This window comes from Eretmochelys imbricata, chromosome 1 (assembly GCF_965152235.1).
Source record: "Eretmochelys imbricata isolate rEreImb1 chromosome 1, rEreImb1.hap1, whole genome shotgun sequence".
Taxonomy (NCBI): domain Eukaryota; kingdom Metazoa; phylum Chordata; order Testudines; family Cheloniidae; genus Eretmochelys; species Eretmochelys imbricata.
Genome location: NC_135572.1, coordinates 321,596,274 through 321,740,452, shown reverse-complemented (window position 1 = coordinate 321,740,452; position 144,179 = coordinate 321,596,274). Strand labels below are relative to the sequence as shown.

The window sequence follows — 144,179 nt, the reverse complement described above, 5'->3', positions numbered from 1 at the left end:
CTTACAAACAGGAAGAATTGGTAGGGAAGTAGAAGTGGGTGGCAACCCAGGCAGCAGTGACCCTGAGATGGTGGAGTTCGGGATCCTCACAAAAGGAAGAAAGGAGAGTAGCAAAAATACGGACCCTGGACTTCAGAAAAGCAGACTTTAGACTCCCTTAGGGAACTGATGGGCAGGATCCCCTGGGCAGCTAATATGAGGGGGCAAGGAGTCCAGGAGAGCTGGCTGTATTTTAAAGAAGCCTTACTTAGGGCACAGGAACAAACTATCCCGAAGTGCAGAAAGAAAAGCAAATATGGCAGGCGACCAGCTTGGCTTAACAGTCAAATCTTCGGTGAGCTTAAACTCAAAAAGGAAGCTTGCAAGAAGTGGAAATTTGGACAGGTCAGTAGGGAGGAGTATAAAAATGTCGCTTGAGCATATAGGGGTGTAATCCGGAAGGCCAAGGCACAATTGGAGTTGCAGCTAGCAAGGGGTGTGAAGGGTAACTAGAAGCGTTTCTACAGGTATATTAGCAACAAGAAGAAGATCAGGGAGAGCGTGGGATGGGGGAGACAACATAGTGACAGATGATGTGAAAAAAGCTGAAGTACTCAATGCTTTTTTTGCCTCGGTCTTCACAGACAAGGTCAGCTCCCAGACTGCTGCACTGGGCAACACAGTATGGGGAGGAGGTGAGCAGCCCTCAGTGGTGAAAGAACAGGTTAAGGACTATTTAGAAAAGCTGGGCGTGCATAAGTCCAGGGGCCCAGATCTAATGCATCCAAGAGTGCTGAGGGAGTTGGCTGATGTGAGTCCATTGTCTCTGAAAATTCGTGGTGATCGGGGGAAGTCCCAGATGATTGGAAAAATCAAATATAGTGCCCATATTTTAAAAAGGGAAGAAAGAGAACCTGGGGAACTACAGACCGGTCAGCCTCACTTCAGTCCCTGGCGAAATCATGGAGCAGGTCCTCAAGGAATCCATTTTGAAGCACTTGGAGGAGAGGAAGGTGATCAGGAACAGTCAACATGGATTCACCAAGGGCAAGTCATGCCTGATCGACCTGATTGCCTTCTGTGGTGAGATAACTGGCTCTGTGGCTATGTGGAAAGTGGTGGATGTGATCTATCTTGACTTTAGCAAAGTTTTTGATACGGTCTTCCACAGTATTCTTGCCAGCAAGTTAAAAAATTATGGATTGGATGAATGGACTATAAGGTGGATGGAAAGCTGGCTAGATTGTCGGGTAGTGATCATTGGCTCGATGTCTAGGTGGCAGCCGGTATGAAGCGGAGTGCCTCAGGGGTTGGTCCTGGGGCCAGTTTTGTTCGACATCTTTATCAATGATCTGAATGATGGGATTAATTGCACCCTCAGCAAGTTTGCAGATGACACTAAGCTCGGTGGGGAGGTAGATATGCTGGAGGGTAGGGATAGGGTCCAGAGTGACCTAGACAGATTGGAGGATTGGACCAAAAGAAATCTGATGAGGTTCAACAAGGACAAGTGCAGAGTCCTGCACTTGGAAGGAAGAATCCCATGCACCGCTACAGGCTGGGGACTGACTGGCTAAGCAGCAGTTCTGCAGAAAAGGACCTGGGGTTACACTGGACGAGAAGCTGGGTATGAGTCAGCAGTGTGCCCTTGTTGCCAAGAAGGCCACTGGCATATTGAGCTGTAGTAGTAGGAGCATTGCCAGTAGATCAAGGGAAGTGATTATTCCCCTCTATTCGGCACTGGTGAGGCCACACCTGGAGGAACGGGGGATGGAGTGAGTGGGAGTTCAGCCTTGGGGAAGGAGTGGGGCAGGGTGGGGCACGGGTGTTCAGTTTTCTGCAATCAGAAAGTTGGCAACCCTATCCTCAAGAGGGAGCTAGGGAAGGAGTCTGGGCGGGGCTCAGTGAAGGACTGCTGAGATGGCCTAAACAGAGGCAAACATCATAGAATGTGGTGCAGGGAGGCAGAGCAGTTCTGGAATTAAGGCAGATGTTTTCTCTGTTGTTAAGAGGCCAAGCGCTTGCCACAGAGGGACAGTATGCCCCCTAGTGAAGTGGTGAACAAACCTCTGTTGAGGAATTCTGTGATCCCTGTACTGAGGGGCAAAAGACTGTATTGCTACTCCTAAGGAGAAGGGAGGGTTACACAGACAGGGAGAAGAAGGCTATGTCTCAACAAAGGGCAGGTCATATATTACAGAAAAGGCAAAGGTCTCTTGGTGGAGCCATGCCCAGAGGGGTGAAGATTGCATTTTGTTATTAGTTGGGATTCTTGTTAATTCTGGAAGGGAAGGAATTTTTGATTTGACCAGAAGGGCAAATCACCAACTTCAGCACCCAACTACTCAAGAGTAAGGGAAACTGAGGTGAGGAGAAATGAAGGCCTGGCTGCACCTGGTGCCAGATGAGGTAAGTGATGCTGTGACCAAGATGAAGAGTATTTATGACCACAGTAAGGAAATGCAGCACCACACTAGGGCTCACAGAGAAACCGCTACTCTGTCAATGAGGTTAAGTGAAATATGAAACCAAACAAGTCAGACTTTGAATTAAATGGTTCTAAAGCCAGTTTGAAGAGCACTGGGCTTGTCCCAATTGGCTATTTACACTTCACAAGTAACAAACGCAAAGAATAGCAATTTGAACTAAAGCAGCACTGTACTGTACCCAGAGAAGTGTCACACTCATTTATAGACTGAACAACTACTTAATGCATACTTACCTGACTATTGCAATTTGCCACTACAGACCCCTGGTTCTACATGAATAGAATAGAATAGAACATGAATCCATGTTCCATCTGCTTGAGAAACTAGCAGTATGTAACAATACTGCACCTAATATCTATGTAGATATTTACGTATAATAATGATATAGCAACTACTTCTCTACCTGTGATAATACCTGTATGTAATTCACTTACCAAAAAAATTAAGGTTGCTGCCACTCAGCTGGCTTTTCTGCTCCCCAGATGCTTCCAAAAACCTCTAAGCCAGGAAATGCTCAGTTAAGGTCTCCGCACAGACCCCCAAAAGAATATTAGGGTTACCAGAAAAACACCACAAACTTACAGAAATGCACAGCTAAGGTGCTGCATACAATATAGCTGTATAAGCTGACCGGCTGGGACTTCTTTGCTTTGTCACTATAAAAGGATGGAACCAGGCCCAGATCCACAAAGGTACTTAAGTGCCTAAGCCCAAGAATTAGATGCCCAAGTCCCAGTTTTAGGCACCACCGAACTCCACAAAACCTCCAGTTGGCTGCTGCCTAACCCCTATAGGCACCTACGCTCACTTGGCACCTAAGCCTACATCCCTGCAGGGATCTGGGGCCCAGTCTCAAATGCATACTGCCAGTGCCAGGGTGACAGCCTTGCAGCGATGGCTCTGCTACGCTACTAGCTCCATAGCTCCATAGGCATAGGCTGAGGGCATATTGTGGGAAGGGAAAGACTGTTGCCATGATACGCTGTGCTCCAGCTGTTCAAAGGTAAGCAGAGTCCAGATTCCAGAACAAGTGGTATGAAGGTGGCTTGAAGCCATTGTTTTATCCGTTCCCTATTCCTGTGCCACACACAAGAGCAAAGGATCTGGCCCTACATGCCTATCTGTGTATAGTACTCTCCGATAAATATTGCTGTAAAACACAAATATACAGTAAAATATACAGTAAAAATATACAGTAAAAAATACACTACTTCCTGAAGACATGTAAATGTCAGAAACAAATAATCAAAAGATAATGGCTGGGTTGAGGAACAAGAGATATGCACTTGCTAAGTGTGTAACAAGCAAGAAGTTGATCAGCCACATTTTGATTGCTCTACAATCTGAGAATGAAAAGTTGGCAAGAAAACAGTGTCGGGAAACTACTATGATAATGTTTAGAAAATACCAGTGAGCAAAACTCAGAAATACAAATGGCCTAGAGGTTTGCAACATTATTTAAATGATTAATCTTGTTGTCACAACAGTATTTTATCTGCATTTTGTATTATAAATTGGAATCTACGATTTTGTGCAGTGTACGCTTGAGAAATGTCACAACCTTTTTTTTTTTTTTTAAATAAAAGGTGAAATCTCTAGGGTGCTTTGGAGAAAACTTAAAGGATCATAGAATCATAGAATATCAGGCTTGGAAGGGACCTCAGGAAGTCATCTAGTCCAACCCCCTGCTCAAAGCAGGACCAATCCCCAACTAAATCATCTCAGCCAGAGCTTTGTCAAGCCTGACCTTAAAAACTTCTCAGGAAGGAGATTCCACCACTTCCCTAGGTAACGCATTCCAGTGTTTCACCACCCTCCTAGTGAAAAAGTTTTTCCTAATATCCAACCTAAACCTTCCCCACTGCAACTTGAGACCATTACTCCTTGTTTTGTCATCAGCTACCACTGAGAACAGTCTAGATCCATCCTCTTTGGAACCCCCTTTCAGGTAGTTGAAAGCAGCTATCAAATCCCCCCTCATTCTTCTCTTCCGCAGACTAAACAATCCCAGTTCCCTCAACCTCTCCTCATAAGTCATGTGTTCCAGTCCTTAATCATTTTTGTTGCCCTCCGCTGGATGTTTTTCAATTTTTCCACATCTTTCTTGTAGTGTGGGGCCCAAAACTGGACACAGTACTCCAGATGAAATATACAATATACAAGGGCTGAAAGGACAGTTCAACACCAGCGGTAAGCTTCCTCCAAACAGAAAAAAAGCCTGATGGAAGGTTGTTTTGAATCCAGAACTGAACAATGACTAAACCTGAATGTCATAAGCACACAAAGAGCGTCAGCTCATGGCAATGGAGTATGGTACCCAGGATACATCATGGACATGAAATATATGAGGCATGCAAGAAAACTGGCTCTGAAAGAACACTAACATTTCCATTTCCATTCCTTTTGAAGATTCATGCTAGCCAGTTCACTGAATATTACGTAGGTGTCCTACTGTCCTCTGTTACGTGGCATCATAACTGCTCTACTATATGTCATAGGCTCTACACTATTGAAGCTAATGGAGGTTTTCCTTTAGCGCAATTTCTAGGGGCCTATGCATTTGAAGAAGGGGAGCTCTTCCATCTCTGCTGTTGCTGTGAAATGCCAAGTGGCCACGGCACGCGACGTAATGATGAAAGCAGGTTCATAAGTACCAAATATCGTTCATGAGAATTCTTGAAAAAAAAAAATCTATAATTTTTAGTTTTTGTCTAAACTTCCTGCAAAAAATGTTTGTTTGCTTTTTTTACTGAAACACATTTGGTTTCTTGGTAAGAAACGTTTTTGGTTTTCAAATAACAAAAACAAAAAAACCCTCCCAAAATATTTTACCAAAAATCTTTTGGCTTCACTAAAAAACATTACACACACCCCCACCCAGCCCCAACACTCCTCTCCTTTAACAAAAAAAGCATCAACCAGCTCTAATAGTGTCAACTGCAAAATTCTTGGTAGCTGTCAGTTTGTAACAAATGTTCAACTGTAGTTTTGTATATAATTAACTATATTGAAATCTAAACTGAATGCACATATTTAAAGACAGGTTTCAGAGTAACAGCCGTGTTAGTCTGTATTCGCAAAAAGAAGAGGAGTACTTGTGGCACCTTAGAGACTAACCAATTTATTTGAGCATAAGCTTTTGTGAGCTACAGCTCACTTCATCAGATGCATACTGTGGAAACTGCAGAAGACATTATATACACAGAGACCATGAAACAATACCTCCTCCCACCCCACTCTCCTGCTGGTAATAGCTTATCTAAAGTGATCACTCTCCTTACAATATTTAAAGAATTACTCAGTATGTGCTCCTCATCCTAAATCGAATCAGTAGCTGAAACACTCATAGAATATCAGGGTTGGAAGGGACCCCTAAAGGTCATCTAGTCCAACCCCCTGCTCGAAGCAGGACCAATTCCCAGTTAAATCATCCCAGCCAGGGCTTTGTCAAGCCTGACCTTAAAAACTTCCAAGGAAGGAGATTCCACCACCTCCCTAGGCAACGCATTCCAGTGTTTCACCACCCTCTTAGTGAAAAAGTTTTTCCTAATATCCAATCTAAACCTCCCCCACTGCAACTTGAGACCATTACTCCTCGTTCTGTCATCTGCTACCATTGAGAACAGTCTAGAGCCATCCTCTTTGGAACCCCCTTTCAGGTAGTTGAAAGCAGCTATCAAATCCCCCCTCATTCTTCTCTTCTGCAGGCTAAACAATCCCAGCTCCCTCAGCCTCTCCTCATAAGTCATGTGTTCTAGACCCCTAATCATTTTTGTTGCCCTTCGCTGGACTCTCTCCAATTTATCCACATCCTTCTTGTAGTGTGGGGCCCAAAACTGGACACAGTACTCCAGATGAGGCCTCACCAATGTCGAATAGAGGGGGACGATCACGTCCCTCGATCTGCTCGCTATGCCCCTACTTATACATCCCAAAATGCCATTGGCTTTCTTGGCAACAAGGGCACACTGCTGACTCATATCCAGCTTCTCGTCCACTGTCACCCCTAGGTCCTTTTCCGCAGAACTGCTGCCTAGCCATTCGGTCCCTAGTCTGTAGCGGTGCATTGGATTCTTCCTTCCTAAGTGCAGGACCCTGCACTTATCCTTATTGAACCTCATCAGATTTCTTTTGGCCCAATCCTCCAATTTGTCTAGGTCCTTCTGTATCCTATCCCTCCCCTCCAGCGTATCTACCACTCCTCCCAGTTTAGTATCGTCCGCAAATTTGCTGAGAGTGCAATCCACACCATCCTCCAGATCATTTATGAAGATATTGAACAAAACCGGCCCCAGGACCGACCCCTGGGGCACTCCACTTGACACCGGCTGCCAACTAGACATGGAGCCATTGATCACTACCCGTTGAGCCCGACAATCTAGCCAGCTTTCTACCCACCCTATAGTGCATTCATCCAGCCCATACTTCCTTAACTTGCTGACAAGAATACTGTGGGAGACCGTGTCAAAAGCTTTGCTAAAGTCAAGAAACAATACATCCACTGCTTTCCCTTCATCCACAGAACCAGTAATCTCATGATAAAAGGCGATTAGATTAGTCAGGCATGACCTTCCCTTGGTGAATCCATGCTGGCTGTTCCTGATCACTTTCCTCTCATGCTCTATTTAGGTAAGTAATATCATCCAGTAGTAAGAAATTTCGATTAAAAAGAAAACGATTATGCTCAAAACTGCCAAAGCACACATTCTGAAAAGTCAGTGTTGGGCAACACCATGCTTAACTGAGAAGGTGTTTAAGCTGGCAGAGAAGTGACAGAGAATGAAAGAATGGCTTGGAGACAGACGAATGTAAAAGAGAACTTTTAGTCTAAGCAAGAATTGAATCATGTAATATCTCACCCTGACAGATTGTACAAGCAGGTTACAGTTCCTCCATACACAGACTGGGACTATCTTTCAGCCTGGGACCACTCTTCCACAGTTCAAAGTCTTTGTCCTCCAGAAGTTCCTCCAGGTGTTGAAATGTGGGGAGGGGAGGGGAAACAGAGGTCCAGTGATGATGTCACTGTCCCTCTTTATACTTTCTTACAGCTTGCTGGAAAGATCTTTCCTGTGATGTGGAGATCAGGCAGTCTCAATTGCCTACATGTTCTCTCTGAAGTCTCTGGGATGGCAGTTGGGCGAGTGGATTCCCTTTACTGGGAATCCCATCAGCACATAACTGGCTGGTCCTTTGTTGCCACTGAAAGCTTGGCTATGGTCGTCTCCCAACCTCACAACGTATTCAAGTAACATATCTTGCAATACTTCATAACTTCACATACAATGATAATATGTATAATCCAACAGGATATTAATGTTCAAAAGGTCAAATTTTTCAAATTATACCTCACAAGGCATACTTTGTACAAAACATATCATAATCATTTCACAGTAGTGAATATGGGGGTTCCCAGCTGCTACTTTGAGGTACAGAGTGCCATAGTGGGATAAATGAATGATAAAAAGCACTAAGAATTACTTCCAAATAAGACTTTATTGCCTATGTACTGTTGTGGAAAGCATGAAGTAGCTTTAAGATCCTAGTACTCAGAGTTACTACAAAGTTACTTGCATGGTATGAGACTGAAAGGCTGAGTAATCTAGTTAATAATGTGAGTCACTGTGAGTATTGGACAAATTTTATTATAATGTCAGCATATTATACAACTATTCTCCAAGAATCTCCAATTCCAGAGAATTGACAGTCCTGGTCAGATCAGGTGTTAGGGTTTCCTTTCTTTTTGTTGTAACCTCCTCATGGCCAGTACCATGTCTTCCTTTGTGCCTTGTACTGTGTGAGGCATATTATCAGCCCTTTACAAAAACCAAGATGATAATCTTTGGAAATGACTATTTTTAGCACTTTGAGAGGCGATAACAGGGATAATAGAACAAGAGTGAGAGTCAGATGTTCACACTTCCAGCAGGACTTTACCTCAAAGCTTTGCCAATGCACATCCATTCCAGGAATGGTATTGTGGAAAATTTCTATAGACTTTAATAGGGTTCTGTAGTGTCAAAGTCAGATTCAGGACTCACATAATTTGTCAGACCACTCTGTTTATTAGCAAAGCGCTTTGCCAATGCACCCAGATATGTGAGCCCGTCTCTGAGGCTCAAGATAACTTATTTATACAGCTAAGCCAAAGCCAATTTAACATAAGAGACAAAAGGAAGCAGAAACTGACAAATATACATACATATCTTATTTGCATACTAACGTTTACCAATCTCCTAGCTCAGTAGGAGCTCTAAGTTAATTAGTTTGAGGACCCATTGTCTCACACTCCTTAATGTTTCTCTTCCTGACAACTATATTTCAACAAACCCTTCAAGTAGCATTTCTTTAATGAATTATAATTTCAATATAATTCATTCTACTTTCACAGTAGAAATTGCTGTAAAGTATATACTTAAATAACTACAGAATTATATCTTTTCTATAGATTTTTTAAATCCAAATTATGAAATCCTGTACCTGAGACATAATTCTCTACTAAGTCCTATTGAATGGTTTAAAAACTTTACAGAAAGGTATCCTTTCTGTATGTGATGATGAGTCATCCCTAAGACTGAGTGTTCTGAGCTTAATGAGTCATCTGAGGTAATTACCTGCAAGTTCTAAGGGACCAGCCAATTCACAAACAAGTGTCCAACCAGGTGACCTCAAGGCAGGTATATTGGACTCTAATGAAAGCAGCCACTCCAGTCTGCTCAACGTCGTTACCTTTTCAGGGATAATCCCAGAGGCCTGGTAATCCTGACAGACTTTTCCTACTCCAGCCTCTGCCTGTTCCTGCTTCAGCCACAGCCAGTCTACCAGCTGTCCTGAGAGTTTGAGTAGACTACTCCCTATGTGCTTGGCTCTGGCATGTCCATCACTGAGATGACAGAGTTGGTTGAGAACTTTCAGGTCAACTTGTCCAGTTGCAACTGGAGAATGCCTCTCTCCACACACAAATCCCGGCAGCTCTGGTACCTCTGGTACTGCTGACTATGGTCTCTCTGGAACGTGGCCTGAAGGTTCTACTGCCCAAAAGATTTAATGGGAACTGCCAGAAGTTCTGTGGTTTTCTTAACCAGTGCTGCCTGTTGTTCTTCATGCATCCTGTGATGTATCCTGATGAACAGACCAAGGTGGGGCTTATCAGTTTATTGACTAGTGGAGCCCTAGATGGTCTTTGCTGCTTCTGGAATGGGTGAGCCCAGTCCTTACTCATTCTGATGAGTTCATCAATGCCTTTTTGGTAATATTCAATTATCCAAATCACACTCATACTGCTGAAGCCCGTCTCGACGTATGCTGCCCACTTTTGGCATCTGGTTGTCAATGCGAAGTAGAATAAAGTAGCCCAGATCTCCTATTTCTACCAGGGTCTGAATGACAACATAAAAGGTGAAATGGCCTGGGTCAACCCCCCCCCAGTTCTGAACTCATATACCAAATTGTGCATCTGGATTGACAGTTGTTTTTCTGAGAGATGCCAAGCAAACAAGAGGATGTGTCCACAACCCCAGCCTAGCCCTGCTCCATTCTGGCTGTCCCTACCAGCTCATCCAGGGCTGGAGCCTATGCAGGTTGGTGCAACATGAAGGCACCTCACAGATCAGGAACAGGATTGTTGACGGCAGAATGGCTTTTGCCTATATTGTGATACACTTCTGAGTCCCACCTTAAATCAAAACCTTCAGGAAATCCAGGAAACAACTGGGTCCAGCATCGTTAGAGGGGTTGCTGCTGGACATAGCCATGGAGTTGAATCCTCCACTCAAGCCCCCTCTTCTGCCATTGTGTATCTTGGCAGCCATGAACAGTCACCCTCCACATCTGCAGATATTGCTCCACCTCTGCATCCCAACTATACCTGAGGTGAGCTGCACCCTGCTTGTGTTTGTGGATTCTGGTGCTTCTAGTAATTTTGTGGATACAGGCTTTGCCAAAGCTAACCAACTGCCAGTGTGGAAGAAGCTCACACCAGACTTAGTAGAATCGATTGCTGTCTTCAGGTCCAGTCACCCATGAAACCACTCCCCTCCAGCTCAAAATCTGAGACCATCAAGAAATTCTGCAGTTTAATTTAATAAACTTGCCATACTTCCCAATCACACTTGGTATTCCCTGGCTCTCAGTGAATGATCCAAACATCTCTTGGAAGATGCAAGAGATACAATTCAAATTGAGCTGATGCTGTTGACAACTGTGTCTTGCTGAGGCAGGTGCCCAGAAAATGAGGAGAGGGCTGGAAAAGGCCCCTGCCTCTGTGTCCAGCAGACTCGAGGAGGCAACGGCTTATTAATCCCTGCAAAATGCCAAGATTTTGCTGATGTATTTGACAAAGGAAATGCTGATATCTTATCCCCAGCAAAGACCCTATGACTGTCCTATCGATCCTGGGATACTCCCAGGATCCTGGTAGTTCTGACAGACTACTCCTTCTCCAGCATGTGCCTATTCTTGCCCCGCTCCAGACTAATTGCCCAGCTGTCCTGACACTATATTAGGTGCTATAGGATTTTTCAGAAAGAATGAAGAATGAAGCCAAGGAATTAGGTATATTAACTAGGGCTGTCAAGAGATTAAAAAAATTAATCGCGATTAATCAGGCAATTAATCGCACTGTTAAACAATAATAGAATACAATTTATTTAAATATTTTTTGGTGTTTTCTACATTTTCAAATATATTGATTTCAATTAGAACACAGAATACAAAATGTACACCGCTCATTTTGTATTTATTTTTTATTACAACCTAATACAAGTATTGTAGTGCAATCTCTTTATAATGACAGTTGAACTTACAAATGTAAAATTATGTACAAAAGATAACTGCATTCAAAAATAAAACAATGTAAAATTTTAGAACCTACAAGTCCACTCAGTCCTACTTCAGCCAATTTCTCAGACAAACAAGTTTGGTTACAATTTGCAGGAGATAATGCTGCCCACGTCTTGTTGACAATGTCACCTGAAAGTGAGAACAGGCTTCCACATGGCACTGTTGTAGCTGGCATCGCAAGATATTTATGTGCCAGATGCGCTAAAGATTTATATGTCCCTTCATGCTTCAGCCACCATTCCTGAAGTCATGTGTCCATGATGATAACAGGTTCTGCTCGACAATGATCCAAAGCAGAGCACACAAATGCTTCTTCATTTTCATCATCTGAGACAGATGCCACCAGCAGAAGGTTGATTTTCTTTTTTGGTGGTTTGAGTTCTGTAGTTTCTGCATTGGAGTGTTGCTCTTTTAAGACATCTAAAAGCATGTGCCATGCCTCGTCCCGCTCAGATTTTGTAAGGCACTTCAAATTCTTAAACCTTGGGTCGAGTGGTGTATCTATCCTTAGAAATCTCACATTGGTACCTTCTTTGCGTTTTGTCACATCTGCTGTGAAAGTGTTCTTAAAATGAACATGTGCTGGGTCATCATCCGAGACTGATATGACATGAACTATATGCAGAATGCGGGTAAAACAGAGCAGGAGACATACAATTCTCCCGCAAGGAGTTCAGTCACAAATTTAATTAATGCATTTTCTTTTAACGAGTAGCATCAGCATGGAAGCATGTCCTCAGGAATGGTGGCCGAAGCATGAAGGGGCATATAAATGTTTAGCATATCTGGCACGTAAATACCTTGCAATGCCAGCTACAAAAGTGCCACATGAACGCCTGTTCTCACTTTCAGGTGAAATTGTAAATAAAAAGCAATCAGCAATATCTTCTGTAAATATAAACAAACTTATTTGTCTTAGCAATTGGCTGAACAAGAAGTAGGTCTGAGTGGACTTGTAGGCTCTAAAGTTTTACATTGTTTTGTTTTTGAGTGCAGTTATGTAACAAAAAAATCTACATTTGTAAGTTACACTTTCACGATAAAGAGATTGCACTACAGTACTTGTATGAGGTGAATTAAAAATAGTATTTATTTTATCATTTTTACAGTGCAAATATTTGTAAGAAAAATAACAATATAAATTGAGCACTGTATACTTTGTATTGTGTGCTGTAATAGAAATCAATATATTTGAAAATGTAGAAAAACATCCAAAATATTTAATAAATTTCAATTGGTATTCTATTATTTAACAGTGCGATTCATTGTTTTAGTCACAGTTAATTTTTTTGAGTTAATCGCATGAGTTAACTGCGATTAATCGTCAGCCCTAGTATTAACGAGACGGGGTGGGGCACGTTGCTTAAACAGTTCTTGCTTTCTTTCTTTTTAGCTCTAGTCACAGCAATCTCTTGTATCTTCCACAAGCAATAACTTTCACTGTATTTAGTTAATAACTTAAAATGGATTCAGATACACATCCCTGTTTCCTCTTTGTTAGTGTAAAACCATGGTACCACCTAAAGCTTAAATATTATTGCCTCGGGAAGTAAAAGTCCAGGATTGAGGAGGGAAAAAAGAAATTGAGCTTTAAAATGTGATATTGTTCATCACTGTCTCAGTAAACTATGGAGGCATCTGGAGCAAATTTAAATTTATGGTTTTCAGTCAAGTTAGTTTGTGCAGCAGCGTATACTTTCTCTCTCTAGTATGCAGGGTGCCTGGTACAGATGAAGTCTGAGTTCAGACAAAATTACACATGACACTAGGGTGGATATGTTAACTCCATGAATTTACTGCTGCCAAAATACAAATTATCTTAAAAGGCCCAGAAAACCAACTTCTGAAGTGTGAGGGAAGGAGAGACAAGCTCAAGGTGGTTCCTTCAAGTGAAGGGATTAGTTTGCTCTCTGGTGCATTTTTATATGCCATTGTACTGACAAGAAAGATTCAAGGGATGTATATAATGTTCACATAATGACTACCATTAACATTATATTATGCACAGAGGACCCTCATGTTATTAAAAGTCAGTGAAACATTGTGAGTAACAAAATCCTTTCCTTGTAATAGAATCAATCTCAGTGTATAATTAGAATCTTTTTTAGAAAACTGTCACTTTATCATAGCCAGAAGCCTAAATTTTCTCACAGTAGCTGAAGTAAGCCTTGGTTAGAGTAGATTGAAAACCTGTCAATATCAGGACATATGATTATGTCCTCATGGCAATGGGAAAGGGGTCAGTGGCACTTTGTACCTCAAAGCAGCACCCTGGAACCCCCATATTCACCTTTGTCTAGAATTATGATATATTTCATACAAAGAATGCCATGTAGGATATCATATGAAAGGTCATGATCTGCTGAAACCTATTGTTCTGTCAAAATATGTATATCATTAGTGTCTATGAATTAACGGGATTTTGGTGTACGGTTGTTAGTGAAATACATTGTGAGTTTGGAAGTCACCCAATACTAGTTCTCCAGTGACCACAATAAAGGAGGTGACCAACACCCAGACAGGCATTGAATGATTATCACTAGCCACTGACCAGCGGGTAATAGTAAACAAGGGATTTACAAATCAATGACAGTTGTGCAAGCACCACACAATGGGGACTGCTCAACTCTACAACTCAGTTGCACAAGACCACACCAGAGGGATTGCTCAACCCTCTGACTCAGCAAGGCTCACCAAGCATGCCTGGGGAGTATCTTCCAGGTACATGGACTGAGGATATAAAATAGGGGACCCTGACATAATGCTTTATCCTTTCCGCCTCCCCCCACCATGCTGGAAGCAACAAGAACATTGGGAAGACAAAGACTTGAACTGAGGAGAGTGGTCCCAGGCTTACAGGGGAAGCTGGTGTACTAAGAACTATAACCTACCTGCAACATCCAGGGGGATGAGAAAACTGTTTGATCCAAATACTTCCTAGTGGGAATAAAAAGCAGATGTCAACCCTACCTCTGTTTGTTGTACCTCAACCTCTTCTGATATGAGTAAAACAACAAAAAGTGAATACCTATGTCTTATTAGCTTTGGGATGGACCAGGTGACATCTTTAAATTTAAGCTCTGTAAGGTAAAATGCATGCACACACTTAACTGAGTTCCTTTCCCCTTCATTGGACTAATCCATGCTCGCGTGGCTGGAGTCCCCCACCAGTCTTCTCCCTACTCCTGCCTACTCCTGCTGTTCATGGCAGGGGTCTCTGTCTTGGGCTCCTTCAAGATATCCATGGTGGCCTGCAAGGTGCAGGTGGGGTCTCTGCCAACCACATCATGCACTTCCTTGTAGACGTGTCAACACCACATCGTTGTGGTATCCCATATCTATTAGCTCTATGCATAGGTGCTGGCTTCCTCCTTTCCCTGGGGGTACTCAATCCCTGCTCCGCCCCATGCCCCGCCTCACTCCACCCCTTCCCCCAAGATCCCACCCCATCCCACCTCTTTCTGCCCTCACCCCACCTCTTCCTGCCCCCATTCCGCCCCACCCCACCTCTTACCACCCCCGAGCATGCCCCACTCTTGCTCTGCCCCCTCACCCTCAGCACCTCCTGCATGCTGCTAAAATGCTGATCTGCGACGGGTGGGAGGTGCTGGGGGGAGAGGAGGAGAAGCTGATCCACAGGGCTGCAGGTGGGTGCTGAGCACTCACTATTTTTTATCCAGGGATGCTCCAGTCCCGGAGCACCCACGGAGTCAGCGCCTATGGCTATATGCCATTTGGGGACGTAGTTTTACTGAATCACTGTAAAGGAGAGCTTACATTGCTGGAGACAAATTTGTGTGGAGACACATACACACATAGCTTGATGCAAGGCAACTTACGGTGACCTAAATTTGTAGTGTAGTCCCAGCCTTACTTTAGTGAAGTAGACCTACTGAAATCAATGGGACTATCTGTACAGCATGGACCTCAGCAAGAGCTACTGGTACTCAGCACCTCTCAGGATCAGATCCTGATAAGTGTTGCCAAAATTGTAACAGAAAAGGATGGTATCATTGAAATTGAAACAATTTTCCACCGTTAGTTTCATAACAACGTTTTGTGAAAGTTCACGAAATTGGCGGAAGGGCTGCTACATCCAGACTTAGAAGGATCAATTAGTGAGATGGATGGTTGATTGTTCTGCATTACATTCCACTGGATAGGTACAGGACTCAGGCCTTGAATAAATGTTGTGACATGATAGTACTACAGGAAATGCAGTTAAAACAAGAGAGCTTTTTAGTGCCACTACACCTTCTAAAATATAGCAAGGAGGGCAGGAGTTTGGAGCTGCAACTGCCAGAAGTGCAGCCTGCAACAGAGCTAGTTATTGAGCAACCTAATGAACACAGCTGGCCTGTAGTAGGTTGCCTGACTGGCTCTAATATCTGGGGAAATTGACAATCAAGATAAAGCAGCAATTAACTTTTTGTCAATTGTTTTTGTATGTATCTCAAAACTACCCTTCAGCTCATGAAAAAAAATATCCACTCAGATCAGAATAATTCTCTGAGTAAGTGAACTGATGTCCTTTATTTTCCAAACAAGAGCTCAGTCTTGCAAATATTACTTGTGTGAGTAAGGATTTGCAGAATCAGTTTATATGCCTGAATTGCACTGTATTCTTTTGTCCTACCTGTGAGTTGTATTACACTTCTTACACTGTAAACACTGATATTGGTTTAAACACTCCAGCTGACTGTGAAAAATGACTTTTAATCATTAGCATTCTTTGGAGTATCTGTTCAGCAGACTCAATTAAATATCAATGCATATACATCTTCCTCTTGGAAATAGCTATTTACTTCATGTTATAAGTTGTCAACAACATCAAGGCATTATAAAATAATAAGCCCATGGTAATTTTGTTAATATTTCTTAAACAAATAGCAAAATACTAAGCTTGGTTAATCACATCCTTGATATTGTACCTTTCTGAGTAGTATAGACAAACCAGGCACAGTGATTAACATTCAAATTGTAACTGATTCCTTGAAGAAAACATTTTTGCATTTTCAATAAACCTGGACTTGCAGTCGGGACAAATTCTCACTGAAATCAGGCAGACTTTCTCGTAAGTAAGGACATGGCTGAGTAACAGAACAGGAGATGTGGTGTTAAACTTTAAACAATGGAAAAGACTGAGATTTCCAAGTATTTTTAAAGAACAAAGACTCAGTCATCTTTCAAAATAAGAACCAGACCCTCTTCCCTTTGAAGTTAATAGGAGTTTTGCCACTGATTTCACTCGGAGAAATATGGCACTATAGTTAATACATTAACACACAACACCTAGTGACTAGACTCTAGAATGAAAAAGGATCATTTGAATCAGGGTCCCAGAAATGAAATTATTGGAGCAGGATTTTTAAATATAGTAATAGTTAAACTTTAAAAAAAAGAACGAATAACTGTGTCCCTTTCTGCTAAGGGGAGGAGGTTGGAATGATAGTCTGCAATCTGATTGAAGAGGAAGAGAATCCCCCTGAAAATTAACTGGTGCAAGTAATGTCTTAAATAAGAGCATGCAAAAAGTTGCTCCTGGTGGTTGTTTGTGTTGTGGTAGTGCCTAAATGCCCCAGTCAGGACCAGGCCCCTTGTGAAAGGTATTATGTAGACAGGCAAGAAGAGGAGAGCTACTGCCCAAAGATTTTTCTCCTGGGGGAAACCTCTTCCCAGCCTCCACCCCATAATGGTTTCTTACGCCAAAGAATCAATGCAGGGCTACATTCTGGGGGAAAATTCAAAGGGTAAAAATTATTCCATGTGAACCAAACCATAGGTAGTATATGGCCTAGGCCAGGGACCCACATGATGTAGCTATGAAAATAATGTGAAATATAATAAAGCAGTATTTGATCCCAAAGGTAAGAATTTTTGGTGAGATTCTTCTCCCTCAAGAAGACTTGAAAACACTGCTCTAGGGCATCTTTTTTGCATGTATGGACCCCTAATGTTGAATGGAGGTGGACCCCTTTGGAAATCTTAAACATAGAGTGCAGCCCCCCAGGGGTCCGGCCCACAGACTGAAAACTACTGCCCTAAAGCTGCCCACTTGGAATCCTGTCGAGCAAGCCCCTTTCCGGCTAATTGTAAGCGGACTCTGGGCTTAACTATAGAGCTTGTCCAGTGCAATTGCAAAGGTCTGGGATTGAAATTCCCGGGACTGTGGACAGCGCTCCTTTCAGGCTGAGTAACAGAAGAGGACCTTTTCTTCCTGCAAAGGCAGGGATCGGAAAGATCGCTTTCCTCCTTTGCACAGGTACACCCAGCTTGGAGTGGGCACAGCTGAAAACTGCAGTCACCCAGCTCTCCTTGAGGCTGCAGCGTGGGGACAATCACATTCAAATAGCTTATTGGCTAAGCGGGTTCCCCGGCTCTGTCCTTCCCTCCTTCCTTACTGAGAGGGAAGAGTCTCTGACATGCAGAAATATTAGTAACTGACCACTTCCCCGCTCCGCCTCCATCAATCCCATTCCTACGGAACAAGCAAAAGAGAGCGAGTTAAAAAGCCAGAGGTGGGTTTAGGAGAAGACGGGGTGGTTAGGCTTCCCTGGGAGGAAGCCCTACAATGCTAACAAGCAACTGCCCCTTCTATTTATTTCATGCACTTTGGGCTAGATCTTGCAACCCCTACTAATCCTTTAGGTGGCTATTCCAATGACTAAGGAGGGCGATTGTACGTTTTGACGGGAGCGCTGTCAGTCAGAAGCTCCCGGCCTCCTAGCTTGGCTCGCTCAATTCAAATGTAGCTTGTGATCGCTGCTGTTAAAAAAATTCCCTGCCGTTCGGACAGCCCATGGCGAATAGCCTTTTGCAGCCAATTTCACTGAAGGTAGCAAGTTCCTCTTGCAAAAATTCCAGCCTGAAACTGCCTTCCGCCTGCAGAAACCATCCTCTTTCTGCCGTCCCCAAAGCCTTCTGCTTACCCCCTTACCACTCCTCTAGCGGGCAGGATAAAAAGGACATCGCTCTGCCTATGGAGGGCTCGAGTCCGAAGGGAGACAAAGGTTAAGACGGCAGGGTAAATGCCCATTTTAGGGGAAACTAAAGCGGGGACGTGGGGAAGCAAAACCGAGCTCTTAAAGGTGACCTTTTCCTTTGGCTAGGGCGGCTACGGCGCGGCCTTTCGCCGTCCGGCAGCGGATCGGCGGGGAACGCAAGGCGGTCGCATTTCGCACCCGCACCCGCTGCGGCGGTAGTGACAGCGGGTTTCCTCCGGGCAGCAGCTTTTTCAGGGGGTGGGGCGGGAGGGAAGAGAGCTGTGGCTGAAGCTGGATCCTTCGACAAAGGGAGAATTGCAAGACTGAAAATCGCTCTGTAAACCAGCAAGAGACTCTGGGGCCTCCCTCGCGGAAAGCGGCGGGGCGGGGGCAGAGATTCAAGGGACGCCCGCCAGTGTCCGAAGCGAATGGGGCGGGGGGGGTGACTCCACTTCCCCCAGGGGATGCGTGAGGAGCCGTGCAGACCTTCCTCTTCTTCCTACTGAGGTCCATGGGGGGAGGGGGGGGCTCTGCAGCCTCTTCAAGGAGCCCCGGATCCGAGCGCTGTTGCTGGCCCAGCCCCTCGGGGTGGCTTACAACTCGCGGCGAGAGGAGCGGGGGGCGCAGGCTGCAGCAGGAGAAGGGGTGTGGGGAAAGCTGCAACTTACGTTCAAGAAGCACAACCTCCCTCAGCAGCGAGGACCCCCTAGGCGGCACCTGGACTGCAGGTGAAGAGCAAAAGGCAGGGGTGGGCCGGTGTCACTGGGGGACTGGCACTTTCAAGGACTGTCCCCGGAACTAGCCGCCCGCCAGAGGCCTCTATTGAAAGCCCCTGCCACCGGCTGAAACCTACAGCCGCCCGTTGTCTGCCGCGATAACAACAGCTCCCGTTGGAGAATCAAACCCCGCTCTCCCCCAAGGAAACTCCGCTAACTTCGCTGTCGGGTCAAACCCCTCTCGCGCCCAGACCCCGCAGCCCCTGTCCCCTTGCAGGGATGCCAGGCGTGTATGTGACGGGAAAGTCTCGCCTGCCGGCCGGGGAGACAGCGATACCCGTTCTTCCTCCCACCGCTGTTCACACGGGAAAGTCTCTCGCCCAGTCTCTCTCCGCGGGCGCCTACAAGCTGATGCGCTGCCCGGGGAGGGCTGAGGCCGGGGGGAAGCAAGGGGACAGGAGGGGAGAGCTGGTGCTGCCGATCTAGTTCTCCAAGCAGATGGTGGAGAAGCGGGGAAGGGCGTGGGGGGAGCAGATAAGACGCGTGGGGGGGCGGGGAGGGGGTTGCTGCTGCTCCAGTCCCCGGAGGAGGAGGCGGGATGGGGGACAGGAGTCAGAGGCTGGTGGGGTGTCGCTGGTCCAGCCCCGGAGAAGCGCGGCAGGCGGCTCTGCAGGCAGCTGGGGGAGGGAGAGGATAGCGCCCCCAGCAGTGAGGCCAGTCAGTTTTCAGAGACGTGCTGGAGGGGTGCCCGGGATAGGCTTAGCGTAGGGGGGCTGCGGGGGCTGGCAGCCGCAGCGCTGGGAGGAGGACGGGCTCCGGGGAGGGAAGCCAGGGGCAGAAGCTGCGGGCGGGGCGATGGGGGCAGCCCGGGCCTTGCTGCCCGCGGAGGAGGCGGGCGGGGCCGGGCGCTGGGAACACCCCGGGCCGGGCGCTGCGGGGGCAGCGCTCAGCGCGGCGCGGCGCGGAGGCGGGCGGCCAGCAGGCAGGCCAGCGCGATGCCCACGCCCTGCAGCAGCGCCAGCCCCAGCGCGGCCGTGGCGATGTAGAACAGGTTGTCGCTGACGAAGCCGGAGACCTTGGCGAAGCAGCCGTCGCGGTGGATGCCGCGGGCGTCGGGCGGCAGCGGGCTGTGCTGGCAGCCCCGGCGCGCCCGGCAGCAGCTGCCCGGCACCGAGCCGTTGCGCCCGGGCTGCGCCAGGGACCAGGGCGAGGCGAGCCAGTCGCGGTAGCTCTCGGCCCCGCAGCAGTCCAGGGCGCGCTGCAGGGAGTCCAGGGCGTCCGCCTTCTGCTCGTCCTCGCCGTAGGCGCGCACCGCCTCCCGCAGCCCGGCCCGGAAGCCCTCGGCCAGGTCCCTGCGGTAGAACAAGGCGGAGAGCCCCGCCGCCAGCCCGGCCGCCAGCACCGCCAGCTGGAAGGCCGCGTAGGTGCGCAGCAGGCAGCGATGCTCGGCGGCGGCGCTGAAGCAGCCCAGGAAGCCCCAGACCAGGACGGCGGCGCCCGTGGCCAGCAGGATGAAGGGGGTGTTGGGGTAGTGGTTGGCAGACAGCACCAGGTAGCTGCCCAGCGAGATCTTGGCCCAGATGCCCAGGGTGAGCATGGTCAGCCCCGCCGCCCAGAAGACGAAGCTGAAGGCCATGAGGGAGAGCTTGAGCAGTGCCATGGTGGCCCCCTCGGCGCTGCGGGTGGCCCCCTTGGGTGCTGTTACCAGGTGCTGCGGCTGGTGAGGAAGGGCACCCTGGAGAGCTGGTGCTGTGGGCGGCTGGATGCCACCCTTAGCTAATGCCCCTGCAGGGCGCTGCTGGGTGTCCAGCTGGGAAGCTGCCCCTGCAGGGTGCTGAGCCGGGTGTCCAGCTGGGAAGCTGCCGCTGCTGGCCGTCCAGGTTGGGTGCTGCTGGGTATCCAGCTTGAAAGCTGCCCCGGGTGGTGACGAGATTGGGGGTGCCCTTGGGTTCTGCAGCTGCTGGGTGCTTCTGCCCCCACTGGGTTTCCAGGCCAGTCGTTGGAGAAGGGACGTTTTGCGACTCTCTCCCGGCTGCAGCGGATCAGAGTCTTCTTCCTCCTCTTCACTGCGGGATGGGTGGCCACAGACGCCTCCTGCTGCTGCTGGCACTGCCAGCGGCTGATCCCCGTGGACAGAGAGTCTCCGTGGGCAAACTGCTGCCCTGGGTAACGAGCGGCTGGGTTTGTAGTAAAAGCTGCGCCCGTCACACTGGAGGATCCCCCGCTGGGAGGAGAGGACCACCTCCTCCCCCAGCTGTCACTCAGCCCTCCAGAGGCTGCTGCTGCTGCTCCAGCCGCGCGTCCTCCCGCCTTGGCATCAGGGCACCAGCTGCTAAGTCGCTGGTCATGGTCGCCGCCTTCCCGTTTAGAGCAGGTGTGTATAGTTCTGAGACCGCTTTTCAGTTAAGTCCTACACGGCAAAACCAGTGGGCACAGCACAGATGATTTCCAGGGAGGGCTGGCCGGGAGTCCTCACCTGGAGAGCCAAGCAACCCTGCTCACCTGCGTATTTAAAAAGCTGGTGACAGGGTTGTCTTTCGTTCCCTTTCTCTCAGTCACTGGTAAAATTCCACAATGGAAACTACTCCCATCCCTTGTGTCTCCCACATCAAAGCCCAGCAGATGATTTCTGGTCCTTCTTGGGAGCTAGAGAAGTATCTGGTGTATAGGGGAGCCTGCAATACTGTGTTATGAAGAGGAATAAGAGCCTCGTAATCAATCCCTCCCAGCCAGTTTTGCTTTCCAGCCTACACATCAATCCGAGAAAAATGCTGTAGAAAACCAGGCTACAGCTTTGAAATGATAGGGCATACCTGTTCTAAGCAACTACCTCTTCCCTTTGGTACCGCTAGTGCATAGCAAGCAATATGGGATTTTGGAAGGGACAAATAAACGAATTCTTCAGATCTCCCTCCATAGATTTATGGTGCAATAAATGGAGGAGTATATGTCAGATCGATTGTTTCCTCTCTTGCCTTTGAACTGCACTGTCAAATGAAAAGGTTCTGCTGCTGGAACCACAAGATTAATTTTTTTCAGAATCTACAGTGGTATGGGATTACATTCAGCAAAGGAACTATCCCTTTGTAGTTACTGGTTCTGATTTTAATTCTAAGCACTAAAAACAGAGGCCTAATCCAAATATTTTTAAAGAAAACATACAAATAATGCATTATAGTGGGTTTTTTTCATTTTATTTCCCATATTTGATCAAACATAGGACACTTCCTAGAAACAAATCCTAAAGCCATACAGTCAAGGAGAACATGATTTATTTACCATAGAGTAATTATTAGGTGTACAGGAAATCTTTCTTCCTGTTTTCGCTTTGCTAAGCATTAACTTTATTTACCTGGAGATAAGCATGAGCAATAAGAGAAAAAAATAGTTATACACGAATGTTCATTAATGGACATTATTTGTACTATAGTAGCACCTAGAGGCCCAAGTCAGATGGGATGCCATGATGCACTTTACAAACATAGCAAAAAAACCACTCTCTGCCCCAAGAGTTTACAATTTAAATAGGTAATGCAGACAAAAGGTGAAGCAAGATCACAGACAGCTGGGAATAAAGCCCAGTTCTGCTGAGTCCTAGTCCAGTGCCCTGTCCGTAGGCCCCATTGCTTCTTAGAAATTAGTGATTCATGGAACTTGAGCCTGAATCCGTTTCTTCTTAATGTGGTCTGGCAAAAACATACAAAGTATGTGACAATCTGTTACTTGCTCTTTTATTTAGGTTCATCACAGTGATATCAGTGCATTGGATACAGATATTCCTCAGGTGAATTGCGAGACATAAAACTGAATGCCAAGTGCCTTCAGGCAGAGAAGTGTCTTCTATCTTTATCTTGAATAATTTCTTATATTACGCTATTACTTTTACAAAATGTTTATTACCTTTTTAATAACAGTTGGCAAAAGAATCCTGAAGTGTACAATTTTATTGAGAGTCTGCACAGTTACAACTTTTGTTAACCTGATTCCTTCTTCCATAATGTAAATTCTGGTCCTGATTTGTCCTCATTTGCACCCTAGGTAAATCAGGAATAGTTCCACTGAAATCAGTAAAAATAGTGTTTGTCAGTTCTTAGATAACATCAACAGCCTTGGCCAGAGCTGGCACTTGGTTTATCAGTGTCACACCCCTAATCTCTAACATTGACACAGACATGAATCTCAGAGGAATATAGAGGATTTTCAGCCTCTAAAGTAGAGATTACTCCTATTCCCCTCCTGTCTGCCTGGTTACACCACAATAGATTACACTATATAATGTCTAAACTTCTCCTCATGTGTCAATGCCAGTATCCACAATTAACTGTAGGAGGTCATATGCCTGACAGAAGCTACATGGATATAGGCTAAGTATGTCTGAAATCTCAAAACTGGAGGCTAAAAAGAGCAGGTCCTCATTGACATAACTGGAAAAAATACAGTTTAACCTCTCAATAAATACATAAATCAACCCTACCACAGTTGGTAGGTGCTTAAAGGCACCATCACAAGGATCAGCATCAGCTATGCTTTCTGGACCAAAAAAAAGCATGGTTCCCCCCCTTCCAGCCAGCTGTACTGGAAGAAAAAATCTCATCCTTGGGGCAGGGAGTAGCAAAAATTGAGCCCTATTGGCCAGAGCCTGGGTGTAAATTGGTGTATTTCCATTGACAATGGTATTCAGCAGTAGAGGAGCAATGGAATTACACCCATTTACACCAACTGAGAATCTAGTCCTTCAAAGTGAAATAATAAAACCATTTATGATCAGAATATCCTCTTGTCCTCCAGGCTTTTATACGGTCAGAACCAAAGAGGTATATTTTAAATGGAAAGGAGAAAAGGCAGGTAACATTCAAGCTGACGGGAGAAATAAAGCAATAAGAGACACTGCTACTATTAGAGCCATCACATTTCAGTTCTCTTCTGATGAAACCAGAAGATACCTGCAAAGAATGGAAAGAAAAGGACCTGGGGATTACAGTGGATGAGAAGATGGATATGAGTCAACAGTGTGCCCTTGTTGCCAAGAAGGCTAACGGCATTTTGGGCTGTATAAGTAGGAGCATTTCCAGACGATGGAGGTATGTGATCTTTCTTCTCTGTTTGGCACTGGTCAAGCCACATCTGGAGTATTGCATCCAGTTTTGGGCTCCCCAATACAGAAAGGACGTGGACAAATTGGAGAGAGTCCAATGGAGGGCAACAAAAATGATTGGGGGTTGGGGCACATGATTTACAAGGAGAGGCTGAGGGAACTGGGCTTATTTAATCTGCAGAAGAGAAGAGTGAGGAGGAATTTGATAGCAGCTTTCAACTACATGGCGGGGGGGAGGGGTTCCAAAGAGGATGGAGCTAGGCTGTTCTCAGTGGTGGCAGATGACAGAACAAGGAGCAATGGTCTTAAGTTGCAGTGTGGGAGGTCTAGGTTGGATATTAGGAAAAACCATTTCACTAGGAAGGTGGTGGAATTTCCATCCATAAAGTTTTTTAAGGCCCAGCTTGACAAAGTCCTGGCTGGGATGATTTAGTTGGGGTACGTCCTGCTTTAGAGTAGGCAGTTGGACTAGATGACCTCCTGAGGTCTCTTCCAACCCTAATCTTCTATGATTCTATGAATGTGAAACTTTCTACATGATACCTCCATAGGCATTGATTCCATGGGTGCTCCAGGACTGGAGCACCCATGGGGAAAAATTAGTGGGTGCTCTGCACCCACCAACAGCCAAACTCCCTTCTCCCCCGGCTCCACCTCCTCCTGCCCCTCTGAGTGCACTGCATCCCCGCTCCTCTGCCTACCTCCCAGCGCTTCCCCCCTGGCACCCACCAAACAGCTGTTTGGTGGCGTAAGCATGCTCAGGAGGGGAAGGGGAGGAGCAGAAACATGGCATGCTCATGGGAGGAGGCAGGGCCAGGGCGGGGATTTGGGGAAGCGGTTGGAATAGGGGCAGAGAGGGGGCGGAGTGGGGCAGGGACTTTAGGGAAGGGGTTGGAATGGGGCTGGGGAAGGGAAGGGGTGGGGCAGGGGCAGGGCCTCAAGTATGGGCGGAGCAGGGGCAGAGTGGGGTCAAGCACCCAGGAGAAAGAGGGGAAGTTGGTGCCTATGGATGCCTCTGTCTATCATGTTTAGAGGTTATAAACCACTCTCATGTTTCCTTGCTGTGATGAGAACTTTCTAGTGGAGACAATGATTATAGCTACAATAATAAATGTAATGAAAGATTAAATGGAAATCCAAACAAATGGTAACAAGAGCCCCCATCTCAGTTTTGAAATAATTTTATTTCTAGACTGTAAATGTACGTATTTTTCACACAGGGTTATTTGTTTTGCAGCTTTCTCTGTCAAGAGCTGCACAGTGCTAAGAAGAGCAAAGGAGAATGGGGGAAAATATGGGTCTGTGCTGGTATCATTGGCAAGCATGACTACCATGGGTCAGTGGCTGAGAGGAATGCTCAGCGGGTGCCATAGGTAGAAGCAATATTGGATTTAGGTCCCTAAGGCTAGATTGTTCCTGTCTCTTGTGTAAGTGCAAAGGGAGGAAGGAAACAAGGAGCCTTCCCCTGCGTTGGGCCATCTGTGCAAATCAGAGATTATGACAATCCCTGCACTCTCTGGACTGTTATGGCTTCATTCTACCCTGTCCTACTACAGCAAAGACTGCAAGGGTGGCCACGTGAAGATGTGAGCATCATGCTGCATCATCCTAATGAATGGTGCATTGTGCACATATGCTTTGTGAATCAGCAGACTCTCGAATGACTCAAGCATTCAGGGCCATATACAATTGACATAATCTAGCCCTGACCCTCTAGGAAATCAGATACTATGATACCCAAATCCCAGAGCTCCACTTTACATAGGTAAAGTGGGCAAAGGTGGCTTTAGGTTACCATTGCATTCCCCTGCTTCCCAAGGCATCTGGAGATGAAGCAGCCACAGAAATGCTCTAAAATACTCTGGATTGTAATGGTGCCACTAGAAGCTCTTATGCCAACTATAGAGCACTCTGGCCACACCTCTCCCCCACCGTGGCAACTTCTGGCTCAGCCCCTATGCTGGAAGGTGATTTATAAATCTGTAGATTATAAATCTGGGAGAATTCTCACCTGCCAGTGTAGGGGAGTTTTCTGGCCCCTTTGCACTGCTAAGAGGCACAAATGGACCATGAGACTCACGGTATTTAACCATAGATAGAGAGTGTCAAATCCTCATTGGCAGTGGGTATAAGAGGCCAGGGGAGGCTAAGCTTCCCCAAACAGGATGTGGTGCACCTCCCTCTGGAGGTGCGCTGGCCCACCGCCTTTGGAGCACTGCCTCCAAAAGGGCACCTGGGCCGGACCCCCGCCTGTGCTCCACCCCAAGGCCCCCCTCCTGCTCATCCTTTTTCTCCATTGCCCTGTTCACACTACTCCTCATTCCCCACCCCCCGCTGCTTGTGCCTGTCCTCCGAAGAGTGGCAGGATGGGGGGTCCTCTGGGAAGGGGATGGAGAGGCGTGAGCGGTGGGTGGGGGACTCCTCAGAGGAGCAGGCCAAGAGGCGTGAGCGATGGGCAGGGGGTCCTCAGGGCAAAGAGGGGTGGAATAGGGTGGAGCATGTGCGGGGCCTTGGGAGAAGGAAGCTGAGTGGGGGTGGGCCTTGGGGCAAAGTAGGGGGCAGGGCCACGGTCTGGGTGCCCCCCCACACTTCTAGAGAGCTTCCGACACTCACTCCCACCTCCCCAGATGCCGGAGTCACACGCTGCCCATGCAAATCCTGATCTTTTTACTCTTGTGTGTGGCCCCATTGAGATTACTTTGTGGGTGTAAGGAAAGCAGGTTTTGGTTCTGAGAGTATAAGTGAGCCATAAGCAATAAAACAGCATTGGGCTTACAAAGAACAAATCTTATCAGAGGAGTTTGATTTTTTTTGTTGTTAACATAATTACAAAATTAGTGGATGAAGGGAATTCAGTGCTTTCAATATATTTGGATCTAAGTAAAGAAACCATTACAATGTCTCATGAAATATTACTTGCAAAACTAATTTAAATTCTTGCATATGAACATGGGAATTGAAAACTGACTGAAAGGCCAAAGAAAGGGTAATGATCAACATCAGTGTACTAAGTTGAAGGAGAAAGTGTCTTGTGGCATGCCATATTATTATTTATTTATTTATTGTATTACCATAGAACATTAGAGTCCCAGTCCTGAATCAGGACCTCCATTGCGCAAGGCACTGTACAAACACCAAACAAAAATATGGGCCCTGTCCCAAAAGGCTTACATTTTAGAGGATAAGACAAGAGATACAGATGGTAACAGACAGAGGAGTTAGAACAAGGAAACAGTTGAGGATTCAGAAATGTTCAGTCTACCAGAGAAGTAACTATGTATCAAAGAGAAGTTAAAAATAAGATTAACCATGGAAAATGCCAACTAACACATCTTGGGGAAAAGAATCAAAACACAGATATGTAAAACTGAGGTTGAAGGAGGCCTGAGCTGATAGAGGGGAGCAAATTAGACATAAGTTTGCAATATGATATTGTTACCCGAAATTGGGCCAGCTAGTAAGCTTAGGGAGGACTCATGACCCACCAGAGTTTGGCAGAAAGCAGAACATTTATTATACTGATAGCTAAGCTCAAAAGAAGGGGGGTGTAGGTCACACTTACACTCGCATACTCACACTCCCAGGACAGGCATGGCACAAGTGTCCCACAGCGCAGCGATGGATGGTGCGATGAAGGTCAGTCTTCCCGAGGCACGATGGAATGCAACGCAGCAAACCACTGGCCAGGCGGTGCAGGCGAAGGGCCTTCACAGGAGGTACAAGCTTGTGAGTGCACTCCTGAGCACATGGCCCCTTCCCCTTTTAAGGACCTGCTCCTCATGGCCTGCGACTAGAGATGACTTGGCCGCATCTGGTTGGTCACACTCCACCTCAGGCAGCGTCCATGCATTGGGTGTGTGAGTGTTGCCTAATTAGAGTCCCAGACATCTTGTCTACCTGGGAGCTCTTCTGATCTTCCAGCTGTTCAACCAGCCCATTTATCCCACAAGCAGTCCAGGAGGAAGGGGGAGGGGGAAAGCCACTTCAGAAGTATTCAAAGAGGGAGAGGAGACACACTTCTCTCCCCCCCCGCCCCCCCTCCCTTGTAACAGACCTTTTGAGCATACAGGTTATACATAGCATAGTTATACAGAGCATACAGATCACTGCTGCTCCTACAACAGATGTGGCAGTAAAAAGGCCAATGCAATTTTCATAGACCAGCATAGTGTTCATCTTTCTTTACTGCTCTGATGACCACATCTGGAATTCTTCAATCCTTCACTAGCAGAGCGATTGACATGATGACCTAATATGTCTTTTCTACCCCCAGTTTCTATGATTCTGTGCTTGTGTTTGCTGTTGTCATGCTGAAGTGAAACTACTCAATATGCCTGTGACCCTGTGAGACCATCAATGCCACCTGGCAGAGGCCCCACCTCCACATTGTCACTCACATCCGTCCTCACTCATTGCCCCAACACCCTGTCATAATATATAATGCAAAGGTGTCATGCAAGGTATCTTATGTAAACTGGTGGCACACTAGTCATGAATATCATTATGTGATCTATGTACATATGGCGTGAAAAGAATTATGTATGCATGCTGGAAATACGTTCCTAATATATGTTTTGGGGGCAGCCTTGATGAACATGTTTGGCTTAGACAAAGAACTATGGAGTGACCTGTTTGGGTCAAGCTTTGTAAGCCAAAGGACATTGAAAGTACATTTACATATAAGGTAAACAAAGCCATTAAGCTAAATCAGCTGGTGAGAAGACCATTTAACGATCAAACCAGGGGACAAAATCTACACCACAGGAAACCTTTCTGGCTCATGAAACAGAGACAATAGACTTTGGGAAATATAAAGGGGGGGGCACAGAAGCATTTTTGTTATCCTTTATTTAAAGGATGATAGGCTCAATGGCTACTGCATCCTATGAAACCTGGATCCTCTTTGCCTGGAAGGCAGGAGTTGCTGGAGACTTAATTTAAGTGAGATACCTGCTTAGACAAAGATTGTAACTTGCTGAAGTTTTAGTCACTAGAAAGTGTATTTTGTTTGTAACCAGATCTATGTCTTTTATTCTTGCTTAGTATCACTTAAATCTTTGTTCTTTGTTAACAAACTTATTCTTGGCATCCAATGAAATGAGCTGTAGCTCATGAAAGCTTAAGCTCAAATAAATTGGTTAGTGCTACAAGTACTCCTAAACTTATTCTTGTTTATTACAAAATCATCTCAATGCTGTGTATTAAACTGTAGGGCAGTGGTTCTCAAACTTTTGTATTGGTGACCCCTTTCACATAGCAAGCCTCTGAGTGCAACACCACCCCCCCCCTTATAAATTAAAACCACACCTCCCCCCCTCCGCATGTAATAACCTTGTGACCCCCTGAGGGGTCCCAACTCCCAGTTTGAGAACCCCTGCTGTAGGGTGAGTCCTCAGCTAGACAAACAGACTGGTGTGTACTCTGCCTCTTTGGAGGCAGTGAACTTAACTTCTGCGAGTGTCCAATGAGAGGGACTGGACACTGAGAAGAGACATCTCTGGGGACCTGCAGATTGGGGTTCACTGATCGTTACCAACAAGGCAAGGTCAGGACTGACAGAGTCCTGAAGAGTTTGCTGGCAAGGCAGACAAGCTGGTGTGTTTTAGCAGCAGCAAAACTCTTGCTGAGGCTGAGAGAAGTACACAGGGGTTCATAGTTCTGGGTACCCTGAGTCAGATGTCGCAATACCCATTCCACCCATCACAATGGGAAGGGTTATGCCCTAGTTCTACATGGCTTCTTTGGGGAGTCATGGGGTGTAAGGCCCCATCCCTGCCCTTTTTGAATGGCTACTTAAAATATACGTGGACTGTGGGTCAAAGCACAAGGGTGGGTGGGATGAAGAACAGGGCGGTGCGGCTTGATACTTTCCCCGTAAGTAAGTATGCGGAGAGGAAACGGGAATGGGGGAAACTTGAGTTTTTCAACATTTAAAACCACATTATTTATGTAAAGTATTGGTTGAGGGTGAGGGGGGAATATATTGCCTTATTCTAGGCCTGTCTCCAGTTTGTGTGTTGCTTATGAATAACCACAGAAGTCTGCAGATATCCCACTTGAACTGAACTGTGAATTTACAGATGTCAGAACTGTTTTTTTTTCTTCACAAATAACAATTAGCTCTTTTATGACTCATTTCTCTCTCTCAGACGTCTATAGCATTCTTCAGAGCAGTTTTTTCAAAAGTTTTGTCATTTCTTTCTCCCCAAAACCTCTTGGCCTGAGTTTTGGTCTGAGGGTCAGTCTACACAGTGTCTACATGTTTACATTTCCTTGAATGTTGACCATATCTGGTGGATAAATGAGATTTGAAGCTACATGGGGGGCTGACTGTAACTAAGATATTGTGGCAGTTTCTAAAGTTTTGGTTTACTAAATGCAGTTTTTTTTTTAATTTCAATAATTTGGGGGAAAGCCCACTTTTTTTTTTGACCATTTTAGGAAATTGCTGTAAGATTAAATGCTGTAAAATGACTAGTTTTACAGAGTGATTTAAACCAAAGCATGTGTGAGAAACAGTTGTAAAATATAGCTCAAATCACTTACCAAATTACTGATATAATCAAGAAGTGAATAGTGCTTTTCTTTACTCTGAGTCTATTTATTTATCTGAAATGTGACCTCTAACTGCTATGACAGGCAAATATCTAGTGGTTAGAATATAAGACTGGAAGTCAGGAGATCTGCATTCTTTTCTTTCCTCTCCCACTGATTTGCTGTCTGACCTTTGGGAGCCACTTAACCACTCTGTGCCTCATTTAATCTATCTGTAAAATATGGATAATAATACTTCCTTGCATGATAGGGATTCTGTGAGGCTTAATTAAATTAGTAAAGCACTTCCACATCCTCAAACTAGGTTCACTTAAGTCACAAAACAAGATTTTCATGAAACTACTTACAAAGGAATGCTGTAAATGCTGAGGTATTGGCAAGTTTTTTCTATGCCATCACTGTATATTGCTGATATTGTTTGTTTGTACAATGGAAGCACCTACGAGCAACAGTCACAGATCAGGACCCCATTGTGGTTCATGCTGGACAAACAGAACAAAAGGATGGTCCTGTGACGTTGCACTCCATAATGTTTTATGGAACTATGCTTATGACTGTGAATATAATGTAACTGGAATATGCTTTATGCAAAAGGTCTCTCATACGATATCATTACAAAGCTTATAATCTATCGAGTGTGTTCATCCAATTTGTATGAATGTATCATTCTTGTATCTGAAACTAGGAATATGAAGTATAACTCTTGAGGTCCCATTGTAATTATGCAAGTGTGGGCCATTAATGGTGGTTTGGAAGCTTGATGACTCCCGTTGACTAGCACAATTAGTTGTAAATGGTCTGTTTACTTGCAAACCTTCCTGGGTGCTTGCTAGTCAGCCCTGGAATAATGGAGGCTGGGGTCTCACAGGACATGTGACCATGTCACCTGATACTGGAATCCATCTTAAACCTGGTGCTTTTCCATTTAGAAGGAGGGGCAGGGACCCAAAGAGACAAAAAATTCCTGCCTTGTGCCAAAGCTATAAAAGGGGGTGGAACAGAACAAAGGGGGCTGCCAGTCATGAGAAGACCCCTCTTTTCCACCTAAGCTGTCTGCTGGGACTAACAAGGACTGTACAAGGGGAAAGGATTGGGCCCAGACCAGGAAGGAGTCTAGTCTATGAAAGAAGCTTATTGGAACATCTCTGAGGGTGAGATTTTACCTGTAATCAGTTTCTTAATGTATTAGGCTTAGACTTATGTGTTTTTGCTTTATTTTGCTTGGAGACTTACTTTGTTCTGTCTGTTGTTATTGAAACCACTTAAATCCTACTTTTTATACTTAATAAAATCACTTTTGTTTATTTAAAAAAAGAACAGGAGTACTTGTGGCACCTTAGAGACTAGCAAATTTATTAGAGCATAAGCTTTCATGGGCTACAGCCCACTTCATCAGATGCATAGAATGTAACACATAGTAAGAAGATAAGTTGGAAGTTGCCATACAAACTGTGAGAGGCTAATTTAGTTAAGATGAGCTCTTATCAGCAGGAGAAAAAAACTTCTGGAGTGATAATCAAGATGGCCCATGTAGACAGTAGACAAGAAAGTGTGAGGATACTTTACTTAGGGAAATAGATTCAATATGTGTAATGACGCAGCCACTCCCAGTCTCTATTCAAACCCAAGTTAATGGTATCTAGTTTGCATATTAATTCAAGCCCAGCAGTTTCTCATTGGAGTCTGTTTTTGAAGCTTTTCTGTTGCAAAATTGCCACCCTTAAATCTTTTACTGAGTGGCCACAGAGGTTGAAGTGTTCTCCTACCGGTTTTTGAATGTTATGATTCCTGATGTCAGATTTGTGTCCATTTATTCTTTTGCATAGAGACTGTCCGTTTTGGCCAATGTACATAGCAGAGGGGCATTGCTGGCACATGATGGCATATATCACATTGGTAGATGTGCACGTGAACGAGCCCCTGATGGTGTGGCTAATGTGATTAGGTCCTATGACGGTATCACTTGAATAAATATATGGACAGTTGGTCTTGGGCTTTGTTGCAAGGATAGGTTCCTGGGTTAGTGTTTTTGTATTGTGGTTGCTGGAGAGTATTTGCTTCAGGTTGGGGGGCTGTCTGTAAGTGGGGACTGGTCTGCCTCCCAAGATCTGTGAGAGTGAGGGATCATTTTTCAGGATAGGTTGTAAATCTTTGATGATGAACTGGAGAGGTTTTAGTTGGGGGCTGAAGGTGACAGCTAGTGGCGTTCTGTTTATTTTCTTTGTTGGGCCTGTCCTGTAGTAGGTGACTTCTGGGTACTCTTCTGGCTCTGTCAATCGGTTTTCTCACTTCAGTAGGTGGGTATTGTAGTTTTAAGAATGCTTGAGAGAGATCTTGTAGGTGCTTGTCTCTGTCTGAGTGATTGGAGCAAATGCAGTTGTATCTTAAAGCCTGGCTGTAGACAATGGATAGTGTGATGTGTCCTGGATGGAAGCTGGAGGCATGTAGGTAAGTATAGCGGTCAGTAGGTTTCCGGTATAGGGTGGTGGTTATGTGACTATCCCTTATTAGCACTGTAATGTCCAGGAAATGGACCGCTTGTGTGAATTGGTCCAGGAAACCTTTTGTTTATTAGTAAACCCAGAGTAAGTGATTAATACCTGGGGGAGCAAACAGCTGTGCATATCTTTCTATCAGTGTTATACAGGGCAGACAATCTGAGTTTACACTGCATAAGCTTTGTGTAGAGTAAAATGGATGTATTTGAAGTTTGGATTCCATTGGGAACTGGGTGTCTGGGTGCTGAAGGTTGGTGACCTGCTGAGCAGTTTTTAGTTAAAATCTGCAGCTTTGGGGATGTGGACCAGATCTGGGTCTATGTTGTAGCAGGCTAGTGTGTCTGGCTCAGCAAGGCAGGATTCTGGAGTCCCAAGCTGGAAGGGAAAACGGGTTCAGAGGTAATCTCAGCACATCAGGGACAGTCCCAAGGGGGTCTCTGTGACCGAACCTGTCACAGCTCCACATTTTGAGAATGAGTGATACCCTTACTCATGTTGGGTAGCATCTCACTCCACAAGTCCCACTGACTTCAATGGAACTATTACTGAAGCAAGATGCTATGCAGTCTGAGTAAAGTAGGCCCATAGGAAGGTACTACTTCATTTGAGTTGAGCCTTTTGATTGCTTTAAGCATCATATTCTGCTCCCCTTAGATTTGATGAGTGATACTTTGTATAAAATTGAACAAAACAGGACTATTTATCAAGGGCTGTTTTATAACTTTGCAATCTCCCAATGAGTAAGAGGTAGCCCGTAGCTGCACCATACCCAGAACACACCAGAGAACAAAGTGTGATTCAGAGACTGCATGCAATTGCTCCCCTACTCTCCCTTTGCTCTGGCATTGAGAGTAAAGCCCCCTTCCTACACTCAAAAGCTAGGTCAACCAAGATATGCCATTCAGGGGTATGTAAAATCCACACTCCTGAGCAACATAGTTAAGCCGATCTAACCCCTGGTGTAGACAGCGGTAGGTTGCTGGAAGATTTATTCCATCGACCTACATACTGCCTCTCAGGGAGGTAGGTTAACTGTGCTGACAGGAGAACACCTCCTGTCACTATAGCAGTGGTTTTCAACCACTTGCGGCCCATTCAGCACCCAGCTGTGGCCCATGTGACATCCTCAGGGCCATATAGGGAGAATATATGTTGTGTGGATGCGGCCCACATAACACATAGAGAACTGCATGTGTGGCCCACAGTGGTAAAGAGGTTGAGAACTACTACGCTATAGTGAGTGTTTCAAGTACAGAAAAGTTTTAAGTTACTTCAATTGTTTTCATGGAGCAGCTTTTACACTGTGTGCCCTGCCAGCTACTCGGGCCTGGCTGGAGGCTGGGTTCCACTCACGCTCCATTCCCTCTGCTATCTCCCTGCCCACTTGTTTGCACAGGAGAGTATTGGGTGAATAGCCCCTGATCTGGCTATGAAGCTAGATTGACAATCTGTGCAGGAGGGTGAGGGAGACCCTGCTACCCTGCACAGCTGAGCAAGGGGTTTGACAACCTGGCCTAGAGCAAGTGTGATCTTGGGGCAGAACCTGGCCTTAAGTTTCTTAGTAATGTGCCTCAAGTAGCAGCAATAAAAAGAGTGGGTATCTCAGTTTCTCATATAGTTAAATGAAATGACCTGACAAAAATAGCAATCTACCTTGTAGATCAGCTGCTTGTACTATTAACAGCAAAGACAAGAAACTCTGTGGATTAATGATTTACATGTAATGTTTTATTTAACCTTAAAATATAATACAACATTAAATCCTGGATGTACAGTATAAGCCTTACGACAGCTCCAAAGAATATCCATGATCAATGCCTTGCTCAAGTCTAACAATCAAAACAAACTCAATGCTCTTTCCAATTACATCACAGAAAATTATTTAAACACTGTGTAACAATGCTGGTTCTGGCGGGACCCAACTGAGAGTGCCAATTCAGGACAAATTGCTTAAAGCAGGGCAGTTACAGCTGAAAGCTGGGGTTTCTGTGTACACCAAGGCAAACCAAACCAGGCAAACAGAGAAGACTTTGGTTTTACCCCACTGGCTAACCACAAGTCACACAAGCATTCCCTTAGACACTCCAGTTTTCCAGTATCACCACCAGTGCCACTTGTTATGGGGACAAATGGTTATGAAAACCAATAACCCAGTAAAAGAAAAAAGGTTCTCTCGATCCCAAAGGACCAAGCCCCAGACCCAGGTCAATATACAAATCAGATCTTATCCACAAATCACGTTGTTGCCCATCCTTTAGAATCTAAAATCTAAAGGTTTATTCATAAAAGGAAAAAGATATAGATGAGAGCTAGAATTGGTTAAATGGAATCAATTACACACAGTGATGGCAAAGTTCTTGGTTCAGGCTTGTAGCAGTGATGGAATAAACTGCAAGTTCAAATCAAGTCTCTGGAGTACATCCATAGCTGGGATGGGTCTTTCAGTCCTTTGTTCAAAGCTTCAATGTAGCAAAGTTCCTCCAGAGGTATGAAGCAGGATTGAAGGAGGAAGAGAAGGAGGATGGAGGAGCTGCAGCAGCTTTTTATATTCTCTTGCCATATAGTCTTTCTTTCTTTGTTCCAAAGACAAGCTGTCCATCACATGGCATGGAAAAACCTCAAGAGTTCTGTCCATAGGCATGTTCCTGCATACCTTGATGAGTCCCAAGGCGTGTCTGCCTTCTCTCAGTGGGTCAGTTGTGTAGCTGATGGTCCTTAATGGGCCTTCAAGCAGGCTAGGCAGAGCTGACACCAACTTGTCTGGGGTGTCACCCAGAAGCATAGCACAAGTTTGAAATACAGACAGCATAGAGCCAATACTTAACTTTAAATACAAAAATGATACATGCATACAGATCGCATGATCATAACCAGCAAACCATAACCTTGTCTTAGACACCTCATTATACAAGATTTGGTGCCACTACAGGACCTTGGTTGCAACAATGATCTATATGGTCCCAGTTTATGTCAATAATGTCACACACTGGACGTTTTAAAATAGGTCTCGATGCTAGCCCATCCAACCACATATGGGATAGTTAAATGGCTGGCGAGTGCTGGTAATATAAATCCCAGAGGTAAAAAAAGAATAAAACACTTAGGCTTCTTTTTTCCTGGCCAGGAAACAGCTTATGGAAGACCAGTGCATGTTAAACATTTACCAGACTCTTGGCCTGAGCGTGGGAAGGGTTGATTACAAATTACTGGTCCCTCTCAATTCCACTGACTTTATTGGAAGTTGAGGGCATTCAGTGTTTCACAGAATTGGGTCCAATGTGATAATGAGTGTTGTCAGCAGCCAGGCATACTGACAGTCCATAAGTCACATGACACTAATCTATACTCACCTATATACACATATGCATAAGTGGGACTTTCATGTTCCGTTGCATTTAGAAAGGTCACCCAGCAAGGATCTATTCTCTCTTCTACTTGCTTGTCATAATTTTTTGCTACCTTTAACCTTTGTTGGTTTTGAAACTATTTGAATTTAAAGGACTTGCTTCTTTCAAATCCATTGTCTTTTCTCACTTGATCCTGAGCAGATGTCATAATGATAACTATGGGCTAGATTATGGCTTTCCCACAAGCCCTGAGCAAGGGCAGCCCATAGTTGTGCTACCTCAGGAGCCATCTGAGAAGCAACATAAGTTAGCATCAGCCAAGGCTCCACCCTCTCCCCATCCCCACTTGCCTGCTCCCAATCCATCTGTGTGGGAGGGTGAGTAACACATCTGTGAAGACGACTTCCCCATGTGTGCAGCTCTCTGGTAAGTGAGAAGCCAGGGCAGTGGTATAAGGGGATTGGGGGAAAGGTGGAGTTCTCTGCTACAGAAGCACAGAATGGGCCACAAGAAAATAATATTATCAGTTAATGAATGAACTGATAGACAGGATATTTTTATAAAAAAAAAACTACTTTTTTGTTAGTAAAAGCATGTTAAACCAAGGTGGTCTCTTGCCCTACTTCCTATGTTTCCTACGCAGTGGGATACTTTGCTCTTGTGTCCTTAATAATGTCTTTGAAAAACTGCCAACTGTCTTCAATTGTTTTTCCCCTTAGACTTGCTTCCCATGGGATCTTACTGACCAACTCCCTGAGATTGCTAAAGTCTGCCTTCTTGAAATCCCTTGTCTTTATTTTGCTGTTCTCCCTCTTACCTGATCACTTTCACCCAAGCTGCCTTCCACTTTCAAATTCTCAACCAGTTCCTCCCTATTAGTCAAAATCAAATCTAGAACAGCCTCTCCCCTAGTAGCTGTCTCCACCTTCTGAAATAAAAAATTGTCTCCAATACATTCCAAGAACTTGTTGGATAATCTGTGCCTCGCTGTGTTATTTTCCCAGCAGATGTCTGGGTAATTGAAGTCCCCCATCACCACCAAGTCCTGTGCTTTGGATGATTTTGTTAGCTGTTTAAAAAAGCCCCATCCATTCCTTCATAATTATATATATGAACTTATATTTGATGCTGGTCAATGAGTGTATCATAAATATGTATACATGTAGGCCTACACTCCTCCCCTCCTCTCACCAGTGCAGTTGAGCTGTGCTTGGGATGAGACTGGATGTGGGGGAAAGGAAAAGTTGGTTTTAAGCCACCTTCCTGTTTTCTCAATCCTGGAGCTGGCCAGGGATTGGTATAAGATCCCTGGTGGATCCCTGTGTAAGTTATAACAGCCTTAGGATCGTAAGGGGCTACTCCAGCAGTTTGAGGACACCACAGCATGGGGATTTCCTATATATGCCTCCCTCTAATTCAGCCACGTTTCCTGCACCACAGGAATCTTTACTCAGTGTAGGAATCATTATCATGACATTCATTACATTACCAGAGGATATCCCGATCTATCAGACTTTGTAGCGGCTTTGCATTACTGGAGCAAAAATGCACTGTCCTCAAGCAAAACATCACTTTAATATGTCAAGTACCAGTCAAAGACAGCACACGGTGCACTGGCAGCCCATCACATTGGTATCTTTCCTTCAGCCATTGCAATAATCTGCCAACAATATTCTGTGCCCAGTTCAGTGCTGGGGAATCTTGCTTAGTTGCCCAGTAAGGGCATTTTGTCAGGAGCACAGCCCAGGGAACCTTCTTCAAATGGTCGTGCTTCCTGAGTGGGCAGGGGAGCCAGCAGCCTGCTCCCTGAGCTTTGCAGTGCCAGGAGCACAGTGGCTGCTCAGTGTGTACCACACCTGCAGCTGAACTTGCCCCGCTTTCGCTCCTTGCTCCAGCCTTGATTCCTCTCTGCTTCAGTCTAATCCTGGCCTCCTTGCCCTGATTCAGGCTCCAGCCTTTGGCTTGACTTCTTGACACTAACTTCGGCTTACCTTTCAGGTTGGTGTTCCCAGTCCTGGCTCCGGTTTGGACTTTTGGCTGGTTTCTTTGCCCTGACTCTGGGCTTGCCATTACTCCAAACTGGCAAGGTCCTGTTCCACCCACTAGGTATGCTCCCCATGCCTGGCAGCCTTCATCATTTTCTTAAACATGTTGTTATTCCTGTCCTTGGAAACTGTCTATTGTACCATTCACTCAGGATCACATTCTATCATCGTTAATCAAGTGCTTATCATCATGATTTTGTACCACAGCATTGTACAAGAATTAGAGGTGGCTGGTAGCACCACCTGTAGTTAAGATTGGCCAATACTTCCCTTTATAAGACACTTTTCAGTTGCTTGTGTCTTTGCCAAGCTTTAACTGTTTGGGCTGAAAGTTTCCATACTAGGTGTCTGCCTCATCTCTGGCATGCCCAATGAATTCGATGGTCCAGTCTCCCCAAGTTGGTCGAGATCAGGTTTGAGTATTGAGTAGCTAAGCTATATTGCCAAAGCTGAGCTGATAGCTTGATAGAAAAGAGTGACCCCCTCTGCATGGTTGTTTGCCCTTTTATAAGGTCCTGGCAATGCCCTGAATATTCATATCAGTGCCCAATCTACCATGCCCAAATCTTATTTCCTCACCCAGATAAATCTTCGGGTACATTTATTCTATAGGCTTACATTTTAACATATATTCATACATATTAATATCAATTATCTCATCCCCGAAACCTTTACCTTTGGACTAAATCATGCCTTCCATGTTCTGCAGTGTACCCTGTAGTTACCGGTCTGTTCCAGACTCATGGTAAACCCATTCAGTTCTCCGTTCGGTTCTCCATTCAGTTCCCCAAAGACAAATAGGGGTAATTGGTAGGTAACCTATGCCAAAGGTTACAAACACTTATGCCAACTTACTCTAGCTTAATCATACAGGATGTAGGCCTGTTGGTTCCTTGCACTATAGCCAAATATTAAGAGTAATATATACTGGAATTTGGTATAAACAAAATCCCAAACAGTATAATCAATCAAACCAATGAAGAAAATTCATTATGCAAGATAGCTAGCTAGCAAACTAGCCTCATAGGCTGTAACACATAGTGCCTGATTCTCCACTATTTTGCACCTTGTATAGTCATTTACAGCTGTGCAAAATGGATATAAAATGCTACCATGCTGGTACAAAGCAGCAAGAGTGGACTCAACAATCAAGCCCTGAGAGAGGGCTTCTCATTCTGCATCCTCTCAGCCCACTTTTCTGCATACTCTATCATAATATCACGTGTGTTATCGTAGACCTTGCAGATCTCCATGTTTCTGTCATGCATCTGGTATATTCAGTAAGCTAGAGTCTAAGTTCCTTGATGACATCTCTGATGGCTGATGGAAAACCATCTAGTAAAAAGAGATGATTTGGCACAAAAATGCCTCATCTCACTGCTCAGTTCAAAGCATGCTGGAATGATTCCAGGAACAGCTAGCAGAGCAGCACAGGAACCATCTGTAATACAGTTCCAAGCATTATGGCCACTTCTAGGAGAGGGTCATCTTGTACAGAACTTGATTTTAGTTTATCCTCATGATAGGGACCCAGAGTGTGTGTACTCTATGAGCACAAGTTCCCGATTTAAACTAGATTTGGTCAAATTTACAAGCACTCTCAAATAGTCCATTGCCAATTATTCCACTTCATAATTCGTGAGCTATTAGGTGAACAACAGAATCCATATACAGAGGTTTTTGGTTGACTTATGCTGAGAAATGCTATTGGTCGTCATCATCATCAATGGATGATGTCTGCAGAGTCTTCTTTATTAACATCTTCAATATGTTTCCTTAAGTAGGTAAGTGCCACATTTTTCTTGTTAGCAGCCAGGTCAATATGTTGAGCAAAGCACTTACAGGGCATCTTCATTAATTGTGGCACGCAGTCTGTGAACGTGGATTTAAACCAATCATTCACGTTTGTGTAACAGACATCATGCATTGCTGTCCTTTTGTAGCCTTCATTTCCTAAAAAGTGCAGCAAGTTTGGAAGGTAACCTAACTTGTCTTACCTTATTTTTTAAGCCTTCATTGGAAGAAAGGTTCTGTCACAGTTAGAAGGCACCTGTTCTTTGTGTTCACATGGTAGTTTTTCACCACTTTCCATAGTATGATTCCTTTCCAACAGGTTTTTTTTTTTTTTTTCCTCTTCCCCTTATAAATCCTGACCTTTGTCAGGAAATACACCACCAAAACAAGCAACTCAAAGTTTTCTTGGTCCAGTGGTTTCAGATGGAAAATGTTTTTGTTCCACATCTTCATCTTACACGTGATTGCCTTTAGCAAAGCTTAGCTGCAAATAAGGAGAAATTGATAGCAGCTTCACATTGTTATTATTATTTGTATGACCTTCTTGACAATTAGTCCTTAGTAGTTTTTATGGGTTTTCTTATAGTTCTTTTCCAAGGTTTAGTTCTTAGGATTTTCAGAAGCAGTTTTTGTCCATGGAGTAAGTACCTCCTGCAGGAGCTAATCTCGCTTTATCTCAGGATCTATCATGGGAACATAGGAATTAACATTCTGGCTCAGACACCTTGTCCAACTAATCAAGTATCCTGACATTCATACCCAGAGTTCCAATTCTGGTGTGTGTGATTTATCTCATGAAATTGAGACAAAAATATAAAAGGGTAACATATAAATTATATCAGCAGTAAATTCAATCTTTCTTCCAGTTGTCTTTCAAAGCTCTGGCTAAGGCACCTAGATACAATAAAACATCTGTTCCATACATTCCTGGTTTACATGATCCTATCACCAAGTATCAAGTGACCCTTTAAAATAGAACAGGGAAAAAGTTGGGATTTATGGATCAGAATACTCCTGGTTAATAACAGGGAGCTCTTCACCAATCATTCTTAAAGTGAAAATAAATATTTAGAAAAGGTGCTATTCTAACAGTATTGGCTCTCCCCAGTCTTCTTTTATTTATTGTACAAAAAGCCCAATGACTAAATTATTGCTAGCTGAAAACAATTAAACCTTCAAGTATCCCTGTTTATATTTACTAACCAATGGAATTCATGAGTCAAAGAGACTCTTCACCCACAGAAAGTTATTCTTGTGTGTAAATGTTTGCATAATTGTGGCCCATACTGTCAAATCAATAAAGAGCTTCATTTAATATTGCTGCATGTAAGTAAAAGATTACTTAGGGATTGATCCAATGCTTATGAATATGTTTGAAGGATTAGATTTTTAGCTGCAAACATCTATTTCACTGTACACACATAAACCGATGAAAAAATATTTCTATTGATAATCAAAAGTCGCAGACAGTCAAAGTAAGAAAAGCTGCTTGAGAACTTAGAGTATGATTTAAGAATATTTACTTTGTAGATTCTGCATGTGATGCTGACAATTTGTGTTTTAACAATTTATAAAGCATTAACTTTTTGTTTCTCAACATTTATTGTCGTTAAATTATTGTTTTACTCTCACTGTTGTCTGACACCCTTCCTAATTTCCTGCAACTGTGAAATTTTAAATGGATAAAAATAGGGAAATAAAATCTTAAATAAACATTAATATCTGTCAAAATTATTAAAAAAAATAAAATCCTATGCTGCCAAGCCTACTCATGAAGTTAATGGAAGTCTTTCCATTGACTTCAGTGGGCTTTGGATCGAGCCCTAAGGCCCTGATCCCGGAAGACACTTAAACACATTGGCCAAACCGGACAGTCTCTACATAAAAGAATTAATGGACACAAATCAGACGTCAAGAATTATAACATTCAAAAACCAGTCGGAGAACACTTCAGTCTCCCTGGTCACTCGATTACAGACCTAAAAATCACAATATTACAACAAAAAAACTTCAAAAACAGACTCCAATGAGAGACTGCTGAATTGGAATTAATTTGCAAACTGGACACCATTAACTTAGGCTTGAATAGAGACTGGGAGTGGATGGGTCATTACACAAAGTAAAACTATTTCCCCATGTTTATTTTTCCCCCATACTGTTCCTCTCACCTTCTTGTCAACTGTTGGAAATGGGCCATCCTGATTATCACTACAAAAGGTTTTTTTTTCTCCTGCTGATAATAGCTCACCTTAATTGATCACTCTCCTTATAGTGTGTATGGCAACACCCATTTTTTCATGTTCTCTGTGTGTGTGTGTGTGTGTATGTATATACAATCTTCCTACTGTATTTTCCACTGCATGCATCGGATGAAGTGAGCTGTAGCGCACGAAAGCTTATGCTCAAATAAATTTGTTAGTCTCTAAGGTGCCACAAGTACTCCTCATTCTTTAAAAAAAAAAAAATAAAAAAGGATTTTAGGCACCCCTCCCCAAACATCCCCCTTTTGTGATCTGCGCAACTGGGATTTTTCTTTTAAAGTTAAAATACATTTTTCTGTTTCAATGAAAACTGTAGGGCCTTCTTACAGTACTAAACAGTAAATCACCACACACAACAATCCTTAATGTTACTGTACCCGCTCCTGATTGGGGGGACCTTGCAGATATCAATGTATGTCTTAGGGTTGTTGTTTTTTTAAACGTTTCTTTCATGCTTAAAGTTTTGATTTGTTTTTAAATAAAATTGATGTAGCACAGTCATAGTAAACACTCTACAAATACCCATAGCTTTAAATGTTTGATTCTTAGGGATTTTTTTCATAGTTTTTTAAATGTTTGATTGTTCTTACAGCAAATGCTTATTTTATACAGTATGGTGTATTTTCTTTAAAACACTGTCAGGGTCTCGACCAAATTGCATAGCATTTACAAGGTGTCACCTTGTGCTACATGTTCTTGAGTTAATGACTTTGACTATTGCATAGCATAACCTATGGCAATAACAGCGTTTAATAAGCTTTCCGAACACAGTTCAGCACACAGGTCCCGGAGCTTGCAGTTTATATCCTCTGAAGTTCAGGTCACACAGTCATGGTGCTGTTGGCCTGGCACATCTATGACACAGCCCTCACAATCTTCTACAAGCTTTTCCCTAAGACAGTGATTAAGGCCAGGATAAACAGCAACACGTACAATAGACCGCATGACTTTTTACACTCCTGACGTGGCACTGGCTCAGTTAGTTCTATGCCAACCCTCCTCATAAACTCCACATAGCTGTAATCCTTGGCATCCTCATCAATGATTTGTACTGGCGTTGAGCAAAAACAAGGCAGGCCCTGTTTATCTTCGCTGTCTGATACAACACTGTCCGGGGATTCCAGGGCCTCTAGAAAGGCATCGTTGAACTGTCGAGAGATTTTCAGAAAAGAAACAGCTGTAAGCCCCCACCGCTTGTTTTTTAGATTAATGCAACCCCCAGTTCGGTTCCTACCCCATTACATCCCATCCTCAACCGTCACTTCTTAATCATTCATTTACCTGAGCGACGTCTTTTCTGTTCACCTTGTCCACCAGTGATTCCAATGAGCCACGGTGGCCTTCCTCCTCTATTGGGGTGGATGATGGGATGCTGTCACGCTCGTTGCTCTTCCTCGCGAGCACTTGGGTTTTGGGTTTGGGTTCCAGCGTATCCATCAAGGTCTGGGCCAAAGGGCTCCCCATGACCACTCCCTCCTCCTCCTTGGAACTGTCGCTGATGTAGCGCTTCCTCCGTGGGCAGTCGAAGGCCCTCGGCACTAAAACAAAGTCTGAAGTTCTCATGGGGGTGGTAAAGGAGTCCATGTTTTCTCTCAGACTTTCCATGAGTTCTAAAACACACGTTCTTGGAGTGAAATTGTTTCTTCTGTGCAGCACTGGGGCTTCCCAGTGCAGCGCTGTGCTCTGATTGCTAGAGGGAAGTAGGGGGAGAGCTTAGAGGGGTCACATGACCCTCTTCTGGGCAGGTCGACCCCGCCCCCGAACTCTCCCCGAATTGGTCAAATCCACTCTTGGGGAGGTCCTCTGTGGCAGAAACCCATCCTGATTGGTAGAGAGTGATGGGAGGAGTTCTTAAAGGGGTCACACGACCCACTTCCGGATGGATCATCCCGCTCTGGAACTCCCCCTGATTGGTCAAATCTGCTCTTGGGGAGGTCCTCTTCTGCCTGAACCCATCTTGATTGGTAGTGGGCGGTGGGAGGAGTTCTTTGAGGGGGTCAGATGACATCTTTTGCTTCCAGTCATGTGTCCGCCTTGACCCCGGAAGTAATACCGCCAGGGGCGGGGCTTGAGGGGTCAGGTGGGGCCTGAGGGGGCAGGGCTTACGTTTGATTGATTGTAGGTCTCTTATACTAAAAATGCCGAGTCTTGTGGGAAGATTGCCTTCTCTCCAGCCTTTGGGTTATAGCAGTTTTGAACCATGCCCTTTGGCATCCATGGAGCTCCTGCCACCTTCCAGTGGCTCCATCTTCACGGTTTGTATGACAACGCCTCTTTGGATGATGTGGTTATCTGTAGACAGGACTGGGAAACCTATCTAAACCAAGAAGTTACAGTCCTCCAGTCTCTAAAGGAAGCTGGGTTGATAGCAAACACAGCAAAATGTAAAATTGGAAAGTAGGAGATGGCTTACTTGGATATACACTGCGGAAAAGCCAAGTCCGCCCCTTGACGGACAAAGTCCAAGCCTTAAAACCTACTCTGGTCCAACAATGAAGAGACAGGTTCTGAGATTTCTCAGGGTCATGGGGTATTACTGCAGATTTGTACATAGATTCTCCACGATAGCGGCCCCTCTCACGGACCTAATTAAAGGTAGTGATCCTAGAAAAGGCCACTGATCTGAAGGAATGTGAGAAGGCCTTCCAGCCACTGAAGGATTGCCTAAGTAGGGCATCAGACACTTCAGAAGTAGGATTGGGAGCCATATTGTCCCAAGAAATAGATGGAGAGGAGCATCAGTGCTGTATAAGACTGGAAACATATTTTCCTGGGAAAAGGCTTACTCCGTCATTGAGAAAGATAGATTGATTGGTGGTGAAATGGCCATCATAGGCTCTGACTCCGGGGGTGCTCCAGCCCTGGAGCATCCATAGGGGAAAAAAAAAAAAAGTGAGTGCTGAGCACCCATGGGCAGCCCTCCCATTAGTGCCTCCCCCTCTCCCCCCCCCCCAGCACTTTCTGCCCGCTGCGGATCAGCTGTTCCATGGTGTGCAGGAGGCGCTGGGCGGGGAGGGGCAGAGGAGTGAGGGCAGGACACGCTCGAGGGAGGGGAAGGAACCGGGCAGGAAGAAGTGGGGTGGGGGTAGGAAGAGGTGGGGCAGGAGTGGGAAGAGGCAGGATGGAGGTGGGCTTGGGAGAAGGGATGGAGTGGGGACACGGCCTGGGGCGGAGGCAGGGGTGAAAGTGAGCCGGTACGGCATACCGGTGAGAACCCGCGCCGGCCTGTACGCAGCCCACATTAAAGCGCTGCCGGGGCAGCACTTTAATGTCCCTGCCCCTTTGGCCTCCCCCCGACAGTGGCCCTGCTGGTAGGGTCCGTACCAGCAGGGCCGCCCACAGGGGAGGCAAAAGGGGCAGGGACGTTAAAGCGCTGCCGTAGAAAGGACCCTGCAGTGCTGTAACATCCCTGCCCCTTTCCCCCCACCTCGGCCACCGAGGGGCGATGGAGGGGCAAAGGGAGCAGCAGCCCCGGGGCTGGCGATTTAAAAGGGAGCGGTAGCGGCAGCGGCATCCGGAGCCCCGGGCCCTTTAAATCGCCACTGGAGCCCCGGGTGGCGCAGGCCAAGCGGCCTGGAAGGGCTGGCTGAGGGATGCTGCCCCCCACGGCCCTGCCCCTTCCGCCTGAGGTCCTGCCCCTTCCAGGGGCCGGAGCCAGCCTGGCCCAGTACCGGTCACTTTCATCCCTGGCTAGAGGCTGTCCTTGAAGCTGCCTGGAAGGAAGAACCAGCTGGGGATAGAGCTTACATAGATACATTTAAGGATCAGAGCCACGTTGGGACAGGTAGGCCTGTTTCATTTGTTTTTATAGCTAGTTTGACTACCCTATTGTTTTGGGACCTGCAGAAGAGTCAGTGGGGGAAAAGACTGTGAGAAAGGTCTAACTAGTCATGGTAGGAAGTAGTTCAGGGATGTAGCAGAGGGTCTGAACAAACAGACTTCCTAGGCTTCATACAGGGTCCTTGGTCTGAAACCCAGAGTAAAGGGTGGGCCTGGGTTCCCCTCCCAGCCCGCAAAGGGTGGGGTGTGAAGATCCTGGAGCCAAGAGCTGGCTGGCAGGCCCTAAAAGCCTGACATTGGGGCAAACCTCCAGTGTGATGGTGCCAAACCACTGACTTGCCTGGCTTGTTTTTTCCAGAGGAGGCATGACTAAAAGTGAGCTGCCTGGATGGCCAAGTCACAGAAAGAGGCAGACCACTACAGGGCCAAGGCAGCTGTTGGCAGGGGCCACCAAAGGAGAAGAGCTTCTACCCCATGCTGAATCCAGGGAGGCACGCCTGCCGTGAGTAGACTCCGCTACAGTTTTGTAGGTTAGAAATTAAAGAATGCCAGTGTGACATGCAAAATTTAATCTTTCTGTTCACCAGAGACACAAAGAAGTTCCATGATGGAACATGTCAAAGCTGAGGAAGATAAGATGAAAAAGTTGCTTTTATTTAGAGTCCTGTTGCTGCATAGAAACAATTAAATCACAGGGTGCTCTCTTCAAATAATGAGTCTGAATTAAACCAGAAGAAAAGGAGAACCTGAGCTAATGCCAAAATGCCATTTGTAGCCCATGTTTTTCTGACACATGGCAAGAAAACAGTGGGAGGTTTTGGTGTAATTCTTGAAAAAAAAAATAGCTGAGTTAAGGATAAATGCCTTTGAGCGCATAAAACTCCTATTGAAGTCAATGGAACATTTGGATGGACTGCACAAGAAATGCAGGGGGAGAGGGGAGCTCAAAGTCTTAGATTTATTGGTGCATTAAAAGCATTACTTTACTTTTCTATTAAAACCTCTCCTCTTCCTAAGTGCACCAGTAACCACTGGCAGGCCAGTATTTAAGGCTATGTTCTGTGTGTGTGCTCATTTAAGGTCTGTGCTTGCACTCAATGAAGTCAGTGACAAAACTCTGACTGACCTCAGAAGCTACAGAGGTAAGATTTTAGAGGTGAAATGCCTAGGATGTTTTAAAAATTAAAACTTCTTTTTGATAAATAAGGCATAAAAGGCTTTTAAGGGGGTTTCCTGCTTGATTTTTAACCTTTTAATTATCAGATGTATTGGGAACTCTTACATCTTAACTGAAGGACAAAGGTATGCTGAATCTCTACTCACAATCTTGTTTAATTATTGAAATTTAAAAGGTGTTAACAAGAACAAACAGAACAACAGTAGGTGGCATCCTGGCTCACTCAGGTCAATGGGAGTTTTGCCATTAATTTGAAAAGAGCCAGGATTTCCCCCAATGAGTTTTAAACTGCCATTAAAACTGGACAAGGTGGGCGGATGCTCTGAGGTGGCACTGAGTATTCTCTCTTGTGGGTGCTTGCCTGGCTTATAGGCGCCAACTTTGTGGGTGTTCCGGGGCTGGAGCATCCACAGGAAAAAAATGGTGGGTGCTCAGCACCCACTGGGAGCCCCCCATCAATGCCTCTCTCTCCCCCCAGCGCCTCTTGCCCACCATCAGGTCCCGCTGATCAGTGCCTCCTGTCTGCTGTGGATCAGCTGTTTCGTGGTGTCAGGAGGCGCCGGGGGGGGGAAGAGTGAGGGTGCAGAACTGGGCGGGGAAGAGGCGGGGTGGGAAGAGGAGGGGCGGGGGCAGAGCAGGGGTGGGAAGAAGCAGGGCAGGGATGGGGCATTGGGGGAAGGGGTGGAATGGGGGTGGGGCATGGGCAGAGCTGGTGGGAGCACCCCTCGGCAGATTAGAAGACTCGACGCCTATAGCCTGCCTGGTACTTGTTCACATGCTCAGGGTCATATGTAGGGTCAGGAAGGGATTTTTCCCCAGGTCAGATTACTAGTGTCCTTGGGGAGTTTTTGTCTTCCTCTGCATCTGCAGTGTGGAGCATTGGTTGTTTGTCAGGATTATGTGGGTATATCTCACTTACTCAATTTCCTGCCACTGCAGGGGCCACTGGCACTGGTACACTTTGGTCCCTTCTGTTCTCTGCCTGTTGTACATAATAGTTTGGTCTCCTGAGAGCTGTAATACCCTGTTCTAATTTCAGTTGTTGGGTGTAGTATGCAGGTGTTGGGTGGGGTTGGTGCCCTGTGGTATACAGGAGGTCAGATTGGATGATCTGATGGTCCCTTCTGGCTTTACATTCTATGACTCTATGAAAACCACATCCCCTCTCTATTTTCAGTTGCTTGACTTTGTGATGCCATCACTTCACTAGTTCTCCAGTCTCCATGAAGTCTTTCAGGGCAGGCAAGACCTGAATTACTAATGTAAAACATGGGTAACCCCCTCCTTCCTGCAGTTGTTTTTTAAAAGACCACACACACATACACATAAGCCACCAACACTACTCGGATTTTCTGGATACATCATCAAGAAACATAAAAGGGCGCAGGCTCCATTTGTGTGTGTGTGTGTGTGTGGTCCTTTTAATGTCTCCTCAGTGCCCTGCAGTGCTGACACAGCAGCTGATCAGTGAGGTCCTGCTTTGGAGCCCCCTAGAGGAATGTGTACATTTTACTAAAGACACTTCAGAAATGTTCTTCAGTGCTCTATGGTGGATGATGGCTAGCCACTGAAGTTCTTGTGCTCTATGGGAGTTGATGGCTAGTCACTTATGCTCTTCTGCTGGTGCTATGTTGGAGCCCTGTACTGAAATACTCTATACAGTCTAGGCACTGGAGCATCTGACCTGCATGGATCCTGTATCTGGAAAAGCTCTTCCAAATAATCAACAGCTGTGAGTGGCCTATAGAGTTGGGAAGAAAGTAACATTCGTTTACTCTGATTTTATTTTCTCATTTTGCTGACAGTCCCCAGTGTTTCACCTAAACATGTTAAGGAGTTTTAAAATAATCTGAAATGTGACATCCTGAGAGAAAGCATATATCAGCCCCCCTATAGCTGCCTCCCTGTTTCCCACTGGCTCTTGTCACTGGCACCAAAATTGTTCCAGGTCAGCAATGAAGTTCTCAAAAAGAGACACATGGTATTAAGGCCAACTCAAAAAGCCAGATAGATCTGTTATGCTAAGCTACTTAGCAGACAGCAATAACCTACCTAGTAACTGCTAATTAATTCAATACAATTAATTCAGCATTCAGTTTACAACAATCCTCTCTTCCCCAAAACTACCACAAAAAAAAAAAATAGAAAAAAGCACAGCTGTCAGCACTGTCAACTATGTCACTTGAAAAGTTCCTGCGGAGGGCATCTCTAATGATACAAGCAAGCCTGTTTTTGTCAGCAGCTGCTGAGTCCTGCAACCCTTGGGACCCTGACTGTAGCCATGCTGCGGCTTCCTCTGCCTGATCAGTCCCCACCCTTTGGAGCACTTCCTCTTTGCTTTCAGAAAATGTTGTGCAACATAGAGCAGGCTGAAACAATACAGAGGGTACAGTCAAGAACATTGTTTCTCTGCAGAAGGCCCCTCCATCTTACCTTTGTCCTTGCAAAGGCACATTCAACCACCATTCTGCTCTTGCTGAAGCAGGAGAGAAAACAATAATCAAAAGTGGAAGCATATGCCCCTGTTGACATAACCAGGGGACAGTGTCATAAAACAGGGGAACAATAGGTAAGTAGGGTCTCGCACTATCTCAAATGAACGTAGGAATTGCCAGACCAGAATAGATCGGTACGTCCCATCTAGCCTGTCTTGGATGGTGATCTGTACCAGATGGTTTCTGAAGAAGGTGTAAGAAAACCTTTAGTGGACATCTGTGGAATAAGCCGCTCATTGGGGAAGTTTCTTCCTAACCCATCGGTCAGTGGTTGGCTTATGTCCAGAAGCAAGAAGAGTTATACCCCTTATACATTGAATTGATCATATCTAATATAACTGTTCATGTTCTCTTCCATGTCCGTGTCTAATCCTTGGTTGCGTGGTAAGTACAAACTATTATTACTCTTAATGGAAAGTGTAGTTCCTTGCCATATCAAGAAACATTAACATGTTTGTACCTGATTTCCACATACTACATATTTCCGAACCAATTCAGCCCAACTCTGAGCTATAATTTGTTAATCAAGTAAAATATCTGAGTGGAAGAAAACCAGATGAGGAAAACTATAAAGTTTGTGTTAAACCCTTGTGTTCTAGTGAAAACTCTATATAAAGAAGAAATATTGTCTATTCTGAATATATAAATGCCAATGACAGGGAGGAGGCGCAGTAAAAAGGGACTGGACAAGGTATTAGTAAACAATCGGTTCCTATAATGAGCTCTCACACACCTGGCCCCACAGGAAGAGGTTTTTCAGACCCAGAACGTATACTATCTGAGACATTTTTACATGTTTAGTCCCATTTTTTGTTTCTGAAATATTGCATTATACAGCCTGTGATTAAACAAGTGTTGATTTTTCCAGGTTTTACAAGTAAAACATTAACTATGCAACAACAGAGGCCAGGACGGACCACGGGGAAAGAGAGGAAATGGAATGAAGGAGACCAACAAAGTCAGGAAGGGGGACGGAGACAAAAGAAACAAATAGCAGGCGTATTCACAATGGTCATAGCTCTGAACTGGACATGTCATAATAATGATACCTTACATTTACAGTGTGCCTTTTATTCCTATATATTTTTATACATACAGCATCACTGAAATACAGTCAGCTCTTCATAGAATCATAGAACTGGAAGGGACCTCAAGAGGTCATCTAGTCCAGTCCCCTGCACTCAGTGCAGGACTAAGTATTATCTAGACCATCCCTGACAGGTGTTTGTCCAACCTGCTCTTAAAAATCACCAATGATGGAGATTCCACCACCTCCCTAGGCATGTTATTCCAGTGCTTAACCACTCTGACAGTTAGGAAGTTTTTCGTAATGTCCAACCTAAACCACCATTGCTGCAATTTAAGCCCATTGCTTCTTGTCCTATCCTCAGAGGTTAAGAAGAACAATTTTTCTCCCTCCTCCTTGTAACAACTTTTTATGTACTTGAAAATTGCTATCATGTCCTCTCTCAGTCTTCTCTTCTCCAGACTAAACAAACTCAATATTTCAATCTTCCCTCATAAGTCATGTTTTCTAGATCTTTAATAATTTTTGTTGCTCTTCTCTGGACTTTCTCCAATTTGTCCACGTCTTTCCTGAAATGTGGCACCCAGAACTGGACATAATTCTCCAGTTGAGGCCTAATCAGCGCAGAGTAGAGCGGAAGAATTTCTTCTCGTGTCTTGCTTCTAATACATCACAGAATGATGTTTGCTTTTTGTGCAACAGTGTTACACTGTTGACTCATATTTAACTTGTGGTCCACTATGACAGCCAGATCCCTTTCCGCAGTACTCCTTCCTAGACAGTCATTTCCCATTTTGTATGTGTGCAACTGATTGTTCCTTCCTCAGTGGAGTACTTTGTATTTGTGCTTATTGAATTTCATTCTATTTAATTCAGACCATTTCTCCAGTTTGTCCAGATCATTTTGAGTTTTAATCCTATCCTCCAAAGGACTTTCAACCCCTCCCAGCTTGGTATCGTCCACAAACTTTATAAGTGTACTCTCTATGCCATTATCTAAATCATTGATGAAGATATTGAACAGAACCAGACCTAGAACCGATCCCTGCAGGACCCCACTCGTTATGCCATTCCAGCGTGACTATGAACCACTGGTAACTACTCTCTAGGAACGATTTTGCAACCAGTTATGCAGCCACCTTATAGTAGCTCCATCTAGGTTGCATTTCCCTGGTTTGGTTATGAGAAGATCTTGTGACACAGTATCAAAAGCTTTACTGAAGTCAAGATACACCCTGTCTACCGCTTCCCCCCTATCCACAAGGCTTGTTACTCAGTCAAAGAAAGCTATCAGGTTGTTTTGACATGATTTGTTTTTGACAAATCCATGCTGACTGTTACTTATCACCTTACTATTTTCTAGATGTTTGCAAATTGATTGCTTAATTATTTGCTCCATTATCTTTCCGGGTACAGAACTTAAGCTGACTGGTCTGTAATTCTCCGGGTTGTCCTTATTTCCTTTTTTATAGATATATTATAGATATATATTTATTACAGATATACTATATTTGCCCTTTTCCAGTCTTCTGGAATGCCTCCCGTCTTCCATGACTTTTCAAAGATAATTGCTAATGGCTCAGATATCTCTTCAGTCAGCTCCTTGAGTATTCTAGGATACATTTCATCAGGCCATAGTGATTTGAAGACATCTAACTTGTCTAAGTAATTTTTGACTTGTTCTTTCCCTATTTAGACTCCCACAGTATTCTTGTCAGCAAGTTAAAGAAGTATGGGCTGGATGAATGCACTATAAGGTGGGTAGAAAGTTGGCTAGATTGTCGAGCTCAACGGGTAGTGATCAATGGCTCCATGTCTAGTTGGCAGCCGGTGTCAAGTGGAGTGCCCCAGGGGTCGGTCCTGGGGCCGGTTTTGTTCAATATCTTCATAAACGATCTGGAGGATGGTGTGGATTGCACTCTCAGCAAATTTGCGGATGATACTAAACTGGGAGGAGTGGTAGATACGCTGGAGGGCAGGGATAGGATACAGAGGGACCTAGACAAATTGGAGGATTGGGCCAAAACAAATCTGATGAGGTTCAATAAGGATAAGTGCAGGGTCCTGCACTTAGGACGGAAAAACCCAATGCACAGCTACAGACTAGGGACCGAATGGCTAGGCAGCAGTTCTGCGGAAAAGGACCTAGGGGTGACAGTGGACGAGAAGCTGGATATGAGCCAGCAGTGGGTCCTTGTTGCCAAGAAGGCCAATGGCATTTTGGGATGTATAAGTAGGGGCATAGCGAGCAGATCGAGGGACGTGATCGTCCCCCTCTATTCGACATTGGTGAGGCCTCATCTGGAGTACTGTGTCCAGTTTTGGGCCCCACACTACAAGAAGGATGTGGATAAATTGGAGAGAGTCCAGTGAAGGGCAACAAAAATGATTAGGGGTCTGGAACACATGAGTTATGAGGAGAGGCTGAGGGAACTGGGATTGTTTAGTCTGCAGAAGAGAAGAATGAGGGGGGATTTGATAGCTGCTTTCAACTACCTGAGAAGTAGTTCCAGAGAGGATGGTTCTAGACTATTCTCAGTGGTGGAAGAGGACAGAACAAGGAGTAATGGTCTCAAGTTGCAGTGGGGGAGGTTTAGGTTGGATATTAGGAAAAACTTTTTTACTAGGAGGGTGGTGAAACACTGGAGTGCGTTGCCTAGGGAGGTGGTGGAATCTCCTTTCTTAGAAGTTTTTAAGGTCAGGCTTGACAAAGCCCCGGCTGGGATGATTTAACTGGGTATGGGTCCTGCTTTTGAGCAGGGGGTTGGACTAGATGACCTCCTGAGGTCCCTTCCAACCCTGATATTCTATGGTTCTATGGTTCCTACCTCATTTTCACTGGTATTCGCTATTTTAGATGTGCAATCGCCACTAACCTTCTTGGTGAAAACCGAAACAAACAAGTCATTTAAGCACCTCTGGGTGAAGAATGATAGCCCTGTGGCCAGCCAGAGACCAACACTAATGTGAAAGAACATTTTGGTTAAGGATACCAGAGTAAAATGCTGCTCATATAGAAAGTGCCATGTGATTAAAGTCTGTGGAGAGCAGATAGACCTTGGGTTTTAAGATCTTGACCAAAATACACCCTTCACCCCATTACATGTAGACAGTAAACTGGAAAGAACTGATTAGTCTGACTTAGATGGAAGAAAGGCTGAGATGACTGGATTTGGATATGTGGGTCTAGCACAGGGGTGGGCAAACTTTTTGGCCTGAGGGCCACATTGGGTTTATGAAATTGTATGGAGGGCTGCTTAGGGGAAGCTGTGCCTCCCCAAACAGCCAGGCATGGCCCGGCCCGCACTCTCTATCCGACCCCCCGCCCCCGCTTCTCGCCCCCTATATCCGCCCCTGGGACTCCTGCCCCATCCAACCCCCACTGTTCCCTGTCCCCTGACTGCCCCCCGCTGCCCCATTCAACCCCTCCTCCCATTCCTGACGGCCCCCCCAGGACCCTTGCCTCATCCAACCACCCCTTCTCCCTGTCCCCTGACCGCCCCCGGAACCCCTGCCCCTATTCAAATCTCCTGTTCCCCATGCTCTGACAGCCCTGACCCCACTCTGAACTCCCCTGCTCTCTATCCAACCCCCACTCCCTGCCCCCTTACCGCGCTGCCTGGAGCACTGGTGGCTGACGGCGCTACTGCTGTGCCACCCAGAGCACCAGGACAGGCAGCCGCGCTGCCCGGCTGGAGCCAGCCACGCCACCGCGCAGCACAGAGCACCGGGTCAGGCCGCGGCTCTGCAGCTGTGCTGCCGCCCACAGCATTGCGCCAGTGGCACAGTGAGCTGAGGCTGCGGGGGAGGGGGAACAGCAGGGGAGGGGCTGGGGGCTAGCCTCCCCAGCCAGGAGCTCAGGGGCTGGGTAGGACGGTCACGCGGGCAAGAGTTTGCCCACCTCTGGTCTAGCAAGACTAGGGGTAAAATTTTCAAAAAGTATTGAAATGACTCAGGGGCCCTAAGTGACTTAGGCCCTTAGGAATCTAAATCCCATTGCCTTTGTGATATGTAGGCTCCTAAGTGCCCGAGTCACCTAGACAGGTTTCAGAGTAACAGCCGTGTTAGTCTGTATTCGCAAAAAGAAAAGGCGTACTTGTGGCACCTTAGAGACTAACCAATTTATTTGAGCATAAGCTTTCGTGAGCTTATGCTCAAATAAATTAGTCTCTAAGGTGCCACAAGTACGCCTTTTCTTTTTGCAAGTCACCTAGGTACTTTTGAAAATTTTATTCTAACTCTTTGCTACAGGCTTATCTCTAAACATCCCCTACTTATGTCTGAAGAAATACAGTAGGCTGCACAGGGCTTCAGTCTAAGTGGGTGATTTAATGATACCAACAACAAGAGTTTAAATGTCAGAAAACTATACACTGAGACCTCCGTAGATTTGTTTTATGAGGAGACAGGAGGTGGCCCCTGAGTAGGAGCTATAACCTTTAAACACACACTTTAAACTCTGCCTCCTGCCCCGACGCTGCTCCAGGGGAAGTAGGAGCAGGGGCAGGACTGGATGACTGCATCTGCGGTATCGAGTGGGTCGGTTTGGTGGGTGTGTTGGTTCTGCTTTGAGCACGGGGGTGGACTCACTAGAGGACCTCCTGAGGTCTCTTCCCACCCTAATCTTCTAGGGTTCTGCGATCTGCCACAACAGGCTAAGGAGAGAGGCACGCTCTGCCGCGCCCCAGCCTCCCAGCGGCTTCGCTCTGGGCAGGGGAGCCAGCCACATCCCACGACAAGCCCCCTCTCTGGCAGCAGCAGGCGGCCGCACTGGGCAGACGGGATCGGGCAGCACCAGCCACGCGCCCCCAGCTCCCAGCCGGGGCAGAGGGGAAACTACTCGCAGCAGCCTGGCACGTGCGCGGGCGGTGCACCCTGGGAGCTGCAGTTTATCATCCCCCGCTTCCCGGTGCGGCGCCGCCCGGGGGGAACTACAGCTCCCAGGGTGCAGAGCGACCCGCTTTTCTCCTCCCCCTCCCCCTCCCCGCCCCGTATGAATGACTAATACAACATGTTGTCCGGCGGCTAACGTGCCCCTCGGAGCCGGAGAGCGCCGCTCGCCTCGGCTTCTCCTTCCCCCCGGGGCGGTGCCTGAGCAGCCGCGAGCCAGCCTCCCTCGCGGGGCACTCACCCTCCGGCGGCGCCCGCCAAGTAAGTCAGTGGGGGCGGGGTGGGGGCTTCATTCTCCATCCCGGCTCGCCCGGGCTCAGGGCACCGAGGCGGGGGCTGCCCGGGCTGTTCCCCGGCGGCGGCGTGTTGTTGCCGTGGTGCAGCTGGGCGGCGGGCTCAGGCCACGGGTCGGGGACTCCGCGGTCCGTGCGGCGGCCACCCCGCGCCTGCCTGCGACAATGTGTCCGAGCAGCCGGAGGGGGATGGGGCTGTCACATTTGTGCTCCTGCTTCGCGTATTCCAGGCTCTTGGCAGAGATTTTTGCCAGGAGGGAAGTTTAATATTAAAAGCCAGGATATCCGCCTTTGCTTCCCAAGCCACGCCGCCCCCGCCCACCTCTGCTGAACGAGTTTCACTCGAAAATATCGCCTCTCTTAGTGATTCTCCACCCTGAAGTGGGTTTTTTCTTTGGGCAAAGGGCGTGCGTGTGAAGGAAGAGTTCAGAAAATGTTTCATCGTTGCCGAGCTTTCGTTTGATCAGGAAGTTGGTAGCATATGGGGGTGGAGGGCGGAGAGAATTCATAGCCTGGGACTTTTGTAGTCTTTCCAGGGGCCTTGTGACCAGTCAGAAACTGACCCTACCGTGCTATTTAAAGTATGTGTCACAAAGTACTTGTATGAAGCAAAAGCTTCTTCTAATCACTTCCTGCTCTGCTCTCCTTCAACTGCTTCATTCCTTTCCCAGGTGCTGGGGGTGGCTCACGTTGCTCATGACAGTCAGGTAATTAGGAACAGGGGACTTTAAAACCTATAATTGCTAGCAAGTTTTAGGCAAGGTACTGTGTACATGCATGAACAGCTCTTTCCGTGGGAGAAATCCCTTCACAAGCAGAACTGTTTGACATTATTTTCATAGTCGGCAAAGTTCTGGAGCTTTGGGAAGAGTTATCTTTTTAACAAACTTCAAAAGAAAATCGGAAGCAGTCATGAAGGGGCAAAAGTGTGTCGACTTAAACCAAACGTTGCAAATTGTTATATCTATTGTTGAATAACTTTAAACAACTTTCAGGGCTCCCCCACACCTCACTATAGATTGGAGAAAATAATTGAAAATCAATATTAGGTTTAAATAAACTGTAAGCCTTAAGTTCTGTGTCAGGATGTACAATGTGATAAAGGTACAATTATTGATGCGTGTGAATAACCAGATAGAATGGCTGTCAGATTTGCTGACAACAAAACAAAGTGAAGTAGCATGCTCTTGTGGACTGAGGACATGGCTGGGAGGTAGGAACCCTAACCCAGGATATGCCACTGCCTTGCTAGATGGCCTTATGCAAGTTGCTTTAAACTATCTGCAAAAAGAAAAGGAGTACTTGTGGCACCTTAGAGACTAACCAAATACCCCTTTTCTTTTTGCGAATACAGACTAACACGGCTGTTACTCTGAAACCATTAAACTATCTGTGCTTCAGTTCCCCTTTCTGTAAAACTGAGATAATGATATTCAGCTCAGAGAGAGCAGGACTTAAAACATTAAATCGATATATAAAGAAGAGGGGGGAAAAAAGCCATTTTTCCCACCACTTGGCCCTGAATGCAGCTCGGGGACAAAGCAGCATGAAGCATTTAAAAAGGCTTTCTTCATATATCATAGCTTCCTAGTTACCAAGGCCAGAAGGGATCACTGTTGTCCTCTAGTTTGATTGCCTGTACAACACAGGCCAATGGCCACAGAACTTCCTCAGCATAATTTGTAGAGCAAGAGTGGATATAAACCCAATTTAAAGTAAAAAATCCATCTTTAAGACAGTGGTCCTGCAAATGGTTGCACAAATCCTTGTACAAATTCCTGTTGGTTTCAAGAGGTCTGTATCCTGGTGCATGAGTCTGTATTAACAGGCAGTATGGCAGGATCAGGATCTTGGTGGTTGCGTGGTGATTTGAAAACAGTGCTAAGAGCTTTGGACACTTCTGTGATTTTTTTTGTTTGTTTGGTTTTTGTTTTACTTCAGTCTTAAACAGCCACCACCACTCTCCCCCGCCCCCATTTTTATCTTATACTCCTGTTTTCTTGTCAGATGTTAGTGTTGTCCTATAACTTAAAGTAAACTCCTGTGAAATAAAGAGCTTGAATTAAGCTCTAAAAGTAGTCATGTTTCACACAGACCTTGGTAGCAAATTTTTGGCCTCAAACCTGCCATCATTTCAGCACATGCTTAACTTTACTCAGATGAGTAGTTCCAGTGAGCTCTAAACTTGGGACTTTTCCCATGTGTTGCTCTTTGCAGGATTGGAGTATTTATTTTTAACCAGTTTCCAGGAAAAGTGTTTGACTTTTGGGTGTGTTTTTTGTAAGGGTTTACTTATCTGAGAGACTTTCATTTTGTATTTATTGAAGTAGAAAACAACTTGACAACTGCTAACTCTCGCTTCTGGAGGAAAAATGCCCAGGAGATTAAACTTTTTGCAGTGACACTGTACTTGTGCATGCATGGTACTGTCAATAACACACACACACAAAATAGAGGAAACTTGCTTCTAGGACTTTTTCAGTCCTCCATTTTCAGCAAATATTAAGCTTACACACAGGGAAAAATACATTTACATAACATTATCTCTAGATATTTAAATTAGTTGACTGTAGTGGGTTGTATGGGAAAAAAAAATGTAAAGGTATGCTAATAGAATTCATTATCTTGTCCTTTTTCTGTTTGTGGATTAAGCAGACTCTCTCACATTTCAGCAATTTGATTTTTCTAGGTTTTGGGTTGTGATTGGTTGTGTGTTTTTTGTTTTGTGTGTGTGTGTCATACCTGTAACATCAGCATCTAACCGTAATATCTCAGTGTTCTAACAGTATACTCATGTCTTGTTTAATTCAGTGATGACAGTGTTAAATGGATTTTTTTGTGTGTGGGGGGTGTATTCTTACTGCTACATGCTGAAAAATAAGTCAGGCACAGACCTAATGCCTTTCTTGTTTTTGGGAAAGGGAGGTGAGTGTAGAGGGGAACCACCTGGAATAGGAATAAAATGTGTTTTGGAGGGTGGGTTTTTGGTTACAATTTTTGTTTATAAATACTGAGATGTAGACTGCCTTATGTATCAAATGTGATTGTTCTGTCCTGAGCAATAATATTGAAGCAGGTGGGCAGACTTGTAGGAAAGAGATCTTTTATTGAGTATGTTGAGTGGACAGATCGAAAATTCTAGAGGGTGTCAAGATCCAGTGTTCTGGTTGGGTCTACCTCTAACAATAAGTTAAACAGGAAGCTGGGGGGAGCAATAGATATGCTGGAGGGTAGAGATAGGGTCCAGAGTGACCTAGACAAATTGGAGGATTCGGCTAAAAGAAATCTGATAAGGTTCAGCAAGGACAAGTGCAGAGTCCTGCATTTAGGCGGAAGAATCCCATGTACTACTACAGGCTGGGGACCGACTGGCTAAGTGGAAGTTCTGCAGAAAAGGACCTGGGGATTACAGTGGATGAGAAGCTGGATATGAGTCAACGGTGTGCCCTCGTTTCCAAGAAGGCTAATGGAATATTGGGCTGCATTAGTAGGAGGGTTGCCAGCAGATCGAGGGAAGTGATTATTCTCCTTTATTCAGCACTGGTGAGGCCACACGTGGAGTATTGCATTCAGTTTTGGGAGCCCTCCACTACAGAAAGGATGTGGACAGATTGGAGAGAGTCCAGCAGAGGGCAACCAAAATGATTAGGGGGGTGGGGCACATGCCTTACGAGGAGAGGCTGAGGGAACTGGGCTTATTTAGTGTGCAGAAGAGAAGAGTGAGGGCGGGGATTTGATAGCTGCTTTCAACTACCTAAACAGGGGTTCCAAAGAGGATGGAGCTCGGCTGTTCTCAGTGGTGGCAGATGATAGAACAAGGAGCAATGGTCTCAAGTTGCAGTGTGGGAGGTCTAGGTTAGATATTAGGAGAATGTTCACTAGGAGGGTGGTGAAGCACTGGAATGGGTTATCTAGGGACGTGATGGAATCTCCATCCTTAGAGATTTTTAAAGCCTGGCTTGACCTGGCTGGGTTGATTTAGTTGGGGTTGGCCCTGCTTTGAGCAGGGGATGGACTAGAGATGAACTGCAGAGATCTCTTCCAACCCTAATCTTCTATGATTCTATGAATATAAAATACTACACACATACTTCATGGCAGAATTCTTTCCAAGGAAAGCTGAAGACACAAAAAAGTCATAGCTCTGCTGGGGCTACAGAATTTGAGAACTAGCAGCCTGGAGAGTGGAATCCACATGCATTCCTGCGTCCTTGGTACCCAACTCAGCTAGGTTCCTCCTAGACCCTGACACTTTCTCCAGTTCCACTCATCAGTTACATATTTCATATTTTATAACAAACACAAATAATTAATTTCTAGTCCCACAAAATGTCCACAGGCCAGAGGTTACTAGCACTTAGCATATAGAGCTCTGAGGAGGCTGTAGGTTCTTATACCATGCTTATCACCTTAATAACTGAGCTCATTACGGTATGTGACTAATATCTATCACATGTGGCTTGTTCTGTCATCCTTTCTCCAGGAGGGAGAAGTGTGTGTGCAATGTAGTGAGGGTCTAGTGGTAGAGGTGCAATTTCCCATCACTATTCATTGGATGCATCTCTCCAGGAAGGACTCAAACCATCTTAGCACAATACCCTGGACCCCTGCTACCTCTCTTAGGTGAGACAGCAGAATCTCATGGTCAGCGGTGTCGAATGCTGAAGAGTGATTCAGGAGGATGAGAATAAATGCCTATCCTCTATCCATCGACAGCAGGCAATCCTCCATCAGTGCCACTAAAGCAGTTTCGGTCCCATGTCATGGCCTGAATCTAGATTGTGAGAAGTCTAGACTATTAGCTCCAGTTAAAACGGGTTCTTCTCTGTAAAGTCATATCTTTACCATGGACTTTAGGCAGGCACTTAGTCCCTGAGCTAATGTGATTCTTCAACAGATGACCAGACGTGGACTGTACTACTTCTGCCTCTTTATCACCTCTTTCCAAATCTGGCAACCTGTCTCTTCTCAGGGGTGTGGATTTTCCCGAGTCACTTTAAACTCAGCTGCTGAAATATGTTGATACAAGTATTCCCTGACACACAAGAAGGCAGAACCATGATCTGCAATCGACTGTGGTCAGAGCTAGTTGCTCCTGCTAAGTCTCAGAGGTGTGGGTGGTGCTGGGGAAATGTGCAAGACATAGATAGAATAGGTCACCTTGGTGATGGTTTTGAAACCAAAAAGAAAAGGAGTACTTGTGGCACCTTAGAGACTAACCAATTTATTTGAGCATAAGCTTAGTCTCTAAGGTGCCACAAGTACTCCTTTTCTTTTTGCGAATACAGACTAACACGGCTGTTACTCTGAAACCGGTTTTGAAACCGGTTCAAATTCCTAAATTTGTGTCTGTTGCATCATTGGGCACCAGATTTCAGCTGATGTGTCTGTTGGATATTTGTAGTATGTAAATAGGAAAGAGATACTACTTGGAAATGAAGATGACTTGTCTGTAAATATTGTAAGATTTTATTTATAAGCATTTAAATTGTATCAGCCTTAAATCCTTCGTACCGTTCTGTTTTTTTGTGATAAAAGTAAAAAGAGACATAGGAACATACCAGATCATAGGAACATACCAGATTTGGCTGGCTAAACTTTCATACTGGGTAAAATATTAGGTTGGGGAAGGGGATCATAGATATACAAAAGGGAGCAATAGATGAGTGATAAGTATGAGTCATGACAGAACCCTGTATCTTCAGCTCCAAAACACAGGTTTGCGCCTACCACTTATGCAAAAAAGAGTTATTTGGTTAGTGAGGAGTAGTAGTAGTAGGATCTTATCCTCTGTGGACCACTTGTTAGAGTGGGATGGGACATACTTATCCAGCGTATTACATAAGCAAATGGATTCACAATAAGCTGGCTGTACCTGACAAACTCAAAAAGCTATCTCTGACAAAATTACAGTTTTAGTATACAAAAGGAATGCAGTAGATTTTAATGTATGTAGACTTGAGTGAGATTTTACTTACACTTTTTCATTGAAAACAAACAGATAAATTGTGTTCTGTCCAAGAATATTGAAGTATCATGGGACAAGATGGCTCAGGGTTTGCTAATGGAGTATAGAGCCTTTTACATGTGGTTGCTGGTTTGAATCCAGCCCTGGTCATTAATGACCATTGTTACATTTCGTGGCTGTTCTGTGATCTGAGTGAAGTACTTTAGTGGTCTCAGTCTAGTGTCCATAGAATGAATGTTCATATGGCAGTTGACACTAATTGGCATCCTTGGCAATCTTGGCAGAGAGGCCAGGGACTGAATGTGCATCAAGGTGGATCGTCTTTCCTCTGAAGCACCTGGCTCTGTCCGAAGACAGGATACTGGGCTAGATGGACCATTGGTCTGACCCAGTATGATTGTTCTTGCATTCCCTACTCCCTAGCACTGATCCCAAAAGAGCAGGGCTGAGGCATATTGGCACGTCAGCATGAGGAAATATGCACGGCTAACAAAGACGTGTGCTATCCCTGTTTGTGGGTAAAGAGGACTTCAGACTGAAGGGTTGTTGGCACCAAATTTGCTCTACACAAATAAAAGGGATTGGAAATTTCAATAGAAGTTGGCACCTAGGTGCTTTTGAAAATCCCATCAGGTGCCTAAATACATTTAAAAATCTGGCCCTTGGGCTCTCAGTGCCTCAGTTTTCCATCTGTAAAATGCAATTAATCTTGCTTCCCTACCTCAGAGTTTGACGATAAATACATTAAAGTTTGTGAGACACTCAGATACTATGGTAATGGTGGGCCATATGAGTACCATAGACATTGCAGACAATTAGGCATGTTTATAAAAAGTTGTTGAAAGTTTGTTTCAATGAAAAATTAAAACAAGTTGTAGCAAGTTCCTTCCCGCTGTTTCTGACCAGTTATACCAATGATGTTTGTGCATAGACTGTAATAAACAGAGCAATTCTAGAAACAGAGAAAAATATACTGTATTTCCTTAATGGAGATGATGATAAAATGTTGGGCAAAACAAATGCTATTTTTCAAGTTTCTGCAGAGATAATAATGAAGAATAAATACTGTATTGGCTTAAAAAAACCTGGTTTCAAAAAAGTAGTTGACCACATCATATCATTAATAGAAAGGGAGAGAATTTTAAAAAAGCCTTTTGTTGATTGACTCCAATTCACTGTCTGAACGGAACAAGTTCTTTAATATTCAGGTGCGTTCAGACAAAGATATAGGGCCAAATTCAATCCGTGTGTGTGCGCATGTGTGCAATTTCTACTGATCTGCCTGAAAGTCCTTTCTTCTTATGCTATGCTTGAAATATGTTCCTACAAAGTGATAGTAACAACAGAGGAGGTGAGGAATGACTCTTTAATGGTAACTTGTTTTTAGTGTCTTTCAGTTTAAAGTCCTGTCTGAACCCTGCATTCATGTGTCTGATGACTGTGTGTTTATCCTCTGTTTGCAGTGGGGAGAATAAGAGATCAGGTACAGTTTCAGGTACCTAATTATACAACAAGAACTGAAACAGTGTGGTGAACTAAGACACCATATGCTAGGAAAAAAACTCTTTATCTGCAACCAATAGTTTACTAATAGAGTCCACCCAAGGAGACAGCAAGCATTCTGACACTCTTACTCTCGCTGATTCCTTTTTCCCCGCCATCAGTGTACCTGCAGTGTCCAAGGCAGAGGTGGTGTTACGGATCATACGTTGGCTAAACATGCTGGATGCCTTCCTGAATTGACCTTGGAATACCCATCATTGACGAGGCTGCTAGGAGAATACAAGGCCTGGTGTGATACAGTGCCAGGCTTTACTTTGGGGAAATCTGCTTTTTCACTATATCCTTTATTTATTCATTTCATTTTGTGCAGGATAGGAATTACTGGAAAAGCATGTCCCTTCCTTCAAAGATCTTCAAGTAAATCTGGGTAGAGGCTCCGCGCCTCCCCCCCCACACCCCCCCCCAAAAAAAATCTTTTAGGGGAGGATATTGCAGTCTCTTCTCCCCAATCCAGGAAATGTCGGTGTAAGTGAAGATGGCTGCCCACCCAAGCTGTCTTGCTGCAGCAGGAGGAGGATGATGGTGATGATAATAATACCACCACTTAGATTTTATGCAATGCTTTTCATGAGGGAACTTTCATCAGTTTCCCCATTTTATAGATTGTGCAGCTGAGGCACAGGGAGGTAAAGTGACTTGCCCGAGGTCATCCAGCAGGCCAGTGGCAGAGCCAAGAAAAGAACCCAGGTCTCCTGAGTCCTAATCCAATGCTATCTCCACTAGGCAACACTGCTGTGTTTCAGGAAATGTCCCAGTCTCACTCCTGCTATGGGCTGCACGGACTCTGGGGTCTTTGACCTTGTGGAAGGCTTTGCATAACTTTGAAATATCAGTCTTCTTTTGTTGCAGTGCTGAGACCCGTGAAGAGGAGTTGGGTAATTTCTTGAGATTCCCTAGTATTATGTGGTTGTATATGTTACTTGTATTACATACAAAAAGAAACTACACTATAAGAATGTTAAAATTGAAAAGTCAAGCACTGAAAAGTTAGCAAAAGCCTGAATTAAGGTTGCCCATGTAACCTTAATTCAGCCTCTTTGTGCATATACATTCTGATACAGGCTTTAATTACATGATCACATACTGTTGTTATTTTTCTAGAGGCCCATGCCTTATTCAGTGCAAGGGATAGATGATGCTTACTGAACAAGCAGCTGTTCAATCTTTTGTTTTTTCCTCATTGTTCAAACTGTGGCCCAGTCTTATTTACCACACACTATTCAAACACTGCTCTGATAAGAGAATTATTCATTTCCTCATGTGCGCTTTTGTATGGCATTCATCCCTGTAGCATCTAAGTGCTTCACAAACATTAATGGATTTCTCTTCACGACACCTGGGGAGCTACAGTGGTAGTATTCCCATTTTACACATGGGGAACTGAGGCACAGAAGCATTAATGTCAGAAGTGTCCACTAATTTTGGGTACCTAATTTGAGATGATATGGGCCTGAGTTTTCAAAGAACATATAACGTTTTATAGCACTTTACTTATTTGTTATGTGCGCAGTTCCCATTGACTGCAGTTGCAGATGTGAGCACTCAGCACTTCTGTAAATCAGACCCCAGGGGTGTCAAGATGGAAATCCAGAAAATGAGGAACGCACAATTAGTGGCCACCTGGGAAAAGTTTGGTTAAATGGCTTGCCCAGCATCACACTGAAAACTCTGTGGCAGAGGCACAGATAGAATCCAGTTCTCCAGTGCAGCATCTAACTGACGTTATTATGAGACCATCCTTTCAGTTCCTGCAGTCCCCGGGCTTATTTACTGCAAACCTTCTGACTTTTTCAACAAATGAGGCAGGAGTCCTACAGACAACAGCCTCCTTCGCTATACAACCCCAACTCATCCCCAGAGCATGTTCCATTCTCGGTACTGCAACTGTACGAGGCAGTTGTCATAGGGTGAGCTGATGTGGTAAGGGTGTCGGTGCTCAGATGCATCCTGTGTCAGATCAGCCCACCTTCCCAGCTGAAGGAAATAAGTCCTGTGATTACAGGACTTAAGACTAGGAGTACTTGTGGCACCTTAGAGGCTAACCAATTTATTTGAGCATAAGCTTTCGTGAGCTACAGTTCACTTCATCAGATGCATCCGATGAAGTGAGCTGTAGCTCACGAAAGCTTATGCTCAGATAAATTGGTTAGCCTCTAAGGTGCCACAAGTACTCCTTTTCTTTTTGCGAATACAGACTAACACAGCTGTTACTCTGAAACAGGACTTAAGACTGTGTCTCAGAGCCAGGCTGCTGGGATATAAAGGACAGCCTGATTTCAGGGCACAGGCTAGATATACAAAGGGAGTAGAGAGGCCCTCCTTAACTGCCAGATAGATGGCCTGGGAGTACAGTCCTGCAGGGAGCAGACCAGGAAGGTTGGAAACCAGTTTGTTGGAGGAAAGCTGAAGCAGAAGGCCTGAGGAGTCAGACCTGCTTGGAGTAGTTGGGCTCCTTCAGGAGACCCCAGGACAGGTTTATAACTCGAACTTAAGTTAAGCTGTCTTATTTTGGAGGAATAAAATTTGAGCCCTGAATTAAAAGGACTGAAATCGGGCAGCTGAGAATGCTTTATGATGCGCTAGCTGGTCAGTTGGCCCATTGGTTTACACAGGGGTGCTGTGGAAAAAAACAGTATGGGATCTTGTGCAGTATGATGATCTTTAATTACATGAATGGGGGAAAACTGGCTTGGCAGCAGCACTGCTGAGAAGGATCTGAGAGTTGTGGTGGATCACAACTTCAACATGAGTCAGCAATGTGATGCTGTTGCAAAAAGGCAAATGCATTAACAGAGGCATAGCATGCAAGTCATAGGAGGTGATAGTACCGCTCTACTCGGCGCTGTTTAGGCCCCAGCTGGAGTACTGTGTCTAGTTTTGGTCACCAGTGTATAAAAAGGATGCAGAGTAACTGGAAAGGATCCAGAGGCAAGTGACACAGATGATCAAAGGGATGGAATCAAGCCATATAAGCAAAGGCTGAAGGAACTGAGTATGTTTAATTTGGAAAAGAGGCGATTAAGGGGGAATATAATAATGGTCTTCAGATACTTGAAAGCCTGCCATAAAAAGATGGAGAAGAGTTGTTCTCTTTTGCCACAGAGGGCAGGAGAAGAGGCAGTGGGTTGAAATGATAGCAAAGTAGATTTAGATTAAATCTCGGGCAAAACTTCCTAACTGTAAGAACAGTAGGACAATGGATCAGATGGCTCCGGAGGTTGTGGAAGCTACTTCGCTAGAGATTTTCAAAAGGAGGGTGGATTGCCATCTGTCTTCAATGGTTTAGACGCAGCAAATCCTGCATCTTGGATGAGGGTTAGACTAGATCAGTGTTTTTCAAAGTTTGGGTCATGGCATGTAAAGCACTGGGTCACCTTGCTCAGCACCGAGGGACTCTGGTGGCTCTGGTTAGCACTGCTGACTGGGATGTTAAAAGTCCTGTTGGTGGTACTGCCCAGCTAAGGCAGACTAGTGCCTACCTGTTCTGACACCGCGCTGCACCGCGGAAGTGGTAATGGGAGCTGCGCGGAGAGGGAGTGGTGCCTGCAGGTGAGAGCCGCGCGGAGCCGCTTGCACGCCTCTGCCTAGGAGCCGGACCTGCTGCTGGCTGCTTCCAGGGCACAGCGCAGTCCGTGGTGCTAGGACAGGCGGGAAGTCTGCCTCTGCGCCACGGCTGCGCCGCTGACCGGGAGCCACCGGAGGTAAGCCCAGGCCCCAATTCCCAGCCCTGAGCCTCCCCAAAGCCAGAACCCCTTCCTGTACCCCAAACCCCTCATCCCCAGCCCTGAGCCCCCCCAATCCAGAGCACTGTCCTGCAGCCCAAACCCCTCATCCCTGGCCTCACCCCAGAGCCTGCACCCCTTGTCCCAGCCGTGAGCCCCCCAAACCCAGAGCCCCAACCCCCTGTCACAGTATTGAGCCCCCCATCTCAGCCCTGAGCCCCCCATCTCAGCCCTGAGCCCCCCATCTCAGCCCTGAGCCCCCCTGCACACCAAACCCCTCATCCCTGGCCCCACCCCAGAGCTTGCACCCAGAGCTCTGACCCCTTGCCCCAGCCCAGAGCCCCCTCCCACACCCTGAACCCCTCATTCCTGGCCCCACCCTGCAGCCCTCACTCCTGCACCACAACCTTCTGCCCCAGCCCTGAGCCCTCCCCAAACCCCTCATCCCCAGCTTCTTTGGGTTGTGGGCATCAACAGTTTTCTTCAACTGTGTCCCCAGAAAAAAAAGTTGGAAAACCACTGGACTAGCTGACCCTTGTGGTCCCTTCTAACCCTATGATTTTATGAACGAGTGGGCTGAATTAAGGTTGCACAGACAACCTTCATGCTGCCATGTCCTAATTTCTGATAGCTGGGTTTTGCAATATCATTTTGTGTGTGGGTGGTTGGGGGGCGTGTTTAAAAAGCAAACTGAAAAAAACAAATATCCTTATGTGGAACCATATTGACTCCAATGTGGGTCACCAGCAGAGTTGGAACCTTTAGATCCAGAGCACAAACCTCTGCCTCTTGGGCTAAATGAGTAATTTATAGCACTGATAGGTTATCTTCGGTGTAGGCCAGCCAGCAGAGAGGAGGAGATGAGGCATGCACTTTGCCAGGGGGGTTCACAGCTATTTGCTGACAGCATAGGAGTGTTAAGACTAGGGCAGGGGTTCTCAAACTTGGGCTCGGGCCCCTCAGGGGGTCACAAGGTTATTACATGGGGGGTTGTGAGCTCTCAGCCTCCACCCCAAACCCCGCTTTGCCTCCAGCATTTATAATGGTGCTAAATATATTTAAAAAGTGTTTTTAATTCATAAGGGGGGGGCGGTTGCATTCAGAGGCTTGCTGTGTGAAAGAGGTCACCAGGACAAAAGTTTGAGAACCCCTGGACTAGGGAATGTTGTGTTCCATTCCAGGCTATGGAGGAGAGTGTTCTCTAGTGGTTACAGACCCTTCAGCCCTTGGCCCCTCCAGTTTTTACCAGTCTCACCTCCCTCACGTTCCCCTCTTGGCTCCTTGACCTAGTTCCCCTTCCCAACTCTTTTTGATTCCTCATCCCAGTCTCCCTACTTGCCCTTCCCCAAGCCCAGCTCCTTGCCACTCAAGCAATTCCCTCATTCTTCCCCTTGCTGCCTGGGCTCCAGTAATGGGAGTTGTGGCATTATACCCATGTATTCTTCATAGAGATATTGTTATGATTATGGCATAACTATGATGTATTTTATGCAAGATAAGGCATATGAGATATCATTGGAAAGGTTATAATTTACTGAATATGATTGTCCTATTTGTATGCATGTCTCTTTTCCTAACTTCAGACATAAAAAATATTGTCTATGCATCTATTACAAATGTGATTACACCTGGAGAATGCCCACTAGGCAGACTGTAATCAGTCTAGATGGCTGGTTTTGAAGGGCCATTAGGGAAAACAATAGGTCTTAGAAGATGCTAATCTCCCACAGGGAAGCCTTCCTGGGGATGCTGCAAACAGCCTCTGAGTTATGGCTGCAGTGACATGTGACCAAGTTGGCTGGTACTGGACTCCATGATAATACGGGGGGTGGGAATCAAACTGGGAGACACAGGATTCCCGCCATATGCAAAAACTATTTAAGGCAGGGGAGTGACATCATTGTGGTTCGTTCTTCATTGACTCCCTGCCTTAGAAAAAGGACTGCTGGAAACACCTGAGAACAAAAAGACTGGACTGCGGGGAAGGGCTGAGCCCAGGTGAGAGTGTTGTCTGTCTTGTGAAAGAAATATCTGGAGTTTTAAGCTGCAAGCAATGCAGCTTGTCTTCAAGAATCTCTGCAATCTGCCTAAAAAAACATTTAGGGTGAGAATTTGTTACTTATAACCAGTTTCTTTAGTATATTAAGTTTAGATTGCATGTTTGTTTTATTTGCTAGGTAATCTGCTTTGATCTGTTTGCTATCCCTTATTATCACTTAAAATCTGTCCTTTGTAGTTAATAAACTTGTTTTTGTTTTGTCTAAAACCAGTGTGTGTCGAAATCATAAGTTGGGGTAGAAAGCTGTGTATATTCCCCTCCACATTGAGGGAGAGGGTGAATTTCATGAGCTTATGCTGTACAGTTCTCTATGCAGTTCAAGACAGTATAATTTTGGGTTTACGCTCCAGAGGGGATGTGAACTTGAATACTGGGCAGTTCCTTAGCTGATCCTTCCCATGCAGAGCTGATCTCAGCATCTATGTATAGCTGCAGCTGGGTGTGTCCCTACCTGTATGTGTGCTGGTAAAGTGCAGTCTGAAGCCTGGGGGAAGGCTGGACTGGCTTGCCTCAGCAATATAGCATATAGCAGCAATACAGGTTGGTGGGTCAGGCGGGGTCAATGGTACCCCAGTTCCAGGCAGCATCCCGAAGGGGAGGGGGGACCCATCACAGGAGTATTGTGAGCACTTGAGAGACAAGTCTCCCTACTCTCAGTTCTTCTGCTTGGTGCTGCAGCAGTCGCTGGCCGGTGAAAAGAGCAGTTGCAAGAAAAGTCCTGCTTGGTTCCTGCAACCTTGGGGTGGAGTACTCTGAGTCAATGGGATGGTGCATGTGAAATGTGGTCAGACCATAGGAGCTGTGTGGGGACAGAGCATATACTTTTCAGTACAGATGGAATCTTTATAGAACTTCAGGCCAAACTCTCAAGTCTCTAATGAGCATGTGCAAACTGAGATTTTTTTGTTTTTGTTTTTTTCAGAGGCTCTGAACGTGGACAAATTTGAACAGATTTTTAGTAAGATTGCAAAAAGCACATCCTAGAAATTTGGCAAGGGTGTTGCCATAGTACAAGTCCATGATCCCAAGCATGGGAGTGCTAAAGCTTCTTAACAGTACCGTTGTAAGAATTTTTTAACATGGGAAAAACAATATATTTTTCTCTGGTTTTGTTTTTGGAAGTGGTTGAACCATTGTCTGAAATCTTCCTCCTTCCATCCCCTCACAAAAAAAAATTGTGGACAGCCAGCATGGTAAATTTCAGCCCAAACAATTAACTTTGGCAAAGTTATAAGCAACTGAAAACAGAATCTTAAAATGGAAAGTGTTGATCAACCTCAGTTTTACTGTGCCGCATATCATTATTTGTATTGCAGTACTGCCTAGAGGACTCCAGCTGAGATTGGCGCCCCATTTTGATGGGCATGATACACACAGTGAGAGACAGTGCTTGCCCCAAAGAGCTTACATTCCAAATAGACAGGACAGACCAAGGATGCTGTTGAGGCTAGAATTAACTAGGTGAAGTTCAGAGAAGATTTTTCTGTTAATTGTGCATAGTGGCATTCACAATTTGGTGAGAATTGGAGATGGTCGTTTTAAATTTTATCTGCGTGATGATTTAGAATCACTTGATGCTTCTGTATAACGTGGCTTGGCAGAACTCAATTTTATTTTATTTTTAATAATTTCAACAGGTAATCTCAGTGTTTTATTTTTAAGCATTTTTTCAATTTTTATCAATTTTAAATTTTCACTGTTGTGCAAAATTATGGGTGTGGGTGTGTGTCAGACAATGGGAGGGGGTCTGACAATGAATCTCAATAGATATTGAGATTCAAAAACCTAAAGCTTCATAATTGCTAAAACACAAATTGTCAACATCACATGTCAAAATATACAGAGTAAATATCTTTAAATCAAAGTCTACTTCTCAAGCAGCATTTTTCTTACTTTGCCTGTCCATAAATTTCAATTATTATTGGTGGAAATAGCTTTTCATTGTTTTTTGTGTATACAGTGATACTTACTGATAAAAACCTAATCCTTCCAAGCCTATGTATAAGAGTTTGCTTTTTAAATGGAGCTTCTAATTTACTCTTTAACTCCCAACTGTAGGTAAAAGGCATGTGTTCAAACTTACCAAACCTTTCAGTTTGCCTCTAGAGCTCAGGTGTATGCGGATGCTGGAAAAACTCTGGGTATTTGTACATAAATGAGAAAATCAAGTGCCAAGTTGACCTAGTACAAAGGAATAGGTCAGTAACTGAGGCACAGCTAATTTGGAGTTATGCTTGTCTGCATTGTCTGTTTAGCATACAAGCTATTTGGAGCAGGAACTCCCTTTCATTATGTTTATGTACAATGCTACTGAGGCATAAAAGACAGGTGTAAGTTAAAATAGCACTTCAGCTACACCCATCCCTTTACCTTAAGTTTTGCATATGTTTTTTTAAAAAGAAAAAGCAGGTGGAGTTGTGGGGGTTTTGTTCTTAACTGCACATTGTAAGAAAAATAATTCTTCTTGAAAGAATGTTAGCAGTTATGTTGCATACGTACAACTCTTGTCTGCATATGGACAAATCATCAGGAACTTAATCCCTTGGAGTCTTTGTAAGTAATTTTTGTTTTGTTAATGTAGTTTGCCCCACAGGCTCAGAGCCTGATCTGTAGCTGCTCTCTGCATAGCATTCCTCTGACTTCATGGGGAATTCTGCCTACAAAGAGTCTGCAGAGTCAGGCTTTTAGGTCTCGTTGTAATTTGTCTTGTTGCCTGAACTGCAGTTGTTCTCCCCATGCCCCTCTCCAGTTTTCTGGGTGACCAGTAGCAGTAGACAACCCTATCGTGTGAATCATTAAGGCAGGTCTATACATATGGGCAGCTGTCTGAGCTACATGCTGATGCTTCTTGCTGCCCTGTTGGATATTTTTTTCTTCTAATATCCAACTTTAAGTGGCAGCCGGAAAGCAATAAAAATCCATTTGAATGAAAACTAGAAGTCTAGCCTGCAACAAAAGACTAAAATGCTATCCTTTTTAATGTACTGCAATAGAGGTGAAGGAGTATGTACAGTCTTTGTGTCTCTTACATCCCAGTGTGCAAAAAAGAAGATAATCTTGGGTGAGTGTCTTCCATGATCTGCTCAGGTAGACTGACTTGATGGAGGGCGAAGTCATGCCTGATTTTATTAGGTGTCGTCAATGCGCTACGTGCTGTACAGAGCATGAAATAAAACCTGGTCCCTGATCCAAAAAGCTCGCATTCTAAGTGTGGTGTCTGAACAATATTATCTCCATGAACCAGGTTACAGAAGACTCTGATTCCAAATCCCTGCATGCTCATTATTTCTTTATTGTATTAACATTTGTTTTGGTGGTTTAACAATCTGTGGAAGAAGTTTGCATAAGGAAGGAATAGTCATTTAGTTCAATAGTTCTTACAATCTGCTGCACGCCCTGGACTAGAGGTTCACAACTTTTCTTATTGCACACAGCATTCCAGATCTACCAGCTGCCTGCGTACCCCTACCCCTCTCATCGCTGGTGTGTGTGTGTATGTTCTTCTTAACGTTGTCTTTAGCCATCTGTCCATATTTCACTGTTACCTACAGATATAGTTAGAATGTGACATATACAACCAAAACCCCTCTTTCCTCCTCCTCCCTCCCGCTCTCCCCCCAAGTTCTGAGCTCAGTTAGACTGGACAGTTGTTGGGCAACTGAACCCATGCTGTACAGTTTTTGGAGGTGAGGGCTCTGTACATCAGTGTCTGTGTGTATCTGTTCTCATTGGTACATCTTGAAGTAAATACCATATTTTATATAACAAATTCCCACAGAGTTTTAAAGCTTTGTCTGAGTAGCCTATTATGAAAATGCAATAAATAATAAATAAGTGACAGTTACATATTTTCTCCCACGCACCCTCCAGAGACATCTCTCATATGCCCAGGGGTACGCGTACCACAGTTTGGGAGCCCCTGCCCTAGACTATAACTGAAGTCCCTTTTTACCAACCTTGCATGATTGGGTCCAGGGAGAAAGAAGGTATTCCAGGTATATGCTGCAGCGTGGAAGAATGCAGCTTGAAAACAAGAGTGGGATGAATTAGGCAAACTTATCTCAGCAGCCTCTAATAGGGTGACCAGATAGCAAGTGTGAAAAATGGGGGGGGGAGATAGGCACCTATATAAGAAAAAGCCCCAAATATAGGGACTGACCCTATACAATCAGGGCATCTGGTCACCATAGCCTCCAAACAGCCTGATTTTTAAGTTCCACTAAGGCCTCTTTTTCCAGACAGAGAGGTGTGTAAAGGGGCCTTAGGGCTACTGAGAGTCAGGCCTCTTGGTTCATAATGTTTTGTGTGATGCATGACACCAATATAAATGTTCGTTATGGGAGGCAAAAACTAATGCCTGGGTTCTCAGCCTGGGGCGTGAGAGTCCACTAAATGGGTCCAGGGTGTGGGGTTTGTGAGCACCTTCCTGTTCTTTAGCCAGGTGGCTGAGGAGTCGCCAAAATAAAGGAGAGGGTGCATAAACTTTTTTTCTGTTGTGATATGGGTCATCTCAGGAAAAAGATAGAGAACCACATGCAATGGAACAACACTTTTCCTATTACCAAGAACTCTCTCTTCTTCCCCCACACCCTCCCTTGTATTTCCTTTTGTGTGTAGCTGATCTGCAGAAATTGATATAACCCTGTACATTGCAGAACACTGGGTAGCTGGGCTAGTAAACTCCAAATCCCCATTATTTCCAACTCCCGTTGATCCAGATGTTTTTGCTGTCTCTAAAATGTTTTCCATAAACAAGTTTGTACTATATATCTCTAGGTTGCTTCTTTTATCTTTTCTGTTTATCTGGAGAAGGTGGGGGATGGAAATGCCTATACTTTTCAGTATTTTTCTTCATTTTTTCATAAATGCTCTGACCTTTGCTAGTTACAACCCATAATCTTTTATTTTCCCCCACCCACCTTTTATTTTTTTACAGGCCTCTTCAGATTAGTGAAATTAAACTACACTTCAGTAATGCAGGAGGAGCAACAGCCCGAGGTAAGGTTTGGAATAACCTCTTCCCCAGTAGTGATGATAGAAAGCACTTGACAAGGCCCAGAATCAGCAAGGTACTTAAGCACATGCCCACTATAACCAGCGCCAAGCATTCAAAAATCATGGGATTAGCTTAAAAATAATTAAACCGTGGGTGGTGGTTGTTTGCTGTCCAGATTTGGGACTCCTAGGGTTTATTTTCAGGCTTTTCTGTGCAACCGGGAGGGGTAGAAGTGTACCCTTCTTTTATTTTTAAGTAAAAGCTGAGATTCTTACCTAATTACCTGACTTCAAGGGCTCATGGTAAAATAGTAGGAGTAACTTCAAGCATGCGAGTAGTCCCATTGTAGGCACCTTAAGTACCTTGCTGAATTGTGGCCTAGATGCCTTTTTCCACCCTTGAATTCCTTCTGTTTCCCTTCTTCTCTTTCAACTCACTTCCCCATGTTCCTGAAATATTTTGCTATGGAAGACGTGTATGTGTACGTGTGTGTGTAATAATCATAAAATTAAGACACTGTTTCATCTGGCAAATAGCATTTACCCCCACCTCCGATTCACCCTCATTATATTGATAAAGCCATTACAAATGGCAGAATTTAAGGGGGTTTTCTATGCCACATATTTGAAAAATATAATATGAAATATTATTAATGTTTGAATAGAGTTGCTTACTCTGAAAGGCTCAAAGAATGGGTACTCAGAGGCTGAGTGGGTACTTGATTATATTGATGATTGTATCTTGTCTATAAATATTCTTTTACTGCAGAACAGGTATGTGGTGCACTGCCTTGAATTACTTAGATTGGGTACTCCAGAGCTGAAGTCAGAAACAGGTTGGGAGTTTGATTGCTACTGGCTGGGGTTGAGAGCCTTGCTGCATCACAGTCAATGGCAAAAATCCCATTGACTTCACTAGGAGCGGGATTTCACCCCTAGTATTTAACAACTGAGAATTACTGACTAGACTAATGAAACGCCCCAAGGATTTGAGAAGTAAAACTTCCTTGCTAAAAGTAGTGTAAAGCTTTCAAGCATCAGATACGTTTTGTCTGTCCTTACTTTCAATTAAAGTGCCCCCAAAAAGGCACCTCTAGGTAAAAATATGAATTAAATGGGATCTGTGATGGGGTAGATGCTGTTGAAACTGCCATATAAGATGAACTTGCAGTCACCAAATACATAATTTACTATGGTATGTGTTTGTTGGGTTGTTCATCTTGGTCCAAACTTTCAAACTTGGATGCATAAAGGGTGTAGCTATATTTGTACTGAAGCACCTAAGTTGTCTGTGTTCAGATTTTTAAATATGGGTTTGGATATTTAACTTTAAGTACCCAAGTTTGTAATTGTTTTTACCTTGGATGGCAAACATGATAAATGTAAAAAGAAAAGGAGTACTTGTGGCACCTTAGAGACTAACCAATTTATTTGAGCATGAGCTTTCGTGAGCTACAGCTCACTTCATCGGATGCATACCGTGGAAACTGCAGCAGACTTTATATATACACAGAGAATATGAAACAATACCTCCTCCCACCCCACTGTCCTGCTGGTAATAGCTTATCTAAAGTAATCATCAGGTTAGGCCATTTCCAGCACAAATCCAGGTTTTCTCACCCTCCACCCCCCCACACAAATTCACTCTCCTGCTGGTGATAGCCCATCCAAAGTGACAACTCTTTACACAATGTGCATGATAATCAAGTTAGGCCATTTCCTGCACAAATCCAGGTTCTCTCACTCCCTCACCCCCCTCCAAAAACCCACCCCCATACACACACAAACTCACTCTCCTGCTGGTAATAGCTCATCCAAACTGACCACTCTCCAAGTTTAAATCCAAGTTAAACCAGAACATCGGGGGGGGGGGGGGAGGGGGGAGGGAAAAAACAAGAGGAAATAGGCTACCTTGCATAATGACTTAGCCACTCCCAGTCTCTATTTAAGCCTAAATTAATAGTATCCAATTTGCAAATGAATTCCAATTGCTATTGGAATTCATTTGCAAATTGGATACTATTAATTTAGGCTTAAATAGAGACTGGGAGTGGCTAAGTCATTATGCAAGGTAGCCTATTTCCTCTTGTTTTTTCCCTCCCCCCTCCCCCCCCCCCCCCGATGTTCTGGTTTAACTTGGATTTAAACTTGGAGAGTGGTCAGTTTGGATGAGCTATTACCAGCAGGAGAGTGAGTTTGTGTGTGTATGGGGGTGGGTTTTTGGAGGGGGGTGAGGGAGTGAGAGAACCTGGATTTGTGCAGGAAATGGCCTAACTTGATTATCATGCACATTGTGTAAAGAGTTGTCACTTTGGATGGGCTATCACCAGCAGGAGAGTGAATTTGTGTGGGGGGGTGGAGGGTGAGAAAACCTGGATTTGTGCTGGAAATGGCCTAACCTGATGATTACTTTAGATAAGCTATTACCAGCAGGACAGTGGGGTGGGAGGAGGTATTGTTTCATATTCTCTGTGTATATATAAAGTCTGCTGCAGTTTCCACGGTATGCATCCGATGAAGTGAGCTGTAGCTCACGAAAGCTCATGCTCAAATAAATTGGTTAGTCTCTAAGGTGCCACAAGTACTCCTTTTCTTTTTGCGAATACAGACTAACACGGCTGTTACTCTGAAACATGATAAATGTAAACTGTGCTAGAATTTCTGAAAGCAGAAATATTGTGGTATGAAAGAATAAGGTAGATGTAGTGAAAAGTTTCCTCCTATGAGGCATTGTTACGTCTTTTGTAGGAAGAAACTAACAAACTTGAAGGTTTAAAAATAGGAAATGTACATCCTTTGGAAATTACGTTGTTTACCAAGTAAATATTGGTAGGTGTTGATTCATTACCAGTGCTTCATTTGAAAGGAACTCTGAATAATTATTGAGCCACATCCAGTCACTGGCTTGAGAATGTGTTGATGAAGAATTCCAGATCCTCCCAACAATTACCAGAAATAATTTGAAATAATGCCCTTGCCTAAACATAGCTCGTAGTTGGGCTTTACTTTGTTTGTAGTATCTTTTGGCATTAATTATATTTCTCTGACTTGCTTGGAGATTTGGTCAGTCCCAAAATACTGCAGGCTGAATTACAGGGAGTGCTCCAAGTCTGCATTGTCTGTAGTTGTATGATGTTAAAGCTTATATGTTAACTAGGAATTGAAGGGATTTTGCTAGTCAAAGAGCTGCTTCAGATATCTCAAGTTGTAAAATTTTTGAGGTAAATATTTGGATATCAAGTCGGATAGACCTCAATCCTTCAAAGACTTACATGTGTGCATTTACTTGAACTATTCATGTGTGGGAAGTAGCTTGTGAATAAGTGTTTGCAGGATCAGGCCTTATTTTGTAGTCAGAGTCAGTCTCTCTCTCTCTCTCTCTCTCTCTCTCTCTCTCTCTCTCTCATATAACTTAAAATGGCATAATACATAACAGACCCTTTTGAAAGAATGTAGATAGTTTGTGATATCTGATTTGCACTCTTCTTAGACTTCCAGTGGTACACAAGTTAAAAAGCTGTGAAATATGTTTTCCATAAGTAGCAATGCTTTTAGAATCATCTGTGCACAGATGATTCTAAAACACACATGATTCTTCTCTATAATATTTTAGAGAGTAGTCTGCTCGATTAGAATGTTTCATCAGATTGTGTGAGCTCTGTATTAGTTATAAATACTATCTCTTTCAAAAGATTTTAAATGCCTTTTGAATATATTTTTCTGTATCATAAATTTCCAGCTTACAAAAGAGCTGTTGAAAAAATCAGATTTTGCTCTCTGTCACTGTCTAACTAATTTAGTTGTTTAAATATTATACATGGATTCAAACTAACCAGACTAACAAGGAGAGAGGAGTATAAACCATTTCATTATAACTCCCATTGTCCTTTGAATTCTTATTTCATGCAGGCTGCTGCAGATCCAATGTCCTCCTCCGATGCACCGGAAGATGACCAAAAGGAAACTTCAGACGCATCACCAAATATTTGTATGTATTAGTTTGATCAGGAAAAAAGACATGTCATAACTGTAGAATGTAAAGCTAAATGTTTGCACTACTAGCAAGAATATGGTGACTAGTCTAAAAAGGAGCTAATGACCCTGTGTAAAAAAGGTAGACATGTAAGTGGGGGAATTTCATCATCATTTCTGCCAAAGCTCTACTGTAAAGGCCAAATCTGAAAACAGCAATGATGAAAAAAGGGCATATTAGTCTAGGGTTTTATCTACTCCCATATTTTAAAACTAAAGTAAATATGTTCTGTTGTTGAGATCATAGTTATACCCAGCTTGTGTTTAAGCCGGGTCCTTCTCTCTAGGCAATACTTGGGTATGTACATATTGGATTCTGTATCATGGCACTACAATGACAGTGATGTTGCACTAGGTCATGAGGACGTTTTGTCATTATGTTACTGATGCAATGTTATCGTGTTGCAATGGCCAAAATAAACTTTTTTTATAGATGTGCATATTTTAATAAAATTTGTAGCTGATGCAGATGCATTTAAAATTCTCCTGGACATGAAGATGAAGAAGAGACAGAAAAAGCCTAATCTACCAAGCACTGTGACCGAACTCGTCACTGAGGAAGGGTCTAAGGTGTTCGTGGTTGGTACTGCCCACTTCAGTGACAGCAGCAAAAGAGATGTAGTGAAGGTAAGCATGCAGGTGGAGCCATTCAGTAACATTTTATTATATGCCTGTGTCAGGGTACCTTCCCCACTCTGAACTCTAGGGTAGAGATATGGGGACCTGCATGAAAACCTCCTAAGCTTACTTTTACCAGCTTAGGTTAAAACTTCCCCAAGGTATAAAACTATTTTACCCTTTGCCCTTGGGCTTCCACTGCCACCACCAAACGTTTATCTGGGTTTATTTTATTAGGAAAGCGTTGTTTGGAAACGTATTTTTCCCCCAAAAATCCTCCCAACCCTTGGACCCCTCTTGCTGGGGAAGGTTTGGTAAAAATCCTCACCAATTTGCATAGGTGACCACAGACCCAAACCCTTGGATCTTCAGAACACTGGGAAAAAAAAGCATTCAGTTCTTGAAAAGAAGAATTTTAATAGAAGTAACAGTAAAAAAGAAGTAACAATAAAAAGAATCACCTCTGTAAAATCAGGATGGTAAATACCTTACAGGGTAATTAGATTCAAAACATAGAGAATCGCTCTAGGCAAAACCTTAAATTACAAAAAAGACACACAGACAGGAATATCCATTCTGTTCAGCACAGCTTAATTTCTGAGCCATTTAAAGAAATCATAATCTAACGCATATCTAGCTACATTACTTACTAAGTTCTAAGACTCCATTCCTGTTCTGTCCCCGGCAAAAGCATCACACAGACAGACCCTTTGTTTTTCCCTCCCCCCGGCTTTTGAAAGTATCTTGTCTCCTCATTGGTCATTTTGGTCAGGTGCCAGGGAGGTTATCCTAGCTTCTTAACCCTTTACAGGTGAGAGGATTTTTCCTCTGGCCAGGAGGGCTTTTAAATGTGTTTACCCTTCCCTTTATATTTATGACATCCTGGAAAGTTAACAAGAAACTAACTTGTTTTCATAATAATTAGAATTTTGCTATAGTGTCAGGGCATTTCGGGGTTAGGGTAGCAGAATATAACTGCATGATTCAGCCATGACTTTGCAACTAATACGCATGGTAGTGTATAGGATTGGGTAGCATCCCTTTAAGTAGCTTCTAATAGACATCCCTGTCTTCTATTGCAGAAGCCACTAGATCCTAACAGAGCAACAGTGTATTTATGTAGCTAGGCCTTGTATTTTTGTATACCGTCCCTCAAATCAGTTATTTGGAACCCAACTGTGTCTGTGTTTTTTTTCCTCATATTCTTAAAGCTATGTAGAGAGCAAAGACGTCACAGCTCTAATCTTGTGCAAAGTGCCACGAGTGCTGTTGTATTCATACATGGTTGAGACCTTGGTTTTACATCTCCTCCAAAGTATGGCACACTTTATAGTACCTGGGTCAATGATTCAGTACTGCTGTGGAAGGGTAATTAATCACCATATCACAAGTACGTGGCTGAGCTGAGAATAGAATCTAAGTCTCTTGACTCAGCCCTGTGCTTTCCTAGACTCCTTCCCTAAGGTTAGCTTGTTGGGTCTACAGGATTATGGTACGAAGTTGTAAGCCATAGTGTATAAACAATAATTTGATTAAAGTGAACTGCTAGCAAGTCCCAAATGTTATCAGTAATTGTATATTTTTAGGCCAGATGCAGGTATAGTACAGGTAGCTGGCTTTAGGGCTTGCATTCTCTCCTATTGATAATTTAATGATAGTCATTCCAGGAAACTGTAACATTTTTGTGATGCTAACACATGATCGTATGTTATCGCAGTCATTTGGGATCATGCTGAGAATGGAAGCTGGAAGGAACTTTTAATTGCTCTACGTGCTAGGACTGTGGGAAGCGGAACAGGCCTGTAAAAACTGGGATTGTTTCTCAAACTTTGGGGCAGAAATAACTGAATCAGGACAGGTCTGAAGAGCTAGCAGAGCTCCATGTCCCATGCAAACTTTGCAATATAGATTGGCCCCGCCGCCCTGCTTGGCACTGGAAGCTGAGCAGGAGGAAATCTGTGCTAGAATCAGTCCCTCCAGCACTTTGGGCTCTTCATTTAGTCCTTGCTGATGGAAAGGCCTGTCCCAGCTAGGTTTGTGATGCAGAAGGTCATAAAGTACCGTTTAAAATGAACTTTGCTAACATGCAGGGAATATGTTAAAATCAGATTTTTTTCCAGCACAATTGTTACTCCATGTTCCTGTCCCCAGATGGTTGGCAGGTGCTAAAAGCACGTGATAACTCAGAGCAATATCAATGGCCTGAAGCAGTTTATTTTTCATTGCCGTGTTAATTGAAAATGATTTTTTGGAATGGATTCCTATTAAGCCCCATACCTTACAAATAGCTCTCATAAAAAAATCAATATTTGCTGCAGTAGCTCTCCATCTTGTCCACGTTTATGTAAATAAATTCATCTTTTTCAGACAATACAGGAGGTGCAGCCCGATGTGGTTGTGGTTGAGCTCTGCCAATACAGAGTTTCTATGTTAAAGATGGATGAAAAGACATTACTAAAGGAAGCCAAAGAAATCAATCTGGAGAAACTTCAGCAAGCCATAAAGCAGGTATGATTACCTCAGTGAAAATTAAATCTATCTGTGCTAAAAGGTAGTTCAGCAAACGGAAACATGGCTGCTACCAACTTCTACCAAGCCTACTAGCACTTCAGCCCTAGTGTGAGCATAGCTGCAATGGTCAGGGCTTGTCTATGTGGGGAAATAGCCTGGAATAGCTGTTATGGAATAGGTACTCTGCACTAGCTCCCCATATGGGCACTCTTGAAGTGGATTAAGCTAAACTGCACAAAAGCACTGTTAGGGCTACAGTTCATGCTCCCCTAACCCGAAGTGTGGGGCTGTGTAGGCATAGCCTTAGTGCTAAATAAGAGTGTCTACATGGGGAGCTAGTGCAGAATAGCTATTGCGCTTTCAATTCACAACCTAGCTTATTTTGTATTAACTTCACTGTGTAGACAAACCCTCAGAGTTAAGGTTGTTTGTTAAGCCTTGGTTTCGGCAATTCCTGGCTTTTCAGTGCTTACGGCCTTGATTCTATAGTTGGATTTGTACAAGGAGCCCCTTTGATGTCAGCAGGGCTCTGCCTGGGTTTCACCATATGGAGCCTGTTGCAGGACTGGAGATTAACTTTGCAACCTTAATGTTCTTTTGACACTATTTTCTGGAATTTTAGCCAGACATCTTGTATATGTGTGTGTTCTGGGTATATAGTTTCTGAGTGGTAGATTTGGTTGCTTTTCCCCTTCATTATTAATTCCATTCTACATCATGTTAGTATTTGCTATTTGTGTTATATCATGGATGGGTTGTCAGTGGATTACGTTCAGGTCCTATCCAACTGGCTGGTTGTTAATGTGTGGGTGTGTATGCAAATATAAATTCAGTCCTTTTTTATCTTTATCAAACAGTGAATTGTATTTGTGTTTAATGAAGTTAAAATTACTCAGTGGGGCAACAAATAAAAGTTGATTAAATGGTATATTTATCATAACTTGAACAGACTACAAGCATTGGGTCACCAATCAATGGTGTCTTAAATAATCAAGTTAAAAGGACAGGTTCATAATCTACTGCAGATATTTTGATTTTATCCTGAACCTTCGGCATAAGTAGGTAGTATTGACATCAGTGGGACTGCTTGTGAGTTGGTATTTACAGGCTTGGTCCCAAAACAAGAACACTTGTTGCCAATCTGAAATCACATGTGAATAAGAAGTTAGTAATTTTCTGTGTGTGTATGGTCTCTCTCTGACTCATGTAGCTAGAGCAATAACTAGTCCTTCCTGTTTTGTATTTATGTAGTCTCAAAGACCAGGATATTGCAACATATTTAAATGTTACATTTTTTTTGTAAGGTTTTCTTTAAGCAATGACCAAAATTACACAGCCTCTGTGCAATCAAGGGATCATCATCAAAGTTTCTAAACAATTAAAATAGGAACAAAATATTATTCTTTGCTTATTATATCTAAATATGAATGCAGTAGTTTTTTGCCTTGCAACTTTGTTAGAGGAAAAGACCAATGAAAATCTTATAGAAAACTAATTTTAAATCATTGTTGGACCTTTTATATTTTTTCCTAAATAGGAGACTTATGAAAGCTCATGATGGCAGCTCTGTAGTGTCATGTAGTCAGCAATTCCTGCCAGGACTTGGGAGGACTCTCCTTTTGTGCCACTAGGGGCAGTGCGAGTAACACGATATTGGACCTTGTTCTCTTTAAATTATTATAATTCTTGTGTTGTTCTTTGAATGACCATTTCAAAATATAAGGTCAATAAATAAAGTTGCCTGTGGATGAGGGTCCTTTGTATATGTAGAAACACTGTGCATCTTACCAATTCCCAATAGTAATCAAGCCTGCCTGCCTTGGATATTTTCAAAGACACCCAAGTCCCACTGACTCTCAATAAGAGCTCGCCCCCTAACTGTCATCTGTGCTTTTGACAGTTTCCCACCTACTCTACAGCATAACTGGCTGTTCTCAGCAACCTGCTCCCTGTTTGTGACAGCATGATGTGTTAGAGCAGTGTGAAACGCCCCGGATTAGTTAGCAGGGATTTTTGAGGCCTCTTTTCCAGTTTCAGTTCTTGTTGGTTCACATCCTGAGTTTTGATTTGCAGTGGAGACGCAAAATACAAAGCAAAGCTCAACCTAAACAGCAGAACTTTGCCTTGATTTCAGTCAAAGAGTCAAAGCCACCCAGTCATCATCCCAGGGTTCTTTAGCAATGACTGACAGGGAGTGCTGTACTGGGGAGAAGGGAGGGTTTCTGAAAAGTGGGCAGTTCGGGACTCTTGGAAAAGAGCAAATTCCAAACTGCTAAACCCTATAACCAAGAGCTACCTCGCCTCTCATCCTGATTTCTCCCTCCCTCTCTCCTCCCTCCCACCCCACACCTTATGACTGAAATGACCCACCCTCCCTTATGCCAGGTGCCCATTTGCTTCCTCAAGCTAGAAATTGGCCACAGGGAGGTGGCTGGGGAGGTGGTGTTGTGAGGCCAGGCCAGGTCACGGGGAACTACCAAGTGAAGTGCACCAGGAGTGAGAAGTCATCAGGCCAGCAAGGAGAGTGGGAGGGAAGAGGGCGGGTGGTGAAAACGAGTGTTCGTTCATAGAACGCATGGGACAAATGCGTCCACAAATTCAAGAGAGATCCCCAGCAAAATAAGAGGTTTTTTTATTTTTTTTAACTAAAGCGGCTGAGGCTGGATTCCTGCTGAGATTACTTGCTGCGGTTTGCTTCTTTAGGACAGATGTAATTAATTCTCGCTTGTGTTCTGGGTTTTCTTTTTGAACAGCGATGGAAACACTCCATCCTGCTTTGTAGCAGAAGGACATAACTGCAGTGTATTTCCGTCAATCATGTTCTTAATCTGCCCAAAACGCAGTGCCTGTCCTATTTGCTCAGACTCAAGAAAATAATAGGTGATAGGCTGAAGCAGATAGCAGCACAAGTCCAGACAAAGAGATTTAAAGTCTTAAATGAAAATGCACAAACAATTATGTGAGTAAAATGCTGCTGAGAGATTACTCAAATATAGCCTAAGGATGGGGGCTTGTATTTATTGTCTAGTTTATCCTCAAGTACATCCGGTTTGTTTGGTGTTGGGTTTTTTTTTGGATTTTTTATTCTCTTGCTGGGGACCTCTCCTGAATTTATGGAAGCATTTGTCTTTTGTTCTGTGAATGAACACTCATTTTCACTACCCTTCCTCCCTTATTCTGCAGCCCCAGGTCGAGTTTAAAGTTGTCTTCCCTTCATGGAAACTGGCAGTGCTACAGTTACCAGCCCCCTAAGTTGCATCCCTTCTTATGCCCACAGAGTGGATCAAGCTCAGGGTTTTTATTTAAGATCTCATCTGCAAGTCCATGAACAGGAAACTACCTGGTGCTCAGCTTTTCTAGATTAGAAAGAGGAAGGTCTGATTGGACTCAGCCAGAGTTCAGCGCTGTTTGAAGAATCTAGCTGTTTCATGGTTAGATTGCTAGATGTAGCCCACTCCACTATCCCTCTAGCAGGACAAATGCAGAGCAAATATGGTCATGTTCTGTGTTACTTATATTCGGAGGAGAATGCAGTGTTTGTTCTAATTCATTCAATTACAAATGTGTGGTATGAGCTACTCTTACAGTTCACATGGACAGATGCTTTCTTCTCACCTTGGGCAGGGGGGGCTGAAACAAGACTGATTTATTTAATTATTTCTTTGATTACACACCAGATTGTTTGCTCAAAGAGCATTTTTAAGGATGATCCCACATATAAATGATGAAAGCTGAAATAATGGGAATGGTGTTCAGCCATAAATCAGCTCCAGAGGACGGCTACAATGTTTCTTCATCAGAATGGTTGATGGTTCTCAGTGATTGTTAATGGCACAATGTCTGCGTGTACTTCCCAATAATCCATACAGTTTGATACTTCCTGTTTAATAGTTTTTTCCCTTTTCTGGTAGAATGGAGTTATGTCAGGACTGATGCAAATGCTTCTGCTGAAGGTCTCTGCTCACATCACAGAACAGCTGGGAATGGCCCCAGGAGGGGAATTCAGGGAGGCTTTCAAAGAGGTAGGGGCTGGAAGTTGGTTGTTTCTAAGGTAAAAATATTGGTCTCTTGTACCTCAGTCAAACTAAATAAAGGCACTTGTTTGGCTAGAGTGCTCTTTTCTGATCCCTGCCTTATACATGGTGAGGCCAGAGAACTAAAGATCTTTTCCTTAAAGGTGAACTACAAAGAAGAAGGGAAAATGGTGGTGTCTGCTCCTTTCTGATGTGTATATAAGGATGGTTCCATAAAGACTTTACAAAAAAATTTGGCTTTTTTTTTTTAACAGCTTTTGTCTTCTCCCTAGAAATAGTGATATTCAGTTCTTACATCTCTGTTTTTGCTGGGGGATAATGAAATCACAGTAGGACTCCAGCTGAGAGAGAGGGGTTGCTAAACATTTCACACAGAGCTTTTCTCCCAGTTTTGGCGCTGGTCCTTCAGTGAACTCCTTGTGGGTGGAACCCTGTTCCAATGCCTTTGTCTGGAGTCAAAAGGATTTGCATGGGTATCGCAAACAAACACACCTGTCTGACTAGACCTCTCCTCCCCTTCCAGCTGAGGGCGAGAGAGCTGCAGCTCAGGTTCATTATGTCCTGATGGCAATGTTGTCCTTCTAGTTCTCCAGATCAGCATTTCCCCAACTGCACTGGAACTCTCTATGGGGGAAGTGGGGACAGGGGACCAGAGACTTTGAATTAACAAAATGTACTACTTTTGCAATGAGCAAAAACGTAATTAATTGAATTAAATATATGAAGTGGTGACTGTTAAAATCAACATTTGCCAACAGTTCCCACAGTTTTCCCTATATTTAGGTTAACATGTTATGTAAAATGTTATCTCACATAGCACTGTGTGGTGACTGTTGGGGGAATACTGATTTTTTTTTTTTTAAAAGCTGTGTCTTTCCTATCCCTCATGTGAAAGGGAGGTGGTGTGTGAGCAGGCTGGCCAGCACTGTCTGTCTGGTGATCCAGAAGCTGAACATACACATAATGGGTGAGAGAGGAAACGCTACTTCTTAAACTGGCAGTTGAACCACATGGGGAACACGGCAGCATGAACACAGATGAGGACAGCCTCAGAATTCAGCTGTCTCCCTAAGAATAAGGGATGGATTCTGCTACACTTGTGTCTGTGAAAATCTGCTGCTCTGCTCCCCGGCACCATTTATTTCCCTTTATTGTCAGTAGCAGGAAGAACCAGCCACCCTATGAACACCACCTACAAGATAAGAATGTAGCCAGTCCTGTGGAGGGGTAAATCTCCCCTAAGCTGGCTGAGACAGGATGTCTCTTCATGAGCCTGGTGTGTTTTGAAACTTGTTATAAATAGAAAAGGAGTACTTGTGGCACCTTAGAGACTAACAAATTTATTTGAGCATAAGCTTTCGTGAGCTACAGCTCACTTCATCAGATGCTTGTAGCTCACGAAAGCTTATGCTCAAATAAATTGGTTAGTCTCTAAGGTGCCACAAGTCCTCCTTTTCTTTTTGCGAATACAGACTAACACAGCTGCTACTCTGAAACCTGTTATAAATAGAGTTTCTAGGGGGGCCACAATCATTAGGAGAGTCTAATAGGGTTGTGACAGGGGAAAGTTTGGGAATCCCTAGTTCAGAGGATCCTCCAGCCAAAACTGGGGGGATCCAGGATGTCTTATCTCTAATAGAAAAAGACAGACTGAAAAAAGTCTTTGCAGCTATCTAAATAGTAGTAATAAGGGAAAGGGCACATACACAATCTTTGTTTGGTTTGCAGTTCACCTTTAAGCCCAGGACAGAAACTTGTGTGATAACATGAACATGCTACAAGGATTTCATGGTGCTCCTGCAGCTTAACAATGCCAGGAAAACTGCTTTTTAGCTATATGCTATAATTCATGGGGAAATACAGTCTGAGTCCTAGGTAGAAGGACTTCGAAAGGAGTGAACTGGATGTATTAGGAAACTAAGCAGAGACCTGCTCCACTCAGTGTCTCTTGACATTTCAGTTTTACTGCATGGATCTTTAACTGCTGAATTGTTTTGATGCAGTCAAATTGAGTGAATAGTGCCATTTACTGCAGAGCTTTCGTTCAATAATTAGTAAGTAATACAGTTACACTGATCATGCTATGTCTGGGCTGTGCTATGAGGCACAAAGCTGAATACTAATCTGATGGGACCTGTGTGTGTCCAGTCCTTTTTTGGAATGGAATGGAGGGGGGGAAAAGTAGCAAGAAGGTTGTGTAGTAATATACTAACTGGTCCTGACCCATATTGTTCTACCAAATACTCTGCAGTGTCAGAACCCTTGTCAGCCCATCAGGCATTAAATTTAAAAATGCTGCTAACTTGATGTCTCCTTTTTTCTGAAAGTCCATTATCAATTGAAGGAGAAAAGTAGAATCCTGCCAGTAGACTTATTTCTGTATTTTGTAAACACATTTGGTTTGATTCCTCACTGCCTGCCCCTTATGTAGTCATTTACACCTATGCAAAGTGAAAATACTGTGGTATCAAAGCAGCATGGTAGCATTTTACAACCGCTTTGTACAGGTGTCGATGACTACACAAAATGCAAGGCAGTGGGGTATTCTGCCCATTGTCTTTGGAACTCCTAATGGATTATAGAATCATAGACTATCAGGGTTGGAAGGGACCTCAGGAGGTCATCTAGTCCAACCCCCTGCTCAAAGCAGGACCAATCCCCAATTTTTGCCCCAGATCCCTAAATGGCCCCTCAAGGATTGAACTCTCAGCCCTGGGTTTAGCAGGCCAATGCTCAAACCACTGAGCTATCCCTCCACCCTCCAAGTACTATTGTAAATCTAGTTTTGTACAGGCTGTAATATAAAAATTATTTTTTTAAATAAGAGGAAAGAGGGTGTCAGCAGGTATGCTGATGTTAGTCTCTGCATTCACAATAATCTCAAGGAAATTTAATGTCATAATTTGAAAAATATTTTCCAGTTTTTTTTCTATAATCCAGTGTGTGTTTAAGTGGAACAAAACTGACCAAATCTGTTTTATACAATGCTTGCATATCTGCATGGAACTGAATTCATAAATACTAGGATTATTGCAGTCCTTTGGTGGATAGTTGTTAGTGGGACACATTTTTTCAGCCTAGCCTTAACTCTTGTTGCACTTATAGTTTTGTGGGAACTAGTAAGTAGTAATTATAGGCATAAAATTGTGCCCAGAGTTGTTTGCAGATATAACTACGGTAATCTGGATGACTGAGTACCTGAGCTTGCAGGCACAATCAGGTACCTGATTTCCAAAATACTTTACTTGTGCTTGCAACCTATAGGTGGAAAACAGAGCCGGACCTTGTAAATCTATCCCAAATCTCTGAGCATATGGTTTTGATGCAGTCAAATTGAGTGAATCTCTAACTGGGTTTCTGGGTGCATCATTGAATGCTACAGGTTAGCACACATACCTCCTCCTGATGGAGTCAGGGCACACTCCACAAGGGCAAACGCCACCTCTACAGCATCCATACAAGACATTCCAATACTAGATATATGCAGACCGGCCACCTGGAGCTCCTTCCATACGTTCTCTATGCATTGGGTGCTAGTTCAGGCCTCTGCTGCAGATGCAGCAGTGAGAATTGCAGTACTGCAAGCATCTTCCTCACACCCTGCTCATATCTGAGCACTGCTTGTCAATCACCCATATGCAGAATACATGGGACTAGCACTCGAAGAAGCAATGGAGGTTACATACCTGTAACTGGCTGTTCTTTGAGATCTGTGGTCCCGATCTGTATTCCACTACCCATCTTCTGTCCCCTCTGCTTTGGATCCTGCTGGATTTGAGGTAAGAAGAGGAACAGGAGGGGCATCAGCCTGCACTGCTTCTTGTGCTCTTGGTCAGGAGAATGAGGAGATCTACTATACATGTGTGGGCCAACGGACACTGCTTGTCAGAATTTCTGGACTCTGGCACGCATGCATACCCATGTGTGGAATACAGATAGGGACCACACATCTCAAAGAACTTCCAGTCACCTGTAAGTAACCTCCATTTACCTGATATGTAAGTATGATGATATTTGCCCTTGTTTCCTTAGTGTTCTTTAGAACATGTAGGTTAGTGTAACTAGTAATGGTGTCCTAACAATCTGCTAACAGCTAATGTGTGCCTTCTCTTCCAGGCTGGTAAAGTACCTTTCTGTAAGTTTCATCTTGGGGACAGACCTATCCCTGTTACGTTTAAGAGAGCCATCGCTGCACTTTCTTTCTGGCAAAAAGTCAAGCTTGCCTGGGGCCTCTGCTTCTTATCTGACCCAATCAGGTATGAGTAAGTGTTTTTAGCTTTATTTGAAAGGTAGATTGTAAGTAACCGATCCTGCAGTTTGCTGAGCATCCTCAGTTTCACTTCAGTGGGAGATGAAAGTCCTCAGCAATCTGTCGGAGATGATTGGGCTCAAAATCAGCCTAGAGGAAGAATTATCAGCAAGTTCTTATTCCTGTCCAGCCTCCCTGCACCCTTTGGTAGAAGAAGGGATTGTGACAGGGACAAAGTGGAGCTCTACTGTGTGTCAATTCACAGCTGTTTTATGGTCCCTTAGGGACCATAGCGTGCTGTCATATTTCAGCTTGAGAACTGAGATACGATTACCAGCTCTCTATGCAAGGAGGTCTTGGCACAGGAGAGACTATGAATGTCTGACTGTGCTGTTCATTAATATCACCCTTTATAAAGGGTCTTTGTTAGCTTTCCAGGAAGTGTTACAATAATGCAATGGTTCCCATTCCCGTTGTTCTGTCTGTGGATTTTTTCCCCCCTCCAAAAAAATAGGTAGGGCCAAATTTGGCTCCACCTGAATTGGGGCCAAATAATTCTGCAAAAGCAGCATTAATTTGCATGGCTGAGGAGTGCATTCCTAGATGCCCTTGCAATTTACTTGTGCTCCCAGCAGATGTATAAAGAGTGGTAGTGGGTTTGCAGGGGATTGGGTGAGGAGGATATATGCGAAAATCCATTGGACCATTCTCTCTGACCCATAGCACCTGTCCAGTGCTCTTGTGACTGGAACCATGAACAGCTTAGAGGAAACTACATGGGTTTTTAGGGACCTAGAACTGAACCAAGACGGTTTCACCTTCTGTCTCCCATCCTTGCTTTAACTTAGGTTTCATTTATTGCTGTTTCCATTTATGCATATATTGTCATATCCAGTTTTGGAGCCAATGTCTGACTCTTTCTTTTGACTTGTTAACTAGCAGCTGATCTACAAAATATGGGGTTAACTAATATGCTTCATTGTCAGCCTGTGACATGAATATTGCTCTTATTTTAAGAAAATTTTCATTGACTGAAAGGTGGATTTCTATGCAACTCCTCTCTGCATTTTCCTCCCAGGAAGACATTGATCATTAAATAAGAACAGGCAAATTTTGTTGATTATTATGTGTATGGGAAATGTCCCTACACAGGTGAGCTTACAATCTAAGTTTGTGTGTGACAACGACTGATTGTAACAATATAGAGGGTAAGAGGGAGGTAAGGAAAGACAGCGTTAACGTTTTAAGATCATGATGACTCAGTTCTGGTACACTCATATCCTGATGGTTATGTGAAGGGTTTTTAAATAAATATCTACATTTAGTCCAAACAAGCTGGAATGATCTCCTTGAGATACTCTGTAGAAAATGCACAATACACTTCTGCTTTTGGTTGTCCTTGGCTCCTGTGGCAATGTCCCCAATCCCAGAACGTTTCCTGACTCAGCTATATGGAAAGTAAGCAAATAAAACACATTTTGGTGTCTTCATTACTTTTATTTACATAAACGTTTATTTTCATGTTTCTTTTAACTATCGCCTGCACTACAACCCCAGAAACAAACCCAAGGCTCAGAACTCCCAGAAATACTACAGTACTACGTGGTAAAGGAGCTGAATTTGCTCTGCAGCTTCTTACTCATCCTCATTCCTCACTCCCACTCAGGGGATTGCCAGCTCAGAACTTTCTTCCTCAGATCTTCAGCAGGGGTGTCCGACTTTAATAGGAACATACAGAATTCTACCCGTTTCCTCCAATTCATTGCTTTGAGGGTACACCTTTGGAGGTGCTCTTCTGTTCCTCTCCCTGTGCATGCTCTCAAATGCTCTGTGTTGTGGTGACTGATCTTGCTGCTTCAGGACTGCTTGACAAGCCCCAGGAGGAGCACTGTAAATAATGATCCTTAACTGGGCAGTGGTGATAGCGCCTTCCCTCAAAGCCTTGGCACATTGTCAGGTGTGCTGCCAATTTATGTATTTGTTTAGCTTCCCATGAGTAAGGCGTAATGAATGACTTCTATTGAATAGCTCTTAGATGATTGACCACTTTCTTTCCCTTTCACTGAGTTCAGACACACTGCTTAGAATATGAATCTATAGGGAGGTAGTTTTGCTTTCTTAGGAGGTACAGGACTCGCATAATTTAACTAGTCTGTGTGTCTATATTGGACTTTGAGAGCATAATACAGACATTGGGACTGTTTCTCTTTCTTTCAGTAAAGATGACGTGGAGAAGTGTAAACAGAAGGATTTACTGGAGCAGATGATGGCTGAAATGATTGGAGAATTTCCTGATCTTCATCGAACAATTGTATCGGAGCGAGATATTTACTTGACCTACATGTTGAAGCAAGCAGCTAAGCGAATAGAACTACCTCGTGCTTCAGAAAGTAATTGCTTTAAAGCAGATTCTTAACTTGGTGTTTAGCAAGCAATATGTTCTTAATGTAGTACTCCATGATTTTCCTTCTTCTCAGGAAATCTGAAAAGCTTTGCCATCTTGCTTTGTAGACAGGTACCAGGTGTAATAAATGAGATGTCTTCGTAAATTATAATGCTTAAAAAATAAGGGAGAATATTGTTAGATTAGTATGACAGCCTCTTCTACCAATAGAAGTAGAATGAAATTTTTAGCTTTATGAGAGTGCTTTGAATAATGGATTCCTCCTTCCCATCATGCCTATTTCAAAACAGGAAAATACTAATTAGGCTGCTAAAGTTTGAAAAATGCAGGAGTCAATATTACAGCACAGGATGGGACTCTAGTCTTCTTTTATAAAAGCAATAATATACTTCAGGAGGATGCGCATACTGAATATTGTTTCTCAAGTCTCTAAAGGCACTTGGCTGTCACTTTTGTGATCCATAATCCCTTGGGATGCATAAAATAAATTATGGGTTATTTTATACCCGATATCTTAAGAAGATATTAGATGTAACTTTAGTGTAGGTCCATCGAGACTGTCTCCCGCTTCTAAAATTTCACAAATGTTGCACTTGGGCCTCTGCTGCTCCCTCACATGGTGTTTTCCTCCGTGATTCCAGCTGGAGCAGCAGCAGAGTGAAACTGGAGAAAAATCATTCAGTTTTGCTGTCAGTCCCATTTGGGTCATGAGGGAAGCAGTAGGTGTCAAAGCAACATGTGAACTGTCTCCCTTTACTGTTGGGTCTGGAGTTCTCCGAGAAGAAAAGGTGATAAAACTTACCACCTCTCTCCTCCCAAATACCTCAGCAGTAGTGGAGGATAGTTTGTGCAGTTTCTCTGCATGGCACTTCCCATGTGACCCAAGAGGACCAGGGTGAAACTGCTCAGAATCACATAGTTTCCAGCAGCAAAACAAAACTGCTTTATGCAAGAACAGCATGGCAATGGCCTCATGCGTGATTGAGCCTGGTGATGAGAGATGAAGGAGGAAAAGGGGAGGGTAGATTAGATTCCATCACTAAAAAGGAGATGCTACAAGGGACACGAGTAGAAAGGGGCTCCACCCAGGTCCTGCTCTTCATGCTGGGCCCTCAACATGCTGGCACGGTAGCTCCTGCTTCTCTTGGTGCTGGAAAGCAGGATGGGCCCAAGGCTTACCATTGGGGAGGCATAAGGAGCAGGGATTGTGGTGGGTGAAGCAGGGGCTCCTGGAGTTTGGGAGGGTATAGCAGGGGGGCTCCCTGGGCTGGGGCTCCTGGCAGGGGGTGGGTGTTAAGGGCTTATAGGCCAAGGGAGTCAGGCTGAGGGTGGGGGTGGGCAAGGGAGGCTCAGGCTGGTGGGGATGGGGTACTTGGGAGGGGAAGAAGAGAAGTCAGGCCGGTGGCAGTGGTGGGGGCACCTGGATGAGGAAGAAGAGTGGGATCTGGTTGTGTGGGGAGGAGAAAGTCCAGCTGTGTGGGGGGGACACCTGGGCAAGGAAGAGGAGGGGGGTCAGGCTGTGTACATGGCACTGCATGGAAGGGGAAGGGAGGTTCAGGCTTGTGGTAGGGGGGACACCTGGGAGGGGAAGAGGAGGGTCAGGCTGTGTGGGGAGGGGTGGCACCTGGGAACTGAAGCAGTGGGGAAAGCAGTGGCTGTTTTTTCGGACTCTTGGAGGTGGCAGCTCTATTTGGGTTCTGACCAGGTTTGGCCCAGCTGCCCTCTGACACCCCCCCCTCACCATGGCTCATGACTGGAAGACGGGGGCAAACATCAGTGAGTGGCATTGTGACCTGCCACACAGCATCACAGTGCCACTCAGGTTTGGCTCCCTAGGGAGATGCAGACAGGTTTGGCACCCTGGCAGCTGGGCTGCTTCTTGGCTGTCTCTGGGATGGCCATGGTGATCAGGGCCATGTAAGAGTAGGGGAACTTCAGGGTGGGGTCTGGTTTCTCAAGTCCCTTCTCAGGGTTCAGCTCGTCCTTGGCTCTTTGGGCCTCCTTGCTGGCACTGGTGTCGTGACCCATCAGGTATCTACTTTGGGGTCCTGGTGGCTGGCCACTATGGCACCCATGTTTCTTCTTCCCAGGGGGTAAAGAACCAGCTTTCCTGCTCCCTCAGCTGCTGAAGCCCAATCCCACAATCAGTGTCTCAGTCCCTTATTTGTATCGATTTGGATCAAACTTGCGTCCAGAGCCAGCTGAGACTCAATGCCCCTTTTCCTTAGGAGCTGGTAAAGTTCCTCTTAGTTCTGCCCCTTTTTTAAAAGGCAGCGAATTGTCTCTGGCTCAAGAGCCTCCGAAACCCAATGTACCAAACCACTTGCTCTTGTGTGATTTGTATGGTCTCCAGCAAGTTTTGTGTTCGTCCGGATCACTTTCCCTCGAGGTGCAGAGCCAGCTGAGCATAGTCAAGCTCATTTCTAAGTCATGTTGCATAAATGTAGCCAAGTGATTAGCTTACTTAGGTAACATTTCCTGGAGAAAAAGGAGAGTGGGTATTAGATTTTTTTTTTAAATTAAATTGCCATGTATATTTAAATATTCTATCTCTATTAATATATTTCATATTTTTTAAAGTCTCCTCTGATCTAATAATAAATGTAGATTTTTCTTTTAGTTGCAGACAATATATCACATGCTCTTGTTTAGTTTAAGGGAGGTGGGTGGGCTCCCAATTCCATAGTTCACAGGGCCCCAAAACTCTTTAATCTGTTCGTGCTGGTGAAGGGGGAGAAGAGAAGTAAAAATGGGGGGAGCGTGGAGTAGAGGAAGGGGAGACAATGAAGCAAAGAGTGGAAAGGAAAAAACAGTAGGGAGGATAGATAAAAGCTATTTGGAACAAAGAGAAAATTCAGGGGAGAGATCAGGCAAAGACCTAGGGGATAGAAGAAAGCAGCTGGATTTTCAAGGAGATTGTCTGTCTCTGAGGCTTTTCATTTATTGAATTGTTAGCTGAAGAAGTCTAGCACGCAACTGTGTGTTGTGTGTGTGCACGCATGTGTGCACGTCACAAGCAATTTATGGTGTCAGAAAACACTAGAGTGTGAAGTTCTTAGTGAATCAGGCAAAAAGGAGAATCTTGTTTGTGTATTTATTATTCATATGTTGATTTATCCCCATCATGCTGATCCACCATACCTGGCAGAGAGAACCAGAATGGCACTAGTCTTGCTGCAGCATTTACTCAAGTTGGGGAGCTAAAACCTTATACCATGTTTTGAGGTTCATGTATTCAAAGGCCATGTATTCAAATAGGACCTCAAAATTTGTTCTTGAGACTTTGGTGGGCTAAATAGTGAGTGCATATTAGAAGGTGATTTGAGGTTCCTTTTTATTTATATTTGAGCAAGGGATATTAAGTGCTTGAAACACAAATTGGAAATGCTGCTCCCAAAACAAAAATAAAGAAGACCATCAGATACTTTAAAAATAGGATAATCGCCCAGTCATGTAAAGAGAACCAGGTGGGCCAAACTCTGTGCTGCTTAGGATCCCCACTGAAATCAGTGGCACTCTGTGTAGACGGAAGGGTCCAATTTTGCAGAGCTCCCTTTGCAGGCTCGGGGCCCAAATGTGTTTTGTATTGTACCCTGATGGTCACTAGACTCAGGTGATCTAGGTTACCCAAATTCCAAAGATGGGCAATGGAGAGGGACTTACCACGATATGTAAGCTTCCAACACCAAGTGCTTATCTGTCAACCTTGACTGCCACAGCTGGATATAATAGGAGAGGAGGTCTTTCAGGGGACCAGGTGTGAGATCATTCAGGGCTTTTTGGATCATTGCTGAAAACCTTGAATGCTGCCCTTCAGAAGCCAATAAGAAGGCAATGCAAAAACTTCCCCCAATTTTATGTGCTCATGGCAGGCTGTACTAGTGAGGAGTTGCATTCTGCCCCAGCTGGAGCTTCTAGGACTTAAAGTAGCACTAGAGCTAGTCAAAATAAGTTACATATGGGGGTGTGTTTATACATGTGTGTGTTAACTTTTTGAAAAATTTTGTTTCATGTTTACGGGGCATAATTGAAATTGTTCCCTTGAAATATGATTACTTTTTTTTTTAATTTAAAGATTGCTTACAGTTTGGCAATGTTTTTCTCACTGGAGAAGAGACTGATATATTTTTTCCCCTCTTCTCTCTTAGCTGAACCCAGAAAATGTATCCCGTCTGTTGTAGTTGGAGTGGTTGGGATGGGTCATGTGCCTGGAATAGAAAAGAACTGGAACACTGACTTAAACATCCAGGAAATCATGAGGTAACTTTCTTTCCTTTTTGGGTGTTGATTTAGTAGCTCCTCAGCTTTACAGTCTGCAGTAGCCTTTGTTTTTAATGCTTATAACATCTTGCTCAGGTCACCCAGAACCGTGAGCCACACTGTTACCAGTCTGCCTCAACAAGAATGAGCTTTGCTGCTGCTAAGCTGAGTGTCAGCTCCCCGCTTCACCAGCTTGTCTGCCTTGCCAGCAAACTCTTCAGGACTCTGTCAGTCCAAAACTTGCCTTGTAGGTAACAATCAGTGAACCCCAGTTCCCAAGAGACATCTCTCTGGAGTATCCAGTTCCTCTCACTGGAAGCTGTTAAGTTCACTGCCTCCAAAGAGATGGTGCCCACGTTAGCTTGTTAGGTTAGCTGAAGACCCACACTTCACTTAGGTACAGCAGCACTGAGAGAGAGTCGTGTGTTACTACAAAAAAGTTTATTAACAAACAACATAGGTTTAAGTGTTGGTCCCAGGGTATTAGAGAGACGGGGTGGGTGAGGTAATATCTCTTATTGGACAGACCTGAAGAAGAGCTCTGTACGGCTCAAAAGCTTGTGTCTCTCACCAACAGAAGTTGGTCTAATAAAAGATATTATCTCACCCACCTTGTCTCTTCAGGTAAGAGTGAATGAGATATGAAAGGTTACTAACAAAACATGCTTTCTAGTGACTAAAACGTAATGTCGGCAAGTTACAATCTTTGTCTAATCAGGTCTCTCACCTATAGTACATTCCCAGGGACTTCAACCCCCTTGGTTGAAGGATCCACCTTTCTCAGATGTCTTGAACTCTGGCCACATGTGTTTTTCAAGTGATGTGGCCAAAATGTGTTTGTTTCTACTTATAATTCCTAAAGTCCATTGTCTCTGTTTCAAGAGCCAGGAAGGCTTCCTAGGGGTATAGCCTCCATCCCTCTTGTAAGTGCTAAGTGATCATCTCCCCCACTTGCTAGTTTGATAGCTGCGTTTACTGTATGTGTCAATATACTTCCATTGTTTCTGGGCTCATCATGCTCCATTTACACTGGAGACACAATCAAGCAGGCAAAACAACATGCCTTTGTCTAGGACAGGCTGGGCTTTTAAGCATGCTTGCCAAATGCCTTTTACAAACACATTTGCAGCACACATCTATAATTCTTTATACTCTGCATGTACATACGTCACTCAGTATTATTAATGACCAGCATATTATCAGTTCAGGTAGGTTACCTTACATGACACTTTTTAGATACAGGTTATGACAACACTGAGGTGGGGCAATGTGTGTGCCAGGCCTGATGCGAGTTGTGCTACGGTGTGCCATCTGCCAGCTGGCATTGCGGGGCTCTGGGGGTCAGCCGTGAAATGGTGTATAATACTTGCAGATTGTTCTTACAACAAGAACATGAGAGAAGCTGTAAAGGGAGGGGGGAAGCTGGATTTCCAGGGTGAGGCATCTGATCAGAAAACTGTCTTGCCATGGAAAAAATTGTATTGACCTATGTTTAGGGCTTTTAAAATGAGTGTAGAGTATGTGATTCACAGGTGGGACCTGCAGTATGTTAAAACAAGAAGCTTCAAATATATTTTAACCAAAGAGTGAGACATTGTTGACCTCTGGGCTTTTGTTGTATTCAGGCAGCACTGCCTCTTGAAGTACAAAATCACAGTTTCTCGTAATCCATTTACTAAGAATAGCAATGAAACTGCGGCAGAACAGGAGACTACAAAGACTAGCCCCGCCTGCTCACATCTTGGGCAGCTGCTGCCCATGCTGCCGTGGCTTCACTGCTATTGTTCCTCAAGCTAGCTTTAATTTTTCAAAGCTAGCATGGGTGTGTCTACATGTGCTGCAGTCACAGCTCCTGACTTGCAGTGTAGACATACTCATAATACCTTGGAATTCAGCCCAGATTAGCAAATTCCAGAATTCACCGTTTGATTTTTTTCCCCTTGAATCTATTATGCCCCATTATTGTTGTACCTGAGTGCCTTAATTTCTCTAATGTATTTATCCTCCCAGTACCTCTATGAGGGAGGGAAATCCTTTTATCCCCATTTTACAGAAGGGGAACTGAGGCACAGAGAGGCTTGTCCAAGATCACATAGGAAATCTGGGAATTGAACTCAGCCCTTCCAAGTCATAGGCTTGTGCCCTAACAACTAGACCGTATCTTTTGATGGCTGGTTAGTAGTCTCAGTCCAGTTGCTAGTGGACAGAGATCCACATCAGAGTCACAGTAACTGGCATTATTGGTACATTTGTTTGCATTTTCATTAGTGAGTTTGAAGACTGAATGGCATGGAAATTCACCTACCTATCTTCATGCCTACACAGGGGATCCCTCTAAGTCAAGCTTAAGACATTTTGACTGAACTGACACTACTCAAGGCTCTGACTGTGGAGGAGTTGTCAGTCCAACATCTTTCATAAGGCACTAAGTTTGCTTAAATTCTCCTGTTTTTTTTTTAATAGTATAAATAGGTGTGGCAGAACTTGGTTTGGTATTTTTTAAATAATTTTTAAAGATATTGATAATTTTTAAGCATTTTTCAATTTTTATCAGTTTACACTTTCACAGTTGCAGGAAACTGGGACGGGTCAGACAAAAATTATTTAATGACGATGGGCATAGATTCAAAAAGTGAGGGCTTTATAACCATTGAAACACAAATTGTCAACTTCACGTGTCAAAATATAAAAAGTAAATATCTTCAAATTGAGTTCTAATTTAAGCAGCATTTTTCTTACTTTGCCTATCTGTAAAATTTGATTATAACCAAATAATGGAAATAGTTTTGTCAGTTTGTGTGTGTACAGTGAAATTGATGTTTACAGCCATTTACTGATAAAAATTGAATCTTCCCAAGCCTAAGTATAAAGCAAATAATAACCCTCAGAGTACAACCATTCTCAAACCCCGACTTCTTGGCTGGTGTATGAACTTTCAGCTTTCTCAGCATATTTGAGATGTACAGTCTGTGTGGTTACGGCTGTGTATTCTCTGGGTATTCTTCCTAGATTTAAAGTTCTCCTGCTGTACTGCAGATACCTTTTTATTATGCCTCATGAGGGGCAAAGTGATCTGGAAATAACCTTTCTTAGGATTCAGAATCCAAATGTGTATTTCCATTTACAGATTTTTGGATCATCCTATATTGAACTTACTGAACCCCCTTTTGCGTTTATATTCAGAGGTGATTTAAATTAGTTGAGAGACTGAAAAAGAGGGAAAAGCTAACTAATAAAGGGACATAAAAAGATGGAAGCTAAAGTAGTTGTTGTATCTCTATCCCCTGTCCTCCTCCCCCCGCCCCCACATTCTCTCTCTTTCTAAGTTGTACCTTTTTTCCAACCCCTCAAAATACAAGATCTTGTTTATATTAGGAAACTTATACTCATTGTAACTAAATTAATTTAAAATCAACCTAGTGACCCGGTGCAAATCTCTAATATATGTACACATTTAACCCAGTTTAAATCATGGTAATAGAGATTCAATTTAATCCAGTTTGTCTGTATTACAGGATGGCACCAATGTAATTAAATGTAAATACACTTATTTGTACCAGTGAAACTTTTTGTAGTAATGGCAAGTCCTGACCCTCTTTAAATCCTCATACTGATGTTTAACTTATGCCACCTCACACATTACCTTTGATTTTGGTTCTTTGTAGTTAAATGAATAGTCACATTAAAAACAATTCTGCATTGATTTCAATTTCTCCACAATACTCCTGACAGCATTCTTTGTGTTTGTTAGGGATTCTGATGGTAAAAGGTCAAGCTCCTTAGGGAATTAAGTTGTGCCCTATGTGGCTGGAAAGGTCATTGGTCCAGATCCGCAAAAGTATTTAGACTCCTACTGATTTCAGTGGAAGTTAAGAGCCCAAGTACTTCTCAGGAGTATACTACTTACCCTTAGATTTGGAATAAGATGTTGGATGTAATGTATGACCTTGAAAGAATCATTTGCTCTGTCTTAATATACCCATTCCTTGCAAGGGCTCCTGTACTAGTAAAGTGTGTTGTAATGACAAACATTGTGGCAAAAATCATCAGCGTTTAATGAAGATGGGGAAGGATCTTTTTCTTCCAGCTATGTGGATGGTAACTTTGTCTTTATCACCTTTACTTCAGTGTGCCTCCACCGTCAACTTCGAGTAAGGTTCTCAGATTTGTCATAAAGGCAACAGTTTTCGGACTGATGGGATATGGCTGCTACCGGGTAGGACAAAGGACAGTTCAATTTGTTCTCTCGATGCCAACAACACAGAACTGTCTTCAGAGGCTGATGGAAATTAGACCTCGACATTGAACGCCCAGTTGAAATACTGTCTGGAGATAATTGCAGAAAAGAGTGCTAAAGACAACACATGCTAATTGGGATGAAAAAGAGGGACTGAGGATTCTTGTCATAGATTCCGTTTGATGCTGAGCCATGCTGAATTGCTGTGAAGTAAATGGATTGCTATTAAAAGCTACACCAGCTGTGACCTAATGAATGAGTCTGCTTCCTGATAAGTGTGTGGTATGAAAGTACATGAGTCCAGTTTGAGGTAAATGAAATATGTTACACATATTATATATCATATTATATATTATGTGTATATATAATATATATTTATGATGATGTAGTACAGACAGTGTAAAGAGTGTATATTCTTGACTTTTTCAGAGGAACAAAGCGACATACGGTAACTTAATTGTGTTTCCGCTCAACAGCGCAAGGACACCTCTATGAGTAGTGTTTCGGTATAATAATACCAAATGATCGTTCCTGGTGCTAAGCACCTATAAAATGATTTAGAAGGACATCTTCTTACAGAAAATTTTGTATACATTTAGGTTTTTTTAAACTTCAGAGGTTTCAAAAAAAATCAGAATGGTACAGGCTATCAGACGTACACCGCCAAGTTTCTTTATGAGCCTTATTAAAGAACTGAAACGTTGCCTTTAGAATTGCATCTCTCCTTACAGACATCAGTAATAGTTTTCTCCTCTGTTGGAAAGGTACACACAGTAGCTTTATCAGCAGCTGTTGGTTAACTTCCAGTGTTTACAGGGCACTCTGTTCCTTTTGGATTTGATTATTTAACCATATTAGTTAGCCAAATCCTTTTGGCTTTAAGTTCAGTATTGTAAACTTTTGAGGCTAGAACTACTGTCTAATTTACTTTTCATGTTGCAAAGCTTTTTCTTTTTCTTTCTTTGGACAATGTGTCTGGGGTTGATATGCAGTACTTGACCTTACTGTTTTCCCTCCATACATGCAAATGTTTTTTTTATCACTATAACTTTTCAGTGGATGAGTATTTTACCTATTTAATAGAAAGAAAAGCAAAAATCAATTAATTTTTTTAACTAGCTATGAGGTTGAGTTTTTTATCTTTGCTGTTTGTTTGTAGAATTATGGGTATGACTTCAACTACTGTAACGTTAAACACTTTTTTTCAGTACATCTACTTCTAACCCTATGTTCATTATGTTTTATAGTTCTTTCTGTATCCATAAGACAGGATTGCCCTTGATTATAAGTGCCCTTGGAAACAAACTATTCCCTCCCCGATGGTATAGCAATCATACTTGTCATATCAATAATGTTTTAATCTCTTATTTTGTGTGAAAGAGGTCCATGTGCTACTGGAGCTCCTATGCAATTGCAAATTGCTTGAAGTGAAGTCCATATCTGTTCTAGTACCTTTACGTGGGGAGGAAGAGCTGAATCTGAGGGATGGCAGCAAGGAGAGGTTGATTTTGGTTTTCATACAGTTCAATAAGGTTAACAAACTGTGCTTGGTTATTAGTAGGGTATGTTTCCAAAGTCTTGTGTGGGGGAAATGTCTTCACACAATCTATTCTTTGTCCAACGTTTTTGTGCGTGTAACCTTCATGCAGTGTCTTTTTAGAAGCTTTTTCTCTTTAACCCTTAAGAAATGAATGGCCTAATCCTGTTTGCATTTATGCCACTGACATCACTGGCAGGCTGGTATGTCCATTGGGCCTGATACTCCATTTCCTTGCACCTTGTGTAGTTATTTAGATCCCAATCCAGGAAACCACTTCTGGAGATGCTTAATTTAAAGGATGTGTTTAAATCTATCCCAGTTAAAACACTTATGTATTTAAGTGCTTTTCTGAATTGGGGTATATACCTGTGCAAGGGAGTGTAAAATACTGCCTACTCAGAAAGGCTGTATTTCATACTCACTTTTCACAGATGCAAATGACAATGCAGGACACAGCGGAATTGGGTCCTTCGTCTTCAGTTTTCCATTTATTAACGTTTGAGAAACAAACAGTGATCTGTATTGAGCTTGAAGGCAGCATTAGCAAATAACTAAGTGACTAGAAAGACCACCTGAATTCTGAGTCTTGATCTTTTGTAATAATTTAGTAACCTGGTTCGCAGTCCTATTTGAATAATTTTATTACATTTTTATGTACATTTTTAAAGAAAAAGCTTAAGCCCATTCTTCTCCTGGCTTTAGTGACCTACCAAAAGACTGGGAGTTTTTTCCCCTCCTGAGATTTCTCTAGGAGGTTTAGTTCAATGTATTAATGTTTTTTGCTTTAAAATATCTGTGCTCAGGTAATTTTACACAAAAGAAAAAAACTAAGGAAAATTGCAGACAAATGAGCCTTAAATTTGTGTGGGGCTACCACTAAATGATTGTCTTGGAGCATTTTCAGATGCTTAGTATGTTATTTTTTCCCACATGCGCACAATTACCTGCACCCCTGGAAAATGGATATAATGTCAGTTACTCTTTGATTTTAATGACAATTTGATTATTACCAAAATTTGTTTTTAAAAGTGTATTGTTTCCCCCTCTGTATCTCTTAAAATATATAAACAGATTCTTGACACAAGCTGTTTGTTGATGAAGAATTTGTTTTCAAACTGGCAGATCATCAAAACCCACAAGTGTTTATCCTGGGGCAATCAAATGCCTGATGAATTTGCAGACCTAACAATCCTATGAATCCACATATAAGTGGTGTATGTTGTATACTTGATGTGCTATACTATCTATGTAACATGATCAATGTTTTACTCTCCATTAATTTCCTTCTGTATTCTACAATCAATCCTTTAGGTGTTAACAACATTCAGTGAAATTTAAACATATGTTGAATTGTCCCAGCCCTCACTCAACCCTGTGAAGCCATATTGTACTTTTTGGTAAACTGTGCATTTGCTTTATGCATTTGTACATCTTATGTAAATCTGAAGTATTTTTAACAAGCGTGTGCCTTTTAGTCTACAACAGTTTAGAGTAAACAGCAGTATGTTCTATGTTATCCAAATAAAATATTTTAACCACTGTTTCTCTTGAAGCCATTTATTTTTTACATTAGTCATCATTTTTAAAAAACAAATACTGGTTAACTAAAATAGATGCAAAATATGCACACCACCTAACGTATTTTTCTATACCATGACTATGTTGCTGAACAGCTTGGCCCAAATCCAGCAAAGCACTTAAATCCATGCTTAAATTTGAGCACATCAGTAGTTTCATAAGAAGTAGATCATGTGGTTAAGTGTTCTGCTTTGGATCAGAACCAGAACACTCATACTTTGAAGGACTGAGCCTCATAAGAGGCTAAAGGTGCATGAATTTGTGGCAAAATAAAACCAGAATTTATTTAATCTTGAAAATTGGACCAGATTAATCAAAATAACCCTTGCAAAAATATATGTGCAGAGCTTTAATTTTGTCAGGATAATGTTCATATTGAAAATAAATCCATATGTAACACAGTTAGATATATAATAGTCAATTTACTGATAATGGAATATGCTATGTGATTTGCCACTCAACTTCCTATACTCTTTGTATGCATTTTTGTGAAGAAAGGGAGCTTATGACCACAGGGTTGCATAAGCATTAAGTCCTGTTATCCTTTCTTTGCCATCAGCAGAAGTTTTGCTTATGTGATCTTTGACTGAGTGCTGAATAGGCTATTTAGATGGAAGCAGACGCTGTTTTTAAATAAATGTTAAAATAAAGTGCTAGCCATGGAACTTCCCTCTGACATGCCACGGAAATTGTTTAATGAGTTCTGAAAGTACTGTCTCAGTTGCGGCCCAGTCTGGCAAGATGTTGAATGGAGTGAGGGTCCTTGTTCCCTTCCAGAATTGGACCCTCATTTTTCTGCTGAAAAAAAGCCTTAAAGTAAAACAAAAATTACTACACTTCCAGCAAAGATGATCAGTTAGCTAACCCAATGGAAATAATACACGATGATTGGGCATGCAGTATACAGAAGTGCTGAGGGTGAGGCAGCTAAATCAAAGGAATGCCATGCTCTCTCTCCTCCCACCCACATCCCTTCTAGTATGTTTTTAATCTACTCTTTTGTGTAGGAATAGAAGCCACCTACTTTTATAATCTATTGTTTATCACTGCTGTATACATACATTTGGCCAAGATAGTATTTATGATGAAAGGTCTTTTTAATAGATGCTGACATAATACTGAATCCAATTTAAATTATTGAATTAAAAATCACCCAGAGTTCCACTGGAAGTTGCTTATCTGAAGCTATGCATATGAAATGTAAAACCCTTTTAAAAGTGCCAGTTATGAGAAATATAACACGTTATCTCAAAGTGCCAGACAGTAGTGGGAACTACACATTAAAAAAGAGGAAAATTATGTCATTTGTGTAATTCTAAGACAAACTTGTAGTTGTTTGTTGTTTCCCTCTGAAATTAAAATAAACTTTAATTTTAGACTTTGATGTTTCAGGACTGTTTCTTTACTGCAAGTCTAATAACTCCTATCTAATAACATATTTTTACAGCTGCACTAATGAAGGGCCATATCCAGCATGGGGCTAAGCTCATTCACCTGCCTTTTGATATTGACTGTAAGTCTGAGCTATAGAGGGGAGCAGCTGAGTGTCAACTAGGCTAAAATTGGGAAATACCACTATGTGGTAGATTCCCGTGGCACTGTGCAGCCACCAAGAGTCCCTTTGTGCCAGCTATGTGAAATGGAGATGTTCTGCTCGGCATTCCTATGCTGAAGGAGATGTGTAACTTGTCAAATTGCCATGTATATTCTTCTTTTGCCTGCTGTATTCTTATTGGGAGGGAGTCAGATGAGAGGTTCCTCTACTGGGGGAACCAATAGCAGCAAAGAAATGGAGTTATCCTAATGGGGGAAAAAGAGGTAACTGGGAGACACAATTAGCAAGGAGGTTGTGTAATGTTTTTCTTCACAGGTCCTCCCCTTCAGCAGTGTGTCCCCTGCCTCTTGCTTGATGCCCTGGCTGGTGTTCCAAGAGGCTGTGCTGGTGCAAGGGCAGCTCTGAAGAGCTCACAGCTTCTGACGTAAGCACTTTCCTTTCACTCATCTGGAGTGTTCTTTATTTTTTAAATGCTGCAAGGGGAAGACTTCTGATTGCTGGTTTGGATAAACAAACTGAGTCATACAGTCACTTCCACCTCTCACCCAATCCCAGCTTGATGCAAAATATTTTAGATGTGTGCTGTGCTGAGGAAAGAAGTGAGAGTTCAGCTTTTTAAAAATAAAATTACATAAATGCATCTCTTCAGCTTTTTAAATTTTTTTAAAATAAATAATCTCCTCCCAGCAAAGAGAAACTCCATGTCAAACAATGGTACAAACTACCAGCTATCAACTATGAAGGTAACACACAAAGTGCACAAAATAATTAAGGGCCAGTTTCTGACCCTCTGGTGTCTGATTAATACCGGAGGCCCATAACTGCAAATCAGCCCCTTTGGTTTCAGTGGGGTTACTTGCAGAATAAGATATTGCTCAATATGAGTAATACTGGCAGAATCTGGCCCTATTTTACTTTAACTGCTGTATTTTGCATGCTTTAAAATATTTAGTTCCATCAACTGGCTGCAAGGGGTATGACAATAGCAATATATATTTTTTTAAGTGGAGGTAACTAATGGACTCAATAAGAGGATAGTTGTATTTTGAAATGTTCCCCAGTGATGGCAAATGCACATAGTTCTTAAACTTTTATTTTTTGATTACGGAAACTCTCTTACAGTACAAACTTGCATCCAGACATGACCAATCATAATTATTAGCAATACAAGCATCCTATATAGTAACTGCCTAGGAGTCAGTCTCAGGACAGGTATAATTAGGGCAGTTCTTTCTCCCTCTTCCCCTCAACCTTTTGTTATCATTTAGTGAACTGTCCAGATAGCACCCGTGTTACTTTGCCCATATCTCTTCCATCGTCTCCTCCCTATTGTGACTGACAACAGACATAAATCAAAGCAATTGTCGTCTGCCTCCGTTCAATCCTTTCTCTGTCCTGTAGTGGGATTATGACATTGGAGATAAACCAGCCAGCCCCCTCCATTGATGCCTTCCTCATCCAAACTGGGTCAGAACCTTAGAAGTATGTTGGTGTACATTTTGGCACACAACTGAAGAATTTCTTTGTGGAAGTTGGTAATATATATAAAACAAATTAAGATGAAGATAAGGTAATAGCAAGTCACATTCTGATCATTAAAAATACGTATTTTCCTACTCCTTGTTTTTCCAGCATACAGTGATGTCCAATGCTCCATGAATGCAAAGAGATGTGGTCCACGTTACAGGAAATGGGGTGGAGAGCTGAGTTTCCTCGATGCTGCGTGGCCATGCAGCAGCTGAGGGCTGCGGCAGGGAGAGATGTCTCTCCCCCAGCCCCGGACCTGGCAAGGCCGGGGGGAGAGGTGCCCCTCCTGCGGCACCAACCCCGGAGCTGCTGCAGTGGGGAGAGGTGCTTCTGCCCCTGAGACCAGGTGCTGCTGCAGGAAGAGAGAGTTGGGGGGAGTCCTCTCTTCCCGCCGTAGCCCTGGGGCAGCCTGCCCACAACCCCTTTGGCCCCAGCCCTGAGCCCCCTCCTGTACGCCCAACCCCTCAGCCCCCCCACCCCCACATGAATTTTGTTACATCACCCCAATATTGGTGCATATATCACACATCACCTCTATATTGGTGCACATAACAAAATTCATTCCGCAAATGCCTGGGGGGAAAATCAGAGGGAACACTGGTGGAGAATGGTCCCTTTTACACTCCCCATTTACACCCATTTAGTAGCATTCAGAAATATACATAAGAAAGCCAAACAATATTAATTCATTAATTTAGAACCACTGTTTGTCATTATTCTCTAGATTTATACCATAGGACCCCAAGAGTGAATGAGATCTCTGCTGTGGGCTTCCAAGCACAACCTAAAAACCTAGAAGCATCTACAGCTGGGCACAGTTAGCACCTAGTTAAAGGAAGTTCTATGGAACTTGCAGTGGGGGAAAAGGGCCTCATGAGTTTCAAGTGAACCCCAGCAACTTGAAACCACTGAATGTTGTCCAATTAACACGAATACAAACAGGATTTATCTGTCTCTGGCTGGAGAATTATATAAATAGAGTCCTGATCCGACAGTGCAAATCACAACTGGTTTTTGAAATCTCGGAAAGAATTCTGAAGCTGAAGTATAGCCTTGTTTGGACTTAAGTTTCAGTGCCTGGGAACAGTTTCTACATGTAATTTTCAGCAGGTAGAAGACAGCACTAAGTAGACCTCAGAACTTTACCAGTGCAAGTATTAATCATACGTACAGTGGGGTACTGGGGATTGAGTGCATGCATTTGTATCTGCTATGGCCCTTTAGCCTTTAAGAACAGGCATTCTGGGAGCTGCAATTCCTAGGGAGGCACGGAGTCCAGAGGTCATGTGACCAGTAATCAGGTGTCCATTTTTGGAACTTACTGTATGGATATTTGCCCTGAGTTCATCAGCCTAAGGGGAGACCAGGGATGAGGCTACTACAGGGGAATGATGTGTCTTCTACCTTCACAGATGACTGAAGCTGGAAAAGCTTCTAATAGTTATTACCCCACTATTTTGTGTTGATTTGCTCTCCATTAGGGATTTTCTTTGCTCAACTCAAGTGAGCCTTAAAGAAAGGCAACTAAGGCTATGTCTACACTAGCGAGCTTACAGCAGCCCAGCTGTACCGCTGCAGCTGTGCCAATGTAAGAGAGCTCATGTAGCCACTCTATGCTGCCAGGAGAGAGGTCTCCCATCTCCACAGAACCACTTCCATGAGCAGTGGTAGTTATGTTGGTGGGAGAAGCCCTCCAGGTGACAGAGCGCTGTGCACACTACCATTTATGTTGCAAAAGTTATGTTGCTCAAGGGGATGGGTTTTTTTTTTTCTTCACACTCCTGAGCGACATAAGTTTTTGCCGCCATAAGTGGCAGTGTAGACATGGCCTTAAGAGTGATTGGTTGAAGTTTTATTTTTACCCTTCCCTAGCAGGTAAGCCAGTGGACAATTTCACATTATGCAAATACCTCTGTCCACCCCATACTGTTTACTGGTGATGAACACATTGTTATGGTTTTAATATACAGTGATGGTGTCATGTTTAGTTGTAATTGTGTTAATCTGAGTATTTCATTCAAAAGTGATAAAAGGAGCTTTCCACTGCAGTATTGCCACACACACATGTTCAAAAATTATGAAATTAGCTTTCAAATAATGAGAGAATGTAAAAATAACAAATATGTTATTTTTATTTGCCTTCTGCTTTTTGAGCCTTTAGGATACATTTTAAAGCTTTCTCCACAGTCACAAGAGCCGGAACTTTGCCTTTTCTTTAAGAATGAAGTCTGAAAATCATCACATATTCACTTGACTCCCAGAGATTGGGCTTTAAGGAAAACAATAATTATCATGAGGCTCATGACAAAATCATGAGAGTTGGCAACAATTGTGTGTGGCTCTCAACCTTTCCAGACTACTGTACCCTTTTCAGGAGTCTGATTTGTCTTTTGTATGCTTAAGTTTCATCTCACTTAAAAGGTACTTGCTTACAAAATCAGACATAAAAAGACAAAAGTGTCAGCCGCCGTATTACTGAAAAATTGTTCTACTTTTTACCATATAATTATAAAATAAAACAGAATATAAATATTTTATTTATATTTCAGTGTATAGTATATAAAGCAATATAAATAAGTCATTGTATGAACTTTTAGTTTGTACTGTTTTGCTAATGTTTTTATGTAGCCTACTGTAAAACTTGCAACTATCTTGACAAGTTGATGTACGCCACCTGGAAGACCTCTACGGATCTCTGGTTGGGAACTTGTTATGAGAGAAGATAGATTAATCCCTCCAATTATAAACAACAGCATTAATTTGAATTCCTTAGAGGGGCTTGTTTTATATCACCGTTTCAACCATGTAACAAAATATAAATGGCTGTGTTGGAGAAATACCTCTATGAACACAAACTCCCCTCAATCTTAAACCATCTTCTGGGCCTTCGATTTAATTGTAGCCATTTACAAACACATTCTTAAAAGTCTTTGGTAGAGACTGACACTTTATTTACAATTGGGGTTTTGCCTTCTGCAGAATATAATCAAAAGGTGAATCATTGCTGTGTAATAACTTTGTAATTAATGCGTTTGTTTTAATTCACTGCAGCTGGATTAGAAGGGCACTGTACGGTGTATTCCACCCGAAAAGCGGTGCACTTCTTTAAATATGGACAGCGAGAGCTGGAAGAGACTCCAGCACCCAGTCCACGTCTCCGCCAGTGCAGGACTGTTCCCGGGCTCATGCTCTCAGCGGGCAAGTCTACCCTGCAGTAAAGCAGCGCCGGGCTGGCTCCCGGGGCGCAGGCGGCGAGGGGTTATACGTTCCCAGGGCCGCTGGTCTGCCTCGGGCTGGAGTGTCGGATCGGTTCTGCTCTCTCGCGCGCGGCCTCCGGCGTAGGCTCGGCCCGGCAGAGACAGGGGTGGGGTGGCGGCGGGGCCAGGCACGGATCGATCTGGCCTGCCCCATGACAGCAGCGCGGCTCCAGAGCTCGCACTGGACCACGAGACAGCCACGGGGCGGGGCCTCCATACGACCTCGCCCTGTGGCTGGGGGGCTAGGCACCGCCCCGGGCATGGAGCGGCCGGAGGGGCGGCGGCCGCGGCCTTCGGGGCGGTTCGCCCTGGGATAGGATGGCGGGGCGGGCCTCGGAGAAAGCGCGCCCTGTGATAAGGCGCTGGGCGTGACATCACCATCTTGTCCCCGCGGGAGGGGCGGGGTCGCTGCGCCCCTCGCCCTGGTGGGTGAATGGCCGCGGTGCTGCGGAGCGGCCGCTGCTTCTTGCCGCCCAGCCCGGTCCCGCGCGGCCTGCGCCCTCCCGGCTGCTGCAGCGGCGCCATGCAGGAGCCCCCGCCCCTCGCTGCCCGGCCGGGGAGCCCGGGCCCCGGCGCGGCGGCGGCGGCTGCGAGCTGCCTCGGGGCGCTGCGCTTCCATAACCGGGCGCTGCGCTCGTTGCCGCTGGACCCGTCCGAGGAGAACGTGCCGCGGCAGGTGCCCGGCGCCTGCTTCTCGCGGGTGCGGCCCAGCCCGGTGCAGAGCCCGCGGCTGGTGGCCATGTCGCTGCCCGCCCTGGCGCTGCTGGGCCTGGAGCCCCCCGCGGCCGGGGCGCTGGAGGAGCTGGAGGCCGAGGCCGCGCTCTACTTCAGCGGGAACCGGCTGCTACCCGGCGCGGAGCCCGCCGCGCACTGCTACTGCGGGCACCAGTTCGGCAGCTTCGCCGGGCAGCTGGGCGACGGCGCGGCCATGTACCTGGGCGAGGTGCTGAGCCCGCGGGGCGAGCGCTGGGAGATCCAGCTCAAGGGGGCCGGGCTCACCCCCTTCTCCCGGTAACCAATCGCGGGCAGGCGCCGGGGGCGGGGGCGTCCTGCCCCTCTGCCGGGCAGGGGCTGGCGGGGGCGCCGCACCCTTTTGCGGGGTCAGTCGCAGGTTGTATCCCTAGAGCTTGTGGGTTCCCCGCCTGGCCCACTGCTCTGGTGCCCCCGGGGCACCCCGGTCCCGCCTGTGAGATGCTGCCAGGGGCTGCTGCTGCAGCTGGGGAGCTCGGCGTAGGGGCTGTAAGCCTTTGCCATTCACAGCCTGAGTCACATCACCCTTTGGCAGCCCATCCTGCCACGCAACAGTGTCCCCAGCCCAGGAGCCTTTGCTTGCCACCGCGGGAAATGCCTCGCCAGTGCCCGGGACAGGTGTGGCAGCTGGGGATGTGTTCTAGTGTAGATGGGGCACTCATGTTCAGGGCCATCCCTACCCATACGCAAAGTACGCAGCTGCGTAGGGCACCAGGAAATTTGGGGCACCACGTTTCTTGGTGCCCTGCACAGCTGTGTGCTGCTCCAGCCCCTGCCCCATCTCTTCCCCATGCCCCCCTCCCCGCTCCGCCCCAGCCCAACCTACACTCCCCTGAGGGCTGCAGCGGGGGCGGGCCTGCACTCACCAGTGGGGTGGGAAGTGCAGCGACCCTGCCCCTGCTGTGCTGCCAGTGAGTGCTGAGGGGTGGTTCCCCTCTGCCCCCCAAGCCAGTCCTGCCCCTTCACCTCCACCCCTCCCCGCAGAGGCCTGAGGCTTCACTCACACACACCCTGCAGGGGGGCTGTGTAGGGCCCCAGAATAGCTAGGGACAGCCCTGCTCATGTTCTCCTCTCTTTTCTCCCCTGTAAAATCTGGTTTTCTGCGTACTTTTACTTCATACTATACATATTTCATGGGTGAGACCAGTGTTTCTCAAATTGGGGGTCCTGACCCCAAAAGTATTTGCAGGGGGGTCGTGGTATTGCTGCCCTTACTTCTGCACTGCCTTCAGAGCTAGGTGGTTGGAGAGCAGCAGCAGCTGTTGGCCAGGCACCCAGCTCTGAAGGTAGCACCCCTCTGGCAGCAGTGCAGAAGTAAGGGTGGAATGGTATTGGTTCTCCCCCCCCCCCCCAACGCTTACAGCACCATGACATTTCAGATTTAAATTAAATTTATCATCTTTAGACTCCTGTGACTGTGAAATTGACCAATATGGACCATAAATTTGGTAGGGCTCTACTCTTAACCCTGATTTTTCATCATCCCTACAGCAATCATAATATTTGGTTAAAAAAGATAATGTTGAGTGGTACAAAGGAGGTGAGATGAAAAATAAAGATATTTTAGTGAGAGGGATGAAACTAATTACATTTCCTGCACTTTGCATTTGTTGTTTCTTTCCTTCCCCAGTAGGCATTTTCCCTCAAATTTTCCACCTTTGTTATTGCTAGAGATTTGATAATAGTGGTGGGAATGCTAGTGTGTAGCAGCCACCCTTTTTTTTCCTTCTGTTGTATTGTTTAACTAAGCTCAGCCAGGATCTTCTCCTGGTAGATAAAATACTGGTAGCTGCCAGCATATTGTTTGTGTTATTATGGAGCTTTAGTCATAGAAATAGCGGGGAAACAATAGGTAAACAAGTCAAAAGGTGCTATAGTGGAGTACCTGCACAGACTGAGTAACTGATTTTTAGCTCCTATTATTCTATACTTTCCGATTATTGTGCAGTTTGGTCCTGTTTCTGTTTGTTTCCTATCTTTTTAATTTTGGTGATGGTCAAAAAAATTGATTATATTTAAATGTATACATTAAAGCAGTGGTTCTCAACCTATTTACCGTTGTGGGCCATATATGTAGCTCTCTGTGTTATGTGGGCTGTGACCAAACAATATATACGGTATATACTGTGTGTATGGCCCTGAGGGTGTCACATGGGCTGCAGCTGTGTGCTGATCTGGCCGCAAATGGCCCATGGACTATGGGCTGAGAACCACTGCATTAAAGACATCTGACAAAGAAAGATCTGAAGCAGTCATGAAGGAAAAAGGGTTTTTTTAAAGTTCAGCTGGTTCAAAAAAAAAACAAACTTAAAACTGAAGTCCTAGAGTAGGCTACAGCTAGCAGAAGGAATCACAGTTTGTACACTCTTCTAATAGCTTTAGAAGCTGTAGATGTCTGGGCCACGGGCCAGTTTGAAAACTACTGCAGTAACTTATGTTCAGTGGTAGCTAATATTCAAACTGGATTGTTTGTCGGTGGTGTGAGATAACTAAATCCTGTGAATGTTTAATCTCCATTTTTAAAGGGGGAATGGGGAAAGAAGTTACTTTTGCAGCTAATTCCAAATCGTTTCTTTAAAGAGACACTGTCAACTTTGGTAGTAGACGTTACTAATAAAACCTTAGATTAAGTGACTTTTAAAAATTCAGTCAACTTATTTCACTTGTTCATAGATTGTGGGTTTTTTGTAGTTTGGATAATAAAAAATAATGAAGCCAGTTTCACTTTTTTTTTTTATAGGCAGTTACAATACTAGGTGAAGTTCTGTAATGTCTGGTCTGCAGACGAATTTCTACTTGTTTGAAAAGCTCTTTATTAAAATTTAAAAAATGATGGGAACACTTCTGCTGGCCCTTGTGTTCCATTAACAATGTATTCTACAGAATTTAAATACTGGGATAAGCTTAAGGAGTGTATAGAACCTGTACAAACAACAAAAGAGGTGATTGGAAAGGAGGATATGTTAACTTTATTTCTACTGTTCTACTATGAATGTTGGTATTAATACCAAAAATAAATGTTTCCAATAAGGAGATAGCATTACACATTGTAAATTGAAACTAAGAGGAGATGGTGGGCAACTTTGGACAAGTCACTTGCCTTTTGGGCCTTCATTTCTCCACCTAGAAAATGAGGGTCATGATACTCTGCTTTTGTGAAGTGTTTTGAGATGTAGAAATGAGAAGTGTTACACAAGAGCTAAGTCGTATTACTGTTTTTCTTATAGACAAGCTGATGGTCGAAAGGTCCTGCGGTCGAGTATAAGAGAATTCCTGTGTAGTGAGGCCATGTTTCATCTAGGTATACCTACAACAAGGGCTGGAACGTGTGTGACATCCGATTCAAAAGTTGTTCGGGACATACTCTATGATGGAAATCCAAAAAATGAAAGATGCACAATTGTCCTGAGAATAGCTTCCACCTTTATAAGGTAAAGAGAAGCCTGTTTTCAATTTTTTTCTTGTTAAAACAAAACCATCATCCTGTTGGAAATACACTATTTTTCTAACAAGGCCATCTATATATGATTCTCATTCTGGGGTTTTAGCTCTTCAGTGCTAGACTGGTGGAACTCTGTGTTTTCCATCCAGTAGATGGGATGCACTGGCATCTTTGCACACTGCCAGGTAAACATTAATTAGTAGGGAGTAAAACAGAAAATCACGGTGGGGTGTTATGGAAAGTGGAATTTTTTTAAGCTTCATAAATTTAAAAAAAAATTATTTTCAAGTCCTGGCAAAGAAAAGCCGCCTTTATGATACTCCTGATGCTGGTGGGTGACTATTATGTGGGAGAGGACTGTTTTAAAAGCCACTTAATGAAGGGTTTTAGGATAAGGAATAAAATTGTCAAAATCTAGATCATGATAAATGTGAGACTACATATTAGAAATGGAAGGTAGTTCCTGCTTGAAACCATATTAGGACTCTATGGAAGATCTCTGGTCCGTTGCAAAGTCACAAATTCCTAATGAAAGGCTGAGGAATAGGAAATATATAAAGCTTGGAAAATCTTTTTTCCAATTTTTTTGCAAGATGTCTTTCATTTGTATAGGCAGTATTTTATTTTGGTTTGCTGTTACTTTTTAAAATAAGTTCACCATATAATCATTGTCTTCCATTGAATATTTTTAGGAAGCTCTTAAGAATTAGCTGTTAATGCTCTCTAGGGCCCCTGATCCTTCACGTGGCAGCACGTGGATGCACACCTTTGCTGTGTGGTGCTTCAGAGGGGCTCTGTTATTTTGATTATCTCTGTCATTTGCAGGACTGGGGCCTAAATTAAGGAGATGGTACTACAGTAATATTTCTAAGTGGTAATTTTCTTATTGCTGTAATATAAATGAATAAGAAGTGTCTTATCTTAAAACAGGTTTGGATCTTTTGAGATTTTTAAACCTACAGATGAACACACAGGACGCAAAGGTCCCAGTGTTAACCGAAATGATATTCGAATACAGATGCTTAATTATGTGATCAGCACTTTCTATCCAGAAATCCAGCAGGCTTACTCTGACAACAGTGTTCAGAGGAATGCTGCTTTCTTCAGAGAGGTATGAGACTGATAATTCTTTCCTTTCATAGTATATGTAGAAGTAAGGTACAAGAACTTCATCGTGTGAGGAATATGGGGTGAGTTAACTTTTTGTTTGTTGTTTGTTTTTTTTTCCCTTTTGGTTATCTTAACTTTTTTTGTTGCTTTTGGAAAAAACACTCCTGGTAGAACTGTATATTGAAATGTACTTAAGAGACTAGTTACCTCCTCACCAGCAAGTCAAGATTCCCCTAGCTTTTGAAGAGCTGTACAAGACTATGCATAATAAATTGAGTATATCAGAATGTTGGGGAGTTCTGGAACCTGATTGGCTGATGATGAGGTAATGATTTAGAATGTAAAAAGGGTCTGTTCTCATTTTGTAATGTGAAAGATGGGGGGGAAAAAAGGATGTTGACTGAGAAGAATGTAAATTAAAGGTTCGCAATTTAAATGCTCAGAAGCCAGAACATTCAATTATGGTTTCCTCAATAACCATTACTTGAGCTGTTGGCAGATATGTAGCATTGGTGTGTGTGTATATACTGCTAAATTTATGCCTTAATAGAAATATGTAACGTTTCTGAGCTAAAGTTGTTGTGGGAATTATAACTTCACATTTCCTGACTGTTGTGTACTTATACATCGAAACATTGATATTGTGTTAACACCACTTTTCACACAATTTCCTTAGTTGTTTGTAAGGTGGTGGAAATAAGTGTGTCTTTTTTCAATGAGCAAAATAAGGGGTTAGGGAAGATGAAATGCTTCTGTTTCTGTTTCATTAATTGTATATTCAAATATTATGTGCTTTCTGGGGCTCTGTCCAGTACACTCAATTTAAATACAATACCTAAATCGGGAAGCTGGAAAGCGGCCATACGACCTGCCTTCTGGGCTTTTCTGATTTTTCTTAAAGGAAGAATAAAAAGTCTTAGCGCAGCCACATGATGCAACATAAGGAGGTATATGTGAAAGAGGAGGAATTTGCCAATACAGTAAAACAAACCATTTCAGCTACTTGATACCTGGTTCAGTATTTCAGAAGGCTTTGTTCAAGCTGGCAAGGTTAACAGGAAATAGCCAGCAGCTACTTTAGGAAGCTTAAAATGAACAATAAAAATGCTATTTTAGAATAATTTATGTAAATTCTACAAACAGCACTGTGTTCTGGCAAGATCCCTCAAATTGATTTTTTTCCCCCTCCTGAATTAATCATTGATTCTTGTCCTGTCTCAAGCCTTAGACAGTTTTACTTTAAATCTAGTCAGTGGAAAAAGTTTAAAACTAGTTTGAGGTAGTAGATCTACCTCTGGCCCACCTGCCAATTATTATGGTCTGTCATTTTATATATAATACTGCACTCAAAAACCATTAAAACATTAAGGTTGCAAGTCAGGTTCTCCAGTTATGAAATGCCAGAATTCGGGTTGCCTTTCCAAGCTTAATTCGGCCCTTTTGTGCACATGCATTACGATAATCTTCAGTTATGCGATTGCATACTATTTTTCCTCAAAGGACCCCTGTCTCATTCAGTGCACAGGATGGATGGTGCTCTCTTGGCGATTGCTATTCAGTATTTTTTTCTCCTCATTTTTTTTTTTCAATTAATGTGTGGCCCCAGGCCTTATTAGCTGCACACTATTCAAACCTTGCTTTGAAGACAGAATTATTAATTTCCTCATGGGTTTTTCTATGGCATTAATCATTGTATCTGAACGCTTCACAAACATTAATTTATATTCACAACACACCTATTAAGTGGGGGAGTATAATTATCCCCAATTTACAGATGGGGGACTGAGGCATAGGAACTAAAGTTAAAAGTTCCCTTCTTTTGGGTACCCAGTTTAAGATGCCTATGAGCTGATTTTCCAGAGTACTTAGTATTCTGTAGCACAACTCCCACTGACTTCAGTTGCAGTTGTGAATGCTTAGCACCGAGGAACAGTTAGTGACCCCTGTGAAAAGTTTCATTTAAGTGACTTTCCTATATGATGCTAGGGACTCTAGCATAGACATTTATAAATCCAGTTCTCCAGGGCAGCCCTTGCCCATGACTGTCCTTTCTCTCCCTGCAGTCCCCTTCCTCGTTCACCACATCTTCCTACTTCTGCACAAATGAGGTAAGGTTCCCGCAAAAGAGTTTCCTTTGCTACACAATCCTGGTTCATCCCTAGAGTAGGTCCATCCTGTGTCCTGAATGAGGCAGGGGTCCTGTGGGGGGGGAAATAGTATGGGATTGTGTAATTAAAGACTGAATTTATAATGAATCTGCACAAAGGTGCCAAATTCGGATTGCATAGGCAACTTTAATTCTAGCATTTCCTGAATTTTGTGTGTGTGACTTTGCAATCTTAATCTTCTTTTAACTTTTTTTTTGTGTTTTATTTTCTGGGTTTTTAAAAAAGCGAAGTGAAAACACAAATTCCATCATAGACACCTATATCATCAGCAGGGTTGCAACTGCTTGATCCCCAACAGACCTCTGTGGCTTGAGCTAATAGGGTATATGATAGTAATAGGTTGTCGTCATTTCTGTGGACCAGCAGTAGAGAGGGCACTTTGCCAGTGGGTTTCACAGATATGTGGTGACAGCCTAGGGACACTGAGGCTTAGGAATCTTGGGTATTGTGTTCAAGTCAGCACAGACTCTCTGTCCATTCCACCCAAACTTCACCCCATTCCATTCCCTCCAACCTGTCACTGTCCCAGTCCTAGCCATTTCCCATCCCAGACTCCTCATCCCAAATTCCACTTCTTAAGCTTCTTGTCCCATCTAATTTAGTAAATCACTCCTCCAGGCTCCCATCACCCATGCCAGTGAACTTGCCTAGCCAGTCCCTGTTTCCATCACCTTGCTCTTCATCCAGTCTGTTTCACGCTCCCACCTGCTGGCTCCTAGTTTCCCACACATGCTTTCTCACCTGGCTCCTAGACCCATTCTCCTGCCTCACATATACCCTATGTCCCTATTTCGCTCTCCCCATCTTCCTGACAGTTTCATCCCACTCCCCCACAACCTCCTTGTTCCAAACTACTCCATGTTCTCCCCCAGGTTCATCTCTTGTACCCTCTATATTCAAATCAGTCAGCTTCCTCCTCTGCACTGCCTGGGCCCAGCGGCAGAGTCATTGAGAGTGCAGGAGAGACAGCCTTCCTGCTCTCTCAGCTCAAGTGGCAGGACCCAGCCGGGCACACAACAGTCCCGAGTTACAATTGCAGGGAAAGTCCTGCTCCAGCCTCAGGGCTTGCTCAGTTTAGACCATCTTTGGAGGTTTCAGCTGCTAAAATCTAAATTGCTACTGAGTACAGAATTATAGAAATGTAGGGCTGGAAGGGACCTCAAAAGGTGAGCAGACCATCCTCCAACACTGAGGCAGAATTAAGTATACCTAAGCCCTCCCTAATAGAAGTTTGTCTGATCTGTTCTTAAAAACCTCAAATGATGAGGATTCCGCAGTCTCCCTTGGTAACCTGTTCAAAGTGTCAGCTGTCATTTTTCATAAGCTTATTACTTGGCCAAACTTCAGAATGTTTTCACAGGGATTGCAAAAGGCACATTTAATACATATGCCGCCCTCTTCCAAATTTCATGTCTCTGCTCGAAAGCACGGGGGTGTGAGAACTTTTCAAAGAAAAGGTCCCCGGTATTTTTTAACAAGGGCAAAACAACATATTTTTCTCCTTGGAAATGACTGATAGTTTCCACAAAAATTCAGCCTGAGACAGACACCTGACATTTAAAATTTCAGACCAGACAGTTAAAGTTATAAGCAACTGAAAGTAGGGTCTTATAATGGAAGTGTTGGACAACCTTAATAGGCAGCACTTTGTGGCCTGCCTATAATATATAAAATGCTTTTGTCGCCTCTTTTCCGCTGTGAAGGAAACTAAACCAGAGAAAGAGCAAAAGTGAGTGCATTTGATATCACTTTATGTAAAGAGAACAGATTTTTTTTTTTTTTGAATCTTTGTTACAGTAGTTTTAGATGTCATTTTTAACAACGGTAAAATGTAAACAGGCATTTTAAAGTGGTGTGCTTCGGTAACATATAATTTCCCAAGCTCTTCTTTTTGTAAAACTTACTTGTAAAAATCAGTAAGTTTAGAAATTGGTGATGGAGAGAAGTGGTAATTGAAGCTAGAACACAGACAACCTCATTCTAATCAGCGCACACTTCTTTGGGAATGATCCATGGTTTAATTGCATTACAAGCTTTTCATTGGCAGTTTGAAAAAAAAAAAAAAACAATTGCTAGAATAACAAATCATTTTATGCAGTGGCACCGTGCAGTTCACATGTCTTTATCATTCTGTGAGCTTTTGTTTTCAATAGCTTGGATCTCATCTTTATGATTAATTTACTCTGTGGTGGTATCTCATCTCTCTGGCATAGAGCCATAGTACAGAGTGTGGCCACTTGCACTTGTTTATAGCATATTTCTAATCAGTTCTGTGCACATGTAGCTGCTTGGAGTAACTTGTGTCCTATGGCTTTCTACCGCCCTTCTGAGTAGTGTGGAAACCATATAAAGTGTTGTGCTTGAAAGCACTATAATGCATGCCAGCGTGGAAGCTGGAAAATGGTGGTGAGGGGAATGCATAAAGTTAGTTTCCAAAATGTTGGTGTTCTAAACCCTTCTTTCTGTTTCTCTAACTTTCTGGAACTTTGTTCCTCGGGGCTGAAATTTTCCAGCCTGTCCCGATTGGTTGATTTTGATGAAAGTTTAAGCAAAGACAGTTCTGCCATTTTTGAGAATGAGAGTTGTGTGAAGCTGGCTTTTCCTCTTTTTTATATAAACACTTTTTCTACCGTAAACAGCTCTAGAAGGAAGGATTGGAAGTTTGAAATTTGACAAGTTGATAGCTGTTTCAGAGGAGAAGTCAGTGTTCTGGTGCAAATAGGTTTTGATTTGACCAGGTTTTGAGGATTTGAAAATCATAGTTTGTGTCAGTGATTTTTGTAATGGTAGCAGATCAGTAATAGATTTACTAATTAGATTTATTTTAAAGTTAAAATAACTGTTTTCGTAGAACAGACTTAATATTGGTTGGCAGATAGCACAGAAATGAAGAAATTGATAAATTGTTTAAAAATATTGCATGCCTTTCTCTATGTGCTATACCTCATCTAACCTGCTCACTGCGGAAACAATACTATGGAAAAGTAACTTAAAAACTGTTGTAATGCATGGATACAATGAGGAAGAGTTCAGCTTGTACATGAAAATTCAATTTTGGCATTTCCTGACTTTTTTTTTTACTTAACTTTGCATCTTTTGTTTCTTTAGCATAGTTAAGGAATGTGATATTCCCCTACCACAAAGTCTAACACTGATGATCCTTGTTTAACACATCTTCATTTTTCTAAACCTTTGTAAGTCCCGTCCCCGCGCCCCACCAACTTACACTTCTTATGGGGAAATCCTACAGCTCTTGTTCTGGAATTAGAAGTGGGCAACAGGAGATATTTGTTGCAAAGACTGGAATAGTGAAGGTTTATTCAATCTAGATCAACCTTAGTCTAGTGCGGTGGTTCTTAACCTTTACTGCAGCCTGCACCCCTTTGGTTCTCAAAATATGATCTTGCACCCCATATCAAAAATCATTGAAGTAGGTCAGTTCTTTAAACTTAGATATATTTTTTGTTTGTATATTACAGTAATTGTTAACTGTATAATGTTAATAAACACATAGGTTTGATGAAACAAAGTAGTTGTACTTACATGCCTGTGCTTAATTTGTGTTTTCAATGATTTACCTTCTAAAAACCTTCGCACCCACAGAAAGGGCATCTCACACACCAAGGGGGTGCGTGCACCTCAGGTTAAGCACCACTGGTCTAGTGGTTCTGACCTTCTGTTAGAAGCCTTTTTTATCATTCTTGGACAGGTGCCCTTAGTTTCATAGTGTGCTAATAGTCACTTCCTTTGTTCTTTCGCTCCTAGCCTCTTGCATCTGTCTTTTTTTTGTTCTCTGGTTACCACTTCTTCCAACCCACCATTAACAAATTCAGTGGCAGGCTACGGTAAGGGAGCCACTGTGACTCATAGGGCCAAGTTGTATGAGCTGGCTTGTCAGTTAAGATAGATGTAGTAGGAAAGAAAATGGCATGAGGAAAAAAGTGGGAGTGGAAAATAGGGTCATAATGAACAAAGGAAACAGACACACAGCATTTAGGCTAATGAAACTTTTTATATATACATCCTGAGGGCCAGATCCTGCTCCCATTGAAGTCCATATGAATTTTATTTCAGTCAGAGCAGACCTTTAGTTTGGGGGAGGTGCTGCTAAAATGTTGCTACTGCTGGGACTTGGGCTAAATCGCTGTTTGCTTTTGGGAATTAACTATGTTAGTGGAGCAGGAGGCCATACTTCAGTGGAAGTAGCGTTTGTTTTTTTCCTCCTGAATTTCAAGCCCTACAGTGTAATGCAGTCATACCTTGTAAAATAACACTGTTTAGGTTAAAATGATAGATCCCTTGAAATATATAGACATGTCTAAGTCATAATCAAAGTTGAAGTGTTTGTTTCTTAGGTAACAAAGCGGACAGCAAGGATGGTTGCTGAATGGCAATGTGTTGGGTTTTGCCATGGTGTGCTGAATACAGATAATATGAGCATAGTAGGACTTACAATTGACTATGGCCCTTTTGGGTTTATGGACAGGTCAGTATAGTTTAATTACCTGAAATGTACAACTGTGTGTTTACTGTGCAAAATAATCCTCATGCTTTTCCTGATTGCTTTCATTCCTTTTCAACATCCTCCTAAGTGGATTTATTACGCCCTATTTGTGGCGAGTCCAGTTAAGTTAGCCCTAATTGTTTGTATTCCGTGACATAACCATTTCTAACCTTCTGTAGCTGTCACAACCGTATATGTATAACCTGTTCATTTTCTAGCATGGTTCTTTTCTGTATTTGAAAGGTCTTGGGTTTATCCTAAGGAAGGGCAATAGAAGCACATGCTTAGATTAATAGTTTTGGAGGAATGTCAGAACTAAAAGCACTCTTCCTTCTTGCACTTTTTAGTCTCCTAAAGGATCTAACTCAGGAGTCACTCTGTTAACTAGAAGAAGACTGCTAACCATTTCTTCTTTGTCTGTAGATATGACCCAGAACACATTTGCAATGGTTCAGATAATGGAGGCCGCTATGCTTATAACAAACAGCCAGAGATCTGCAAGTGGAATCTAGGGAAGCTGGCTGAAGCTTTAGTCCCAGAACTGCCCTTGGAGATCAGTGAACTCATTCTTGAAGAGGAGTATGATGCAGAATTTGAGAGGCATTATTTGCAGAAGATGAGGAAGAAGCTAGGTCTCATTCATTTGGAATTAGAAGATGATGATAAATTGGTGTCTGAACTTCTGGAAACTATGCATCTCACAGGTTAGTGATGAAAACAGGACATAACTTGGTTGTCTTGTTTACCATGTTAGAAAAATAACTAATCAGAGAATCATATTCCACTGACAACAAATTAACCTTATTTCAAAAATGTGGATGTATCGGGTAGAAACAAATTAGACTATAAACTTTAAGTTGAAGTTAAATTAGACTGTCTTATGTCTGAAGAATAAAATTTTGTGTTCAGGTGGAGACTTTACAAATACTTTCCGTTTGCTGAGCTCTTTCTCGGGCGATTTGGATCCTCTAAAATTGGAAGATTTCCTTGAAAAGATTGCCATGCAGTGTGCTTCCATGGAAGAATTAAAAGTTGCTTTCAGGCCTCAGATGGATCCAAGGTACAACTGAAGTAAACAAGGACAATTTTGAACTGTTTTCAGGCATACTATCTATATATAGCTGTTTTTTGTATGCTTTTTAATGTTTAAATCAGTTTAGTGATCTTTAAGGTGCCAGAGTGACAGTCTCAGACTGTCCACAGACCAGGAATATAAGATCAACAGCAGTGCGAGTTTTCCTGTGTTGCCATGCCAGGACATTTTAACCATGGCCTGACAGACTAGTTGTTTGGGGGGTTTTTTGGGTTTTTTTTTCCTCCATATTTGGCTTCTCTGTGGCATAAGCTAATGAGTGTGTCAAATTCGGTAGTTTTGTGGTAAGGACACACTTCACTAAACTGGATTTTAATCACCAAAACCCATTTCACATGTACTGCCAACAAGCTGAGTGGTAGCATTATATTTCAATTACTGTGCTAAATATAATTTAAAATGTGTATTAGATGCTCTGTATACTGTTTCAAATCCCCAGAGCCATCCAGTTTCCATCTTTGGGGCCAGATTTACTGGTACACTCTAGCTGTTCTGCACCACTCAGCAATGCAGAGCAGCTGTAAACTTGACTCATGTGGCCAGTTACATCAGGATTACATCTGCTTTGCATTTTGGAAACAGTGGAAATTAGACAGAGCATTCTAGTGAAACTGACCCTTAGTGTTCTTCATTGTTTCTAGAATGAATAGATTTTATATATTTTTCTAGGATCTATTAATTGTTTGGCAGATGTTTTGTGTGCCTAGTGTTGCAGAAGCCAACATAATTACATATACTTTTTTCTCAGAATTGTCAGTGTGAATAAAAGTGTCTAATTTCTACTCTGAGCAGTAGGAATGTTCACACATTTCTGATATCACGCTGAGATACTGTTGGTTATCACCTTTTGAATAGATGGGCAGTTGAGTTCCAGCAATGATGTGGTAAATTGAAAAAGGAAGAAATCAATACTTAAGAAGCCAGTTGATATTACTAGATTATGATTTCAAGGTAAACCAAATCTGGAGCCTAAACATAAATCTTGTAATAAGAATTAAATCTGATTATACACAAATCAGTCCTTTTGGGTTACTATAGTTAGACTTTGTACAGAGGAGCAGGAGATGTAATGAATAAATTGGAGTGGTATGAAAGCAAAGCTTTTTAATGCAGTACTGTATTACACTAAGTGCAACAACTGTTATACCACAGCACTCCAGTGATAGTTGCATTAGGCATATGTAGATCAAATGGGAGGGTAATTTATGTAGACTGAATAATCAAAACTGCTAGATATTATATGTAATTATCTTTAGTGATGAGTTGTCCTTTAGCTAGTAGGTGCTGATAGGTTTTTTTTTTTTTTCCTGTCCTTTAATTACTTTCTATGTATGCATTAATGAAAAGTTTAGAAAATTATTCTGAGACTTCCACTTACATTGGTGTGGCATGACAAAAATACAGTATTACAAAAACAAATGTTTACTTAAACTGGAAGAAGGAGGAGAAGACAGCTGAATAAGTGATAAAACTGTTGGACAGCTCCCGCTAACACAAACCAACGGTATACAGCTTTTAGAAACCTAATAAAAACCACACCAAAATAACTTGGCTCTATTAACCATAGTAACTCCTGTCCTTTAATAAATTAGTCCTGTTAAAACCATTAACATATCTCTTTAGCAGAGTATATTAGTCATTTTAGCACTGTCAAGTGATAAAAATAATTAATCGCGATTAAATAATACAATTTAAATATTTTTTGATGTTTTCTACATTTTTAAATATATTGATTTCCGTTGCAATGCAGAATACAAAGTGTACAGTGTTGAATCTATATTTATATTTTTTTATTTGCACTATAAAAATAAGAGGTGAATTGAAAAATACTAATACAGTACTGCAGTGCAATCTCTTTACCTTGAAAGTTGAACTTACAAGTATAAAATTATGTACAAAAAAAACTACATTCAAAAATACAACAAAGTAAGACTTTAGCGCCCACAAGTCTACTCAGCCAATCGCTGAGACAAAGGCATTTGATTACAATTTGCAGGAGAGAGAGTGCTGCCTGCTTCTTGTTTACAGTGTCCCCCTGAAAGTGAGAACAGGTGTTTGTGTGGTACTGTTGTAGCCAGCATCTCAAGATATTTGTGCCAGATGCGCTAAAGATTCGTATGTCCTTTCATGCTTCCACCATTCCAGAAGACATGTGTCCATGCTAATGGGTTCTGCTCGATAACGAGAGCAAACTGCCGCATGTTAATTTTCGTCATCTGCGTTAGATGCCACTAGCAGAAGGTTGATTTTCTTTTTTGGTGGTTCGAGTTCTATAGTTTCTGCATCTCAGGCTATGTCTACACTACCGCGGTAAGTCGACCTACGCTACGCAACTCCATCTACGTGAATAACGTAACTGGAGTTGAAGTACCTTAGGTTGAGACACTGTGGGTCTACACCTTTACTCTTATCGTCAGGGGTAGAGTACAGGGGTCAACTGGAGAGCGATCTGCTGTCGATTTGGAGGGTCTTCACTGTACCTGCTAAATCGACTGCCAGTGGCTCAATCTCAGAGCATCGATTCCAGCTGTATCATAGAATATCAGGGTTGGAAGGGACCCCTGAAGGTCATCTAGTCCAACCCCCTGCTTGAAGCAGGACCAATTCCCAGTTAAATCATCCCAGCCAGGGCTTTGTCAAGCCTGACCTTAAAAACTTCCAAGGAAGGAGATTCCACCACCTCCCTAGGCAACGCATTCCAGTGTTTCACCACCCTCTTAGTGAAAAAGTTTTTCCTAATATCCAATCTAAACCTCCCCCACTGCAACTTGAGACCATTACTCCTCGTTCTGTCATCTGCTACCATTGAGAACAGTCTAGAGCCATCCTCTTTGGAACCCCCTTTCAGGTAGTTGAAAGCAGCTATCAAATCCCCCCTCATTCTTCTCTTCTGCAGGCTAAACAATCCCAGCTCCCTCAGCCTCTCCTCATAAGTCATGTGTTCTAGACCCCTAATCATTTTTGTTGCCCTTCGCTGGACTCTCTCCAATTTATCCACATCCTTCTTGTAGTGTGGGGCCCAAAACTGGACACAGTACTCCAGATGAGGCCTCACCAATGTCGAATAGAGGGGGACGATCACGTCCCTCGATCTGCTCGCTATGCCCCTACGTATACATCCCAAAATGCCATTGGCCTTCTTGGCAACAAGGGCACACTGCTGACTCATATCCAGCTTCTCGTCCACTGTCACCCCTAGGTCCTTTTCCGCAGAACTGCTGCCTAGCCATTCGGTCCCTAGTCTGTAGCGGTGCATTGGATTCTTCCGTCCTAAGTGCAGGACCCTGCACTTATCCTTATTGAACCTCATCAGATTTCTTTTGGCCCAATCCTCCAATTTGTCTAGGTCCTTCTGTATCCTATCCCTCCCCTCCAGCATATCTACCACTCCTCCCAGTTTAGTATCGTTTGCAAATTTGCTGAGAGTGCAATCCACACCATCCTCCAGACCATTTATGAAGATATTGAACAAAACCGGCCCCAGGACCGACCCCTGGGGCACTCCACTTGACACCGGCTGCTAACTAGACATGGAGCCATTGATCACTACCCGTTGAGCCCGACAATCTAGCCAGCTTTCTACCCACCCTATAGTGCATTCATCCAGCCCATACTTCCTAGTGTAGTATACTAGTGTAGACCTGCCCTGAGTGTTGCTCTTTTAAGACCTCTGAAAGCATGGTCCACACCTCGTTGTCCTCAGATTTCAGAAAGCAGTTCAGATTCTTAAACCTTGGGTCAAGGACTGTAGGTATCTTCAGAAATCTCACATTGATACCTTCTTTGCATTTTGTCAAATCTGCAGTGAAAGTGTTCTTAAAATGAACAATATGTGCTGGGTCATCCTCCCAAGACTGCTATAACATGAAATATACGTCAGAGCATGGGTAAAACAGCAGGGGACATACAGTTCTCCTCCAAGGAGTTCGGTCACAAATTTAACTAACGCATTTCTTTTTAACGAGCATCAACAGTATGGAAGCATGTCCTCAGGAATGTTGGCTGAAGTATGAAGGGGCATACGAATGTTTAGCGTATCTGGCATATAAATACCTTGCAACGCTGCTACAAAAGTTCCATGCGAACGCCTGTTCTCACTTTCAGGTGACATTGTAAATAAGAAGTAGGCAGCAGTATTCCCTGTAAAATGTAAACAAACTTGTTTCTCTTAGCGATTGGCTGAACAAAAAGTAGGCCTAAGTGGACTTGTAGGCTCTAAAGTTTTACATTGTTTTGTTTCTGAGTGCAGTTATGTAACAAACCATCTACATTTATAAATTGTGCTTTCACGATAGAGATTGCACTACAGTACGGAGTACTGTATGGAGGTGAATTGAAAAATACTATTTCTTTATCATTTTTACAGTGCAAATATTTGTAATAAAAATATAAAGTAAGCTGTATACACTTTGTATTCTGTGTTGTAATAGAAATCAATATATTTGAAAATGTAGAAAAACATCCACAAATATTTAATAAATTTCAATTGGTATTCAGTGCGATTAATCACCATTAATTTTTTTGAGTTAATAGTGTGAGTTAACTGTGATTATCCAATAAATTAGTTTGAATTACATAAATTAGGTATGTTTTTTGTCCACAATCCTTTCTGGCAAAATAGGATAAAATATAACAAGTCTATGGTTATATTACTTTGTACCGCTTGATTATAAAGCGGTACCATTGCGTTCATTCCCCACTCTTCTAAAGTGTTTTTGCTTCCTTTTCTATGATACTATGGTGTTTGTATTACAGTAGTACCTAGGGCCCCCAAGTAAAAGTGAAATCCCATTATGCTTGGCACTTTACAAACACGAGGCTGCAATTTTCAAAGCTTTCTAGGGCATTTAGGCACACAGCTCATTAATTTCAGGGGGCAATTGTGCATCTAAATCCCCTAGGTGGCTGTGAATTCTCAGCCTTACAATCTAGGTTTGACACAACAAGAGAAGTGGATTAAACAAATGGGAGGAGGGAAATAACAGTAAAATTAATGTTCTTTGCATAATAAATTAGTCTTTTATTATGGGATACAGGGTATTTAGCTTTGCTGACAGAAAACAAGGTTACTTTACTTGCTTGCTAAACTAGTCTGGATACAAAAAGTCAGTTCTTACCTGTTACTGTGAGTTTAAAGTCTGATATAACTTTCCTCTTCCCTGCAGACAACTTTCCATGATGCTAATGTTGGCTCAGTCTAATCCTCAACTGTTTGCATTAATTGGAACAAAAGCTAATATAACTAAAGAATTAGAACGCATAGAACAGTTTTCTAAACTGCAGCAATTAACAGCAGCTGACTTATTGAGTAGAAATAAAAGACAGTGGAAAGAATGGCTGCAGAAGTACAGGTGAGATTATTAAATATTGCCTGCAATACATTTGTGCTGTGTCATATCTACGTTAGAACCTCAGTTATGGACACTTTGGGAATGGAGGTTTTTCATAACTCTGCACAAGAGGTTCTGGGCTGCTCCTCAGGGCGGACTGCTTGGAGCGGGGACTCATAGCTTTTCCTGAAAACTTCAGCGTCTTCACCTCCTACTCCTGGGGAAATTCTGCATCAAAAATTAAAAATTCTGCACACAATATTTTAAAATTCTGCATATTTTGTCAAAATAACATGATATAATCAGGCCAGTTTCAATTATTTTGGTAATTTATTTCAAAATACTTGTCAGTGATTGACTGTAACAATACAGACAGACACACAAAATTCCCCCAGGAGTAGGGAGTTAAGTAAATCCCTGTTTTTCTGCCCTTCCCCCTCAGAGTCCAGCAGAGGGTCAGAAACCTGCTCCCTTACCCCCAGAGCCCAGCCGTGGGGTGCCCCCAGCTAGACATCTGCACCCCCTATCTCCCAGAGCCCAGCTACAGAGCCCCCTGCCGAGACACTCACATGCACCCGCTGTCTGCCAGAGCCCAGCTTTGCGGCCCCCTCAACCCAGACCTCAGCTATGCCCCCTCCATGCCTCCCCTCCCCTCCCCCCAGCCCAGACACCCACACCTCCTAACCCTGGGAGCTCAGGGCTCCAAAGGGGAAAACAGCCTGATGCTGGGTCCCAGGCTTGTGTGGAGTTTCCTGCACACTGCCGCCTTCTTTCAGGGCATGTGAAGAACTGCAGCTGCTCTGAACCCTCCAGCTCCTTCCTCTTCCACCCTCCCCTTTCGCCCCCCGCAGTATCTTTTATCTGTAAACTGGGCTCTGCCGGATCCAGCTGCCCCTAGTGGAGGCTGTGGCCCTTTAAAACTGAGCCGCTTCTCCAGAGCGCAGCATGCAAGGAGGAGATTGGGCTCCAGTTTCAGCAGCTCGCTCTCCAGGTCGGGTTCTATCAGGAGCTCAGGAAACTTCTTTCCCGGGCTAGGACTGAGCTTGTAAGCTTGTCCACCTCCTGACTACAGGGGTAGAGGGGGAACCTGCACCCGTGGCTTACAGGAAAGCAGTGCAGACCCCAGTGCTGCTCCTGCTCAGGGACTTAACAGCTGTGTCTGTAAACTTCAGCATCTTCACCTCCTGTCTGTAAGTGGCTGCCCCCCGTGTGGTGAGTAGGGAGTGGAGGTGGGGACAGGTAGCCCAGATGTGCCTACCTTTAAGATGCAATATAGACACAGTACAGTATTGGCTGGGGTTTTTTGGTTGGTCGGTTTGGGGTTTTGTCTCCGCTGCTGCCTGATTACTTAATTCCAGTTCCACATGGTGTCCGGTTGACCAGTCAGTCCGTAACTCTGGTGTTCATAACTTTGAGGTTCTGCTATACTGAGCAACAGTACATAGCCCTCTACAAATAGAAGACCGCATGGCCCCATCTCCAAAGCTTTACAACATAGAACAGATTCTATTTTTTTGGCATCACCGACATCTGAATAAGCTACAAAAGTTAGAATAAAACCCCCACATGCTCAATATTTTTCCATGGAAATTTCATAAATTAATTAGTATTAAATCCCAGTTTGGTGCATTGGTGCACATACAATAAGACATTTGGATGCAAACAGGTATTTTGACTTTAATTCTAACACGTATACCTAAACTTGATTGTATTCGTTTGGGTCGTTAGTAAATATATTACCAAAACATGACTTACACCAGAGCTGTCCAACCTTTAGGGTAGTTCACCCAGCTAATAGTTCTTGGCCTGAGGGAAGAATCCACACAATAATAGATAAAGCAACTGAAAATACTCAATGCTCTTACTGCCAAGAGCACTGAGTATTGTATTTGAATTTAGAAGAGCAGGTGGGGAGCGTAAGGTAAAGCAAAACAATGGGGCCCACATTCTCTTTACCACTAAGGTCACTTGGTGCTTCATAGAAGTGCCACAAGGCTTTAAGATAGCTCAAGATTCCTGACAGAGAAATCCTTCTGTGTAGGTAGGAATAATCTCTGCTGGGCCAGAACTGGTGGGGTTGGTATAGTGTAGCAGCCTATTACACCAGCAGTGTAAGTTAGGGCAGGCGAAGTCCTGCTTTAATTTGTGATGGCAGGCACAGCTGGCTTCCTGTGACTGACCCTCTTCACTACATCTGAGAATTCTAGCAGGAATAAGTACCAGTCATAGATCTGATTCTTGACTGTATCCCATCTCTCTGCCAGTGTAAACATGCAAGAAACTTAAATATACAATAAAGTGCATAGAAAAGCTTCAGAGTTGATTCCCGAAAGTGCAGGAACATTCATATGATGACTTATGCAGCATGTTTTTCCTGTTCAAATAAGTAATGATATTTTCAGAAATGTGAAGTCTTCAAGGGAAGTGTGTATGCTTGCCACTTAGTGCATGCTGTACTTCAGTTTGCTGCCTCTAATGGACTGTGAAACTGGTTCTTCACTGAAGTGGGAGGTAGTTTTTGTAGCTGAAATTTAAAAATGGCTGAGCTTTCCAGACCAACAAGGAGGATCATAGGCCATGTTCTCATCTGTAAATTCCCATTTACACTTGCAAATTCAAGAAAATGGGTCCAAATTTTAAAAACAGAATCTTGAACGAAACAAAATTCTTAATTTGTTCCTTCTTGCTTATTTTCAGAGTCCGATTAGAAAAAGAGATAGAAAGTATTAGTAATGCTGATGTCTGGAATGCTGAACGTGTGAAGATGATGAATTCAAACAATCCAAAATATATCTTGAGAAATTACATTGCTCAGAATGCCATTGAAGCAGCTGAGAATGGAGACTTCACAGAGGTACAGTATTACTATTCAACATGGCTGTGTATGCAGGACACTTCAGAAAATCCTCCAAGGAATTTTACAGTCCAGATTACATGTTGCATAATGTGCAACAAGATTAAAAGACAAAAATAGAATATGATGGGCCAATTTTTTTTTTTGAGCTACAGGTTGTCTGGTGAATACAGCATGAGGCAGAGAGCTAGGAACTCCTGACTTTTTCAACCCCTGCTCTGCACTGATTGGCTGCACAACTGGGCAAGCCTCTTTTTTTTTTTTTTTTTTTTGCATCTATAAAATGATACTTAACTCACAGGAGTGCTGAGGGTTAGTGTGTACTTAAAACCCTATTTGCCAAATGGCGTTTTAAAATACAACATTTGATCATATTTAGCTCAACGTTATGTTTAAATACTACAGTGTGCAGATACAATTAATATATGTATAGTATTGATGCTAATGTAAAGGTGTTCAGGTACTTTACTTTGAATACTATAAGCCTCCCAATTGCTGTTACTCATACCGTGTTCCATGCAGGCTACAATAGACGATAAAATAATTGCAGATCTCTATTTTCAGTTTAGATTATATCAGCGTATCACATTTTTTTTCATCTTTTCATTTGTGGCTCTTCATAGTCTGCTTATCCATTAAATACAGTTTTTCAGATTGCTTTGAACCCATCGAAGGTTCAGTTTTTACTTTTTAATTTCTCACTGCAACACGTTGCGGCTTTCCCCCTAGGTAAGAGAAGTTTTGAAATGCTTGGAAAATCCATTTGAAGAGACAGAATGTCTCGCTGCGGTGCAGGAAGATCAAGAAGAGGAGGAAACACTTGCAGCAGCAGCTGCTACTTGTGCTCCAGTGGCCAGCAGCAGACTTCCATATAGCAGTAAACCTCCACTCTGGGCTTCAGAACTCTGTGTTACGTGATCTTCGTAACCGCTTTGTTTTATTTTTCACTGTGAACTGGAGATGCTTCTTCAGTAGTGGAGAATCAAACAAGGCAAAATCAAAGTGCTGTTAAGTCATTGAAACAGTTCATTTGGATGTACCTGCAACCACACTTCAGCATCCATGATTGAATCAAAATAAGAATTGTTCGTAGGTTTAATGGACCAATGACAAACAGTCCATGTATGTTGTTAGATTAATGTTTGGGGAGCTGAACAACTTTCTTTCCTCCTCACCACATTGTAATTAGTGATGTCTTAGGTGTAGGCATACAGTGATCTTTGAACATCCAAATGTAACTATTTGTGTGAAGTCAAAAATAACAAATCGGAAATCTGATCTATTTTTGACTGATGATGAATTAATAGTACTTAGTCCCAAAATGTGGTTAATGCTTTTACTCTGCAGGGATGTTTGATCCTCTTTAATGGAGGAATAGGCCTATCATTGCTTCTCTGAAGCTATGATTCCTTTAACTGAGTAGTTCATTTCTTGTGAACCTTCATATTAACATCAGTTTTTTTTTTAAGAGAATTTTTGCAGGCTGATGTGGGGGGGAAGCAATGGAGTATAATTCTTTTATAATATATAGTATAGAAATCAGAACCTAGGGGGATTATACATATTTGCACTTGGAAGTCCTAGCAGAAAAATATATTCAGCTTTAATATGTTTGTGTGAAATATACATGTACAAATATTTATTAAAATCTTGGACTGCAACTTGTAAGTCAGTTGATCTAAACAAGATCACTTTGCCAACTTAGCTTGTTCCCTATAAGCTACCCAGTACTTAATATAAGCGTTCATTATCTGATTGATTATGCTGTTGACGCAGTTCCTTCTACATTAAACTGGCAGATGTGTACTTGTTCAGGATTATTCAATGCAACTTTTGTATTCGTACTTTCTTCTTGTATAACTTAGTCTTTAATCTATCCATCCATCATTATCAATCTATGGAAATGTTACTCTGAAAGCTGCCATTTTAATATTATTTGCTAAAATCTGGGGTGGCAATGTCTGAGAATATATAAATGATACTCCTACTTCCCCTCTTGTTGACTTTATGCAGTTTTGCTTCTGTGTTTTGATGGATACTGATGATATGTTTGAGGTGAAAGGGAGAGCTCTGAATGTTGTATATTTCATTATATCTGCAGTGTGAAACTGTTCCTTGTTAATTTAAAATAGTACTTAGGGAGTCGGAAATAGATCCTGATTGGTCATATAAAACAAACAAAAGGAAGTTCATCTTCGCACACTGTGGAACTGTTTGCCAGAGGATGTTGTGAAGGCGAAGACTATAACAGGGTTCCAAAAAAAAAAAAAACTAGATAAATTCATGGAGGATAGGTCCCTCAATGGCTATTAGCCAGGATCGTGGCCCTAGCCTCTGTCAGAAGCTGGGGATGGATCACTTAATTACCCTGTTCTGTTCATTTCCTTGGAAGTACCTGGCACTGACCACTGTTGGAAGACAGGATACTGGGCTAGATGAACCTTTTGTCTGACCCAGTATGGCCATTCTTATGTGTCTCTCACTGGAAAAATGTATTCCAGAGCTAAGCCACTTCAGTCACCTTAATTCAGTTTTTTAGTCCAGAGGGCAGTAGTTTAAAGCATTATTTTTTTAAATTATAGCATTTTATATTTTTAAGTGGAGGTTGGATTTAAGTTTTTTGTTTTTAAACTTGGTTTGCATGATTATCATCAGGGACAAAGGAAAAGAAATTGAATAAAGATAAGTGTGCTGTGGGAAAAAGAGATGGCTGTAGTATCAGCAGTGGGGATAATTTGGGTACTCAAACAAACCCTTAGCAGTAGCTTATGTACCTTAAGCTTTCTCTGTGGTTTAGCCAGCTCAGACTGTTTTGGGGTTCTCCCGATTTGGGCATTGAAATAATGCTGAGCTCTTTCTCTGACTATAATGGGTACATCTACACTGCAGTCAGAGATGCACAGCTGTCTGGGTCAGCTGTCTGGGTCAGCTGTCTCAGGCTTGGGGTCTCAGACTCTGGGCTCCAGCCTGAGCCCAACCATCTAGACTGCAGTTTTTAGCCCTGTGAGCCTGAGTCTGCTGTCTTGGGCTCTGAGACTTGGTGCTGTGGGTTTTTTATTGCAGTGTAGACATACCCCCATGGATCACATCACATACCAGTAAATAGAACGCTGGAAACTTCTGCTTTGTTTATAATTCTTTTGGGTAGGCTTATGACCTGTACTGAAACTGCTTCAGGCAGGAAGCTTATACAATGAATGAAATCTCATTATTTCTTTTGGACCCTGCAAAAATAATGGAAGAGTAACTTTGTGAATCTTACTCACAATTTCTAAGAGTATTAATTATGGATTTTGACAGCCCAAACCCTGTAAAGCAAACTTGTTTCTAAATAGTTATCCTTGGCCAGTATTCCAGTTTCACTTTTTTTTCTGCAATACTGACCAAAAAAGATTAATCTTCCACACCGTTTGTCACTATCATCCCTTAAGTGTTTCTCAGCAACCCACTCTTGTACATAGTGCATGGTGCTGTGTACTTCTCAATGTCATATGGGGAAACCACAAATTAAGGCAATATGCATCAAAGATCAATTTTAAAATGACAACCAATGTGATCTAAATTCACATTAAAAGAAAGCAATATTGCAGTCTCTCCAAGGAGCTGCTACTGGTTGAAGGAAGTTGCCAGCAGATCCAAAACAGTCAAAATATTTACTCACTTGGATAGTACATTCCTAGTGTCAGTCACACTGTTACATAGAATAGAATGTGTTCGAGTGGTACCTTTGTGCTTTATTATTTTAAGGGTTAGCCATGCTGCTTCCACTAGGAGTGCAAAAACTTTTAAAGTGTGCTTTATCAATTACTGTACAAGGCTTCATCTGCGTATTGTTAAGAGTAACCAGCCTCCCTGGATTGATCAGCTTTTGCCTTATCAGCAAAAACTAATCAAAGAATGGAACCAAAAAGTAAAATTGAAATCTTGTGCCTTTCTTTGCTCAGAAATTAGGAGGATACCCAAGTTCTGTCACAAACTGGTTTTGAGCTTTTCAGATAATACATCTGTCAGTCAGAAAAATCAAGCAGGGGGTCTACTGTATATTGGAAACTGATTTTAGGGACATTCAAATGTACCATGGCAACACCTCTCCCAGTATAATAGTCACACAGAAAAAACTTTATTGTTCATTAGGATTGCTCTGTCCTACTCTAACATCTTCCTCAAATGCTGACAAGCTTGGAAATAAAGCAGTTTAAACAATCACACTGTTTCTCTACCTGTGGAAGAAGAATACCAAAGAGTTTATTACATAACACATTAATACATAAGTCTTCATAAACTACTACTCAGACTGACATTGACAGAATGCCACATATTAAAAGTATGTCTTAAGAGGTGCTTTTGTGTTGGCTTTCTTTGAAAAAATAATAAATCCAAACATGTCTACTTGTACATGTATCAGACCAATGGTGGTATGATGTAGTCAAAGGGCAGAGTGGCTGTCGTAGACATGCGGATCTGAGAAATACTATCAGGTACAACTTACCTTGCTTTTAGAAAGAATTCATCTTTGTACAAGTGAGTTCTCTCTCAGTTGCTGCTTTTGTGAGTGAAACGACTGCCAACCGGGATTAACACTCCATATGTGAATTTGAGGGCACTGAAAACAGACCATGCAACCAAGCTTGTTTTGTTTAACAGAGTGAGTCAATACCATGTAAATATCACCCCAGAAAGGGAAGGGGAAAGCTGCTCGCACTGTGAGGAGTGTTGCAAAAGCCCTGTTGACTAAAGTTTGAAAAAACAGTGATCTGCCTTCAATTGATTCAGATTCTTTCTAAATCAGATCAACTCTCACTTCTTTTAGACCAGATTCAGAGCAAAAGAAGGAAATTTTTAGACCAAGGTGATGTGGTATGTTCATGTGAATCTGTGTCAGTCTACCACAAATCATTTTCCCCTTTGGACTAAATTCTTCCAACAGGTGAAGGCATTCAGGAAGAATGTTAAGATAAATTGAGGTGCCATGACCACCTGTAGCATGAAAAACAAATATTTCTATTAAGAATTTATTTGAGGCTATTGGAGTCTCTCAGTGCTTGACTTTGGATACGGGGCTTTATATTAAGGCAGGACTTGGACCCAGGAGATTAAGTTCAGTGCTGGATTTTTAAAAGCTATTTAGGTGCCTGTTGGGATTTTCAAAAGCACTTTGGCACCTATCTGAGCTACTCCTGAGTAGATACAACCTGGTAGCAGCTTGCAGAGTTTTCAAATGAGAAATGTAAGACAGGGCAAGTCTCTGAATTCTTCCAGTAGCATAAAGCCAGTGGTGTGTTGCTCTCATGATTGAATAAGATGTAACCACCAATCTCTATTCATAAGCTTGTAAATTTACAGCTGCCTGTTTGGCCATTAATTCATGTTTACTTGTGTACAGTTTAAAAAGTGTTCATATCTTACTCTTTAAAAAAAAAAAAGTGTACCATGAGATAAAGCTGCAATTTTGCCTTCCTTGTTAATGCTTTAAATTGCTGGCCTGCTATTGCACTCTTTATTACAGTGGGCTTGGTTTCTTTAGAAGTAGCTGTATTTACAGTAGTACCTAGCTCATTGCTAGAAGATTAAAAATATGAATACTTTTATATTGCCTTCTGAGGATTTTAGAATAAGATGCATGCAATATTATCTCCCCCAACTTCTCCATAAAGGAGCTGAAGCAGGTGCAGAGATTCTAGCAGCTCAGGGGCCAAGGCTGGAAGTCTCTGCTTGAAATTTTTCACTGTGCAGGTGGAGAGTCTGGTTCACAACCTGGCATGAAGAGTTTTAGTTGTGGCAGCTGGTTGGGGTAGAGATCCTGGAAAGAGATCAAGGTGTCAGTGGCCATGGAGCAGAGTGTTCTAGCAAGAAGAAAGGGCAACTTGAGACTGAAAATAATGTGTGAATGGAGGTTTGGCCAGTCACGTTGTTTGCTACAGTTGTAACTTCTGCCATCAGTTACTAAATGCCATCAGTTACTAAACATGCATGAGCTGGCCTGCTCCATCACGCCTTTATGGAGAAGTAAGAGGGAAAGCTAGTTATGACCTGGTTCTCCAGAGGTGCTGCTGTAGAAACACATTTCTCCAAGAAACTCCTGCTTCCTGATTATTCTACTCTTCCTGTGCACACCTATTTTTGTGAGGCACCCACCTTTAGTGCAACTTCTTTAGTGTATATTCATTCCCCCACAACTCCAGTCCCCCATGTGGGCTTCCCCAGCAAATGCCAGTCACAATCTCAATGCCAGAATCGTAAGAATGAACGTAGGTGCAAGGAGGGGAGGCTTGGAGGAGTGTCTAGGGCATGTCAGGGAAGTAGGTTGCAGAGGAAGGAAAAGAAGTGTGTTGGAAGGCTCTAAAGCAGTGGATTTAAAACTTTTTTTCTGGTGACCCAGCTGAAGAAAATTGTTGATGCCTGTGACCCAACAGAGCTGGGGATAAGGGGTTTGGGGTGTGGGAGGGGCTCAGGGCTGGGGCAGGGGGTTGGGGTGCAGAAAGGGGCCCTGGGCTGAGGCAGGGGGTTGGGGCACAGGCTTACTTCAGGCGGCTCCAGGTCATTGGTGCAGCAGGGGTGCAGAGGCAGGCTTCCTGCGTGTCCTGGCACCACAGATCGCGCTACACCCCAGAAGCGGCCAGCAGCAGGTCTGGCTCCTAGGCAGAGGCACCAAGCAGCTCCACATGGCTCTCACCCGCGGGCACTGCCCTTCTCCCCCCCCCAGTGCCCATTGGATGGGAAGTGGCCAGTTGGAATATGGAGCCAGTGTTTGGGGCAGGGGCAGTGCATGGAGCCTCGTGCTCCGCTCCCCCCCCCCCCCACCACCACCTAGGAGTGGGACCTGCTGCTGGCTGCTGTTGGAGAAAGTGAATAAGGAAAAGTTGTTTACTTGTTCCCATAATATAGGAACTAGGGGCCACCAAATAAAATTAACGGGTAGCAGGTTTAAAACAAATAAAAGGAAGTTTTTCTTCACTCAGCGTACAGTCAACCTGTGGAACTCCTTGCCTGAGGAGGTTGTGAAGGCTAAGACTATAACAGGGTTTAAAAGAGAACAGGATAAATTCATGGAGGTTAAGTCCATTAATGGCTATTAGCCAGGATGGGTAAGGAATGGTGTCTCTAGCCTCTGTTTGTCAAGAGTGTGGCGATGGATGGCAGGAGGTCGATCACGAGATCATTACCTGTTAGGTTCACTCCCTCTGGGGCACCTGGCATTGGCCACTGTCAGAAGACAGAATACTGGGCTGGATGGACTTTAGTCTGACACAGTGTGGCCATTCTTACATTCTTAAGAACAGGTAAAGACTAGCCTGCCTTAGCCAGGCAGCACTGCCAATGGGACCTTTAATGGCCCTGTCGGCGGTGCTGATCAGAGCACCCGTGACCCAGTGCCTTACATTCTGCAACCCAGCATGAGTCGCGACCCGCAGTTTGAAAACCACTGCTCTAAAGCATTCACAGGAAGTGTGTGAGTGGAGCAACCTGACATTCAGAAGTGGCTTCTAAATTAACATAATTGATGTGCTCGTCATCATGATGACAGCTGGGAGAGACCAGGAGATGCCAGGGACTTAGCTGCCACCAATGTCAATGATAACCAATGTGCATCATTCGCAGATGATGCAACCACCACTACTGCTCGATGTCAGAAGGCCTAGAAGAAATGAGCTCTTAGATCAGTGGTTCTCAACTCTGGTCCACCTCTTGTTCAGGGAAAGCACCTGGCGCGCCGGGCTGGTTTATCTACCTGCCGCGTCCGCAGGTTCGGCCGATTGCAGCTCCCACTGGCCGTGGTTCGCCGCTCCAGGCCAATGGGGGCTGTGGGAAGGGCAGCCAGCACATCCCTCGGCCCGTGCTGTTTCCCACAGGCCCCATTGGCCTGGAGTGGCGAACCGCGGCCAGTGGGAGCCACAGTCGGCCGAACCTGCGGATGCGGCAGGTAAACAAACCAGCCCGGAGTTGAGAACCACCGTCTTAGATGAAGAGCATCTGCCTCATGTTGAACCCAGCGTGCAGGTCAGAAAGGAGAAACACTTTGAAGAACTAGCCAAGAAGTTCCCATTTGTCAAAGCATTGCTAAGCCTCAGGCTCCTAAGCTTGGATGACCAGATATTGACACTATCTAAAAATGACTTTTCATCTCCAGGTTGATAGGAAACTAAATCCACAGAGGTACTTGAACAATGCAACACCTAAACCCTGGAACTTACAGGCCTGAGTTAAAAGAAAAGGAGTACTTGTGGCATCTTAGAGACTAACAAATTTATTTGAGCATAAGCTTTCGTGAGCTACAGCTGCTTATGCTCAAATAAATTTGTTAGTCTCTAAGATGCCACAAGTACTCCTTTTCTTTTTGCGAATACAGACTAACACAGCTGCTACTCTGAGGCCTGAGTTAGATGCCTGGATTCCCTGTGCATTTTATGGGGAGAGTTAGGCATGTAAGCAAGGGACTCACAGAAGCTAGCCAGGGTGGAGCTTATGGCCAAATCCTCAAAGATAATTAGAAACCTAATGTAGCCAGACAGCCAGCCCCCCCCCCGCCCCCCCCCCCCCCCCTCAGACCAGCATTGCTGGAAATACAGGAGGAAGCCGGAACAGGGCACTTAACATATATTCCAGCACAGCCTTTGAAGCTGTGAGAAGCACAGGTGTGCTGCTACAATGTGCCTCTGGGGGCAGATACAACGATTAAGCTCACAGCAGGCAGAGGCCCTGTGACAGACATGGCTCTTAGCCCCTACTAACTAGCGTGATGCACACACACCAACATCCTAGTTGGGAAAATATTTACCCTGATAAAAGAAATGTCCAGTAGTCAACACTTATTGTTTCTCTCCCTTGCAAGTGTAAACTACTCTTGCGAAAGCTGGCGTCACCCAGACAGACCAGCCTCAATTTGGCATAAGAAAGGAGAAAGAGAATAAAGGAGTACAGAGGTATAAGTAGGGGACCTACAGCACCATGATTTTTGAGTGCTTTTCACTATCTATCTGCTGGTCAGATAAGTGACAGCCTCCCAAGGCTTCTGCAGCTAAGAGGGTCCCTACGCCTTGTCCCTTATTCGTCTTTCCGCGGAATTGAGTGACCGATCCTGGCTTGGCACCGCTGGAATCGAGAGATGCAAGGAGGGTAAGAAGCACCCACACCTGATCTCCTATCTTTAGTGTACACATATTTTGAAATAGAGCTCTATACTTTGTTTTCTTTCTTTGGGATTGTGGCTTCAGTTTTGTAACTTGTTTGTGTGTGTAACATCTCTACATTTAAATAAGTAGGCACTAGCAATTTTGTAACCACATGATTAGAATCTAGCTTAATAAATTTTGGTAACCATTTGTGCATAAGCCTGACTTGTTTTCTCTGGTTTACTGTAAAGCAGCCAACACAATTAAAGAACCTCAGCCGTTTTGGCTCTAAAGCCTGGCCATTAGGTGAGAGTACTAAGAGCCTAGCGTTGAGTTGTGCCGCCTCCACGGGGCAAACTCTTGGGGCACCTGTCAGTCAATCCTGGCTGCCCGCTGCGAAGGAGCTCTGAGCTCTAGCAGTTAAAGTCACGGGTGTGGAGAGGCTCTTAGTGCTGCCATTGGGGCACCTGTCAGTCAGTATTGACTGCCCGCTGCGAAGGAGCTCTGAGCTCTAGCAGTTAAAGTCACGGGTGGTTAGGACCTTGGGGCATCCGTCAGCCTAGCCCGGGCTGCCCGCCGCGAAGGGACAGTGCGTCCTAGCGGTTAAAGTCACGGATGGTATAAACGGGCATAGCTGGCACCTCACCAAACATCCTTGGCCGTCGGCTAACACCTAACTAGCATGGATCTGGGCCACTCGATGTCACCTTCACTAAGGATTCTCTGCCATGAATCTTCTCCTAGAGTTAGATTGGTGACAGCCAGGTCAGCCACTTAGGTAACACTGCCCTACCCTACTCTGAAAAACCAGGGGCAAGGAAGGTGAGAGAGAGACATACACACACCCATCATAGCCAGTAGCCTATAGTCCAGTGGTTCTCACTGCTGTACTGGTGACCCCTTTCACATAGCAAGCCTCTGTGTGTGACCCCCACCAACCTGCTTTTGAATTAAAAACACTTCTTTACATATTTAACACCATTATAAATGCTGGAGGCAAAGTGGGGTTTGGGGTGGAGACTGACAGCTTTCATCCCCTCATGTAATAACCTTGTGACCCCCAAGGGGTCCCGATGCCCAGTTTGAGAACCCCTGCTATAGTCTCTCTATAGCCTAGTGTAGTCACCTGGGAGAGTTGGATTCAAGTCTTGGCTCTATGTTAGGCAGCGTGATGATTTGAATGTGGGTCTCCCACCTCTGAGATGACTGTGCTGATCACTGGGCACACCCCACCCCCTCTCCATTTGAGGGACAGAGCTTAGGCCCCATCCCTCTCCCCAGTATTTCCTACTGACTAGCTTAAGCAGCTCCCTGCTTGGCTTGCTGGCTTCCATGAATTCCATTCTCATGTGCCCAAGTCTCCCCATTCATTGTATGGGGAGCCTGGGTGCCTAACCCACAGTTGTGGGTGCCTAACTCAGGTTCCACTGGGTGGCAGGGTGCCTACAAGTTAGGCAATGCAACACCTAAAAGTCCATTCAAGGATCAAATAGCATGATCCCATACTAGCCCCATAGCAGGTCTCCTCTATCCCTTGCCCACATCCTTCCAAAGATCAAGGTTCCCTTTTCACCTGCCTTATAGCCGTACAGGAAGTAAGATCCCTGCTTTCCTACCATCCTGCTAACGTAGGTCCATAACCAGTGATAAGCTGCCAAAACCTTAACAACCAGTTCCCTCCTCACCTCACGAGGGAGTCGTGGCCCACCCCCACCACCTGGGGACTCCTGCCCCATCCAACCCCCCGCGTTCCTTGACGCACCCACCCCCGGACCCTTGCCCCATCCACCCCCCTCCCCTGTCCTCTGACTGCCCCCAGAACTAGGCAGGAGGGTCTCGTGGGCCACTGTAGCGGGTGTCCACCCCGCCCATAAGAGCCAGAGGGACCTGCTGAGGGGTGAGCTGGGGAGTCCCAGCGGTGCTTACCTGGGGCAGCTCCCAGGAAGCATCTAGAGGTCCCTCTGGCTCCTAGGGGTGGGGTAGCGTAGCTAGGGGGGCAGCAGGGGGAGTGGTCACTCCCCCCACTGATCACATCAAAAGTGGCGCCTTAGGCACTGACTCCCTGGGTGCTCTGGGGCTGGAACACCCACGGGGAAAATTTGGTGGGTGCAGAGCACCCACCGGCAGCTCCCCACCCCACGCCCGGTCCCAGCTCACCTCTGCGCTGCCTCTGCGTCTTCCCCTGAATGCACCACCCCGCTCTGCTTCTCCGCCCCTCCCACCCTGCTTCCCGCGAATCAGCTGTTCGCGCGGGAAGCCTGGGAAGCAGGCGGTGGCTTCACGCTCAGGCCCAGGGAGGCGGAGGTGAGCTGGGGCGGGGAGCGGTTCCCCTGCGTGCCCCCTTCCACTCTGCCTCCGTCTCCCTGGGCCTGAGCGCGAAGCCACCGCCTGCTTCTCAGCCCTCCCAGGCTTCTCGTGCAAACAGCTGATTTGCGGGAAGCCGGGGTGCGGGGGGACGGGCAGAGAAGCAGAGCAGGGCGGCGCATTCAGGGGAGGAGGTGGAGCAGAGGTGAGCTGGGGCCGGACGTGGGGTGGGGAGCTGCCGGTGCATGCTCTGCACCCACCAAATTTTCCCCTTGGGTGCTCCAGCCCTCACGGGACAACTGCTTCACAAAGGGCTTCTAAATTTAACAACCGGTTCTAGTGAACCGGTGCGAACCGGCTCCAGCTCACCACTGTCCATAACCACCTGCTTTCCTCCTCCACCTATAGAGTAATTACAAGCAGAAAACTATGAAGAGGTCCAGGAAACTTGACCCCTGGAAATCAGTCTTTAAGAGGTGCTGGCTTTTATGTTAAAAAACCCTGACACAAGACCTTTTAAAAATCACTTTGCTTGCATAGCCCTGCCTAGGGAATGAGGCGATCAGGGCTCTCTGTGGACAATAAATGTTCAAGCACAAAATGTTTCCTCTGGTGGTGGTAGCTTGCCCGGCTCTGTGCCAATTTACACATATTAATATGAGTCAAATGCTAGCAAAGCTGAAATTTGCATTTGCAGCATTTAGGCTCTTTACCTACCCCTCCATTTGTGGAATAAATGAAGGCTTCCCCTTCAGCCTGGAGAACCACAAGGTTTTGTGCTTTATGCCTCAGTATGTGAGCTACTGTTAACACCATGCACCCTTTATCTCAGGGGCAGTATTGCCAACATGTCAATGATACAGGACCAGCAGTCACATTTTCAGCTCAATAGCCATAAAGCTGGGGGCAGGCAGGGAGTGCCTTGAGCCACTGTGCTGTACCTTGGAATGGGACACTCAGCAGTTTCATGTCAGCAACTCCATCATGGTGGGTTTGTTGTTAGCCAACAGCAAGATTTTTAATGAAATTCCAGACTGGGCATTTTTTGCTAGTCAAGCCTTTGATTCACGTTTTAGAAGAAAATCAACTTGAAGGGAAATATTGCACACCTCAATCTGCAGTAAGGCCCAGCACCACAAA

General features: G+C 43.7%; 2 protein-coding genes and 1 pseudogene across 3 annotated transcripts; 2 read left to right on the top strand and 1 right to left on the bottom strand.

The window, feature by feature from the left end:
* Window positions 1–19,954: 19,954 nt before the first annotated feature.
* Window positions 19,955–20,668, bottom strand: LOC144257462 (tetraspanin-7 pseudogene; annotated as a pseudogene).
* A 35,411-nt stretch (window positions 20,669–56,079) lies between these two features.
* Window positions 56,080–105,411, top strand: TRABD (TraB domain containing). Of its 2 annotated transcripts, none has more exons than XM_077834728.1 (10): window positions 56,080–56,233; window positions 74,514–74,575; window positions 78,482–78,560; window positions 79,038–79,231; window positions 81,590–81,730; window positions 85,645–85,755; window positions 89,884–90,023; window positions 92,234–92,406; window positions 96,569–96,680; window positions 100,809–105,411. In XM_077834728.1, exons 1-10 carry the CDS (start codon window positions 56,080–56,082, stop codon window positions 100,984–100,986), a joined length of 1,344 nt encoding a protein of 447 aa, XP_077690854.1. In that variant the 3' UTR covers window positions 100,987–105,411. The 2 variants fall into 2 exon arrangements, with proteins under 2 accessions (XP_077690854.1, XP_077690862.1); XM_077834736.1 differs by having other exon boundaries at window positions 56,118–56,233; window positions 79,065–79,231.
* A 5,396-nt stretch (window positions 105,412–110,807) lies between these two features.
* SELENOO (selenoprotein O) lies at window positions 110,808–135,831 on the top strand. Its single transcript, XM_077834714.1, has 9 exons — window positions 110,808–111,385; window positions 114,352–114,555; window positions 115,497–115,677; window positions 122,200–122,330; window positions 122,772–123,052; window positions 123,258–123,408; window positions 128,607–128,792; window positions 131,469–131,625; window positions 132,355–135,831. Exons 1-9 carry the CDS (start codon window positions 110,808–110,810, stop codon window positions 132,550–132,552), a joined length of 2,067 nt encoding a protein of 688 aa, XP_077690840.1. The 3' UTR covers window positions 132,553–135,831.
* Window positions 135,832–144,179: the final 8,348 nt, after the last annotated feature.

What these genes read in the sequence shown, in the direction of transcription:
- TRABD (XM_077834728.1), top strand. Translation starts at nt 56,080, where the DNA reads ATGACTAATACAACATGTTGTCCGGCGGCTAACGTGCCCCTCGGAGCC. An exon ending in TCAGGGAGGCTTTCAAAGAG is followed by an intron (nt 85,756 to 89,883) that starts GTAGGGGCTGGA and finishes CTTCTCTTCCAG; the next exon opens with GCTGGTAAAGTACCTTTCTG. An exon ending in ACTACCTCGTGCTTCAGAAA is followed by an intron (nt 92,407 to 96,568) that starts GTAATTGCTTTA and finishes CTTCTCTCTTAG; the next exon opens with CTGAACCCAGAAAATGTATC.